Consider the following 144179-nt stretch of genomic DNA (forward strand, 5'->3'; position numbering starts at 1 on the left):
GTTATAAAACGCATGGCAGAGCGATGATTGGATCCAGGGATATAGACAGCTGAAGTTATCTGCAAATCCTAACTTATCCTGTAAAATTCGAACAAACTTTTCTATAGTTGCATATTTCAAAACTGTTTTATCACCAGATTCATCAAATGCCCGGAAATGGGGAGATCTATCACAAGCCCGGTACGCTCAGCAGAGTATCATGGGAACAGCTTATAATAAATCTTTTTATTTAAAAGAAAAAAAGCAAAAAGCAAAAAAAAAACTTTAAAATAAAAAAAAAACTTTCTAAACTTTTAAATGTTAAATAATGACATCAACCAAAACACCCATTAGGGTTCCCATCTGGTGCCGGATTTGCCTTTAATTTTGAATTATAAAAAAAAAAAAAAGAAAAAGAAGTGTAATTAATGTGCACTCTCTGTAAAGTTTATTACATTTGGTGCCTTCTATAAATAATTTAAAATGAAACACAAAAAAAAAACTGTTGAGGTATGCAAATGTTAATGCAGAGAACTGCAGACTAGCAAATCATACAAGCAGATTGTTAATTCAACCTGAAAAAAAAAAAAAAAAATCAGGATATTTGCCAAGGATGGCTGAGACTCCTGAGCGTAGCCGCGTGTGGGAGGCATGAGCGAGGCGGGCGAGGAGCGCCAATGTCTCTCTGTGATATATTTGCTGCACCTTTTAGTTTGATCTGTTATATTTAATGACATTCTGTCTGTTTTGTCACCATTGTTCATGTTGTATCGTCCTTCTGCCCTATTGAGATGAGTGCTGAAGATTTTCATAGGTCCGGGGGTGTGAACATTTTAAAAAAAAACTATTTGTCCAGGAAATAAATCGGGGCCCCAATCTACTTGTCCTGATAATTGTCTTTTTTTTCTCTTTAACCAAAACTGTATTTAAATCTCCTTTAACCACTTCCAGTCCGGACACTTTCCCCCCCTTCCAGTCCGGACACTTTCAATCCCTTCCAGTCCGGACGCTTTCACCCCCTTCCAGTCCGGACGCTTTCCCCCCCTTCCAGTCCGGACGCTTTCCCCCCCTTCCAGTCCGGACGCTTTCCCCCCCTTCCAGTCCGGACGCTTTCCCCCCCCTTCCAGTCCGGACGCTTTCCCCCCCTTCCAGTCCGGACGCTTTCCCCCCCTTCCAGTCCGGACACTTTCACTCCCTTCCAGTCCGGACACTTTCACTCCCTTCCAGTCCGGACACTTTCCCCCCTTCCAGTCCGGACACTTTCACCCCCTTCCAGTCCGGACACTTTCCCCCCCTTCCTGTCCGGACGCTTTCACCCCCTTCCAGTCCGGACGCTTTCCCCCCCTTCCAGTCCGGACGCTTTCCCCCCCTTCCAGTCCGGACGCTTTCCCCCCCTTCCAGTCCGGACAATTTCAATCCCTTCCAGTCCGGACACTTTCACCCCCTTCCAGTCCGGACACTTTCCCCCCCTTCCTGTCCGGACACTTTCACCCCCTTCCAGTCCAGACACTTTCCCCCCCTTCCTGTCCGGACACTTTCCCCCCCTTCCAGTCCCGTCACTTTCCCCCCCTTCCAGTCCGGACACTTTCATCCCCTTCCAGTCCGGACACTTTTACCCCCTTCCAGTCCGGACACTTCCCCCCCTTCCAGTCCGGACACTTTCCCCCCTTCCAGTCCGGACACTGTCCCCCCTTCCAGTCCGGACACTTTTACCCCCTTCCAGTCCGGACACTTCCCCCCCTTCCAGTCCGGACACTTTCCCCCCCTTCCAGTCCGGACGCTTTCACTCCCTTCCAGTCCGGACGCTTTCACTCCCTTCCAGTCCGGACACTTTCCCCCCCTTCCAGTCCGGACACTTTCCCCCCCTTCCAGTCCGGACGCTTTCCCCCCCTTCCAGTCTGGACGCTTTCCCCCCCTTCCAGTCCGGACGCTTTCCCCCCCTTCCAGTCCGGACGCTTTCCCCCCCTTCCAGTCTGGACGCTTTCCCCCCCTTCCAGTCCGGACGCTTTCCCCCCCTTCCAGTCCGGACGCTTTCCCCCCCTTCCAGTCCGGACAATTTCAATCCCTTCCAGTCCGGACACTTTCACCCCCTTCCAGTCCGGACACTTTCCCCCCCTTCCTGTCCGGACACTTTCACCCCCTTCCAGTCCGGACACTTTCCCCCCCTTCCTGTCCGGACACTTTCCCCCCCTTCCAGTCCCGTCACTTTCCCCCCCTTCCAGTCCGGACACTTTCATCCCCTTCCAGTCCGGACACTTTTACCCCCTTCCAGTCCGGACACTTCCCCCCCTTCCAGTCCGGACACTTTCCCCCCTTCCAGTCCGGACACTGTCCCCCCTTCCAGTCCGGACACTTTTACCCCCTTCCAGTCCGGACACTTCCCCCCCTTCCAGTCCGGACACTTTCCCCCCCTTCCAGTCCGGACGCTTTCACTCCCTTCCAGTCCGGACGCTTTCACTCCCTTCCAGTCCGGACACTTTCCCCCCCTTCCAGTCCGGACACTTTCAATCCCTTCCAGTCCGGACACTTTTACCCCCTTCCAGTCCGGACACTTCCCCCCCTTCCAGTCCGGACGCTTTCCCCCCCTTCCAGTCCGGACGCTTTCCCCCCCTTCCAGTCCGGACGCTTTCACTCCCTTCCAGTCCGGACACTTTCCCCCCCTTCCAGTCCGGACACTTTCAATCCCTTCCAGTCCGGACACTTTCACCCCCTTCCAGTCCGGACACTTTCCCCCCCTTCCTGTCCGGACACTTTCCCCCCCTTCCAGTCCGGACACTTTCACCCCCTTCCAGTCTGGACACTTTCCCCCCTTCCAGTCCGGACACTTTCCCCCCTTCCTGTCCGGACACTTTCCCCCCTTCCTGTCCGGACACTTCCCCCCCTTCCAGTCCCGACACTTTCCCCCCCTTCCAGTCCGGACACTTTCCCCCCCTTCCAGTCCGGACACTTTCCCCCCCTTCCAGTCCGGACACTTTCCCCCCCTTCCAGTCCGGACACTTTCCCCGCCTTCCAGTCCGGACACTTTCCCCCCCTTCCAGTCCGGACACTTTCCCCCCCTTCCAGTCCGGACACTTCCCCCCCCTTCCAGTCCGGACACTTCCCCCCCCTTCCAGTCCGGACACTTCCCCCCCCTTCCAGTCCGGACACTTCCCCCCCTTCCAGTCCGGACACTTTCCCCCCTTCCTGTCCAGGCCAAGTTTCAGCTTTCAGCACTGTCACACCGCGGTCATGCAACACTGTACCCATATGAATTTTTTAGCATTTTTTGAGACAGATAAAGCTTTATTTTGGTGGTATTTATTCACCGCTGGGATTTTTATTTTTTTAATGTCAGGACGGTACAAATCCCCCCCAAATGTCAGGACGGTACAAATCCCCCCCAAATGTCAGGACGGTACAATCCCCCCAAATGTCAGGACGGTACAAATCCCCCAAAATGTCAGGACGGTACAAATACCCCCCAAATGTCAGGACGGTACAAATCCCCCCAAATGTCAGGACGGTACAAATCCCCCGCAAATGTCAGGATGGTACAAATCCCCCCAAATGTGAGGACTGTACAAATCCCCCCCCCAAATGTCAGTATGGTACAAATCCCCAAAGCAACATAAGACCCCCCCAGAAACAATAGATTCCCTGAGCAATGATAGGACCCCCCCCCTGCAACAAAATTACCCCCTCTCCCCAGCATCAATAGACCCTCCAGCAGCCAGTAACAATAGACCCTCCAGCACACCCCAGCACCCCTTGCCATTACATAGGTTCAGTGCTGGACGTACCCCCCCTGGTGATATCCATCTCCAAGCCCTGAGCTCTCCAGAGCCATCACAAAGGCATCATTGCAGAACTTTCCAGCCCTCAGCTTGCCACAGGAGGCTCCGGGGCCATTGACAACAAGTCTGCATCTGTGGTCTGTACCACCTTTTCCCGGTTTTACAGAGGAGGAGGGTTGCCATTCGCCTTTTTTGTCTAAGTGGAGTTACCCTTTAAGCCATCCGAAGTAAAGAACTCTCCTCTAATAACCTATAAAAGTTAAAATAGTAAAATAACACGACGGGAGAATTAACGAGCAAAAAAAACAAAAATCCCACCCGGCACAAAATATGCCTCGCAGCTCCGTCCTCCAATCACAATGGGATTAAAGTCTGAAGAGCGAGAGAACATCAAGAGGCATTTTTCTCAGAGCTTCTCCTTTATCCGGACCCTTTTACGTCTCCATTTTCTTTTCCCCTCTGCGAGTTCCCTCGCTAAAACGGAATAAAATTATCGCCTACAAGGAGTAACGGATTGAATCGCCGACATCCATAAAACATCTCTCCTGTACATAGAGCTAAACGCATCCCTTTCACAGGCCGGCCGCGCCGATAGAATGTTGACAACATGGTTTTTACATTCTTTGAAGTTGTCAAGCTTTTTACAGCCCGCCTCGTCTCCAGCCACTGGAGGCTGCCTGTACATCAAAGCCCAGAGACGAGCGCTCGCCCGGCTGTTGTACGGCAGAGCGCCGCAATATTTTATTCCTTTATTCATTTTATGCTTTTTGATTTTTATTAGCGGTGCGGGTCATTTTGATGTATTAGTAAGAGGGAAGGTTATGTCATAAACACGAGGCAGTTTAGAAATATAACACGAAGCGTCTGCATGGAGGGTGTTTGTACGGAGGGGGTGGAGGCCATTTAAAGGGAATAGATCAGGGTGTGTAGGATTATAACTTTTTTTTTTTTTTTTTCTATGGTTAAACTGGATGGACTTTTGTCTTTTTTCAGCCAGACTAACTATGTAATCACTTGTTTGTTTTTAGTTTTTTTTTTTAACCACTTCGATATTATTTATTTCAGGTACTTATATGGCGCCGTCAATTTACGCCGCGCTTTACACATACAGGCGTACCTCGGTTTACGAACGCTTCGACTAATAATTATCTGACATAATTTGTCGGTAGATCTTTGCAAATTTAAATCGGATGATGCGAATAACCTCATATTTCAGCGCCTATCCTGAAGAAGAGACTACCCATTGTGAAGCATGTCGGTGTTCAGCGCTGTGCATTGTGGACTGTTTTTTATTCCACTGGTTGTGAAGTTTTATTGATAGCATTTGTTTTTTAACACACACACACATATATATATTTATTTCAGGTACTTATATAGCGCCGTCAATTTACGCAGCGCTTTACATATATATTGTACATTCACATCAGTCCCCGCCCCCGAGGAGCGTACAATCTACAGTCCCTAACTCACATTCATACATACACATACTAGGGACAATTTAAACAGGAGCCAATTAACCTCCCAGCATGTCTTTGGAGTGTCATATATATGTATATATACATACACACACTATACTTGATGTTTTTGTTGTTTATAAATGATTGTCAGTATTGAAAATATCTACTGAAGGTACATTTAGATTCTATCTTTGCTTCCACCCATATCTGGGGTTATTTCCATTTGAGTCGTAATGGATTTATTTTACTTAAAGTGTTACTAAAACCCCGGACCCCGCATTGACTATATCCGCTCTCCCCGTACCCCGCATTCACTATATCCGCTCTCCCCGGACCCCGCATTCACTATATCCGCTCTCCCCGGATCCCGCATTCACTATATCCGCTCTCCCCGGACCCCGCATTCACTATATCCGCTCTCCCCGTACCCCGCATTCACTATATCCGCTCTCCCCGGACCCCGCATTCACTATATCCGCTCTCCCCGTACCCCGCATTCACTATATCCGCTCTCCCCGGACCCCGCATTCACTATATCTGCTCTCCCCGTACCCCGCATTCACTATATCCGCTCTCCCCGGACCCCGCATTCACTATATCAGCTCTCCCCGGACCCCGCATTCACTATATCCGCTCTCCCCGGACCCCGCATTCACTATATCCGCTCTCCCCGGACCCCGCATTCACTATATCCGCTCTCCCCGGACCCCGCATTCACTATATCCGCTCTCCCCGGACCCCGCATTCACTATATCCGCTCTCCCCGGACCCCGCATTCACTATATCCGCTCTCCCCGGACCCCGCATTCACTATATCCCCTGTCCCCGGATCCCGCATTCACTATATCCGCTCTCCCCGGACCCCGCATTCACTATATCAGCTCTCCCCGGACCCCGCATTCACTATATCCGCTCTCCCCGGACCCCGCATTCGCTATATCCGCTCTCCCCGGACCCCGCATTCGCTATATCCGCTCTCCCCGGACCCCGCATTCACTATATCCGCTCTCCCCGGACCCCGCATTCACTATATCCGCTCTCCCCGGACCCTGCATTCCCTATATCCGCTCTCCCCAGACCCCGCATTCACTATATCCGCTCTCCCCGGACCCCGCATTCACTATATCCCCTCTCCTCGGACCCCGCATTCACTATATCCGCTCTCCCCGGACCCCGCATTCACTATATCCCCTCTCCTCGGACCCCGCATTCACTATATCCGCTCTCCCCGGACCCCGCATTCACTATATCCGCTCTCCCCGGACCCCGCATTCACTATATCCGCTCTCCTCGGACCCCGCATTCACTATATCCGCTCTCCCCGGACCCCGCATTCGCTATATCCGCTCTCCCACAAGTACACACAACATGGAAATGCAATTATTATAGTAAATATAAACTGCTAAATCCCTTCTCTCATCAGCAGTATATTATTAATATTATTATACAATATTTATTTAGCGCCAAAAGGTTTGCTCTGCGCTGTACATTATAGTATATAGCAGTCTTGTGACTTCTATCAGTGTACGGCCAAGCACTGGTTAAAGCTTTTCATTCCTTTCATTCTCGCCTGATTGTCCTATGAGTCTGCATGACCCCTGACCCTCTGTCTGGACAGCGCTGATTGGCCCTGTGCTGATCACATGCACTCTCCCAAGAAAAAAAAAACTCTCTAGCAATACTCACCAAACTGAGCATGTGCAGAGTGACTCTTAGAGCTCTGTACTATCAGCAGATGGATTGGGGACAGTAGAAGAAGGGGAGGATCAGAGAAGAGAGGATCAAACAGCCTTTGTACACAATGCGGAGGATTAACCCCTTAGATTCCACAGTGAGTACAACAAGCGTGCATTGCTGCATCTACAGACTGATTATACTGTTGGGGGTTCAGGAACACTTTATGACATATGTGTGATGATGTGAGTGAGGCGGGACTCAGCGATGTTTTTCTATTACAGGTCGCCTTACAGACCAGAGATTAAAGCGATCCGAGTCTCTTCCCGCGTCGCGGTCCCGTGTCATCACTTCCCATGACGGTAGAAGTAGCTTTCACGGAGGCAGCCTGTTTTCAAGCCGACCCTTTTCCGGTACGTATTTACAGAGATGAGAAATATTGTCCTCATCCATTCACAACGTTTCATTTCTGATGTAAATTCAGTTTATATTTCTTTTAGGCTAAGTGCGTCCAAACCCATCGCTGCTTTAAAAAACGATCCGCATTTGGGTTGTTTTTCGGAGGTGATTGATAGGTGATGATGACTGCATGTATATACACTGCACGATGAAATGTGTTTTTTTATATTATTATTATTTATATTTATTTATTTATTAGTATTTTATATTAGAAGATATATGAAAAATATTTGTAAAAATATATATTTTTTTTAAATCTATTCTTCCGATTTTGTTTTAACATATGTTTGTAAATGCTTTCCAAAAATGTAGATTAGCAGTTATAACCCCCCCGGCGGTATTCCTGAGTGTAGCTCGGGGTAAAGTTTCAGCACCATAATTGGTAACTCCCCCCCCCCCGAGCTACACTCGGGAACACCCTCCAGCTCTGGGATCCCTCGATCACTTACCTTGTCCTGCGCTCCTGCGATGTCCCCCCTGCAGTGTCCCCGGCAATGTCCTCCGGCCGATGCCGGCATCTGTCTTCCGGGTTCCGTTCCCTGCGACGTCGGGACGTACGGGGGACGGAACTGGCGGGAAATTCAAAAATGTCAAAAAGTGACATTCACTAAATACACTAAAATCACATAATATAACATTCCTGTATCAAACCATTTCACATACATTGTGTCCCGAGTGCTTTGTCCGGCGCCCTGCCTGCATTTTTACCGCCCTTTCTGCCTGGAAACTGAGAAACGTCCATGGCGTCCAAAAAGCTTCCCTTTAGGTCAGACGCGGTTTTAGACCGGCTAGAGAACAGCGATAGTAAATCAGAACCACTTGCAGAATTGAGTGATAATGATTGGTGGGGGAAATTCCTCATCAGACACTGAAAACGATTCTGCGACTGAGCTCAGCGATGGGCCAACTTGGCGCTATATTTCACATTTCAGTGTTTTTGGTGATTATATTATTGAATTACATTTATTATTATTTTTTATGATTATTTATTAAATTATAATTTATGATTTCGTGTTTCAAGTTTTATCCTCCCCGGGATGTTTACTAGACTCTTGTTCGGACAGATTTCAGTGAGTTATTCCTAAAAATTACAGACCTACAATAAAAAAACAACATATTTCCATGCAAAAAAAGTACCGCTTTGAGCACAGAAATACTGACATCATCAGACCGCTAGGGAGGCTAAAGACATATACAGTATATTTGAAATGTATTTTTAAAAATATTTTAAATATGTTTTCTAATAAAAACGCATTTCAACATACAATATATATATAGTCCCTCCCCTCATGCCAGGGTACTAGGTGTAATCCTAGACTCCCATCTGTCCCCAAATCCAATCACTGTCCAAATCTTGTAGACTTCACCTCCATAACATCTCCAAGATATGACCGTTCCTAACCCCGGAAACCACTAAGCAACATATTCCCTCCCTGGTTATCTCTCGCCTGGACTATTGTAACTCCCTCCTCATTGGCCAACCTCATTGCAGGCTATCCCCTCTTCAGTCTATCATGTATGCTGCTGCCAGACTCATCCACCTTACTAACCGCTCTGTATCTGCCACCCCTCTCAACCAATCCCTCCACTGTCCTCCATTTAGTGTCCTCCACCCCTCTCTGCAATCCCTCCACTGGTCTCCACTCAGTGTCCTCCACCCCTCTCTGCCAATCTCTCCACTGCTCTCCAATCAGTGTCCTCCACCCCTCTCTGCCAATCTCTCCACTGCTCTCCACTCAGTGTCCTCCACCCCTCTCTGCCAATCCCTCCACTGCTCTCCAATCAGTGTCCTCCATCCCTCTCTGCCAATCCCTCCACTGGCCTCCATTCAGTGTCCTCCACCCCTCTCTGCCAATCCCTCCACTGGCCTCCACTCAGTGTCCTCCACCCCTCTCTGCCAATCCCTCCACTGGCCTCCACTCAGTGTCCTCCACCCTTCTCTGCCAATCCCTCCACTGGCCTCCATTCAGTGTCCTTCACCCCTCTCTGCCACTCCCTCCACTGGCCTCCATTCAGTGTCTTCCACCCCTTTCTGCCAATCCCTCCACTGGCCTCCACTCAGTGTCCTCCATCTCTCTTTGCCAATCCCTCCACTGGCCTCCACTCAGTGTCCTCCTCCCTTCTCTGCCAATCCCTCCACTGGCCTCCATTCAGTGTCCTCCACCCCTCTCTGCCAATCCCTCCACTGGCTTCCCATTGCCCAACGAATAAAATTCAAAACAGTAACAATCACATATAAAGCCATTTATAACTCCGCCCCAAATTACATCACCAATCTTGTCTCCAAATATCACCCAAACCGTCCTCTCCGCTTCTCGCAAGACCTCCTGCTCTCTAGCTCCCTTGTCTCCTCCTCCCACGCTCGTCTCCAGGACTTCTCCAGAGCTTCCCCCATCCTCTGGAACTCTCTACCCCAATTTATCAGACTATCGCCCACTCTGCTCACTTTTAGGTGATCTCTGAAAACCGATCTCTTCAGGGAAGCCTATCCTGCCCTCAGCTAATACTGGAATCTTCTACTCCTCCTACCAGTCCATCCCCCACAGTTATTACCTTTTGTACCACCAGCCCCTCCCTCCTAGATTGTAAGCTCCCAGGATCAGCCCCTCCTAACCCTCTTGTATTGAACTGTATTGTTGCTGTATTGTCTCCCGTTATATTGTACAGCGCTGAGCAAACTGTTGGCACCATAAATCCTGTATAATAATAATAATATATATATATTTATTGAAATATATTTTTAAATATATTGAATACGGCCAAAATTGTAGCATTTCAAATATACGTCAATATATTTGGGAAGAATATTTTTAAAATATATTTCAAATATATTTTTCTTCCATGTGGGTAGAAGGGGACGGAGGGGAGGGGAGCTGTTTCAAGCTTTGTTCTTTCTAGCCCGGAGTTCCACCTTAAGTACGCCCCTGTGAATGAGGCCTGAGTCCTTCACGCCGTATTGTGCGTGCCGGATTGTGCGGGTGAGGGTTGGAGAGCTGTAAAGCGCACAGGAACGCTGAAATCAGCTGCCTTTCTGTCAAAGCTTGGCAGCTGTCCGTGGCCCCTTGGTAAATGTTGATTAGGATGTAATTGATCAGATTTATAGGTGCAAAAAAAACATAATTTATTATATTAAATGATAAAAAGAAATCTAATTATCCCCATAGAACCCGACGCAATACATCTGCCGTATGATTAGAAGCTGTATAAAGGTGATTAATTTTGACTGACAAATGATGAAGCGATCCAAATGGTAGCAGACAATGGAAGCCATACATGTTCTTGGCGAAGGGAAAGACGGCTGTGTGTAAAGCGGTGCGCACTGCGACAAGGCCTGACAATCCAGCTTAATTACACTTACTGCACAGGCCAGTCACACACAAAACGACTTACCTCGCACCGCGGCTACGCTGATTACCGCGCCTTTGATGAGTCTCTTCAGGATCAATTACGTCTATTAGCGAGTCATTGTGCGACTGAGCGCAGCCATCATTTTTACTGTCCTCTTTTGTGTGCCTTCAGCCAAGAAGAATGTCTCCCAGGCTCAGAAGCTGGCCGACTTAGACGGCGAATTGGCGTCCATGTTGTACGGCCGGATGAAGGAGGCTAGCATGGCCTACCAGCAGCCAAACAGTGAGACCGATGCCTCTTACAGGCGCAAGATGGAGAGGATGATGGCGGTCAGACAGATCGAGTCGCAAGAGAACCTCATCAACAGAAAGTCCTTCTTATTGGTAAGAAGAGCCCCCTATTGTAGAGGGATGGAGGGGATCAATGTCACAGACTTGGCAGGCTGAACCATTCACCCCCGGTTCATATATATGAGGCCGTGCGGGACGCGTTTTGCGCAGGCATGAGAGCCCAGTCATTTGAATGGACTCCCGCGCCCCGTGACACACAGGGAAGAAGTCCCGGCACTTCTTCGAAAAACGCAGCCGAGGTTCCCAGTACGGTTGCGTTTTCCAGTGCGGGCGGAACTAATGGCACCCGCCCGCGGGTCCGCATTCCTCTGTGCGGATGGTGAGGCTGCACGGATTTTCATGCGGATCCGCAGCGGCACCACCCGCACAGATGTGAATCTAATGTCATTGGGTGTGTGGTTAGAGACATCTGTGACGATCACGGCATCAGACCCCAGCCCTTCTCACCAAACTCGTGACCGAAGGACCAGCCAATCTAAAACCTTGCTGTCACGTGCGTAACAATGCCACGCCCAGCTGCACCCTGTACAACGATTTTCCAGATAATGGGCCACAATCGATGTACTGACTGACTGGTGGACCCGTACTATTGCCTCTAATAGGTAGCCAGTCGTCCAGTATTCAGAGGAAAAAAAAAGTAAAAAAGAAAATAAATTAGTAAATTAAAAAAAAAATTGTTTAAAATAAATAAATAAATAATATCTATCTATCTATCTATCTATCTATCTATCTATTATCTATCTATCTATCTATTATCTATCTATCTATCTATCTATCTATCTATCTATCTATCTATCTATCTATCTATTATCTATCTATCTATCTATTATCTATCTATTATCTATCTATCTATCTATCTATCTATCTATCTATCTATCTATCTATCTATCTATTATCTATCTATTATCTATCTATCTATCTATCTATCTATCTATCTATTATCTATTATCTATCTATCTATCTATTATCTATCTATCTATCTATCTATTATCTATCTATCTATCTATCTATCTATCTATATACAGTTGTGTTCAAAATAACATCAGTGTGATGAAAAAAGTGAGTAAAGCTGAAAATCCTTCTAATCCTTTTATTTCCATCCACACAAATGCATTGGGAACACGACACATTCTATTCCAAATCACAACATGAAGAAAAATACATCAAATTTGTGTTGTTCCTCTAAAAAAATGGAAGAAAAGTGAATATTAATATATTCAAAAAAATGGCCGTGTTTGTATTCTTCTTTACAAACTCAAACATTCACTATATAAACTGAGAAATGTTTGAAGATTTTGCTTTCCTTTGAATGACTTCATGAATATTTGGTTGTAGTCGCACTGTTTCTGAGAACTGCTGTACATCTGTGTTGCATGGAGTCCCCCAACTTCTGGCCCCTGTGATCAGGTATTCCAGCCCAGGATGATTGGACCACATTCCACAGTTCTTCTCTATTTCTTGGTTTGGCCTCAGAAACGGCATTTTTGATGTCACCCCACAAGTTTTCTATTGGATGAAGATCCGGGGATTGGGCTGGCCACTCCATAACGTCCATCTTGTTGGTCTGGAACCAAGATGTTGCACGTTTACTGGTGTGTTTGGGGTCGTTGTCTTGTTGGAACACCCATTTCAAGGGCATTTCCTCTTCAGCATAAGGCAGCATGACCTCTTCAAGTATTCTGATGGATTCAAACTGATCCATGATCCCTGGTATGCGATAAATAGGCCCAACACCGTAGTATGAGAAACATCCCCCTATCATGATGCTTGCACCACCATGCTTCACGGTCTTCACAGTGTACTGTGGCTTGAATTCAGTGTTTGGGGTCGTCTGACAAACTGTCTCCGCCCACTAGACCCAAAAAGAACAATCTTACTTTCATCAGTCCACAAAATGTTCCTCCATTTCTCTTTAGGCCGGTCAATGTGCTCTTTGGCAGATTGTAGCCTCTTCAGCACACGTCTTTTTCCCAACAGTGGGACTTTGCGGGAACTTCTTGCAGATAGCTTGGCTTCACATCGGCGTCTTCTAATTGTAACAGTCCTCACAGGGAACGTCACACCTTCTTTCATCTTCCTGGAGCTGATTGTTGGCTGAGTCCTCACAGGGAACGTCACACCTTCTTTCATCTTCCTGGAGCTGATTGTTGTCTGAGTCCGCCCCATTTTGGCTATTCTTCTATCCATTCCAATGGTAGTTTTTCGCTTTCTTCCGCGTCTTTCAGGTTTTGGTTGCCATTTTAAAGCATTTGCCATCATTTTAGCTGAGCAGCCGATCATTTTCTGCACTTCTTTATATGTTTTCCCCTCCAATCAACTTGTTAATCAAGGTACGCTGTTCTTCTGAACAATGTCTGGAACGACCCATTTTCCTCAGAATTTCAGAGAGAAATGCACTGTAACCAGCATGTCCAACATTTGCTGCCTTCCTTCCTTAAATAAGGGCAATAATTGCCACCTGTTTCTCAAAGAATGAATGACCTCACTAATAGAACTCCACACGGCTATTATTGTGAACACGCCCCTTTCAATGAGGGATTCAATGACACAGAATCAGCAGCATGCATGTCATGACTGTCGGGTCTGTTGGATTTCTATGACTCTACTACACCTGCTAGGAAATTATTTGCCATGTAGAAATATCATTTCCACCAAAAACAGAGATTGATCCGGTTAGTGATGTCTGACTGCTAGTATTTTCAACACAACTGTATACAAATTAATTATTTATATTAATTAACTAACATATATATATATGAAAAAAAAAAACATTTCTATATATAGGGGGAGACTCGAAGGACCACATGGTCTTATATATATATACACATATGTAACAATGGGGGAGAAAAAAAATGAAATAAATGAGTTAATGAAAATAAATTTTAGATATAAACATATTACCGTATATAGTCGAGTATAAGCCGAGTTTTTCAGCACATTTTTTGTGCTGAAAAACGGCCCCCTCGGCTTATACTTGAGTCAGCGTCTCCAGGTGTGGGCGGGATGACATGCCGTCCCTGTCATCTGGACACACCCCCGGGATCAATCCTTGCCGGTGATTGGCCGCCGGAACTGTAGCTCAGCAGAGGCACACAGGCGCCCAATCACCGGTGAGGAGGTGGAGCTTGGAGAGGAGGAGCCGAGCGGCACCGTGAAGATCGAGCGAGTGAAGAGGAGGAGAGCGGCCGGAGAAGGAAGACATCTGACCGGTAAGTGTGTACCATGGGAGAGGGAGCGAGCGAGCCCAGGCTGGAGCAGGGGTCAGCAAGGTAAGTATCATTGGTGTCAGTGGGAGGAATAGTGCCCAATCATTGGTGTCACTAATACCAACGATGGGGCACTATTCCTCCCCCCACTGACACCAACGATGGGGCACTATTCCTCCCCCCACTGACACCAACGATGGAGCACTATTCCTCCCCCCACTGACACCAACGATGGGGCACTATTCCTCCCCCCACTGACACCAACGATGGGGCACTATTCCTCCCCCTACTGATACCAACGATGGGGCACTATTCCTCCCCCCACTGACACCAACGATGGGGCACTATTCCTCCCCCCACTGACACCAACGATGGGGCACTATTCCTCCCCCCACTGACACCAACGATGGGGCACTATTCCTCCCCCCACTGACACCAACGATGGGGCACTATTCCTCCCCCCACTGACACCAACGATGGGGCACTATTCCTCCCCCCACTGACACCAACGATGGGGCACTATTCCTCCCCCCACTGACACCAACGATGGGGCACTATTCCTCCCCCCACTGACACCAACGATGGGGCACTATTCCTCCCCCCACTGACACCACCGGCTTATACTCGAGTCAATAGTTTTTCCCAGTTTTTTGTGGTAAAATTAGGTACCTCGGCTTATATTCGGGTCGGCTTATACTCGAGTATATACGGTAGTTAATTAAAATAAATAAATGTTATATATTTATATATATATATATATATATATATATATAGTTAATAAAAAATTGTTTAAAAAAATAAATAAAAAAAAATTATATAGATGGACCACTTGGTCTTTTTTCTGCTGTCTCTCTTCTATGGTTTTATCTGAAATCCAAACCCTGAGGAAGGGGTATGTCTATCCCCCGGAACGCGTCAGCGCCTTCCCCTTGTCACTTACTGGACTCTCATTGGACGCTGTCATCCTTGTGTCTGTTGGGAGGGACCGGCACGCAAGCTGCTCTAGTTTCTCAGAGATTGTAGAATGTTGGGTTGGAGTTGGGAGCGAGTTGGGTGGATCTGCTCCCTGCAGTGAGTGGCGGCTCTTCAGATGTTTTATACAGGAGCGTCTATTGAGCTGTTTGTCTTTTTTCTTTCCCCGTCTCCAGTCTCCACACGAGGAGCGCACTCAGCACACCAGAGATTTGCAGATCATTGAAGCATACAGAGAGCGCACCAAAGCAGAGTGTATCTCCGGTATGCTGAATCAGGCCATTACCTCAAATTACACCGTCTACGCCACTCTGGGCACCGCCGAGTTCTTTGAGTTTCAGCTGAAGAACCCGTACAACGTGCAGTACACCGTCTCCATCGAGACTGATCACGCGGACCTCAGGTAAGACCTATCCTGTCCTGAATCTTCTCTGCCCAAAGAGGACCTGTCATCCACACACGGCTGTGCAATGATTGGTGAGGACCTGTCACAGCTGTGGATCTTAGTCTAAGCCTGCCACTCCTCGTCACTCTCGGAACTTCACCTTGGACCTAGAGTCAGATATATGGTACCATGCAAGGTTCTACGTAGGCAGGTGTGACGAGATGCTGTACATGAAGAAAGCTTTCAGAAATCAAAGTGTTAAGTTTATTTTTATCAATTAACAAAATGGAAAGTAAATGAACTGAAGAGAAATCCGAATCCACTCAATATTTGGTGTGACCCCACCCCTTTGCCTTCTTCTAGGTAGACTTGCACCCGGTGAAGGAACTCGGCAGGTAGGTTGTCCTTTGTACATCTTGGAGAACTAAGCCCAGATCTCCTGTGGATGTCGGCCACCTCCAATCCTTCTGTCTCTTCATGGAATCCCAGGCAGACTCCATGATGCTGAGATCAGGACTCTGGGGGGGCCAAACCATCACTTCCGGGACTCCTTGTTCTTCCTTACACTGAAGATACTTCCTAATGAGATTGTATGTTTGGGGTGGTTGTCCTGCTGCAGAATAAATTTGGGGCCAATCACACGCCTCCCTGATGATATGGAATCATGAATTAGTATCTGCCTGTATTTCTCAGCATTGAGGACACCACTGATCCTGACCAAATCTCCAACTGCATTTGCAGAAATGCAGCTCCGAACTTGCAAAGAACCTCCACCATGCTTCACAGTTGTCCGTAGACACTCATTACTGCCCCGCTTTCCAGCTTTTCCACTAACAAACTGCCCCCTGCTACAGCCAAATATTTCATATTGTGACTCATCAGTCCAGAGCCCCTGATGCCATTTTCTTGCACCCCAATTACTATGTTTTCCTGCATAGTTGAGTCACTTAGTCTTCTTTCCATGTTGGAGGTTTGGTTTTTTGGCTGCAATGGTTCCATGAAGATCTTTTCTGGCCAGACTTCACCAGACAGTAGATGGTGTACCCGGGTCCCACTGGATCCCTCCAGTTCTGTGCTGATGGTGCTACTGGACATCTTCCGATGTAGAAAGGAAGTAAGCATGATGTGTCTTCCATCTGCCACATAATGTTTCCTTGGCTGACCATTGCGTGTTACCCGACCTCCATGTCCATGTCCTCCATGTTACCCGACCACTGCGTCTACTCTCCTCCATGTTACCCGAGCACTGCGTCTACGCTCCTCAGCGTTACCCGACCACTGCGTCTACATTCCCAAACGTTACCCGACCACTGCGTCTACATTCCCAAACGTTACCCGACCACTGCGTCTACATTCCCAAACGTTACCCGACCACTGCGTCTACATTCCCAAACGTTACCCGACCACTGCGTCTACATTCCCAAACGTTACCCGACCACTGCGTCTACATTCCCAAACGTTACCCGACCACTGCGTCTACATTCCCAAACGTTACCCGACCACTGTGTCTACATTCCCAAACGTTACCCAACTACTATGTCTACTCTCCTCAACATTACCCGACCACTGCGTCTATGCTCCTCAACATTACCCGACCACTGCGTCTACGCTCCTCAACGTTACCCGTCCACTGCGTCTACGCTCCTCAACATTACCCGTCCACTGCGTCTATGCTCCTCAACATTACCCGACCACTGCGTCTACGCTCCTCAACGTTACCCGTCCACTGCGTCTACGCTCCTCAACATTACCCGTCCACTGCGTCTACGCTCCTCAACGTTACCCGACCACTGCGTCTACACTCCTCAACGTTACCCGACCACTGCATCTATGCTCCTCAACGTTACCCGACCACTGCGTCTATGCTCCTCAACGTTACCCGACCACTGCATCTACGCTCCTCAACGTTACCCGACCACTGCATCTATGCTCCTCAACATTACCCGACCACTGCGTCTACGCTCCTCAACGTTACCCGACCACTGCATCTATGCTCCTCAACGTTACCCGACCACTGCGTCTACGCTCCTCAACATTACCCGACCACTGCGTCTACGCTCCTCAACATTACCCGACCACTGTGTCTACATTCCTCAACATTACCCGACCACTGTGTCTACATTCCTCAACATTACCCGACCACTGCGTCTACATTCCTCAACATTACCCGACCACTGTGTCTACATTCCTCAACATTACCCGACCACTGTGTCTACATTCCTCAACATTACCCGACCACTGTGTCTACATTCCTCAACATTACCCGACCACTGCATCTATTCTCAACATTGCCCATTTCCTTGTGCTTCTTCAAAAGAGCTTGATGAATTGATCTGATGCTGGTTTGAAGCCAAAGGGTGGTCACACCATATTGATTTGATTTAGATTTCTCTTCTGTTCGCTCACTTTGCATTTTGTAAATTGATAAAAATGAACAATTACAATAGATATTTCTGAAAGCTTTCTTACTTTTATAGCATTAATCACACCTGCCTATAACTTTTTCTCAGTAATATATTTTGTAATAAGTACATACAAAGAACATGTCAGATTGGGGAAGTATGCGTCCAGGGAGGAATACCTGCAACAGAAATCCAGTCTGCATTCCAAGTACTCATCCCTGGGCGAATACTGCTCTAAAAACGAGTAGCACTCAGTGCACCCTCCAGCCGCCTTGATCGAACTTTGCAGGCTGTCAGCAGCAGGGCTGGGCGGTGCACCCAGGCCTTTCACCCACACCGAAACACCTGAGCTCATGCATCGTGCCTACATGAACAGTGCGCAAGAACAGTGCGCATGAGTCCTAACAGGTCAACTGCTCCATTTTACTCAGGTCTGGTCTGCTTGCGTTTCTCTGCCCCCTTCCCGAGTATTGTTATGTCTGCTACACAGTGACAGGTCCTCTTGGAGAAGGCATTCCTTACTGATGTGATCGGTCTGTGTTTCTCTCAGGGTGATTGTGGACACACAGGAGTGGAGACATTTTAAAGAACTGACAAACACAACAACCCCCATAGAGGAGAATATGTTTCACATCGATCAGCAGAGTACTTCACCGCAACTGTACCTGAGACCCAAAGAGACCGTCTATGTGCCCTTCAGATACCAGACCTTCACCTTGGACCATACCACTATGCTGCAGGTGGGAGGAGGCTATACACCCTGCTCAGGTTTTCCTCATTTATAGACTTGCCCTGAACAAGAACTGTCTGGTACACAATACACGTAGTAACAGTGCAATGAACGGCATTGAGGAAATAATAAAAAAAACGTATAAAACAGAAAATGTTACAAAAAATATTTCAAAAATGATAAAAAAAAGAAATACCAAACTCCATGATTACATACACTTTAACCACTTTTCTGCCGGAGTCATTTGTTTCCATTTTTGCACAGATTTTAACCACTTGACTCCCAAGCCACATCTAATGCCATCAATGTACAAATCTGAATTTTTTTGGTAGAAAATGACTTAAAACCCCAATTAGATTTTCTTCCATTGGTGGAAAAACGCTCACCGCGCTTTTTTTTCTTTCCCCCCTTCCAGTCCAGACACTCCCCCCCCCTTCCAGTCCGGACACTTTCACCCCCTTCCAGTCCGGACACTTTCACCCCCCTTCCAGTCCGGACACTTTCACCCCCCTTCCAGTCCGGACACTTTCTCCCCCTTCCAGTCCAGACACTTTCACCCCCTTCCAGTCCGGACACTTTCACCCCCTTCCAGTCCGGACATTTTCACCCCCTTCCAGTCCGGACACTTTCACCCCCTTCCAGTCCAGACATTTTCACCCCCTTCCAGTCCGGACACTTTCCCCCCTTCCAGTCCGGACACTTTCACCCCCTTCCAGTCCAGACACTTTCACCCCCTTCCAGTCCAGACACTTTCACCCCCTTCCAGTCCAGACACTTTCACCCCCTTCCAGTCCAGACACTTTCACCCCCCCCCTTCCAGTCCAGACACTCCCCCCCCCCCCCCTTCCAGTCCAGACACTTCCCCCCCCCCCCCTTCCAGTCCGGACACTTTCTTACACTTCCAGTCCGGACACTTTCACCCCCTTCCAGTCCAGGCCAATTTTCAGCTTTCAGTGCTATCACAGTTTGAATGACAATTGCGCGGTCATGCAACACGGCACCCATATTGTTTAGCATTTTTTTGAGACAGATAAAACTTTATTATGGTGGTATTTATTCACCGCTGGGATTTATTTTTCTATATAAATGAAGAAGTCCAAACATTTTGAACAAAAATTTCCTTGGACCATACCACTATGCTGCAGGTGGGAGGAGGCTATACATGCTGCTCAGTTTTTCCTCATTTATAAATTTACCCTGAACAAGAACTGTCTGGTATACCATACACTTAGTAGTAGTGCAATGAACGGCACAAAGAAAATGATAAAAAAAAATATAAATATAAAATAGAGAATTAAAAAAAAAAATTTACAATTATTGAAAAAAATACCAAACTCCATGATTACATACACTTTAACCACTTTTCTGCCGGAGTCATTTGTTTCCATTTTTTTAACCACTTGACTCCCAAGCCACATCTGACATTTTCGTCATAAATGTAAAAATCTGCATTTTTTTGGTAGAAAATTACTAGTAATTAGATTTTCTTCCATTGTTGGAAAAACGCTCACCATGATTCTTTTTTTTTTTTTTTTTAACTACTTCCAGTCCGGACACTTTCCCCCCCCCCTTCCAGTCCGGACACTTCCCCCCCTTCCAGTCCGGACACTTCCCCCCCCTTCCAGTCCGGACAGTTTCCCCCCCTTCCAGTCCGGACACTTCCCCCCCCCCTTCCAGTCCGGACACTTTCACCCCCTTCCAGTCCGGACACTTTCCCCCCCCTTCCTGTCCGGACACTTTCACTCCCTTCCAGTCCGGACACTTTCCCCCCCTTCCAGTCCGGACACTTTCCCCCCCTTCCAGTCCGGACACTTTCAATCCCTTCCAGTCCGGACACTTTCCCCCCCTTCCAGTCCGGACACTTTCCCCCCCTTCCAGTCCGGACACTTCCCCCCCCCTTCCTGTCCGGACACTTTCACCCCCTTCCAGTCCGGACACTTCCCCCCCCCTTCCAGTCCGGACACTTTCCCCCCCTTCCAGTCCGGACACTTTCACCCCCCTTCCAGTCCGGACACTTTCCCCCCCCCTTCCAGTCCGGACACTTTCACCCCCTTCCAGTCCGGACACTTTCCCCCCCTTCCAGTCCGGACACTTTCCCCCCCTTCCAGTCCGGACACTTTCACCCCCTTCCAGTCCGGACACTTTCCCCCCCTTCCAGTCCGGACACTTTCCCCCCTTCCAGTCCGGACACTTTCCCCCCCTTCCAGTCCGGACACTTTCCCCCCATTCCAGTCCGGACACTTTCACTCCCTTCCAGTCCGGACACTTTCACCCCCTTCCAGTCCGGACACTTTCCCCCCCTTCCAGTCCGGACACTTTCACTCCCTTCCTGTCCAGGCCAATTTTCAGCTTTCAGCGCTATCACACTTTGAATGACAATTGCGCGGTCATGCAACACTGCACCCATATGAATTGTTTAGCATTTTTTTGAGACAGATAAAACTTTATTTTGGTGGTATTTATTCACCGCTGGGATTTTGCTATATAAATGAAAAAGTCCCAAAATTTAAAAAAAGGTTTTTTCTTCAAAGTTTTGCAAATAAATAATCTTTCTTCGTAAATCTTGGCCAAAATTTGGTCAGTTATCTTTTTAGTAAAATAAAAGAACCCAAATTAGTTAATAACCAAAAATTTTTTTTCATTTTTATTTTATTTTTTTATATTATTATTTATGGATTTTTTTTAACATACTGTCACCCTAGCAGTACAGGATCACCATGGTGACACTGTACTACTTGTGGGGGATGATGAAGACTTTTTTTTTTTTTACACTCATTGCTTTTACACCCATAAAGGCTGTAAAAGCAATAATTTCTCGCCGCTGGCTGCATTCTTGCAGTCATTGAAAATACTGAGTGAGCTGTGATTGGTCACAGCTTGTCACATGGTACAAGGCTGTTGTGAATAGCCCTGTACCATGTGATCTCTGTGATCATTCACAGATTTCACACGTAGTAAGCAATGATATCAGAAGTGACATCTTACTACTTACTACTCTTCATGTAATCACTGATTGGCCAATCAGTGATCACATGATCGGGTTCTCACACAGGTCCCGTACGACGATTGGTGCTCCCTGGGAGCACGCACAGGTTTGTAAATGCGGGTGCCATTTATGAACGGCCTCCCGCTCCTGCACTGCTCCTGTCCGGCCGTGTACATGGGCTGGACGGGAAGTGGTTAATGGTTGAATTGGATGGACTTTTGTCTTTTTTCAGCCAGACTAACTATGTAATGCAAAGTGACCTCCAAACCAATGGAAGGTCAAAGAGCTTTGATTGTATATCCTGCGGAGGTGATGGTCCTAGTTATCAGCTCTATAATATTCCACCCCGTAAATGTCAATATACAAACACAAGAAGAGCGAACACCTCTGACGGTGAAATATTGTTCAGCATTTATCGACATCTTAAAAGCCAATAAAAGCAGTCACAGTTTATTAGTGACCGTAGCTCTATGTATATCGCATAGATAGACTCCTGAAGAACGATAAATAAATAGCCGGCCGCCTTTTATCCTGGCTGATCAGACCAGCAATGGCATTTACGTATTGATGTGTTAAGGCCCATCATGTTTCGTCATCGGTAACGTCATCAGGGGCTCCCGATGAAATGCATGCTTTCTCGTGGGATTTATTTGAATGGTATTATTTCACAGCTTTTTTTTTTCAAAATTGTTTTTTTAGGGGTATGTACTATATAAGTGTTTAAAAAATGTTTACTTCGCTGTTCATTGCAGCATTACTAAGAATGCATTGTCTGTTGGGCCAATGAGAACAGTGATGTAGAAGGTTCATCTCTACAGTTGCAGAGTGAAGAGGAAACGTAGTATGGGAGTCTATTACTGTTATTATTTAGTGTATCTTTTATGTATAAAGCATACATATTTTATTTATTTCAGGTACTTATATGGCGCCATCAATTTACACAGATTGTACATTCACATCAGTCCCCGCCCCCGAGGAGCGTACAAGCTAAGGTCCCTAACTCACATTCATACATACACATACTAGGGACAATTTAGACAGGAGCCATTTCACCTCCCAGCATGTCTTTGGAGTGTGGAAGGAAACTGGAGTACCCAGAGGAAAGCCACACAGGAACAGGGAGAACATGCAAACTCCAGGCAGGTGGTGCTGTGGTTGGGATTCAAACCAATGACCCTAGTCCCTAACCCTCAAGGGGTGTACAATTTAAGGTCCCTAACTCACATTCATACATACACATACTAGGGCCAATTTAGGAAAGAGGTGCTGTGGGGTATGCTGACCAGTTCTGGTCACCCGTCCTCAGGAAGGAGGTGCCATGGAGTATAGCATCCAGTTCTGGTCACCAGTACTCAGGAAGGAGGTGCCATGGAGTATGCCGTCCAGTTCTGGTCACCAGTCCTCAGGAAGGAAGTGCTGTGGAGTTTAGCGTCCAGTTCTGGTCACCAATCCTCAGGAAGGAAGTGCTGTGCAGTATGCCATCCAGTTCTGGTCACCAGTCCTCAGGAAGAAGGTGCCGTGGAGTATGCCGTCCAGTTCTGGTCACCAGTCCGCAGGAAGGAGGTGCCGTGGAGTATGCCGTCCAGTTCTGGTCACCAGTCCGCAGGAAGGAGGTGCCGTGGAGTATGCCGTCCAGTTCTGGTCACCAGTCCGCAGGAAGGAAGTGCCATGAAGTATGCCATCCAGTTCTGGTCACCAGTCCTCAGCAAGGAGGTGCCGTGTAGTATGCCATCTAGTTCTGGTCACCAGTCCTCAGGAAGGAGGTGCTGTGGAGTATGCCGTCCAGTTCTGGTCACCAGTCCTCAGCAAGGAGGTGCCATGTAGTATGCCATCTAGTTCTGGTCACCAGTCCTCGGGAAGAAGGTGCCGTGGAGTATGCCATCCAGTTCTGGTCACCAGTCCTCAGGAAGGAGGTGCTGTGGAGTATGCCATCCAGTTCTGGTCACCAGTCCTCAGCAAGGAGGTGCCATGTAGTATGCCATCCAGTTCTGGTCACCAGTCCTCAGGAAAGAAGTGCCGTGGAGTACGCTGTCTAGTTCTGGTCACCAGTCCTCAGAAAGGAGGTGCTGTGGAGTACGCCGTCTAGTTCTGGTCACCAGTCCTCAGGAAGGAGGTGCTGTGGAGTATGCCGTCCAGTTCTGGTCACCAGTCCTCAGCAAGGAGGTGCCATGTAGTATGCTATCTAGTTCTGGTCACCAGTCCTCGGGAAGGAGGTGCCGTGGAGTATGCCATCCAGTTTTGGTCACCAGTCCTCAGGAAGGAGGTGCCGTGGAGTATGCCATCCAGTTCTGGTCACCAGTCCTCAGGAAAGAAGTGCCGTGGAGTACGCCGTCTAGTTCTGGTCACCAGTCCTCAGGAAGGAGGTGCCGTGGAGTATGCCATCCAGTTCTGGTCACCAGTCCTCAGGAAGGAGGTGCCGTGGAGTATGCCATCCAGTTTTGGTCACCAGTCCTCAGGAAGGAGGTGCCGTGGAGTATGCCATCCAGTTCTGGTCACCAGTCCTCAGGAAAGAAGTGCCGTGGAGTACGCCGTCTAGTTCTGGTCACCAGTCCTCAGGAAGGAGGTGCCGTGGAGTATGCCATCCAGTTCTGGTCACCAGTCCTCAGGAAGGAGGTGCCGTGGAGTATGCCATCCAGTTCTGGTCACCAGTCCTCAGGAAGGAGGTGCCGTGGAGTATGCCGTCTAGTTCTGGTCACCAGTCCTCAGGAAAGAAGTGCCGTGGAGTACGCCGTCTAGTTCTTGTCACCAGTCCTCAGGAAGGAGGTGCCGTGGAGTATGCCATCCAGTTCTGGTCACCAGTCCTCAGGAAAGAAGTGCCGTGGAGTACGCCGTCTAGTTCTTGTCACCAGTCCTCAGGAAGGAGGTGCCGTGGAGTATGCCATCCAGTTCTGGTCACCAGCCCTCAGCAAGGAGGTGCCGTGTAGTATGCCATCTAGTTCTGGTCACCAGTCCTCAGCAAGGAGGTGCCATGTAGTATGCCATCCAGTTCTGGTCACCAGTCCTCAGGAAAGAAGTGCCGTGGAGTACGCTGTCTAGTTCTGGTCACCAGTCCTCAGAAAGGAGGTGCTGTGGAGTATGCCGTCCAGTTCTGGTCACCAGTCCTCAGCAAGGAGGTGCCATGTAGTATGCTATCTAGTTCTGGTCACCAGTCCTCGGGAAGGAGGTGCCGTGGAGTATGCCATCCAGTTTTGGTCACCAGTCCTCAGGAAGGAGGTGCCGTGGAGTATGCCATCCAGTTCTGGTCACCAGTCCTCAGGAAAGAAGTGCCGTGGAGTACGCCGTCTAGTTCTGGTCACCAGTCCTCAGGAAGGAGGTGCCGTGGAGTATGCCATCCAGTTCTGGTCACCAGTCCTCAGGAAGGAGGTGCCGTGGAGTATGCCATCCAGTTCTGGTCACCAGTCCTCAGGAAGGAGGTGCCGTGGAGTATGCCGTCTAGTTCTGGTCACCAGTCCTCAGGAAAGAAGTGCCGTGGAGTACGCCGTCTAGTTCTTGTCACCAGTCCTCAGGAAGGAGGTGCCGTGGAGTATGCCATCCAGTTCTGGTCACCAGTCCTCAGGAAAGAAGTGCCGTGGAGTACGCCATCTAGTTCTTGTCACCAGTCCTCAGGAAGGAGGTGCCGTGGAGTATGCCATCCAGTTCTGGTCACCAGCCCTCAGGAAAGAAGTGCCGTGGAGTATGCCATCCAGTTCTGGTCACCAGTCCTCAGCAAGGAGGTGCCGTGTAGTATGCCATCCAGTTCTGGTCACCAGTCCTCAGCAAGGAGGTGCCGTGTAGTATGCCATCTAGTTCTGGTCACCAGTCCTCAGCAAGGAGGTGCCGTGTAGTATGCCATCCAGTTCTGGTCACCAGTCCTCAGCAAGGAGGTGCCGTGTAGTATGCCATCTAGTTCTGGTCACCAGTCCTCGGGAAGGAGGTGCCGTGGAGTACGCTGTCTAGTTCTGGTCACCAGTCCTCAGGAAGGAGGTGCTGGAAAGGGAGAGAGTCCAGAGAAGGGCCACTCAGTTAATAAGGGGAGTGTAGAGGTGAGGAGAGAGGAAAATGCCGGCAAACGCACAACAACTAGTATGAGGCTCATTAGTGAGTGGTGAGGGAACATAGCGCTCAGTTTATATGTGAAATACGTACTTTGGGCAAGTGACTGTTTTATCTTCAGATGCAGAGTCCCGGAACTTCCACGTCTGGCAAGGATCCCGGAGCACGATCCCAGTACAAGCCCAACACCATGACGTCCAAAATCATTAAGGTACTGTGGTGCTCCAAGACTATGGATGCTGTTGTATACAGTGGGGGGAATTTAGTAAAACCAAATAGATTGTGCACTTTGCAAGGTGCAGTTGCTCCAGGGCTTAGTAAATGAGCAGAAGCTCTGCTGATGTCCATCATCCAATCACGTGCTAGCAAAGTGCTGTTTATTTTTATTTTCCTTGCAGGTGATTGGGTAATCTTTACAAAATGAAGCTCATTTACTAAGCTCTGGAGGAACTGAACTTGTAGAGTGCACAGTCTGTTTGCCTTTGGTACATCCACCCCAGTGTGTGTATGTATACAGTTGCAAGAAAAAGTATGTGAACCCCTTGGGATTACGTGGAGTTTTGCATGAATTGGGCATAAAATGTGCTCTGAACGTCATCTAAGTCACAACAATAGAAGAACACAGTCTGCTGAACATAATACTACACAAACATCAGATGTTGCCATGGTTTAATTGCACATAACATGTAAACATTCACAGTGCAGGGAGGAAAAAGTATGTGAGGCCCTAGCTTAATGACTTCTCCCAGAGCTAATTGGAGCCAGGAGTGAGCCAACCTTGACTCCAATCAGTGTGATGATAATGGATGTGTTGCTGACACCTGTTTTGGGTTTACTGGTTTCAAGAAGCACTGTCTGATGTGAACCATGCCTCGCAGAAAAGAGCTCTCAGAAGACCTACCATCAAGAATTGTTGACTTGCATGAAGCTGGAAAGGGTTACAAAAGTATCTCCAAAAGCCTTGATGTTCATGTGTCCACGGTAAGACAGACTGTCTACAAATGGAGAAAGTTTAGCACTGTTGCTACTCTCCCTAGGCGTGGTCGTCCTGTAAAAATGACTTCAAGAGCACAGCGCAGAATGCTGCATGAGGTAAAGAAGAATCCCAGAGTGTCAGCTAAAGACCTACAGAAATCTCTGGCACATGCTAACATTTTTGTTGACACATCTACAATAAGGAAAACATTAAACAAGAATGGAGTACATGGGAGGACACCACGGAGGAAGCCATTGCTGTCCAAAAAGAAGATTGCAGCACGTTTGAAGTTTGCAAAAGAGCACCTGGATGTTCCACAGCACTACTGGCAGAATATACTGTGGACAGATGAAACCAAGATTGAGTTGTTTGGGAAGAACACACAACACTATGTGTGGAGAAAAAAAGGCACAGCACACCATCATCAAAACCTCATCCCCACTGTGAAACATGGCGGAGGGAGCATCATGGTTTGGGGCTGCTTTGCTGCCCCAGGGCCTGGACGGATTGTTGTCATTGATGGGAAAATGAATTCCAGAGTTTATCAAGACATTTTGCAGGAAAACGTACGACCATCTGTCCGCCAACTGAAGCTCCGCAGAGGACGGGTGATGCAACAGGACAATGACCCAAAGCATACAAGTAATTCAACAAAACAATGGCTGCAACAGCACAGAATACGCCTTCTGGAGTGGCCCAGTCAGAGTCCTGACCTCAACCCCATTGAAATGCTGTGGCATGACCTTAAGAGAGCGATTCACACCAGACATCCCAAGAATATTGCTACACTGAAACAGTTTTGTGAAGAGGAGTGGTCCAAAATGACTCCAGATCGTTGTGCAGGTCTGATCTGCAACTACAGGAAACGTTTGGTTGAGGTTATTGCTGCCAAAGGAGGGTCAACCAGTTATTAAGTCCAAAGGTTCACATACTTTTTCCTCCCTGCGCTGTGAATGTTTACATGTTATGTGCAATTAAACCATGGCAACATCTAATGTTTGTGTAGTATTATGTTCAGCAGACTGTGTTCTTCTATTGTTGTGACTTAGATGACGTTCAGAGCACATTTTATGCCCAATTCATGCAAAACTCTACGTAATCCCAAGGGGTTCACATACTTTTTCTTGCAACTGTATACTGCATGTTCTGGTTCTGTTCTGGTTGAACTGGATGGACTTTTGTCTTTTTTCAGCCAGACTAACTATGTAACTATATGTGGGGAATGTATGAATTTGGTGGAGACTCCGGTAGTAACCCCCCAATTTGAAGGCACCATGGACATGCATATGTTATCTGTTAGATTCAAATTGCTGCACTTAACTATTCGAGTTATTTCTGGTACTTTTATAGAGCTGCAAATTTTACATATATATTGTACATTCCCATCAGTCCCCGCCCCCGAGGAGCATAAACTCTAACTCACATTCATACATACACATATTAGGGACAATTTAGACAGGAGCCAATTCACCTACCAGCATGTCTTTGGAGTGTTGGAGGAAACTGGAGTACCTGGAGGAAACACACGCAGGCACAGGGAGAACATGCAAACTCCATGCAGGTGGTGCCGTGGTTGGGATTCAAACCAACGACCCGAGTACTGCCAGGCAGAAGTGCTAACCATTTAGCAGCTGTGCTGCCCCATATTATTTCACAGCTTTTTTTTTTGTCAAAATTGATTTTTTTTTTTAAGGGTATGTACTATATATGTTTTTTTTAATTTTTTACTTCGCTGTTCATTGTACCATGACCCCAGTGCTGCTAGGAGGAAGTGCTAACCACTTAGCTGCTGTGCTGCCCACTAGATTATCATTTAGTCATGTGACTTGTGCACACATATGCATTCATCTTGCCTCAGTACTCCTCTGAGGAGCCCCTCAGCCCTGATGCAAGCAGTGGGAGGGGTTATGCAAATATCAAAATGCCTCAATGGGTGGATGTCAGTCTGGAGACGTGGGCGTTTCCAGGCGGGCTGCATTTGCATAAGTAACGCCCTTTAGACCTTGTGTGGTCAGGGAGATGCGCCTCGCCTGCAGGCTTCTTCTCTCTGATTGAAACTTTGCATGGAGCCATCTGTACAGAGCTGAAGGGAGGGGGAGGAGTCATTGATCTGACCCACCCTGTTGTGAATATTTCAGCTTCAGCTGCTGAATTGTGTAATGAAGAAGCATTTTCAAGCCAATTAGATGAAGCTGATGTATAATCTGATTGTTTTATCAATTTTTCAATTATTTTGCTTTCCCTGGCCCTTCCCCCCCTCCACTCCTTCATCAGCATTTCTTTTTTTTTGGTACTTGCCTAATTTTAAACCCAGACCCTCATAGGGTCTCTGTGCCTCTCCATGCAACAATGACAGATCACGGCTGGAGGGAGGGGTCGGCAGAGTGATGTACATAGCTTCCTGAACACATCAAAGCACCCTGCCTGGGTACACCTCTGAGGAGCCATCAGCCCTGATGGAAGCAGTGGGAGGGTTTATGCAAATATCAAAATGCCTCAATGGGTGAATGTCAGTCTGGAGATGTGGGCGTTCCTAGGCTGGCTGCATTTGCATAAGTAACACCCACATGTGATGCTGAGCCTCTATGATTGAAAGTGCTGAAATGTTAATGAATGAAGGGGGAGCGCCAGGCACCATCAGGATGGGGAAAGCAGGGCTAGCTGGGAAATAAGGCGGGTTCACCACAGCGTCAGGAGTACAATGTGAGAAGTTCAGCCCACATAGAAGAAAAATATATTTGAAATGCTACAATTTTAGCCGTATTCAATATATATATAATATACAGTGAAGGAAATGTGTATTTTTTCCCCGGCTGATGCTGAATGTTCACCCCTCACACAGAAATGATCGGTCTAACAGTGGAATGTTCGCCCCTCACACAGAAATGATCGGTCTAACAGTGGAATGTTCGCCCCTCACACAGAAATGATCGGTCTAACAATGGAATGTTCGGTGTAACACTGAGAGACAGAATACAACAACAAATTCAGCAGAAATGCGTCTAACAAATGATGACGGATCTGCATGTTCATGAGGGAAAGAAGGATTTGATCCCCTTCACAAAACATGACTTAGTACTTGGTGGCAAATCCCTTGTTGGCAATCACAGAGGTCAGACGTTTCCTGGAGTTGGCCCCCAGGTTCACACACATCTCAGGAGGGATTTTGGCCCACTCCTCTTGGCAGATCCTCTCCAAGTCATTAAGGTTTGGTGGCTGACGTTTGGCAACTCGAACTTTCAACTCCCTCCACAGATTATCAATCGGATGAAGGTCTGGAGACTGGCTAGGCCACTCCAGGACCTTAATGTGCTTCTTCTGGAGCCGCTCCTTTGTTGCCTTGGCCGTGTGTTTTGGGTCATTGTCATGCTGGAACACCCATCCACCACCCATTTTCAATGCCCTGGCTGAGGGAAGAAGGTTCTCAACCAAGATTTGAGGATACATCGTCCCTTTGATGTGGTGCAGTTGTCCTGTCCCCTTAGCAGAAAAACACCCCCAAAGCAGAATCTTTCCACCACCATGTTTCACAGTTGAGATGGTGTTCTTGGGGTCATAGGCAGCATTCCTCCTCTTCCAAACACGGCGAGTTGAGTTGATGCCAAAGAGCTTGATTTTAGTCTCATCTGACCACAACACTTCCCACCAGTCCTCCTCTGCATCATTCAGATGTTCAGTGGCAGACTTCAGACGGGCTGGACATGTGCTTTCTTGAGCAGAGGGACCTTGCGGGCACTGCAGGATTTCAGTCCTTGTCGGCGTAGTGTGTTACCAATTGTTTTCTTGGTGACTGTGGTCCCAGCTGCCTGGAGATCATTGCCAAGATCCTCACGTGTAGTTCTGGGATGATTCCTCACTGTTCCCATGATCATTGACACTCCACCAGGTGAGATCTTGCATGGTGCACCAGACCTAGGGAGACTGACACTTGTTTTGTGTTTCTTCCATTTGTGAATGATTGCACCAACTGTTGTCACCTTCTCACCAAGCTGCTTGGCCATAGTTTGGTAGCCCAGTCCAGCCTTGTGTAGGTCTACCATCTTGTCCCTGACATCCTTGGACAGCTCTTTGGTCTTTGCCATGGTGGCGAGTTTGGAATCTGATGGTTTGATGGCTCCTGTGGACAGGTGTCTTTTACAGTTGCAAGAAAAAGTATGTGAACCCCTTGGGATTACGTGGAGTTTTGCATGAATTGGGCATAAAATGTGCTCTGAACGTCATCTAAGTCACAACAATAGAAGAACACAGTCTGCTGAACATAATAATACACAAACATTAGAAGTTGCCATGGTTTAATTGCACATAACATGTAAACATTCACAGTGCAGGGAGGAAAAAGTATGTGAACCTTTGGACTTAATAACTGGTTGACCCTTCTTTGGCAGCAATAACCTCAACCAAACGTTTCCTGTAGTTGCAGATCAGACCTGCACAACGATCTGGAGTCATTTTGGACCACTCCTCTTCACAAAACTGTTTCAGTGTAGCAATATTCTTGGGATGTCTGGTGTGAATCGCTCTCTCAAGGTCATGCCACAGCATTTCAATCGGGTTGAGGTCAGGACTCTGATTGGGCCACTCCAGAAGGCGTATTCTGTGCTGTTGCAGCCATTGTTTTGTTGAATTACTTGTATGCTTTGGGTCATTGTCCTGTTGCATCACCCATCCTCTGCGGAGCTTCAGTTGGCGGACAGATGGTCGTACGTTTTCCTGCAAAATGTCTTGATAAACTCTGGAATTCATTTTCCCATCAATGACAACAATCCGTCCAGGCCCTGAGGCAGCAAAGCAGCCCCAAACCATGATGCTCCCTCCGCCATGTTTCACAGTGGGGATGAGGTTTTGATGTTGGTGTGCTGTGCCTTTTTTTCTCCACACATAGTGTTGTGTGTTCTTCCCAAACAATTCAATCTTGGTGTCATCTGTCCACAGTATATTTTGCCAGTAGTGCTGTGGAACATCCAGGTGCTCTTTTGCAAACTTCAAACGTGCTGCAATCTTCTTTTTGGACAGCAATGGCTTCCTCCGTGGTGTCCTCCCATGTACTCCATTCTTGTTTAATGTTTTCCTTATTGTAGATGTGTCAACAAAAATGTTAGCATGTGCCAGAGATTTCTGTAGGTCTTTAGCTGACACTCTGGGATTCTTCTTTACCTCATGCAGCATTCTGCGCTGTGCTCTTGCAGTCATTTTTACAGGACAACCACGCCTAGGGAGAGTAGTAACAGTGCTAAACTTTCTCCATTTGTAGATAGTCTGTCTTACCGTGGACACATGAACATCAAGGCTCAAGGAGATACTTTTGTAACCCTTTCCAGCTTCATGCAAGTCAACAATTCTTGATCGTAGGTCTCCTAAGAGCTCTTTTCTGCAAGGCATGGTTCACATCAGACAGTGCTTCTTGAAACCAGTAAACCCAAAACAGGTGTGTGTTTTTTAAGGGCAGGACAGCTGTCAGCAACACACCCAATATCATCACACTGATTGGAGTCAAGGTTGGCTCACTCCTGGCTCCAATTAGCTCTGGGAGAAGTCATTAAGCTAGGGCCTCACATACTTTTTCCTCCCTGCACTGTGAATGTTTACATGTTATGTGCAATTAAACCATGGCAACATCTAATGTTTGTGTAGTATTATGTTCAGCAGACTGTATTCTTCTATTGTTGTGACTTAGATGACGTTCAGAGCACATTTTATGCCCAATTCATGCAAAACTCCACGTAATCCCAAGGGGTTCACATACTTTTTCTTGCAACTGTATACAGGTAACACAATGAGATTAGCAGCACTCCCTTTAAGAGAGTGCTTCTAATCTCAGCTTGTTACCTGTATGAGAGACACCTGGGAGCCAGAAATCCTGCTGAATGATAGGGGATCAAATCCTTCTTTCCCTCATGAACATGGAGATCCATCATCATTTGTTAGACGCATTTCTGCTGAATTTGTTGTTGTATTCTGTCTCTCAGTGTTATACCGAACATTCCATTGTTAGACCGATCATTTCTGTGTGAGGGGCGAACATTCCATTGTTAGACCGATCATTTCTGTGTGAGGGGCGAACATTCAACATCAGAGGGGAGCAAATACGCATTTCCTTCACTGTATATTTCAAATATATTTTCATCCATATGGGTCGCAGTGTGCAGTGGAAGCACAATAAACAGGTTCAGTACAGGAGAGGTTTGGTAGAGAAGGAAGGTGTTATAACTCCTGCCAGGAATATCTTCTGAAGTGTTGTCCCCATTGGAAGATTTCCTCTCACCTCTTGTTCTGGTGACAACTGCGAAATGTTGGGTTTCCCTTCACTTTCTGTCTTGGATACAGTGGTCACCAGGAGAAATGGTGAGTGTGAATCTAAGTGGAGGGGACACAGACGGCAGTATGACACCGACAGAGGTTTTCACCACTTACCTCCTCACCAACAGCCGCCTTCTGTTGCAGCTCAGGATCTTCAGTATGGTGTGAATGAGGCGGCTGTCTATGGGAGAACAATCTCATTTTACATGTAAAGTCTCTCACATTGCTCAGTATTGGTGATCCATACCTTGGTGTCCTCCAGCATTGTGAGGGATCCAGACATGGCTTGTAGTGGCGTCATGGCGTCCAGAACTCTGCGTAATACTGCCGGTTGTCTTCATTCTGGGCAGGTCTCCTTTAAGACATCGGATGGAAAGCCTATCGCCATCCTCCGGGTGAATGTGGAGCCGCAGCCTCACGTCGTCGATCAGACATTCCGATTTTATCACCCGGAGTTGACGTTCTTGAAGAAGTCCATCCGGCTGCCGCCGTGGTATTCCCTTCCAGGTAAGAGGAGGTCTCCTCACCTTGAAAAGTGAACGAATGTCTTTTTAAAGTGATTGTAAACATTCTTTTTTTAAAAATTATAAACAGATTATAAACATGTGATACTTAACTGCTCGTCATGGATTTGCACAGAGCAGCATCAATCCTCTGCATCAGGGGTGCTCCTGGCTCCGCCTCCTATGGGGACACTCATGCCGACTCAATCCCAAGTCCCACTGCCTGCATCTATAGACACAGAGAGCATGGCTCGGCCACGCCCCCTTGTCAGAGCATTTGATTGACAGCAGCAGGAGCCAATGGCTCTCTGTCCTGGGAGGAGGGAGAGAGCTGCTGCTCTGGGGCACAGCACTGGATTGAGATCAGGCTCAGGTAAGTATACAGAGCGGCTGCAGGGGACCCTGGGCACAGAAGGTTTTGTTTTTTACTTTAAAGCAGATCTTCATCTTTAAAGGAAAAGTCCCTCTTGTCCACTCCACCCCTCTTCTGCTCCACTTCCTGATTTTTTTTTTTGTGTTCCCTTTTTTTTTTGGAAAAAGGGTTCGGTCCCACCTCCAATACACATCATTTGCCTAGGCCAGGGGTGGGCAAACTGTGGCCCTCCAGCTGTTGTGGAACTACAAGTCCCATCATGCCTCTGTGAGTCATGATGCAACTGTCAGCCTTTCAATGCCTCATGGGACATGTAGTTCCATGACAGCAAGAGGGCCGCAGTTGCCCACCACTGGCCTTTGCGAATGGTGTATCCTTTGTCCGCTGGGCCTGAGGTGCCCAGGAGGCCTTAGGGTCAGTCTCAGCCAGTGAGCCAATTAGAAGAGAATGGGGGTGGGGTCAAGCCCCGGCTCCATGTGTGAATGGACACACGGAGCAGCTGCTGGGGAGTACGCATGTTCGGGTGCCCCCATAGCAAGCTACTAGCTGTGGGGGCACCCGACAGTAGGGAGGGACCAGGAGCACCGGCGGGGGACCCGGGAAGAGAGGGATCCAGGTTGCACCATTACAGAGCATGTAAGTGTAACATGTTTGATATTTTGTTTTAATATTTAAGCCTTTAGAGCCACTTTAATGCCTTAGAGGTAATAACACAAATGATGTAAACTCTTGTCAGTCAATTTATAGTAATGAAAAAAAAAATTGAGGATTTATTAAACCAATCTAAATAAATTCCTTATATGTCATCAAAAAACAATAGGTGGAGGTGAGCAAACATTTAATTGTGGTTCCTATTTTCTGTTGTACTGAAACATACAAATGTTAAACGTTTTTCTTTTATTTCAGGAGCCCCGGTCGGAACACCGGGAGGGGAACCGGAACTGTTTGCCCGCTGCAGCGACCCCAACGTTATCTGCGATACAAAGAAACTGGTAATGTGCAAATCTCCCCTATTGTCCTGAAGGAGCGTGAGATTGCATTTCTCATTGTAAAATCGTCAGGAGGAGTTCTACAAACCTCTAAACGCGTTAGGGACAGCATCGTAGGAGGAGACCCCTTCTTAAAGTCGAATTCCAGCCAAAGCCTACCTAGTCTTAATCGTTTGCATGCTCCAAGCTGGTTTTGCGCTGAGAAGAGGCTTCCGTTTAGCCACTCTGCCGTAAAGCCCAGATGGATGGAGGGATGCAGTGATGGTTGTCTTTCTGGAACTTTGTCCCATCTCCACTCAGGATCACTAGAGCTCAGTCAGGGTGACCATCAGGTTCTTGGTTACCTCTCTTACTATGGTTCTTCTCCCCCGATTGTCCCATCTCCACACAGGATCACTAGAGCTCAGTCAGGGTGACCATCAGGTTCTTGGTCACCTCTCTTACTAAGGTTCTTCTCCCCCGATTGTCCCATCTCCACACAGGATCTTTGGAGCTCAGTCAGGCTGGCCATCAGGTTCTTGGTCACCTCTCTTACTAAGGTTCTTCTCCCCCGATTGTCCCATCTCCACACAGGATCACTGGAGCACAGTCAGGGTGACCTTCAGGTTCTTGGTCACCTCTCTTACTAAGGTCCTTCTTTCCTGATTGTCCCATCTCCACACAGGATTTCTGGAGCTCAGTCAGGGTGACCATCAGGTTCTTGGTGACCTCTCTTACTAAGGTTCTTCTCCCCCGATTGTCCCATCTCCACACAGGATCTCTGGAGCTCAGTCAGGGTGACCATCAGGTTCTTGGTCACCTCTCTTACTAAGGTCCTTCTCCCCCAGTTGTCCCATCTCCACACAGGATCTCTGGAGCTCAGTCAGGGTGGCCATCAGGTTCTTGGTCACCTCTCTTACTAAGGTCCTTCTCCCTCAATTGTCCCATCTCCACACAGGATCTCTGAAGCTCAGTCAGGGTGACCATCAGGTTCTTGGTCACCTCTCTTACTAAGGTCCTTCTCCCCAGATATATCAAAAAATTCCTTCCTGATCTCCCGAGAGGCAATCGGATATTCCCTGGATCAACTTTCCCTATAAATGTTATATCCAGTTATATTCTGTGTATCCAAGAAAGAATCCAGGACTTTCCTACAGCAATCCACTGAGCTGGCCACAACCAACTCTTGGGGGAGACTATTCCACATTCTCACAGCTCTTACTGTGAAGAAACCTTTCCGTGTTCGGAGATGACATTTCTTTTTCTCCAGACATTATTCATTGTTTCATGTATGGTAACTTCTTTTAAATATTGTTAGTAAAGTCAAATATTTTTTTCTAATTACTGGTCCCGCCCCTCCCTTCTGCTTTTCAGTTGGGATGTGACGCCATGTATAGGATCAGTTAGGACTTGGTGCCATGTATAGGATCATTTAGGACTTGGCGCCATGTATAGGATCAGTCAGGACTAGGCACCATGTATAGGATCAGTTAGGACTTGGCGCCATTTATAAGATCAGTTAGGACTTGGCGCCATGTGTAGGATCAGTTATGACTTGGCGCCATGTGTAGGATCAGTCAGGACTTGGCGCCATGCATAGGATCAGTCAGGACTTGGCGCCAAGCATAGGATCAGTTAGGACTTGGCGCCATGCATAGGATCAGTTAGGACTTGGCGCCGTGTATAGGATCAGTTAGGACTCGGCGCCATGTAAAGGATCAGTTAGGACTTGGCGCCATGCATAGGATCAGTTAGGACTTGGCGCCATGTATAGGATCAGTTAGGACTCGGCGCCATGTATAGGATCAGTTAGGACTTGGCACCATGTATAGGATCAGTTAGGACATGGCGCCATGTATAGGATCAGTTAGGACTCGGCGCCATGTAAAGGATCAGTTAGGACTTGGCGCCATGCATAGGATCAGTTAGGACTTGGCGCCATGTATAGGATCAGTTAGGACTCGGCGCCATGTATAGGATCAGTTAGGACTCGGCGCCATGTATAGGATCAGTTAGGACTTGGCGCCATGTATAGGATCAGTTAGGACATGGCGCCATGTATAAGATCAGTTAGGACTTGGCGCCATGTATAGGATCAGTTAGGACTCGGCGCCATGTATAGGATCAGTCAGGACTCGGTGCCATGTATAGGATCAGTCAGGACTCGGCATCAAATATATTGAATGCAATCTGTCTGCATAGAAATATAGGAAAGCAGAAACACTGGGAGCAGTCAGTGCTGACTTGTTCCTCAGGCACTCCTTCCAGGGCTGTCATGGTGATCTTCGCTACATTTGTGATAATAATCTGTGTACAGCCATCCCTTTACATGACACATGTAGTTGTTGCGTGTGAATTACATGTTTTTTCTGACATTCTGAAGTCGCTTTTCAGAGATGTTCTTCCTCCTGGAAGCTCCGGGCTAATCATTCAGTCACTTGTCTGCAGAGAATGGTTGGTGACACAAAGCCCGGTGACACCCGCAATAATTACAGCGTTTTATCTCCTGGCTTGTCCTATTCTTCCACCTACACTTCCAATCAGCATGACAATCACACGCCGGGCGCTGATCTCAGCGATGGTTAGATTCCGCCACTTACACGTGAACGCCGATAATTTGTACGTTCGCTTCCTTGCCGGCGTTGCTTCGTATGCCTTGATGATGGAATAGATCTTTCTTTTTAAAGTGTTTCTAAAGGTAAAACTTTTTATTTTCTTTTAAATAACAAACATGTCTATACTGACCTGTTCTGTAATGGTTGTGCACAGAGCAGCCCCGATCCTCCTCTTCTGGGGTCCCCCCGCTGACTCCCCCGCTGACTCTCCTGGCTCCTCTTCCCCCGCTAAGTGTCCCCATGAGTGCCCCCACAGCTAAGCTGATAGCTGTGGGGGCACTCATATGTGCTCGCTCCTTAGCTGGCTCTGTATGTCCATTGACACATTGAGTGCAGCTCAGTTCCTCCACTTCCTCCTCACTGGTTGTGATTGACAGCAGCAGGAGCCAATGACTCCGTCTGCTGCCTCTCTGTCCACTGAGGAGAGAGAGAGCTGCTGCTCTTGTGCACATTGCTTGGTTGAGATAGAACGCATGTAAGTATAAGGGGGGGGGGGGGCATGGGGAGGATCCTGCACCACAGAAGGGGTTTTACTTTTAAGTGGTAGTAAACTGTATGTCCATTGACACGTTGAGTGCAGCTCAACTCCTCCACTTCCTCCTCACTGGTTGTGATTGACAGCAGCAGGAACCAATGGCTCCCTCTGCTGCCTTTCTATCCACTGAGGAGAGAGAGAGCCGCTGCTCTTGTGCACATTGCTTGATTGAAATGGGGCTCATGTAAGTATAAGGGGTGGGGGCTGGGGAGGATCCTGCACCACAGAAGGTGCTTTTCTTTAAAGTGGTAGAAAACTGTATGTCCATTGACACATTGAGTGCAGCTCAGCCCCCCCCCCACTTCCTCCTCACTGGTTGTGATTGACAGCAGCAGAAGCCAATGGCTCCCTCTCCTGCCTCTCTTTCCACTGAGGAGAGAGAGAGCCTCTGCTCTCGTGCACATTGCTTGATTGAGATGGGGCTCATGTAAGTATATGGGGGGGAGGGGCTGGGCAGGGGGAGGATCCTGCACCACAGAAGGGGTTTTATTTTAAGTGGTAGTAAACTGGACATGGGCAGCACAGTGGCTAAGCGGTTAGCACTTCTGCCTGGCAGTACTCGGGTCGTTGGTTCGAATCCTGACCACGGCACCACCTGCCTGGAGTTTGCATGTTCTCCCTGTGCCTGTGTGGGTTTCTTCTGGGTACTCTGGTTTCCTCCCACACTCCAAAGACATGCTAAAATAACAACTGTCCTGTACTGGCCCAGTACTAGCAAGGTGTACATAATAAAGTGGCCAGTGAGTGTATTTTCATCCTCGGCTGTGCTTGCGTAGTCAATTCCCATTGACCTCTTTGGGGCTCCCATCTCCCAAGTGTTTCATGTATCAGAGACATCCCCATAGAAGTCAACAACTGTCCTGTATTGGCCAGCTCAACCCAAAACTGACCACAGCTGGCTTCTTAATTGGAGACTCCATTGGTGGCACCAAAATGTAGTGTTTGAATGGTTATTGGGCAGTACAGACGTTACTGGGTGGCTGTAATGCATGTAATCAAGAGAGACAATTGGCGACAAGGTCATTCTGATTTTTTTCTTCTAATTTTTATTAGGGTCACGGAGAACCCCAAGATGTGTTTGTGAAAGTTGCTGGAGGGCCCAGTCCACAGATTAAGAAGTTCTTTATTGTTCTTTATACGTAAGTCATACTAAGTGCTGCCAATTATTATTGCAATTTTATTTATCCATTGCTTGATTTTGGGCTTTGGCGGGGAAAGAATTTGAGGATACATAACTACAGATTGCCGTGGTTTGAGGTTGGCATCTGCTGGAGTTACTCACCTTGGGCTCATGGAGATCACAAGGACACATTCAGCAGGATCTAATAATCAGTGCGTCCCCTGTGTGACATCACTGCCTTATGAAGGAAATACTATACGTCTTCATTGAGGTATCCTATGAGGAAAGTCCCATACGTTATTGGGATATCATATGAGGGAAGTCAAATATGTCCTCCATGTGATATCTCATGAGCGAAGTTTCATATGTCCTTATTGGGATATCATATGAGGGAAGTCCCATACATCCTCAATGTGATATCTCATGAGGGAAGTTTCATACGTCCACTTTGGGATATCATATGAGGGAAGTCCCATACGTCCTCATTGTGATATCTCATGAGGGAAGTTTCATATGTCCTCATTGGGATAATGTATGAGGGAAGTCCCATACATCCTCACTGGGATATCTTATGAGGGAAGGCCCATGCGTCCTCATTGCGATAACTCATGAGGGACGTTTCATACGTCCTCATTGGGATATCGTATGAGGGAAGTCCCATATGTTCTCATTAGGATATCTTATGAGGGACGTCCCATACGTTCTCACTGGAATATCATATGAGGGAAGGCCCATGCGTCCTCACTGGGATATCTTATGAGGGAAGTCCCATACGTCCTCACTGGGATATCATATGAGGGAAGGCCCATACATCCTCACTGGGATATCTTATGAGGGAAGGCCCATACATCCTCACTGGGATAAATTATGAGGGAAGTCCCATACGTTCTCACTGGGATATCATATGAGGGAAGGCCCATATGTCCTCACTGGGATATCATATGAGGGAAGGCCCATATGTCCTCACTGGGATATCATATGAGGGAAGGCCCATATGTTCTCACTGGGATATCATATGAGGGAAGGCCCATACATCCTCACTGGGATATCATATGAGGGAAGGCCCATACATCCTCACTGGGATATCATATGAGGGAAGGCCCATACATCCTCACTGGGATATCATATGAGGGAAGGCCCATATGTCCTCACTGGGATATCTTATGAGGGAAGTCCCATACGTTCTCATTGAAATTCCTTATGAGGGAAGGCCCATACGTCCTCATTGGGATATCGTATGAGGGAAAGCCCATACGTCCTTATTGGGATATCTTATGAGGGAAGGCCCATATGTCCATATCGCCCAACGCATCAAATTCAAACTACTCACTCTGACCTACAAAGCCATTCACAACACTGCCCCTAACTACCTCACCGACCTGATTCCCAAGTACCACCCTACCCGTACCCTTCGCTCTTCACAGGACCTCCTTCTATCTTGCTCCCTGGTCTCCTCCTCACACGCACGTCTGCAAGACTTCTCCAGGTCCTCCCCCATCCTCTGGAACTCACTACCCCAATCCATCAGACTGTCACCTTCCCTCCTCACCTTCAGGCGCTCCCTGAAAACCCACCTCTTCAGGGAAGCCTACCCCACCCTCACCTAACTGCTGCTCTCCTTCATTCCTCCTACCACTCCATCCCCCACAGCCACTTCCTCCTGTACCACTACCCCCTCCCTCCTAGATAGTAAGCTCGAAAGAGTAGGGCCCTCTTACCCCTCGTGTGCTGTTTGTAGTTGCTGTAATGTTTCATGTATTGTCCCCCCCTCTATTGTACAGCGCTGAGCAAACCCTTTGGCGCTATATAAACTCGATGTAATGTAATAATGTCCTTACTGGGATATCTTATGAGGGAAGACCCATACATCCTCACTGGGATATCTTATGAGGGAAGGCCCATGCGTCCTCATTGCGATAACTCATGAGGGACGTTTCATACGTCCTCATTGGGATATCGTATGAGGGAAGTCCCATATGTTCTCATTAGGATATCTTATGAGGGACGTCCCATACGTTCTCACTGGAATATCATATGAGGGAAGGCCCATGCGTCCTCACTGGGATATCTTATGAGGGAAGTCCCATACGTCCTCACTGGGATATCATATGAGGGAAGGCCCATACATCCTCACTGGGATATCTTATGAGGGAAGGCCCATACATCCTCACTGGGATAAATTATGAGGGAAGTCCCATACGTTCTCACTGGGATATCATATGAGGGAAGGCCCATATGTCCTCACTGGGATATCATATGAGGGAAGGCCCATATGTCCTCACTGGGATATCATATGAGGGAAGGCCCATATGTTCTCACTGGGATATCATATGAGGGAAGGCCCATACATCCTCACTGGGATATCATATGAGGGAAGGCCCATACATCCTCACTGGGATATCATATGAGGGAAGGCCCATACATCCTCACTGGGATATCATATGAGGGAAGGCCCATATGTCCTCACTGGGATATCTTATGAGGGAAGTCCCATACGTTCTCATTGAAATTCCTTATGAGGGAAGGCCCATACGTCCTCATTGGGATATCGTATGAGGGAAAGCCCATACGTCCTTATTGGGATATCTTATGAGGGAAGGCCCATATGTCCATATCGCCCAACGCATCAAATTCAAACTACTCACTCTGACCTACAAAGCCATTCACAACACTGCCCCTAACTACCTCACCGACCTGATTCCCAAGTACCACCCTACCCGTACCCTTCGCTCTTCACAGGACCTCCTTCTATCTTGCTCCCTGGTCTCCTCCTCACACGCACGTCTGCAAGACTTCTCCAGGTCCTCCCCCATCCTCTGGAACTCACTACCCCAATCCATCAGACTGTCACCTTCCCTCCTCACCTTCAGGCGCTCCCTGAAAACCCACCTCTTCAGGGAAGCCTACCCCACCCTCACCTAACTGCTGCTCTCCTTCATTCCTCCTACCACTCCATCCCCCACAGCCACTTCCTCCTGTACCACTACCCCCTCCCTCCTAGATAGTAAGCTCGAAAGAGTAGGGCCCTCTTACCCCTCGTGTGCTGTTTGTAGTTGCTGTAATGTTTCATGTATTGTCCCCCCCTCTATTGTACAGCGCTGAGCAAACCCTTTGGCGCTATATAAACTCGATGTAATGTAATAATGTCCTTACTGGGATATCTTATGAGGGAAGACCCATACATCCTCACTGGGATATCTTATGAGGGAAGACCCATACATCCTCACTGGGATATCTTATGAGGGAAGACCCATACATCCTCACTGGGATATCTTATGAGGGAAGACCCATACATCCTCACTGGGATATCTTATGAGGGAAGGCCCATACGTTCTCACTGGGATATCTTATGAGGGAAGACCCATACATCCTCACTGGGATATCTTATGAGGGAAGGCCCATACGTTCTCACTGGGATATCTTATGAGGGAAGACCCATACATCCTCACTGGGATATCTTATGAGGGAAGACCCATACATCCTCACTGGGATATCTTATGAGGGAAGGCCCATACATCCTCACTGGGATATCTTATGAGGTAAGGCCCATACGTTCTCACTGGGATATCACCCAATAAGAAATATACTACTTTTTTATTGGGTCAATGACATCATGGAGTTGGGGACTCGCAGTATCTCTATTGCATCTTGCTGGGAGGCTGGAGGTTACCTAATAGGAGGCAGCTGGTGCTGTCTTTGGCTTCAGACTTACTTTACAGTCGACCACTTATAGTGAACTGGTAAGTAGTCCCTTGTACCACTTTGTACAAGTTCATTAATACACCAGACGAATCACATATCCACCTAGTGGAGTGATTATCGACTCCAATCTACCGATCACTGGCAGATTGTCAACTAATCTCTGATCTCTAAAGGTCAGGCCACTGACTGGTGACAATCCGCGCACACCTATCAGTCAGTACGGGTAAGTGTTGCCAACCCAGGGGGGCCTGCCAGGAAACAATTGGAGATTCCTTGAAAAGGCAGCCAGCCAGTTCTCTGAGCAGGGAACAAGGCTTCTGGGGAAATATCTGTAGCTAACACCTCCAGCTCTGCCAAGGTTCCAAGGATTAAAGAAATCAGAGTTTTGACACATTTTGGTGTATATTGATCGTTTCCCAGACTTGATACTTAGGCAGGTGGAAGGAAAGAAAATTGCATGTTCCCCCCATTGACACAGTGTGGGGAATCCTTCCTGCAGCACTATTGTTCCCTGCTGGCAGAACGCAATAATCGCAGCTAACGGCTGTAGCATGCAAAATATCCGACAGGCTGGTTGTACTGAAATACAAGATTGATGGATGACATCAGTACAACCATCCTTTCCATAGATGGATCAAATCTCGGCCAGACCCTGTTGAACTGGACAAGATTTGAACCATCCACAACCAGCTGTAAATCAGCAGGAAGAGATCTCAGGCATTCAGGTCAGGGACAAGGGGTGGGCAGGGGGGACAGTTGCCCAGGGTGCAGTAGTAGGGCAGGACACCCTATCACCGCATGCAAGCTCCAGATCTGTGGCCAGCAACCAGCAGTTTGCAGCTTCATGTCTGCTCTGACAACTACTGCTGTCACACTGTGGCCCAACATACTCTCTCTCCACCCCATCTGCCCACAGCTGACGCAACAATAAAAAGTGCATGTGGAGCTACGTTCTAGCCACAAAAAAAGCAACTGATTGGCCATGCATGGGCAGTGCACATTCCGTGCCAAGCATGGGCAGCCAAAGCAAGGGGCAAAGAATGAGTGCAAGGCGGTACACCCATTATATGGCATGTATTGGGGGGGGGGGGGCACAGTTCTGCATCCTTGCCTTGGGCAATGGGGGGAACCTGTTCCGGTACTGCTTTCTCTGACTGCTAGTCTCAGGAGTTTTAGAGTGAGATTTGGTGATGTCTCTACTGTGCTGCTCAAAGTTCTCCTTGCTGGAGGCTGTGGCATAAGGAAGCAAAGTCCTGCCTTTGCCAAGATGGCCGCCTCCATATGGAGACAGTGCAGAACAAGGCATGGTCAGCCAGTAATGCAGGAGAGATCAGCTGCAGGGAGACCACAGGCAATACTGGTGACTAGTCCCTTGTTCCCTGCCTGTCTTTTTTTTTTGGACACAGCATCCAGAGTTCCCCTTTAAATGTAGAATACTAGACTCGGCTTTGCTGTGGATCGTAGACTGTTCTACTTTCCTTGTTCTGTGGACTTTTTTCTGTTTTTACATGAAGTAAAGGTTGATATTTAGAAGTTTGTTCAGGTCACAAAGATCTTGTAAAAATACCAGTTTGCAGGACACAACAACATGGAAAAGAGGCCAAATGATAACTTTACATTTAAAAAAGGAATAACTGGCCATTAAATCGAGTTGGCTGGCTGTTCCTGCCACCAAATATATGTGTGACGGGAAAGGAAAGAGAACTCGGAGTCCACCTTACAGGACAGAATTGTCGACAAACTAACGTCACTGGCTAATCCGCGGTCCTCGCAGCGCCTGTACTGACCACACTGTACTTAAAGGGAGCATACAAGAGAACAAAATAATGATTGGGAGGAGCAAAGGACCAGGCTAGGGAGAATGCGTACTAGGTGGTTGGACACATTGACTTCAGCTGTGGGGATGATGCACCAGAATAGCACAAAGTAGACTTCTTTTTAGAGCTCTCATTCATCAAGTCGCTAGGACCTGACTTGATGGCACGTAACTATACGCCCACATGTGTCATGAAGGCTGCACAGATTAAAAAAAAAAAGGAGGAAATAAAGCGTTTAGATGGGAATTGAAACTAGAGCATGCTCAGTGGATGACAACAGCTAGTGTACACAATCTCTGGCTACAGTGGGGACACAGAGAAGATGGGAGGGGAGGTGAAGGTAGGATCAACCAGGTACATTTCACTCTACACAGAATGAATGCTTTAATGACTTTGTGAGTATGTTATATAGCATGTAATGACAGGTTTTAAGTCTGGGTTTAATGACACTTTAATCATGGATATAACTGTCTGCCAATAGCTGAGCTATTCCTAATCAAGGTTCCTCCAGAGGTTGCTAAGGGTTCCTTGAGCTGTGGCTGGTGGCCTCTCATTGGATGGAGCCTGCATAGTTTCAGGGCCAGCACTGTAAGGATTGCATTCTAAGTACCATTGTAAGGGGGTCATTCTTCCCACTGACCCCCAATGTAAGGGTCATTCTTCCCACTGACCACCAATGTAAGGGACATTCTTCCCACTGACCCCCCCAATGTAAGGGACATTCTTCCCACTGACCCCCAATGTAAGGAGCATTCTTCCCACTGACCCCCAATGTAAGGGACATTCTTCCCACTGACCTCCAATGTAAGGGACATTCTTCCCACTGACCACCAATGTAAGGGACATTCTTCCCACTGACCCCCAATGTAAGGGACATTCTTCCCACTGACCCCCAATGTAAGGGACATTCTTCCCACTGACCTCCAATGTAAGGGACATTCTTCCCACTGACCTCCCAATGTAAGGGACATTCTTCCCACTGACCCCCAATGTAAGGGACATTCTTTCCACTGACCCCCAATGTAAGGGACATTCTTCCCACTGACCCCCAATGTAAGGGACATTCTTTCCACTGATCACCAATGTAAGGGACATTCTTCCCACTGACCCCCAATGTAAGGGACATTTTTCCCACTGACCCCCAATGTAAGGGACATTCTACCCGCTGACCCCTAATGTAAGGGACATTCTTCCCACTGACCCCCAATGTAAGGGACATTCTTCCCACTGACCACCAGTGTAAGGGACATTCTTCCCACTGACCACCAATGTAAGGGACATTCTTCCCACTGACCACCAATGTAAGGGACATTCTTCCCACTGACCCCCCAATGCACTAACTTTAGCAGGAGTTCCCGAAGACCCTTGGCATTATTATAGGGGTTCTTCTGGGGTAAAAAGGTTTGACTTAGAACATCTCCACAACATATGTATGAGATCTGTCACCGTGGCACCCGGGGCAGTTTCGGTTGTCTCTGTGACAGTCAATATTTTTTTTTTTTTCTTTATTAAAAAAATTTCTTGTGTAATTTTTAGCCGATCAAATTAATTCTCTAAGTTTTCCATTTTGTTATTTATTTTCTGTTGTAGTAAATCCTCAATCTTCAGTGCCCTCGGGGTGTTAATTCCCTCTTTAGCGTGGTTCCCCCTGGCGATGGACATTGCCGTGCGCGGCTCTTCTTAGACCTCGCTGTATATTTCTGTGGCTGCTAAGTTTGTTTTTTTTTCAGCTTCCAAATGAATTTATCGATATTTCCGGGCAGGCTCTGTGTTTTTGTCAGCGCAGAGCGTATTTATTCCCTTTATTGTCTGCCTCCAATTTCCATTAAATAAGAATATCTTGGGCGAAGTCTAAGAAAAGTAATGCGCTGTCTCCCCTTTCATTGTAGCGCGGTTTATGGCGCCGCAAATTCAGCCCAAAACACGTTTATAAAGGAGCCAGTAAAAGTGTCAGTGCCAAGCATGCAGTTTTATGGCCGGCTCGGTGTTTGGTACGAAGATAAACAGCCGGCGGTACGCGGTTAATTGTTTAATTTGGCGCTCAGACATTACCAATCGCATGAAATATCTCCGGAGAATTTATAGAGTCTAAGCAAGCACCATCGTAAATATAAAGGGTCTCCTTCCTGTAGACACATCCGGTCCCGTCTTCAACGTCTTCAGTATGAAGGTCAATATCCAGTAGGATCTGGAACGCCATTCACTGAGAACTGAGAAACTCCTCCCACTGTTTGCTTTTTCTCCTGCATCATGGTGGGCAAACAACTCTGATATAGGAAGCTCTCTTCTGCTTTTATTTGAACATTTTCCATCAGTGACATCCAACTGCTGATGTACAGTAAAGGAAATGTGTATTTGCTCCCCTGCTGATGGTGAATGTTCGCCCCTCACACAGAAATGATCGGTCTAACAATGGAATGTTCGCCCCTCACACAGAAATGATCGGTCTAACAATGGAATGTTCGCCCCTCACACAGAAATGATCGGTCTAAATATCGAATGTTCGGTGTAACACTGAGAGACAGAATACAACAACAAATTCAGCAGAAATGTGTCTAACAAATGATGACGGATCTGCATGTTCATGAGGGAAAGAAGGATTTGATCCCCTATCATTCAGCAGGATTTCTGGCTCCCAGGTGTCTCTCATACAGGTAACAAGCTGAGATTAGAAGCAGTCTTTTAAAGGGAGTGCTGCTAATCTCATTGTGTTACCTGTATAAAAGACACCTATCCACAGGAGCCATCAAACCATCAGATTCCAAACTCTCCACCATGGCAAAGACCAAAGAGCTGTCCAAGGAGGTCAGGGACAAGATGATAGACCTACACAAGGCTGGACTGGGCTACCAAACTATCGCCAAGCAGCTTGGTGAGAAGGTGACAACAGTTGGTGCAATCATTCACAAATGGAAGAAACACAAAACAAGTGTCAGTCTCCCTAGGTCTGGTGCACCATGCAAGATCTCACCTCGTGGAGTGTCAATGATCATGAGAACAGTAAGGAATCATCCCAGAACTACACGTGAGGATCTTGTCAATGATCTCCAGGCAGCTTGGTGACCAGTCACCAAGAAAACAATTGGTAACACACTACGCCGACAAGGACTGAAATCCTGCAGTGCCCGCAAGGTCCCTCTGCTCAAGAAAGCACATGTCCAGGCCCGTCTGAAGTTTGCCACTGAACATCTGAATGATGCAGAGGAGGACTGGTGGGAAGTGTTGTGGTCAGATGAGACCAAAATCCAGCTCTTTGGCATCAACTCAACTCGCTGTGTTTGGAGGAGGATGAATGCTGCCTATGACCCCAAAAACAACATCCCAACTGTGAAACATGGCGGTGGAAACATTCTGCTTTGGGGGTGTTTTTCTGCTAAGGGGACAGGACAACTGCACTGCATCAAAGGGACGATGGACGGGGCAATGTACTATCAAATCTTGGGTGAGAACCGTCTTCCCTCAGCCAGGGCATTGAAAATGGGTCGTGGATGGGTGTTCCAGCATGACAATGACCCAAAACACACGGCCAAGGCAACAAAGGAGTGACTCAAGAAGAAGCACATTAAGGTCCTGGAGTGGCCTAGCCAGTCTGCAGACCTTCATCCGATTGAAAATCTGTGGAGGGAGCTGAAAGTTCGAGTTGCCAAACGTCCGCCACCAAACCTTAATTACTTAGAGAGGATCTGCCAAGAGGAGTGGGCCAAAATCCCTCCTGAGATGTGTGCAAACCTGGGGGCCAACTCCAGGAAACGTCTGACCTCTGTGATTGCCAAGAAGGGATTTGCCACCAAGTACTAAGTCATGTTTTGTGAAGGGGATCAAATCCTTATTTCCCTCCTGAACATGCAGATCAGTCATCATTTGTTAGACGCATTTCTGCTGAATTTGTTGTTGTATTCTGTCTCTCAGTGTTACACCGAACATTCCATTGATAGACAGATCATTTATGCAATGGCCAAGTCAATCACCTGATCTCAACCCCATTGAGCATGCATTTCACTTGCTGAAGGCAAAACTAGAGGCAGAAAAACCCACAAACAAAGAGCAACTGAAGACAGCTGCAGGTAGAGCCTGGCAAAGTACCAGAAAGGAAGAAACCAAGTCTTTGGTCATGTCCATGGGTTCCAGACTTCAGGCAAAGTACCAGAAAGGAAGAAACCAAGTCTTTGGTCATGTCCATGGGTTCCAGACTTCAGGCAAAGCATCAGAAAGGAGGAAACCAAGTCTTTGGTCATGTCCATGGGTTCCAGACTTCAGGCAAAGCATCAGAAAGGAGGAAACCAAGTCTTTGGTCATGTCCATGGGTTCCAGAGTTCAGGCAAAGCATCAGAAAGGAGGAAACAAAGTCTTTGGTCATGTCCATGAGTTCCAGACTTCAGGGAAAGCATCAGAAAGGAGGAAACCCAGTCTTTGGTCATGTCCATGGGTTCCGGACTTCAGGGAAAGCAACAGAAAGGAGGAAACCCAGTCTTTGGTCATGTCCATGGGTTCCGGACTTCAGCAAAGCATCAGAAAGGAGGAAACCCAGTCTTTGGTCATGTCCATGGGTTCCAGACTTCAGGGAAAGCATCAGAAAGGAGGAAACCCAGTCTTTGGTCATGTCCATGGGTTCCAGACTTCAGGCAAAGCATCAGAAAGGAGGAAACCAAGTCTTTGGTCATGTCCATGGGTCCCAGACTTCAGGCAAAGCATCAGAAAGGAGGAAACCAAGTCTTTGGTCATGTCCATGGGTTCCAGAGTTCAGGCAAAGCATCAGAAAGGAGGAAACCAAGTCTTTGGTCATGTCCATGGGTTCCAGACTTCAGGGAAAGCATCAGAAAGGAGGAAACCAAGTCTTTGGTCATGTCCATGGGTTCCAGACTTCAGGCAAAGCATCAGAAAGGAGGAAACCAAGTCTTTGGTCATGTCCATGGGTTCCAGACTTCAGGCAAAGCATCAGAAAGGAGGAAACCAAGTCTTTGGTCATGTCCATGGGTTCCAGACTTCAGGCAAAGCATCAGAAAGGAGGAAACCCAGTCTTTGGTCATGTCCATGGGTTCCAGAGTACAGGCAAAGCATCAGAAAGGAGGAAACCCAGTCTTTGGTCATGTCCATGGTTTCCAGACTTCAGGCAAAGCATCAGAAAGGAGGAAACCCAGTCTTTGGTCATGTCCATGGGTTCCAGAGTACAGGCAAAGCATCAGAAAGGAGGAAACCCAGTCTTTGGTCATGTCCATGGGTTCCAGACTTCAGGCAAAGCATCAGAAAGGAGGAAACCCGGTCTTTGGTCATGTCCATGGGTTCCAGACTTCAGGCAAAGCATCAGAAAGGAGGAAACCCGGTCTTTGGTCATGTCCATGGGTTCCAGACTTCAGGCAGTCATTGTCAGTAAAGGATTCTCAACAAAATATTAAAAATGAACATTTTATTTATGATTATAATCATTTTTCCAATTACTTTTGGTCCCTTGAAAAAGGGGGGATGGCTACTCTTAAGAGCTGTAATTCCTAAACCCTTCCTCCGATTTGGATGTACATCCCCTCCAATTACACCTGAGAGTGCGCACTGTCCACCCGTATCCATCATAGAAGTAGAGCTGGAATATGTTTTGATAAATATGTGACAAAAACTAAAATTGTGTTCAAATATATATGGACCTAACTGTATGTATTGAGTTCTCTCTGTAGGGCCAAGTGCTCCTCTCCTGTACACACGTGTGTAGCAGGGGGGTGAGGGCTCCGCGCTAAGCTGGGAATTGTAGGCATTGGAAGGCTGCAGCTTATCTACCCCACACAGGATGCGATTGGATAAACGGCTGTCACCTTGTTTTCTGTGTCATCGATCATTTTATATCGGGTAGATGCCGTTTATCTCCGTATGCTGCAAAATCACTCCGCCCTGATAGACAGCAAAGGATTCACCTAATAAAACCCATTTCTGTCTCGTTACTAAATAGACGTCTCTGCTGATTTACACTGCGATCCGTTTATATAGACGCCCCTCATCACTCGCGCTGCCTCTGCACCTATGGTCCTCATGTCCGGGAGTGGCGGCGTTGTGACATTATTTGTGTCATTCATTCCTGTTATCTCCTTATACCGGCACAGGGACCGATGGCTGGCGGCTCCAATCCAGATCTGGCAGATCTACATCCATTCCCTGAAGAGAGTGGACCTCAGCTGTGTCACCGGCCAGCTCACGCAAATGTCTCTGGTCCTTCGAGGGACGCAGGCGGTGCGCAAAGTCAGAGCGTACGCGTCTCACCCGCATGAACTGAAGGTCGGTGGTGTTCTCCTTTACTTCGATCACACAATGCATTGAAATGGACATCGGCCTGTCTGGTGATTGTAACTTCTTCACCCCATTTACTAAATGTCCCCGTATCCTATTGGTCTGTATTGTGTACAGAAATGCAGCCAATGCACTCACAGACTCCAGCACCGCCCCCGCTGAGCCACCTCAGGCCTCACCCAACACATTGGAAGCTGCATAGCACACAGTCATTTGTTGTTTTTTTTACATTTTTTTGGTACAAAGAAGAACATCTAATACATAAAAAATAAGACAGAAATACAAATCACAACTACATCACCAATACATGAGTTCCCTTTGCAACACATTTTCCCCTCCCCCACCCTTCTCATACCCCTGTCCACATTACGTCTGTTTTATCCTCCCTCATGATTCTCTATCCATATCTATACCCCTCCTTCCTCCATCCTCTTTCTCTCGGGATCTCCGTTAGACTTCCTCTGATGTATTCCACCTAGACTACAACTAATTCCACATAGTTTTTAGAATTTGTAAAATTTAACTAACTACTCTGTGTTTTCCTAAATGTATCTAATGTATCCACCTCGATATGATATAACTCCTCCATCCTATAGATATTTTCCACTCTGTTTATCCAATCGTTTACTCTTGGCGGCTCTGGGACTTGCCAAGATTTGGGGATCAAGTCCTTAGCTGACTAAGTGATACAGTACCCCATTACTAGACAAGTTCATTGGAGCCTCGGGTTTATAAAACAAACACATCCATGGATCTCTCTGGACCGTAATCCCACATATTTCCTGGATGAGTTGTATTATTCCCTTTCAGTAGTCCTGTATATTCGGGCAGTCCCACCATAGGTGACCCATTGTTCCCTTCCAATAGTCCTGTATTATCGGGCAGTCCCACCATAGGTGACCCATAGTTTCCTTCCAATAGTCCTGTATTATCGGGCAGTCCCACCATAGGTGTCCCATTGTTCCCTTCCAATAGTCCTGTATATTCGGGCAGTCCCACCATAGGTGACCCATTGTTCCCTTCCAATAGTCCTGTATTATCGGGCAGTCCCACCATAGGTGACCCATAGTTTCCTTCCAATAGTCCTGTATTATCGGGCAGTCCCACCATAGGTGTCCCATTGTTCCCTTCCAATAGTCCTGTATATTCGGGCAGTCCCACCATAGGTGACCCATTGTTCCCTTCCAATAGTCCTGTATTATCGGGCAGTCCCACCATAGGTGACCCATAGTTTCCTTCCAATAGTCCTGTATTATCGGGCAGTCCCACCATAGGTGTCCCATTGTTCCCTTCCAATAGTCCTGTATATTCGGGCAGTCCCACCATAGGTGACCCATAGTTCCCTTCCAATAGTCCTGTATTATCGGGCAGTCCCACCATAGGTGACCCATAGTTCCCTTCCAATAGTCCTGTATTGGGGCAGTCCATCCATAGGTGTCCCATAGTTCCCTTCCAATAGTCCTGTATTGGGGCAGTCCCACCATAGGTGACCCATAGTTCCCTTCCAATAGTCCTGTATTATCGGGCAGTCCCACCATAGGTGACCCATAGTTCCCTTTCCCCCACAACCTCTCCAGCACATCAGTGAGACATCTACTTGTTGTTTATGTGCCTCACTCGGTGTGATATATCATCTCGCCAGACATTTGTAATTTGTCTTCAAAGACATGCTGGTAGGTTAATTGGCTCCTGTTCAAATTGTCCCTAATATGTGTGTATCTCCTGCCTCCTGGGGACTGGTGAGAGGGCTATTTGCTCATTGGTGATAGTGCTAGCAGGGACTGAGAGCAGGACACCAAGCGTACCCGATCCATACTGCACTCTATACCGCACGTATCCCAAACCTAGACCACACCTATACCAGCCCTATTATACCGAACCTTTACCGCATCGGAACCACATCTACCTGGCACCTGTGCTGAGACTGGACTGCACCTATACTGCAGGTAGGTTAGCTGGAACTGTTATTAAGTTCACCGACATTCTTAAAGGGCCCTAACGATAGCCGGCAGAAGAACACCCCAAAGAACTGCTCCGTAATAATTATTATGCAAGATCGCAAGCTCCTGAAGGTAGGGACTGATGTGAATGTACAGTATGTAAAGCGTTCTGTCTGCATGTTCTCCCTGTGCCAGCGTGGGTTTCCTCCAGGTAGTCCGGTTTCCTCCCACACTTCAAAGACAAAGTGGTAGGTTAATTGACTCCTGTTCAAATTGGCCCTAGAGTGTGTGTATCCCCTGCATCTCGGGAACTGGTGAGAGGGCTATCCCCTGCATCTCGGGGACTGGTGAGAGGGCTATCCCCTGCATCTCGGGGACTGGTGAGAGGGCTATCCCCTGCATCTCGGGGACTGGTGAGAGGGCTATCCCCTGCATCTCGGGGACTGGTGAGAGGGCTATCCCCTGCATCTCGGGGACTGGTGAGAGGGCTATCCCCTGCATCTCGGGGACTGGTGAGAGGGCTATCCCCTGCATCTCGGGGACTGGTGAGAGGGCTATCCCCTGCATCTCGGGGACTGGTGAGAGGGCTATCCCCTGCATCTCAGGGACTGGTGAGAGGGCTACTTGCTCATTGGTGATACTGCTAGCAGGGACTGAGCCACTGAGAGCAGGACACCAATTGTACCCGATCCATACCGCACCCATATTGCACTCTATACCGCACGTATCCCAAACCTAGACTACACCTATACCGGCCCTATACTGCATTATACTGAACCTTTACCGCACGGGTGTCAAACTGGTGGCCCTCCAGCTGTTGTGAAACTACAAGTCCCATCATGCCTCTACCTTTGGGAGTCATGCTTGTAACTGTCAATCTTGCAATGCCTCATGGGACTTGTAGTTTGGCAGCAGCTGGAGGGCCGCCAGTTTGACACCCGTGCTTTACACATCTACCTTGCACCTGTGCCGAGACTAGACTGCACCTATACTGCAGGTAGGTTAACTGGAACTGTCGTTAAGTTCACCGACATTCTTAACCACTTCCCGTCCGGCCCATGTACATAAATGGAGGCGCGGGTGGCCATTTATAAAATGTCCCCCCGCATTCACTCCTTGGGAGTGCTCGGCACCGCAATCTGGTGCCCACTGTGTCCTCCGGACATAGCGGAACACCGATCACTGTATGGGACCTCTGTGTGAGGTCCAGATCATGTGATCTTTGATTGTCCAATCAGTGATCACATGAACAGTAGTAAACAAGATGTCACTTCCTGACATCATTGCTTACTACATGTGAAATCTGTGAATGATCACAGAGATCACTTGGTACAGGGCCATTCACAACAGCCTTGTACCATGTGACAAGCTGTGACCAATCACAGCTCTCACAGTATTTCTCAATGGCTGCAGGAATGCAGCCAGAGAGAAGGAGAAATGATTGCTTTTACATCCTATATGGGTGTAAAAGCAATCAGTGTAAAAATAAACAATTTCATTACCCCCCCCCCACAAGTAGTACTGCTAAGGTGACAGTATGTTAAAAAAAACAAAACATAAATAATAAAATGAAAATGTAAAAAAAATTTTTTAAATGATAATTTTTGGTTATAAACTAATTTTGTTTGGTTTTTTACTAAAAAGATAACTGAATTAGTTTTGGCCGAGATTTATGATGAAAGATTATTTGTTTGCAAAATGTTATAAGAAAAACACTTTTTTTTCAAATGTTTTGGACTTTTTCATTTACATAGCAAAAAAAATAAAAATCCCAGCGGTGAATAAATACCACCAAAATAAAGCTTTATCTGTCTCAAAGAAATGCTAAACAATTTCATCTGGGTACAGTGTTGCATGACCGCGCAATTGTCATTCACAGTGTGATAGAGCTGAAAGCTGAAAATTGGCCTGGACTGGAAGGGGGTGAAAGTGTCCGGACTGGAAGGGGGGGAAAGCGTCCGGACTGGAAGGGGGGGGGGAAAGCGTCCGGACTGGAAGGGGGGGGGGAAAGCGTCCGGACTGGAAGGGGGGGGGGGAAAGCGTCCGGACTGGAAGGGGGGGGGGAAAGCGTCCGGACTGGAAGGGGGGGGGGGGGGGAAAGCGTCCGGACTGGAAGGGGGGGGGGGAAAGCGTCCGGACTGGAAGGGGGGGGGGAAAGCGTCCGGACTGGAAGGGGGGGGGGGAAAGCGTCCGGACTGGAAGGGGGGGGGAAAGCGTCCGGACTGGAAGGGAGGGGGGGAAAGCGTCCGGACTGGAAGGGAGGGGGGGAAAGCGTCCGGACTGGAAGGGAGGGGGGGAAAGCGTCCGGACTGGAAGGGAGGGGGGGAAAGCGTCCGGACTGGAAGGGAGGGGGGGAAAGCGTCCGGACTGGAAGGGAGGGGGGGAAAGCGTCCGGACTGGAAGGGAGGGGGGGAAAGCGTCCGGACTGGAAGGGGGGGAAAGCGTCCGGACTGGAAGGGGGGGAAAGCGTCCGGACTGGAAGGGGGGAAAGCGTCCGGACTGGAAGGGGTGAAAGTGTCCGGACTGGAAGTGGTTAAAGGGCCCTTACAATAGCTGGCAGAAGAACATCCCAAAGGCTTGCCCCTCCCCTAATCATTATTCTGGAAGATCGTAAGCTCCTGAGGGTAGGGACTGATGTGAATGTACAATATGTAAAGCGCTGTGTAAACTGTCAGCACTAAATAAATACCTGTAATAATAATAAATACCAACAACACAGACAAGTCATCTGTGCTCACTCTGCTCTCTCCACCTACCAGCGTATTACCTGTCAGTGCAGACTGATTGGCCTCTTAGTGCTGCCCCTCCCTCTCCTGTTGTTCCGTGGATGGCCGGGGACTATCAGCATTAGCTGAATGTAAAATGACATTTAATTGTGATAAATGGTGTATTTTATCGGTTTTAACCCTTTGTGTGGTGTATAGGTGGATCCCAATGACGTGTTTGTGCTCCCACCGAACGGCATCCAAGACCTTCACATCGCTGTGCGCCCCAACAAAGCCGGCAGCAGATTCATCTACCTCAACCTAGTAGACGTTGACCAACATCAGCTGGTCGCCTCCTGGCTGGTCTGTGTAGTGAGCCGGAATCCCATTATTTCTAAGGTGAGCCGTGAATTTTGTTTCTTTTAAATTTGATTTGAATTTAAATATCCTAAAGCACATTTGTGTTCTGCGCCTTTATTGGTTGACACTTCCGGTGTAATGTAACTGCTTCCCAACCGCCCTATAGCAGAAATACTGCGACAGGGCGGCACGGTGCGCAAAATCACGAGTAGGTGACACCATGTTGGCCAAGAGTGCTGTCTGGAGCCCATCGCAGGGGACCACTTAGTCGTCGGTGGGCTCTTGCCAGTCTGTAAAAGCGACACACCTCCCTCTTCAGGTTTGCAGACATATTGCAGCGCCGCACCTGCCTACACACAGACTGCAATGAAAGCCCGCCAGAGGTTCTGCCGTGCCTCTGCTCTGTCCAAGTCATAACCTTGGCCAAGATGGCCACCTGGAGCCCATGGCAAGGGATCACCTAGTCCTCAGTGAGCTCCTGCCAGTCTGTGAAAGCGACACAGCTTCCTCTTCAGGTTGGCAGGCATATTGCAGCTCTGCACCTGCCTACACACAGACTGCAATGAAAACCCGGCAGAGGTTCTGACCTGCCCCTGATCTGTCCAACACAAACCGTTGGCCAAGATGGCCACCTGGAGCCCATGGCAGGGGACCACCTAGTTCTCAGCGAGCTCCTGCCGGTCTGTGGAAGTTACACAGCTCCCTCTTCAGATTGGCATACATATTGCAGCTCTGCGCCTGTCTATACACAGACTGCAATGGAAACCTGGCAGAGTTTCTGACCTGCCTCTGCTCTGTCCAAGACAAAAGGTTGGCCAAGATGGCCACCTGGAGCCCATGGCAGGGGACAACCTAGTCCTCGGTGGTCTCCTGCCAGTCTGTGAAAGTGACATAGCTCCCTCTTCAGGTTGGCAGACATATTGCAGCTTCGCACCTGCCTACACACAGACTTCAGTGAAAACCCGGCAGAGGTTCTGACCTGCCCCTGCTCTGTCTAAGGCAAAAGGTTGGCCAAGATGGCCACCTGGAGCCCATGGCAGGGGACTACATAGTCCTTGGTGAGCTCCTGTTAGTCTGTGAAAGCAACACAGCTCCCTCTTAAGGTTGGCATACATATTGCAGCTCCACGCCTGTCTACACACAGACTGCAATGAAAACGTGGCAGAGGTTCTAACCATCCACCATCCTGGCTTCATTCCAGCTCTACTACCCTCTCATGGATCGTCACACAAAGTTTCCAAAGTTTGGGTGGAAAACTTCCCCGTTCCCTGACAGTGGAGCTCTTACTGGGCGGCCATTCATTTTCCCGGCTCTCCTCCGAGGTTTTCATCTCCACCGGTTCATTACAACCATCTGACTCAGAGTTGTCCAATGTACTTGTGGCCTTCATACGAGTCGTCCAATGTACTTATGGCCTTCATACGAGTCGTCCAATGTACTCGTGGCCTTCATACGAGTCGTCCAATGTACTTGTGGCCTTCATACGAGTCGTCCAATGTACTTGTGGCCTTCATACGAGTCGTCCAATGTACTTGTGGCCTTCATACGAGTCGTCCAATGTACTTGTGGCCTTCATACGAGTCGTCCAATGTACTTGTGGCCTTCATACGAGTCGTCCAATGTACTTGTGGCCTTCATACGAGTCGTCCAATGTACTTGTGGCCTTCATACGAGTCGTCCAATGTACTTGTGGCCTTCATACGAGTCGTCCAATGTACTTGTGGCCTTCATACGAGTCGTCCAATGTACTTGTGGCCTTCATACGAGTCGTCCAATGTACTTGTGGCCTTCATACGAGTCGTCCAATGTACTTGTGGCCTTCATACGAGTCGTTCAATGTACTTGTGGCCTTCATACGAGTCGTTCAATGTACTTGTGGCTTTCATACGAGTCGTTCAATGTACTTGTGGCCTTCATACGAGTCGTCCAATGTACTTGTGGCCTTCATACGAGTCGTCCAATGTACTTGTGGCCTTCATACGAGTCGTCCAATGTACTTGTGGCTTTCATACAAGTTGTTCCAATGGCAGAATGAAGATTCTAATGGAGTGCAGAAGGGAAGCGGAATGTTCGTTTGTAATATATCGATATTAGAGAGAAGGAAAATGAATGGTGAACGCTGATTGGATGATGTTTCTGAGCACAGGGGTTTATTTAACCCCTTGTCATCCACAGAACACGTATGTGCGGTGACAAAGAGGGCGGGAGTTCAGAGGCTGCACATTCATGGGCAGCATAGGTGTCTGTACTGCAGCGCGCTGTAGCAACAAATTGGCTGTTTTCCCTTGAGCTGGACATTGGTTGTGGCCCAAAGAAGTCAGCGGTCAGGAGTAATTAATACAGAGTTCAAAGGTCAGCAGCAAGTGAAGCAAGGTTCAAAGTTCAGTAGTATGTGAGACAGAGTTCAGTAGTGATGCAGAGTTCAGTAGTAAATGAGGCAGAGTTCAGAGGTCAGTAGTAAATGAGGCAAAGTTCAGGGGTCATTAGTGGGTGAGGCAGAGTTCAGAGGTCAGTGAGGCAGAGGTCAGTAGTAAGTGGGACAGAGGTGAGTGGTGATGAAAGTTCAGGGGTGAGTAGTAAGGTAGAGTTCAAAAGGTCCATAGCAAGTGAGGCAGAGTTCAGAGGTCAGTAGTAAGTGAGCCAGAGGTCAGGGGTCATTAGTGGGTGAGGCAGAGTTCAAGGGTCAGTAGTAAGTGAGCCAGAGTTCAGGGGTCATTAGCGGGTGAGGCAGAGTTCAGAGGTTAGTGAGGCAGAAGTCAGTAGTGATGAAAGTTCAGGGGTGAGTAGTGAGGCAGAGTTCAAAGGTCAGTAGCAAGTGAGGCAGAGTTCAGAGGTCAGTAGTAAGTGAAGCAAAGTTCAGAGGTCAGTAGTGAGGCAGAAGTCGGGGGTCAGGAGTAAGTAATACAGAGTTCAGAGGTCAGTAGTAAATGAAGCAGAATTCAGGGGTCAGTAGTAAGTGAGCCAGAGGTCCGGGGTCAGTAGTGAGGCAGAAGTCGGGGGTCAGGAGTGAATAATACAGAGTTCAGAGGCCAGTAGTAAGTGAGCCAGAGTTCAGGGGTCATTAGCAGGTGAGGCAGAGTTCAGGGGTCATTAGCAGGTGAGGCAGAGTTCAGAGGTCGGTAGTGAGGCAGAAGTCAGGGTCTGGAGTAAATAATACAGAGTTCAGGGGTCAGTAGTAATGCAGGCCATAGACGGTTCGTTTATCGGCCGATTTTTCGTCCAAAAGAATAATCGGCCGATTTTTGCCGTTTCTCCTCATTTCTTTTATCGGTCATGCTGGAAAATTTGTGAAAAACGGCGGATTTTCGCAATCATTGGTGGCAACAGAATGACCGATGTTTCGTTTTTCAGACTATAAATCGGCCGATAAACGAACCGTCTATGGCCTGCATAAGTGAACCAGAGTTCAGGGGTCATTAGCGGGTGAGGCAGAGGTCAGTAGTGATGCAGAGTTCAGAGGTCAGTAGTAAGTGAAGCATCCTTGGCGCATCACACATTGCAGCCGTGGAGGATACGTCGTGCTGTAGTTATGTAGGCGGAGCTTGTTACGGAGGAGGGGCAGTGGCACCAGAACTGCTCACAGGAGTGAAACTCCTTCGCTGGAACTCACAGTTGGGATAAAATAAACTGTTTAATTGTCATGGAAACGATAGCTCCTCCCTGCGGCTCTGAGACCAGACAACAGCCCAGTTTGCTTACCCAATAATCAGCGACCTGATAGCGCCGCACGCGGCTCGCCGGTTCCTCTCTATATACAGCGATTATTCTGCATTGTGATAGATTGCTGGCGCGCTCGCACAGAGATGGGATTATTACCGGCTGACATGTAGAATTTTGCTCGGCTGTTCATTGTTAAAACAATTTGAATTAGTGTGTCTGCGTTCATCCCTCGGGGAGCCGCAAGGAAACATTACAATCTGAAAATATTAAAGCTCTCCTGTAATTTGTTTCTGAAAGTGCTGTGCGCGCCGAATCCTCCGCCGCTAATGGAAATGGATTAACGAGCTGGAGAGCGCGCACAGCCGCTCCGCGGGACTCTACGGCCTGACTGCTACTTATCCGCTCGGCTTCCAACCACTCATTAAATCGGGCCCAGATGTTATGATATGTAAACGTCTGTCTGAGATCAGAAAGAGTAATAGGATGGTTCAAATGCTTTCTTTCCTGGAGAAAATGCTGCTCTGGGCTCCCTACTGACCAGCCATGGTCCCTTGTGTGGGCGGGGCTAGTCAGAGTTCACATTAGCTAAACATCTCCTCATGTAAGCAGCACTGGAGAGAGACAGAAATGGCACGTTACATTATAAAATAAACATTAAATAAAATAAATATTGTTACAAAATAATAATTAAATAATAGCATTATAAAATCATAAATAATAGCAATATAAAATAATCATTAATTAATAATATTATAAAATAACCGTTAAATAAAATAAATATTGTTACAAAATAATAATTAAATAATAGCATTATAAAATCATAAATAATAATATTATAAAATCATAAATAATAGCATTATAAAATCATAAATAATAGCAATATAAAATAATCGTTAAATAATAATATTATAAAATAATTGTTAAATAAAATAAATATTGTTACAAAATAATAATTAAATAATAATATTATAAAATCATAAATAATAGCATTATAAAATAATCATTAATTAATAATATTATAAAATAACCGTTAAATAAAATAAATATTGTTACAAAATAATAATTAAATAATAGCATTATAAAATCATAAATAATAATATTATAAAATCATAAATAATAGCAATATAAAATCATAAATAATAATATTATAAAATCATAAATAATAGCAATATAAAATAATGATTAAATAATATTAGAAAATAATCGTTAAATAAAATAATCAATAAATGCCATTATAAAATGATAATTAAATAATAATATTGTTAAAAAATTAGCATTTAATAAAATTATAATTAAAACAGCAACAAAAATATTTTTTGTTTTCAAAGGCTTTTGAAATCACAATTCCCTCCGGAGACAAGGGCTGCAACAAAAGGATCACGTATACAAACCCCTACCAAGCAAAGAAGAGGTACTCACTCCATACCAACAGGGCGGACCTACTGCAGTTCAAGGAGAACACCTTCCAGGTAACATTTGCTCTCAAAGTGATACTAAAATTTTGTTTTTTTTTTCCTTAAAATAACAAACTTGTCTATTCTTACCTGCTCTGTGTAGTGATTTTACACAGAGCAGTCCAGTTCCTCCTCTTCTCGGGTCCCCCACTGGCACTTCTCCCTCCTGTCAGGTGCCCCCATAACAAACAGCTTGCTATGAGGGCACCCAAGCAGGCTCTTCATGTCGATTCACACACAGAGCTGCAGCTCGGCCCCGCCCCCTCCCTCTCCTTTTTGGCTCAGTGGCTGTGATTGACAGCAGTGGAAGCCAATGGCTCCTGCTGCTGCCTCAGCCTATCAGGAGTGAGAGTCCCCGGAGAACTGAGGCTCTTGTGGATGTCTTTTATCAACAGGGAGCTCAGGTAAGTGTCGGGGGGGAAGGGGGGGAGGGGCTGCTACACGCAGAAGATGTTTACCTTCATACATGGAGACTTTAGAACCACTCAACGTTTTTCTTCCTGATATTTATAATAGTTCTTCTACCCAACTTATCAAATTCAGAGTTTCGTGGAGCTGGACGTGTTATGCTGGAGTTGTATTTATTTCCCAGTACTAGAGGACAGCAGATATCCATGAAATCAAATGTTATTAAAAATATATGAAGACTTCTACATCATAAAACAATAAAGAAGGCTGATATATATATATATATATATATATATATATATATATATATATACACGGCTCAAAAAAATGAAAGGACGACTTTGTAATCAGAGTCTGGCATCAAGTCAATGAAACTCCTGGGATATGGATCTGGTCAGGGAAGTCGCAGAGGGGGGTGGTAATCAGTTTCAGCTGCTTTGGTGTTCATGAAAGTAACAACAGGGGCACTAGATGGGCAACAATGAGACGACCCCCAAAACAGGAATGGTGTTACAGGTGGAGGCCGCTGACATTGTTCTCCCTACTCATCTTTTCTGACTGTTTTTCACTCGTTTTGCATTTGGCTCGGGTCAGTGTCACTACTGGTAGCATGAGGCCATACCTGGACCCTACAGAGGTTGCACAGGCAGTTCAACTCCTCCAGGATGGCACATCAATATTTGCCATTGCCAGAAGGTTCGCTGTGTCTCCCAGCACAGTCTCAAGAGCATGGAGGAGATTCCAGGAGACAGGCAGTTCCTCTAGGAGAGCTGTACAGGGCCGTAGAAGGTCCTTAACCCATCAGCAGGACCGGTATCTGCTCCTTTGTGCAAAGAAGAACAGGATGAGCCCTGCCAGAGCCCTACAAAATGACCTCCAGCAGGCCACTGGTGTGAATGTCTCTGACCAAACAATCAGAAACAGACTTCATGAGGGTGACCTGAGGGCCCGACGTCCTCTAGTGGGCCCTGTGCTCACTGCCCGGCAGCATAGAGCTGGATTGGCATTTGCCATTGAACCCCAGAATTGGCAGGTCCACCACTGGCGCCCTGTGAGAGCAGGTTCCCCCTCACAGATGAGAGCAGGTTCCCCCTGAGCACATGTGACAGACGTGAAAGGGTCTGGAGAAACCGTGGAGAACGTTCTGCTGCCTGTAACATGGTTCAGCATGACCGATTTGGTGGTGGGTCAGTGATGGTCTGTGACATCTCCATGGAGGGACGCACAGACCTCTACAGGCTAGACAATGGCACTCTGACTGCCATTAGGTATGGGGATGAAATCCTTGGACCCATTGTCAGACCCTACGCTGGAGCAGGGGGTCCTGAGTTCCTCCTAGTGCAGTGGGTCCTGGGTTCCTCCTGATGCAGTGAGTTCTGAGTTCCTCCTGGTGCAGTGGATCCTGAGTTCCTCCTGGTGCGGTGGGTCCTGGGTTCCTCCTGATGCAGTGGGTTCTGAGTTCCTCCTGGTGCAGTGGGTTCTGAGTTCCTCCTGGTGCAGTGGATCCTGGGTTCCTCCTGGTGCACGACAATGCCCGGCCTCATGTGTGGAGAGTATGCAGGCAGTTCCTGACCTAAATAAAATAGAACCCCTCTGGGATGTCATGTTTCAGTCCAGCCGACGCCGCCAGGTTGCACCTCAGACTGTCCAGGAGCTCAGTGATGTTCTGGTCCAGATCTGGGAGGAAATACCCCAGGACACCATCCGTGGTCTCATTAGGACCCTCCCCCGATGTTGTCAGGCATGTATATAAGCAGGTGGGGGCCACACAGACTACTGAGGACCATTCTGAGTTGCTGCAATGACATTTCACCAACATGGACTCGCCTGCAGTCTTTGAATTCAGTCCTCTGTAGGTCGATAATTTTCATTTCCATCAAACGATGGGGCGTCCTTACATTCCTTGCCCATCACCCCCGTCCATGTCAGTATAGAGATCCAGCAGAATATTCCTCCCCATTGAGATCTGATGGGTTTTCAAAGTCTTTCTTTCATTTTTTTGAGCTGTGTATATTTATATAAAATAGTTAAGGAAATGCATATTTCCTCCCCTGCTGATGTTGAATGTTCGCCCCTCACACAGAAATGATCGGTCTAACAATGGAATGTTCGCCCCTCACACAGAAATGATCGGTCTAACAATGGAATGTTCGGTGTAACACTGAGAGACAGAATACAACAACAAATTCAGCACAAATGCGTCTAACAAATGATGACTGATCTGCATGTTCATGAGGGAAAGAAGGATTTGATCCCCTTCACAAAACATGACTTAGTACTTGGTGGAAAATCCCTTCTTGGCAATCACAGAGGTCAGACGTTTCCTGGAGTTGGCCACCAGGTTTGCACACATCTCAGGAGGGATTTTGGCCCACTCCTCTTGGCAGATCCTCTCCAAGACGTTTGGCAACTCAAACTTTCAGCTCCCTCCACAGATTTTCCATCGGATGAAGGTCTGGAGACTGGCTAGGCCACTCCAGGACCTTAATGTGCTTCTTCTTGAGCCGCTCCTTTGTTGCCTTGGCCGTGTGTTTTGGGTCATTGTCATGCTGGAACACCCATCCATGACCCATTTTCAATGCCCTGGCTGAGGGAAGAAGGTTCTCACCCAAGATTTGATGGTACATTGCCCCGTCCATCGTCCCTTTGATGTGGTGCAGTTGTCCTGTCCCCTTAGCAGAAAAACATCCCCAAATCAGAATGTTTCCACCACGTTTCACAGTTGGGATGGTGTTCTTGGGGTCATAGGCAGCATTCCTCCTCCAAACACGGCGAGTTGAGTTGATGCCAAAGAGCTGGATTTTGGTCTCCTCTGACCACAACACTTCCCACCAGTCCTCCTCGGCATATTTCAGATGTTCAGTGGCAGACTTCAGACGGGCCTGGACATGTGCTTTCTTGAGCAGAGGGACCTTGCGGGCACTGCAGGATTTCAGTCCTTGTCGGCGTAGTGTGTTACCAATTGTTTTCTTGGTGACTGTGGTCCCAGCTGCCTGGAGATCATTGACAAGATCCTCACGTGTAGTTCTAGGATGATTCCTCACTGTTCTCATGATCATTGACACTCCACGAGGTGAGATCTTGCATGGTGCACCAGACCTAGGGAGACTGACACTTGTTTTGTGTTTCTTCCATTTGTGAATGATTGCACCAACTGTTGTCACCTTCTCACCAAGCTGCTTGGCCATAGTTTGGTAGCCCAGTCCAGCCTTGTGTAGGTCTACCATCTTGTCCCTGACCTCCTTGGACAGCTCTTTGGTCTTTGCCATGGTGGAGAGTTTGGAATCTGATGGTTTGATGGCTCCTGTGGACAGGTGTCTTTTATACAGGTAACACAATGAGATTAGCAGCACTCCCTTTAAGAGACTGCTTCTAATCTCAGCTTGTTACCTGTATGAGAGACACCTGGGAGCCAGAAATCCTGCGGAATGATAGGGGATCAAATCCTTCTTTCCCTCATGAACATGCAGATCAGTCATCATTTGTTAGACGCATTTCTGCTGAATTTGTTGTTGTATTTTGTCTCTCAGTGTTACAGCGAACATTCCATTGTTAGACCGATCATTTCTGTGTGAGGGGCGAACATTCCATTGTTAGACCGATCATTTCTGTGTGAGGGGAGAACATTCCATTGTTAGACCGATCGTTTCTGTGTGAGGGGCGAACATTCCATTGTTAGACCGATCATTTCTGTGTCAGGGGCGAACATTCCATTGTTAGACCGATCATTTCTGTGTGAGGGGAGAACATTCCATTGTTAGACCGATCGTTTCTGTGTGAGGGGCGAACATTCCATTGTTAGACCGATCATTTCTGTGTGAGGGGCGAACATTCCATTGTTAGACCGATCATTTCTGTGTGAGGGGCGAACATTCAACATCAGCCGGGGAGCAAATACGCATTTCCTTCACTATGTGTGTATATAGTGATATATATATTTTTTTTCCCATTTTTTAAAATTATTATTATTATTTAACTTTATTGCTATCACAAGGGGGATAACAAGCATTGGGCAGGTGACAGGTCCTCTTTATGGAGACATCAGGAGCCGAATAGACCCCCCCATGTCTTCCCCACCCTCCAGTGCAGCTAACCAACCACAGATCATGCTTGACTATCTTTAGCCGTGAACCTGGAAGTGATGTAATATATGTTGCTTTCAGGATCATTTCTTGTTTGAAAGATCTCACTGTGGGAGCTTTTTTTGCAGTCTGGGGCTCCCCGGGTGCTGCTGGAAGGGGGGGGAGGGGGGGCACACCTTCAGTCCCCCATAAAATGATTACCCCCTGGATCATTTATCACACTGCCCTCTGCTGGTTCTAAAAAAGAATATCAAGCTGCAGCAGCCCCTGGCATACCTCGCCGTTTATAAACGCACGTTGGCAGACCGGGGGGGGGGGGGGGGTCACACCACAAAGTATATCTCTGAAGCGTCACGCTTCCTTCCTGCAGCCTGTTAATAAATCGCCAATGACTGAGCAGAACGCACGCGCTCCCCGTGCAGCGCCGTAATGAACGTCCTCCTATACCGTGCACCTTCTGCCTCCATACTCCATCTACACAACTTAATGAAGGCGTTGTAATTGCGCGGTGCAGCAGGTCGCCTGTTTTCTGCTCCCGACACTTGTACAGCCAGTTCTCCGTATGGCCGCAGAAGCGTGAGCTAATGAAAGTTCACAGGAAGCCGCGCTGAAAGTACTTAAATCAAGAGCCTGCGCGTGCCTGCTCCATCATTCATGTGCGTTTATTGGAGAGGCGCGCAGCCCCTGGACTTCATCAGACCCCCCCGAGATCACATTCGTGATACTTCCTGCACTCCGGGGGCCGTAGGGACCAATGGCTGAGCTCCTCCCCCTCCTCTCTATACACAAGCGGGATTCTGCTCCAGGGAGGGTTTGCTGATCAGTCAATGAGATGATCTCCTGAACCAGAAGAGCGGAATCATTCATTATGTGCGGCCGGCCTGGACTGCGATCACCGGGAGCCGCGATAATAACCGTCATTAGTTAGGATAATGCTGGGACTGATGAAGCCATTAAAGGGAATGTGGCGTATATTGGGGGAGGGGGAGGTTAGAGCCGCAGAGTCTAACTTAAAGCTGAACTCGCGGCAGACGCAGATTAATTCCCTGAAAAATACAAATTCCTAACTAAGAAAACTAACGGGGCTTTAAAGGCGCCATACCGCGACTTAAATACAGGCGTACCTCGGTTTACGAATTTAATGCGTTCTCCGGGACCTTTCGTATCGCAAAATATTTGTAAACCGAAACGCGGTTTTCCATAGGAATGCATTGAAAACTAATTAATCCGTTCCGGAGGTCAGAAAAATGTAAAAAAAAAAAAATAAAGTATTTTATCTGTTCAAAACTCTGTATAAAGTGCACTTTAAAGGGTTAAATACTGTACAGGGACGTGATTAACCCCTTCCAGTCCGGACACTTTCCTCCCCTTCCAGTCCGGACACCTTCCCCCCCTTCCAGTCCGGACACCTTCCCCCCTTCCAGTCCGGACACTTTCCCCCCCTTCCAGTCCGGACACTTTCCCCCCCTTCCAGTCCGGACACTTTCCTCCCCTTCCAGTCCGGACACTTTCCTCCCCTTCCAGTCCGGACACTTTCACCCCCCTTCCAGTCCGGACACTTTCCCCCCCTTCCAGTCCGGACACTTTCCCCCCCTTCCAGTCCGGACACTTTCCCCCCCTTCCAGTCCGGACACTTTCACCCCCCTTCCAGTCCGGACACTTTCCCCCCCTTCCAGTCCGGACACTTTCACCCCCCTTCCAGTCCGGACACTTTCCCCCCCTTCCAGTCCGGACACTTTCCCCCCTTCCAGTCCGGACTCTTTCCCCCCTTCCAGTCCGGACTCTTTCCCCCTTTCCAGTCCGGACGCTTTCCCCCCCCTTCCAGTCCGGATGCTTTCCCCCCCTTCCAGTCCGGACACTTCCCCCCCCCCCTTCCAGTCCGGACACTTTCCCCCCCTTCCAGTCCGGACACGTTCCCCCCCCCTTCCAGTCCGGACACTTTCCCCCCCTTCCAGTCCGGACATTTTCCCCCCTTCCAGTCCAGGCCAATTTTCAGCTTCCAGCACTATCACACTTTGAATGACAATTGCGCGGTCATGCAACACTGTACCCATATGAATTTTTTTTGCATTTGTTTGATACAGATAAAGTTTTATTTTGGTGGGATTTATTCACCGCTGGGAGTTTTATTTTTTTTGCTATGTAAAAATGTCCAAAAATTTTGAAAAAAGTGTTTTTCCTATAAAATTTTGCAAATAAATAATATTTCATCATAAATCTCGGCCAAAATTTATTCTGTTATCTTTTTAGTAAAAAAAACAAAACAAACCCAAATTATAATTTTTAAACATTGTTTTTACATTTTTATTTTATTTTTTTATATTATTATGTTGTTGTTTTTTTACATACTGTCACCCTAGCAGTACAGTGTCACCATGGTGACATACTTGTGGGGGGTGATGAAGATTAAAGATTGTAAAAGCAATCATTTCTCGTTCTCTCTGGCTGCATTCTTGCAGCCATTGAGAAATACTGTGTGAGCTGTGATTGGTCACAGCTTGTTACATGGTACAAGGCTGTTGTGAATAGCCCTGTACCATGTGATCTCTGTGATCATTTACAGATTTCACACGTAGTAAGCAATGATGTCAGAAGTGACATCTTGCTTACTACTCTGCATGTGATCACTGATTGGCCAATCAGTGATCACATGATCAGGACCTCGCATAGAGGTCCCGTACGACAATCGGTGTTTCACTGTGTCTGGAGGACACAGCGGGCATCGGATCGCAGTGCTGCGCGCTCCCAGGGAGAGCGCACAAGCAGGGGCGGGGAGGCTGTTTATAAACCATCTAACCCTGCACTGCCACCATCCGGCCATTTATATACAACAGCCAGACGGGAGGTGGTTAAATCCGAAAAAACTGACGGGGCTTTAAAATGCACTGCACCGCGAAATAAATACAGGCGTACCTCGGTTTACGAATTTAATGCGTTCTGCTGGACGTTTCGTATTGCGGAAAATTTGTAAACCGAAACGCGGTTTCCCATAGGAATGCATTGAAAACCAATTAATCCGTTCCGGAGGTCAGAAAAATGTAGAAAAAAAAAGTGTTTTATCTGTTCAAAACTCTTTAGAAAGTGCACTTTAAAGGCTTAAAGGGACATGATTAAGAAAAAATTCAGCTGATTTTGCCCTGAAGTCAATGGGAGGCGATTTTTCCTTGAAGTCAATGGGAGGCGATTTTGCCTTGAAGTCAATGGGAGGCGATTTTGCCTTGAAGTCAAAGGGATGCCATTGACTTCAATGCAAAATTGTGTCCCATTGACTTCAATGCAAAAGCACCCCACCTGCTCGGTGTCTAAAAGTGCATGTCCTGGGCGTTGGGTGATGTAAATCGTGCATTCCTGGAGAGGTTAGGTGGGAATACGTTTCATATCCATCAGTCTTGTCAGTCTCATGTTTCAGGCACTGGGGGAAGTCAGAAAAGAGCCTAAGCAGCCCCAGAAATGGAGTGTCACTCTGCAGGGTAAAAGCAATGGGTGGGTGGGGGAGGGGGGGGGGTAGTGATGTAATCCAGGGCTGGGTGCTCAGGAAAAGAGTTAGCGCGGGTACAAGAGCCAACACTCCTTCTCTGGTTTGATTTTTCTTTCAGGTGGGCGCAGGGGAAACCTACACCATCGGCCTTCGATTTGCCCCGAGCGACAGCGGCGGACTGGAAGAAATTCTCATATTTATCAACGACCACGAGGATAAAAACGAGGAGACGTTCTGCGTGAAGGTCAACTACGAACCAACGAGGAGAGCCCTCTGAAGGCTTCCACGGATGTTTCCAGAATTCTGCACATTATTCGACATGAAAAACCCGACTCCGGTCCAAACGTGATCTCCTATAGGGTAGGGGGTGGAAGGGTTGGATTGCTGGTGACACCGTCATACCCTGACACACACGGTGTCACAGGACAAGAGCAGACAGGAGATCAGCGGCCCTCCTAGTAGATTTGAGGTGGAAAGCCTGTCATGGTTTATCGCAGTCTGTCGCAGTGTTTCTCAGCCAGGGGGCAGCCTAGTGTGCCGGATGGGTATCCCTCAGGGGCCAGGAGCCTGGGACCCGGTTGGCCCTGGATTAGGTTTGGACTCTGATGTGGGGAGGGGGGTAACTCTTTGGTGATGGGGGAGGGGGCTCTGATGTGATGGGGAGCCTCTGTAATGGGGGTGCTCTGATGTAATGAAGGTTCCCATACATAGGGGGGATACAGATGTCATGGGGGCTCTTATATATAGGGGGGGCACTGATGTGATGGGGGCTCATATATATATAGGGGGGGCACTGATGTGATGGGGGCTCTTATATATAGGGGGGCACTGATGTGATGGGGGCTCATATATATATAGGGGGGGCACTGATGTGATGGGGGCTCTTATATATAGGGGGGGCACTGATGTGATGGGGGCTCATATATATATAGGGGGGGCACTGATGTGATGGGGGCTCTTATATATAGGGGGGCACTGATGTGATGGGGGCTCATATATATAGGGGGGGCACTGATGTGATGGGGGCTCTTATAGGGGGGGCACTGATGTGATGGGGGCTCTTATAGGGGGGGCACTGATGTGATGGGGGCTGTCATATATGGGGGGGACACTGTGATGGGAACTCTCATATATAGGGGGGACACGGATGTGATGGGGGCTCTCATTTATGGGCGGGGGGGGGCACTGATGTGATGGGGGCTCATATATAGGGGGGCACTGATGTGATTAGGCTCTCATATATATGGGGGGGGACACTGATGTGATGGGGGCTCTTATATATAGGGGGGACTCTGATGTGATGGGGACCTCTGATGTGATGGGGGGCTCATACATAGGGGGACTCCGTTGTGATGGGGGCTCATATATGGGGGGGGCACTGATGTGATGGGGGCTCTTATAAATAGGGGGGGCTCTGAAGTGATGGGGGACCTCTGATGTGATGGGGGACCTCTGATATGATGGGGACACATACATAGGGGGACTCTGATGTGATGGGGGACCACTGATGTGATGGAAGACTCTGATGTGATGGGGGACCACTGATGTGATGGGGGACCCATGATGTGATGGGGGACCCATATATAGGGGGACTCTGATGTGATGGGGGACCACTGATGTGATGGGGGACTCTGATGTGATGGGGGACCACTGATGTGGAGGTAAGATGGTGGTTTCATTGTCCCAGGCTCCGGAGACCTCCAGATTTTTCATTCTGTTAAAGGAGCTGCAAATGAGCACCGGTTGAGAAGCACTGCTCTGCTGTATATCTCTGTGGGGAGGTTTCTCCTCACTTCCTGTCCTGGTGACACCCTGGGTGTCATGCTATGACACCGCTCCAAATTCCCGGGGCCACTCCCGCCTTATAATGAGGATTCAGAAGGTACAACACGGACCGTTTCGAGGATCTATCCCGCTTCCTCAGGGCTCTCTGTCCAAAATTTTTAACAAATGGTAGAATTGTGATTTGAAAAGTACAGGACATGGGGGGGGGGGGTTACTACAACTGGAGCCCTCAGAATCTGGCCAATCAGCTTCTACTTTCAGCTTGTTCAGTGAAGCTTTGACAATAAAACCTGGAAGCTGATTGGCTGCCATGCTGAGCCGCCCCAGATCTCCGCCCATTGTCTGTACATAGAGAAGACCCGCCCAGCTCCTTTTGGATGTAATTTGTATTGTTTGGAATTCTTTTGTTCACGTTTTTGACATATTTATATTATAAATAAAGTTTTATATTGTACAAATTCTATTTATATATTTGTGTGGATTTTGTACTCATTGCTTCCAATAAAGAATTTTTGTTTTTGTGTTTTTTTGTTTCTGATTGTTTCTGTGGGTGACCAGCAATGAATTCCCAACCACTGAAGATTGATCCCGCCCACAACTGACCACGAATCAAATACTGGCCCCTTATAATGGATGGGTTCCAGGCTCCGCCCACCTTCCAAAGTCATGGGGGGGGGGGTGACTCTCTTTGATGGTTTATTCTTTTACTATAGACCCCTGGTGTCCGACTTACAGCCTGGGAGTGGCATGTGGCCCTGTCTGCAGTTTCTGACCGTCCCCTGTATCGCGTCTGCGGTCTCTGACCGTCCCCTGTATCGCGTCTGCGGTCTCTGACCGTCCCCTGTATCGCGTCTGCGGTCTCTGACCGTCCCCTGTATCGCGTCTGCGGTCTCTGACCGTCCCCTGTATCGCGTCTGCGGTCTCTGACCGTCCCCTGTATCGCGTCTGCGGTCTCTGACCGTCCCCTGTATCGCGTCTGCGGTCTCTGACCGTCTCCTGCATCGCGTCTGCGGTCTCTGACCGTCCCCTGCATCGCGTCTGCGGTCTCTGACCGTCCCTGTATCGCGGTCTGCGGTCTCTGACCGTCCCCTGTATCGCCTGCTGCCTCTGACCGTCCCCTGTATCGCCTGCTGCCTCTGACCGTCTCTTGTAGCACGTCTGCAGTCTCTGACCGTCTACTGTAGCACGTCTGCAGTCTCTGACCGTCTACTGTAGCACGTCTGCAGTCTCTGACCGTCTACTGTAGCACGTCTGCAGTCTCTGACCGTCTACTGTAGCACGTCTGCAGTCTCTGACCGTCTACTGTAGCACGTCTGCAGTCTCTGACCGTCTACTGTAGCACGTCTGCAGTCTCTGACCGTCTACTGTAGCACGTCTGCAGTCTCTGACCGTCTACTGTAGCACGTCTGCAGTCTCTGACCGTCTACTGTAGCACGTCTGCAGTCTCTGACCGTTTACTGTAGCACGTCTGCAGTCTCTGACCGTCCCCTGTATCGCGCCTGCAGTCTCTGACCGTCCCCTGTATCGCCTGCAGCCTCGGATCGTCCCCTGTATCGCCCTGCTGCCTCTGACCGTCTCTTGTATCACGTCTGCAGTCTCTGACCGTCTACTGTAGCACGTCTGCAGTCTCTGACCGTCTACTGTAGCACGTCTGCAGTCTCTGACCGTCTACTGTAGCACGTCTGCAGTCTCTGACCGTTTACTGTAGCACGTCTGCAGTCTCTGACCGTCCCCTGTATCGCGTCTGCAGTCTCTGACCGTCCCCTGTATCGCCTGCAGCCTCTGATCGTCCCCTGTATCACCTGCTGCCTCTGACCGTCTCTTGTAGCACGTCTGCAGTCTCTGACCGTCTCCTGTATCGTGCCTGCAGTCTCTGACCGTCTCCTGTATCGCGCCGCTCTATGCATCCATAAGACACAGCTCTTTCCTGATTGGCTCCCTGACTGTAATTGATAGCACTGGGAGCCAATGGAGGAGAGGGAGACATAGGACAGCTGAGGCTCCTGTGCACATCAAGAGGGGGCTCAGGAGAGTATTGGGGGGGGGGGGGGCTGCGGCACACTGACTATGCATAGAACACATGAAGGTGTAAAAAAAAAACCTTCAGCCTTTACAACCACTGTGACGGTGTGAGTGTGTGTGGGGGCACTAAAAATGTGGCTCAACCTTGCATTGTTACCACCCCCCAACTGCACATCCAGAAGTAGCCTAATGCCTAAAACAACCAGCACCTCTGAAAGCACGCAGCGCCAGCTTACTGGTGTCAAAAGTGTCAGCACAGAATTCTGGGGGCCCGACGTGACAACCGACAGAGCCGGATCCCTTCCACCAGAATGTTTTTAAAAATGTAATAACGAAAAACATCTGTATCAGAAATGGATACAAATAGATACATTGTTGCAACTGGAAGACTTTTCATATAAAATATAATAGTGGACTGGAATTCTTCTTCTGTATTGCTCCCCCGTGTGCTCCCCTGTGTGCTCCCCCGTCTCTGCAAGGGACAGAAGTGATTATGGGGTTAAATGCCGGCCATAGACGGGATGAAAATTGTCCAATTTTTTTTTACCGTTGGTGGTAACGTCGGCCGATCGTACGACCGATTTTTTCTTTTTTAAATGTCCGATTTTCGAGCCGTCTATGGCCTGCATTAGGACTGGCAATTAGTGTTTAGAACCCGCAATCCATCTGTGTAGCCGGGGTCTGTTCTCGGCCAGGACGGACGGGCGACGTTGGTGGGATGACACCGCACAGATACTCGCCCTCGTTGGACATCCGTAGCGGAGATGAGCGCCGCGCACACCGAGGATCCGGCCTCTACCAGCAGAATCCTGAGGACTGGGACACGGACCGCACCTCGGGGACTACATTAGTCCTCTCCTGAATGACGATTTATATCTCGGCTGCCGCTATTAAGACTCTTCTACAGGACGACCTTCAGCTCCTCGGCTGCCATATCGAACCCTCGGCGTGATCGGTCCAATCCTGTCCCACAAGAACATTCTGACACTCAGCCCGTCCAATTAATGCTCCTCAGCCGAGCTTCTGCAATCCCCAGGAGGACGCCAAAATCCTCCGCTGAACCCTTCGGGAGTCCAAAGCTGGAGCTTCACAGCCATCCAGACGTGTGATGGGGGGGGCAGAGATTTGTTCCGTCCCCCTCCAGATCCAATGTTATGGGAATTCAGACTTGCCTTAAGGCGCGTACATACCTTACAGAACATCTGTTGTTTAGTCGAATGTCTGTAGACCCCCCCCTGACCCCCCCAACTCAGCCCTCTGGATCCTACTTATTACCCAGCAAAGCTACAAAAATATGAGAAATCCCTCTAACGGGGGAAACATTATAAAATGATTTTTTTTTAAATTGTAGAAAAATCATAAAATAGTAGAAAATGTATATAAATTAAAGAAGGCATAAAAAGAAAATGTAGAAAAATTATAGAAGAATTCTACAAAAAAAAAAAAAAAAAAAGCAAAACTAAGCTGGTGGTTGGCTGCAAGGCATGTCTCAGGGCGGGCTTTCCTGATGATGACAACGACCGGCCAGGTTTTTATAATGTGTGTGGTAATGGCCACTTGTAGTCACCATCGGAAGGCCATGTGACAAGGTGACAACGCAGGAGTGTAATTAGGAGACGGGGACAGAACGTTGTCACCGCAACACAGACATGCTTGATTACTTTTTTATTACAAAATATTAAAATGTGTTAAAAAATATTGAATGATTGATGTTAAAAATGATTAAGAATAATATTAAAATAATTAGTAATATTAAAAAAATCCCATTGACATATTAACCCCTCCCCGCTCCCTCCTGGGTCCTTACATCGAGGAGGGGAGAAAGGGGACGGACTTCCCACTCATGCAATCGCTGTGATTGGCTGCCCCAGGAGCCTGTCCTGCCGGCTCTCACATAGGATCTGAGACAAGGAGCTTACTGTGACTTGTGCGGAAAGCCTACAGTCCACCAATGGTGAGACCTCGTCTGCCGTGGTGTGTGGGCACTAAGGTCCGCCCTCCTTGACATTGCACATGTGCATTGTGTGGGCACTAAGCTCCGCCCTCCTTGACATCGCACATATGCATTGTGTGGGCACTAAACTCCGCCCTCCTTGACAGCGCACATGTGCATTGTGTGGGCATTAAGGTCCGCCCTCCTTCCCGTCGCACATGTGCATTGTGTGGGCATTAAGGTCCGCCCTCCTTGACAGCGCACATGCGCATTGTGTGGGCATTAAGGTCCGCTCTCCTTCCCGTCGCACATGTGCATTGTGTGGGCATTAAGGTCCGCCCTCCTCGCCGTCACACATGTGTATTGTGTGGACATTAAGGTCCGCCCTCCTCGCCATCACACATGTGCATTGTGTGGGCATTAAGGTCCGCCCTCCTTGACATCGCACATGTGCATTGTGTGGGCATTAAGGTCCGCCCTCCTCGCCGTCACACATGTGTATTGTGTGGACATTAAGGTCCGCCCTCCTCGCCATCACACATGTGCATTGTGTGGGCATTAAGGTCCGCCCTCCTTGACATCGCACATGTGCATTGTGTGGGCATTAAGGTCCGCCCTCCTTCCTGTCGCACATGTGCATTGTGCGGGCATTAAGGTCCGCCCTCCTTGCTGTCGCACATGTGCATTGTGTGGACATTAAGGTCCGCCCTCCTTCCCGTCGCACATGTGCATTGTGTGGGCATTAAAGTCCGCCCTCCTTCCCGTCGCACATGTGCATTGTGTGGGCATTAAGGTCCACCCTCCTTCCCGTCGCACATGTGCATTGTGTGGGCATTAAGGTCCGCCCTCCTTGACAGCGCACATGTGCATTCTGTGGGCATTAAGGTCCGCCCTCCTTCCCATCGCAGATGTGCATTGTGTGGGCATTAAGGTCCGCCCTCTCCGCCGTCGAACATGTGCATTGTGTGGGTGCTAAGGTCCGCCCTCCCCGCCGTCGCACATGTGCATTGTGTGGGCATTAAGGTCCGCCCTCCTCGCCGTCGCACATGTGCATTGTGTGGGCATTAAGGTCCGCCCTCCTTGCCGTCGCACATGTGCATTGTGTGAGCATTAAGGTCCGCCCTCCTTGCCGTCGCACATGTGCATTGTGTGGGCATTAAGGTCCGCCCTCCTTGCCGTCGCACATGTGCAGCTTCTATGAGATTTCATTGGTCAGGTTCTTCTATACTGTAAGTCCCGGTCACACTGGATGTGAATTGGCATGTGATTTTGCATGCCATGTGACTTATAAATCGCATGCCAAGTCGCACCCTATTGTCCGCAATCACAGCGGTCATATCGGCGCGGTTCTGACTTGGTCGGATCCGCACTGATTTCTAAAGTAGTTCGTGGGCTACTATTGGTGCGATTTTCATAGATCTCCGTGTCAGATGTCTTGCAAGTCGCACCTGAAATCGGCAAGTCACCCGACTTCACTACAAGTCGCACGATTTCAAAGTGGGTTTGCTGTGACCGGGGGGTGTGAGCATCGCTCTCGCCGGGTCTCCAAAGGTGACGCCGCTGCGGGCAGAGTAACGCGCAGAGCGTCAACTATTTCCATGGCAACCATTTGAATTCCTCAGTCAATCAATTAGATCACAAGCCACTTAATCAGCGCGGAGTTAATGAGCGGAGCTGCGTCAGCCACGTGTACAGCCGCTATCCATGGAATGTCTGCAATCCCCCCCTAGAGACGGAGATCCGGCTTCCAATATCCATTCAATGCTTTCCTCCAAAAGTCGATGCAAATCGAACCATTCCCAGAGCGTCTTCCTCCATACCGGCGGAACACGGCCAACCCTCCCCCGCCGCACGGCGCCTGCCAGGTTTTACTTTCCAAGACGGGAAAAGAGAATACCTTGCGGTAAGGGACGCCCCGCCATACAATGATCGTTCCTCCAAAGTGTCAGATCAGAAATCAGATCCATCCCCCCTCCCCCGCTAGAATAGCCACCCCCCCCTCGGACCCCCATTACCTACAAATACATCCTACAGCATTACATCCAATGGCTTTGGTTCTGGATGTGTCCTGAGGAGCGACAAATGCAAACGTTTATGTCACATAGAGATATCTCTGAAACATTTATTGGTTAAAAGCATCAAATGCAGCCGACACGTCGCAGGGAAACGCCTCCCCTTCCTCAGGGCGTGGCCAGTGGGTGCTATAGAGTCACAGAGGAAGGCCAAGGAGGACCTACAGTATGTGATCTCTCAATCCGCATGGACTCTGATTACTCCTTGTGCTGCCATCAGTAGGAAATAGGATGGTCAGAGACTGCGGACACAGTACAGGAGACGGTCAGAGACTGCAGACACAGTACAGGAGATGACCAGAGACTGCGGACACAGTACAGGAGATGATCAGAGACTGCGGACACAGTACAGGAGATGACCAGAGACTGCAGACACAGTGCAGGAGATGACCAGAGACTGCGGACACAGTACAGGAGATGGTCAGAGACTGCGGACACAGTACAGGAGATGGTCAGAGACTGCGGACACAGTACAGGGGATGACCAGAGACTGCGGACACAGTACAGGGGATGACCAGAGACTGCGGACATAGTACAGGAGATGACCAGAGACTGCGGACACAGTACAGGAGATGACCAGAGACTGCGGACACAGTACAGGGGATGACCAGAGACTGCGGACACAGTACAGGAGATGGTCAGAGACTGCGGACACAGTACAGGAGATGGTCAGAGACTGCGGACACAGTACAGGAGATGGTCAGAGACTGCGGACACAGTACAGGAGATGACCAGAGACTGCGGACACAGTACAGGGGATGACCAGAGACTGCGGACACAGTACAGGAGATGGTCAGAGACTGCGGACACAGTACAGGAGATGGTCAGAGACTGCGGACACAGTACAGGAGATGGTCAGAGACTGCGGACACAGTACAGGAGATGACCAGAGACTGCGGACACAGTACAGGAGACGGTCAGAGACTGCGGACACAGTACAGGAGATGGTCAGAGACTGCGGACATAGTACAGGAGACGGTCAGAGACTGCGGACACAGTACAGGAGATGGTCAGAGACTGCGGACATAGTACAGGAGATGACCAGAGACTGCGGACACAGTACAGGGGATGACCAGAGACTGCGGACATAGTACAGGAGATGGTCAGAGACTGCGGACATAGTACAGGAGATGACCAGAGACTGCGGACACAGTACAGGAGATGGTCAGAGACTGCGGACACAGTACAGAAGATGACCAGAGACTGCGGACACAGTACAGGAGACGGTCAGAGACTGCGGACACAGTACAGGAGATGGTCAGAGACTGCGGACACAGTACAGGAGATGGTCAGAGACTGCGGACATAGTACAGGAGACGGTCAGAGACTGCGGACACAGTACAGGAGATGGTCAGAGACTGCGGACATAGTACAGGAGATGACCAGAGACTGCGGACACAGTACAGGAGATGACCAGAGACTGCGGACATAGTACAGGGGATGACCAGAGACTGCGGACAGTACAGGAGATGACCAGAGACTGCGGACATAGTACAGGAGATGACCAGAGACTGCGGACATAGTACAAGGAATGACCAGAGACTGCGGACACAGTACAGGAGATGACCAGAGACTGCGGACATAGTACAGGAGATGACCAGAGACTGCGGACACAGTACAGGGGATGACCAGAGACTGCGGACACAGTACAGGGGATGACCAGAGACTGCGGACATAGTACAGGAGATGACCAGAGACTGCGGACAGTACAGGAGATGACCAGAGACTGCGGACACAGTACAGGAGATGACCAGAGACTGCGGACACAGTACAGGAGATGACCAGAGACTGCGGACAGTACAGGGATGACCAGAGACTGCGGACAGTACAGGAGATGACCAGAGACTGCGGACATAGTACAGGAGATGACCAGAGACTGCAGACATAGTACAGGAGATGACCAGAGACTGCGGACACAGTACAGGAGATGACCAGAGACTGCGGACACAGTACAGGAGATGACCAGAGACTGCAGACATAGTACAGGAGATGACCAGAGACTGCGGACACAGTACAGGGGATGACCAGAGACTGCGGACACAGTACAGGGATGACCAGAGACTGCGGACACAGTACAGGGATGACCAGAGACTGCGGACACAGTACAGGAGATGACCAGAGACTGCGGACACAGTACAGGAGATGACCAGAGACTGCGGACACAGTACAGGAGATGACCAGAGACTGCGGACACAGTACAGGGGATGACCAGAGACTGCGGACACAGTACAGGGATGACCAGAGACTGCGGACACAGTACAGGGATGACCAGAGACTGCGGACACAGTACAGGAGATGACCAGAGACTGCGGACACAGTACAGGAGATGACCAGAGACTGCGGACACAGTACAGGAGATGACCAGAGACTGCGGACACAGTACAGGGGATGACCAGAGACTGCGGACACAGTACAGGAGATGACCAGAGACTGCGGACACAGTACAGGGGATGACCAGAGACTGCGGACACAGTACAGGGGATGACCAGAGACTGCGGACACAGTACAGGAGATGACCAGAGACTGCGGACAGTACAGGAATCCATCACACGCCCAGGCAGGAGGAATCCCTGGGTGACGCAACCATCTCAGGGCGGATCACCAGCCGACACGCCCAGCAGGGAAGCAGCTGAGGAGTTATTTATTACGGGCACCAACAATGTGGGGGGCAATCCACAGGGAGAGGATGCAAACTCCATGCAGACATTGTCCTGGTTAGGATTGGAGCCAAGGACCCCCGTGCTGCACATAGTTACAGGCAAACTCCATGCTGAACGTCTCTTTATATCGGAAGGTCGCTCTCCCGGCCAGAAGTGAATATTTGAGATCCTTATCCTGGTAATATCAGTGGATGGGAAGGAGATCGGAGTCATGTGTCCATTCCATACATTATTATAGGCTGGATGATGTCATCACTGGGTCTCTGTGCTTCTCTATGCAATGCAGGCAGATCACAGCTGGTGGAAGGGGCTGGCATGGCTTATGCCTCAGAATTCCTCTCAAGAGCCCTCAGTCCATGTAAGCAGTGGGCCGGTTCCTGGGAGGAGTTATGCAAATACCAAAAATCAGCTCCCTCACATTGCCCCTTAATACAATCAGCACCCCACCCCCCACATTGCACCCTAATACACTCAGCACCCCCCACATTGCACCCCAATACACTCAGCGCCCCCCACATTGCACCCTAATACACTCAGCTCCCCCCAACTTGCACCCCAATACACTCAGCGCCCCCCACATTGCACCCGAATACACTCAGCGCCCCCCACATTGCACCCTAATACACTCAGCGCCCCCCCACATTGCACCCCAATACACTCAGCACCCCCCAAATTGCACCCTAATACACTCAGCACCCCCACATTGCACCCCAATACACTCAGCACCCCCCACATTGCACCCTAATACACACAGCACCCCCACATTGCACCCCAATACACTCAGCACCCCCCACATTGCACCCTAATACACTCAGCACCCCCACATTGCACCCCAATACACTCAGCACCCCCCACATTGCACCCCAATACACTCAGCGCCCCCCACATTGCACCCCAATACACTCAGCGCCCCCCACATTGCACTCCAATACACTCAGCGCCCCCCACATTGCACCCCAATACACTCAGCGCCCCCCACATTGCACCCCAATACACTCAGCGCCCCCCACATTGCACCCCAATACACTCAGCGCCCCCCACATTGCACCCCAATACACTCAGCACCCCCACATTGCACCCCAATACACTCAGCACCCCCCACATTGCACCCCAATACACTCAGCACCCCCCACATTGCACCCTAATACACTCAGCACCCCCCACATTGCACCCCAATACACTCAGCACCCCCCACATTGCACCCTAATACACACAGCACCCATACATTGCACCCCAATACACTCAGCGCCCCCCACATTGCACCCCAATACACTCAGCGCCCCCCACATTGCACCCCAATACACTCAGCGCCCCCCACATTGCACTCCAATACACTCAGCGCCCCCCACATTGCACCCCAATACACTCAGCGCCCCCCACATTGCACCCCAATACACTCAGCACCCCCCACATTGCACCCTAATACACTCAGCACCCCCCACATTGCACCCTAATACACACAGCACCAGGGTGGATAAAAATCAATGATTTTTTTAAAAAAATCAGATTTTTTTTTATTTAAATCGGATTTTTTTAAAATAAAATGCTTTTTGAAGAACATATATTACCACCCAAAGGTTATTCCGTCATGAAATAAAGATTAGTTTTGTAATGATGTAGAATGAGGCTGTTATGTTTGGTACATAAATCCCATGAATCCATTCACAATGTCAGCCCCTCCCTCCTCAGAATGTCAGCCCCTCCCTCCTCAGAATGTCAGCCCCTCCCTCCTCACACTGTCAGCCCCTCCCTCCTCACACTGTCAGCCCCTCCCTCCTCACACTGTCAGCCCCTCCCTCCTCACACTGTCAGCCCCTCCCTCCTCCCTGTTTGGTACATAAATCCCATGAATCCATTCACAATGTCAGCCCCTCCCTCCTCAGAATGTCAGCCCCTCCCTCCTCAGAATGTCAGCCCCTCCCTCCTCAGACTGTCAGCCCCTCCCTCCTCACAATGCCAGCCCCTCCCTCCTCACACTGTCAACCCCTCCCTCCTCACAATGTCAGCCCCTCCCTCCTCACACTGTCAGCCCCTCCCTCCTCACAATGTCAGCCCCTCCCTCCTCACACTGTCAGCCCCTCCCTCCTCACACTGTCAGCCCCTCCCTCCTCCCTGTTTGGTACATAAATCCCATGAATCCATTCACAATGTCGCTCTCCAGAGGTGTCTGTAGGATTATTGGGCAGTTTCTCTGCCTACAAGATATGATCACAGATGTCGGTTTACTTTGCAGTTATAAAACTGACTGACTCAGCGGAGATCACATGACTCTTCACAGCAACAATGTTATAACATGAACAGAGCTAAGAAAGACCTTCATCCTAACTTCTACACACCTATGAATACAGAATCAGCCCCTTCAGTGCCAAGGTGCAAGAAGTTCAGTGAATAGAAGAGAAACAATATTTCTCTGATTGTTTGGAGTGGAATAGATCTGCACAAGAAGAAAGTGAATCTAAGTGTGAGGAGGGAGGGGCCGACAGTGCGAGGAGGGAGGGGCCGACAGTGCGAGGAGGGAGGGGCCGACAGTGCGAGGAGGGAGGGGCCGACAGTGCGAGGAGGGAGGGGCCGACAGTGCGAGGAGGGAGGGGCCGACAGTCCACGTTTCTTACAATATATATATTTTGTTTAGCCAAATTAGTTACCAATCACGGATGTTTAAGCGAATCACAGACGCTGGAATGTTGTTGTTTCAGATGAATAAATCTATTTACATTGTTATTATTAAGGTGATGATTATATTTCTCCTTCCGTAGTAACAGAAAAGTTGTCCAAATCTGAATGATTAACCTATTAAACTGGGGAGAAAAAAACTATGAAAAGTTATTGTTCTAAAAATCTTCATATTAAAGTTATACCAGAAGAATTAGTCTTTATGTAGAAAACTAGGATTTACATCAAATCCACCCGGCACAGCGCCCCCACATTGCACCCCAATACACTCAGCGCCCCCCACATTGCACCCTAATACACTCAGCGCCCCCCACATTGCACCCTAATACACTCAGCACCCCCCACATTGCACCCCAATACACTCAGCGCCCCCCCACATTGCACCCTAATACACTCAGCGCCCCCCACATTGCACCCTAATACACTCAGCGCCCCCCACATTGCACCCTAATACACTCAGCGCCCCCCACATTGTACACCAATACACTCAGCGCCCCCCACATTGCACCCCAATACACTCAGCGCCCCCCACATTGCACCCCAATACACTCAGCGCCCCCCACATTGCACCCCAATACACTCAGCGCCCCCCCACATTGCACCCCAATACACTCAGCACCCCCCACATTGCACCCTAATACACTCAGCACCCCCCACATCGCACCCAAATACACTCAGCACCCCCCACATCGCACCCAAATACACTCAGCGCCCCCCACATTGCACCCTAATACACTCAGCGCCCCCCACATCGCACCCAAATACACTCAGCGCCCCCCACATCGCACCCAAATACACTCAGCGCCCCCCACATCGTACACCAATACACACAGCTCCCCCACATTGCACCCCAATACACTCAGCACCCCCCACATCGCACCCCAATACACTCAGCACCCCCCACATCGCACCCCAATACACTCAGCACCCCCCACATTGCACCCCAATACACACAGCTCCCCCACATTGCACCCCAATACACTCAGCACCCCCCACATTGCACCCCAATACACTCAGCGCCCCCCACATTGTACACCAATACACTCAGCACCCCCCACATTGCACCCCAATACACTCAGCGCCCCCACATTGCACCCCAATAAACTCTGCAACCCCACATTACACCCCAATGCACTACTTACACCCCACTCAGCGGTGCCCTCAGCGGGTTGAAGTCGATAAAAGAAAAATAGCGGCCTATCATTGGCTGCTTGAGGACGGGTACACTTCCAGCCAATCAGAACCGCGCTCATGCCTCCCAACGGTTCACTTCCTGCAGAACAGCCCCGCCCCTGACCATGATCGGCGCCCCGCCTCCGTGACTGCCTGGTCTCCGTGGCAACGAGATCCGCTCAACCGCTCAGGTGACTGACTAGGCCGCAGATGTCTGGGAGCTGCGACACTGCTGTGAGGGCCCCTCCGTCATGCCCCCTGGGCCCCTATAATCTCCCCTTGGGGCCCCCTTTGCCGTCCCCCCTTCCCTGGGGCCCCCTCTGTCGTCCTCCCCCCTTGGGCCCCCTTTGTTCTCCGTCTGGGGCCCCCCTGTCATTGTCCTCCTCCCTGGGGCCCCCTCTGTCGTTGTCCTCCCCCCTGGGGCCCCGTCTGTCATTGTCCTCCCCCCTGGGGCCCCCTCTGTCGTCGACCTTTACCTCGGGCCCCCTCTGTCGTCCCCCCTTCCCTGTGGCCCCCTCTGTTGTCCCCCACCTGGGGCCCCCTCTTTCATCGCCCCCCCCCGGAACCCTTCTTTCGTCACCCCTGCTGTTGTCCTTACCCCTGGGGCCCCCTCTGTCATTGTCCTCCCCCTTTGGGCCCCCTCTGTCATTGTCCTCACCCCTGGGGCCCCTTATGTCATTGTCCTCGCCCCTGGGGCCCCCTCTGTCATTGTTCTCCCCCTTGGGGCCCCCTCTGTCATTGTCCTCCCCCTTGGGGCCCCCTCTGTCATTGTCCTCCCCCTTGGGGCCCCCTCTGTCATTGTCCTCCCCCTTGGGGCCCCCTCTGTCATTGTCCTCCCCCTTGGGGCCCCCTCTGTCATTGTCCTCCCCCTTGGGGCCCCCTCTGTAACCATTTTTGCCTTTTTTTTTACAGCTTCACGGACCAACACTGAGACCTGCCTGATCCATCACCATGGCAACCAGTGACAGCCCGACATCCCAGCCGCCTGTACAGAGGGTCACCCTTCCCCCTCCCAGGTAGTGAGATCCCCCATCTGATTGTGTATGTAGATATGAGGACAAAGCTTTGTTTTCGGTTTTTGTTCCTCGATTTCCCTTCACTTCCTGTCCTGCCGACACCCCAGGAAGTGAGAGGATATGTTGGCACTGGGAGGTAAATCCCTCCTAGTCCTGGTTCACATCTATGTGTTCTCCGGTGCGTTTCTCCTTTTTTTTTTTACGTGCATTTCTGGTGTGTTTTTAATACCTTTTTTAATGCGTTTTGCGTCTTTGAGAGGCGTCTGTTGTCTTGCTGGAGAAAGCAGCAAAAAAAAAGGCAGCAAAAAAACGCAAGCGCTTCATTTTTGATGCGTTTCCATTGAAGTCTGTTTAAACAAAAACGCAATCTGCTGCAAGAAAAAAAAAAAAAAAAGTCGCCGACCCGTTCCAACAAAAAAACCGCGCCATTGTAAAACGCAAAGACATGAACGTGACCCGTAGGAAACCGTGTAAACGGACTGCAGCGTGTCTGCAAAACGCATATGTGTGACGCTCGCCTTAGGCCCGCTTCGCAGCGTCAGGTCACGTGATTCGCACGGGAACCGCGCTGCAAAATCGCATCTGACTGCGCGGTGAGATTCGAGACGAACGTTTTGCATGGTTCAAATCACACCGAATCCCCTCAAAAATAGGTGCAGGACCCTTTTTTTTTTTTTTTTCTCTTTTTTCTTTGCCTCACTGGAGTCGGATCGCGTGGATGTTCACACGCATGCGATCCAATTCAGGTGATCTGCTTTTGGGGTGTCGTTCGTTTTGACACCCACAGCAGGTCGCATGAACACGGTGAGATTGGTGTGCGGGAAACATTGCGATTTCTGTGCGTTTCCCGCGTCGCGTCTGTGTGATCCGGGCCCTCGACGTGTACAATCCGCTCCGGGTTTTGCAGTTTCTGCTTTATGACAACAGTAACATTTGGGTGTCGTGGATGCACTTCAGAATGTTGTCACTCCTCTGGAATATGATTGTGTCGCTGGAGGCGGGCACTGAGGACGCGGTATATATACCGGACACCCGGGGGGGGCAGGCTGAGACTTTTTTTTTTTTTTTGGGGGGGGTGGAAGGAGCAACCATGAGTAGCAACGATGGAATCCGCCCACTGCACTGTCAATCACAAGGCAGATGGAGCCAATGGGGACCCAACTAGCGACAAGAGTTCCCCTTCAGGCTCCGCCCACTGTCAAGTTCAACATCACATCCCTGGTTGCTAAGACGATGGCAGCCCATTTCCTTAGCGACCATTGGAGCCATACACAAAACGCCATGATAAAAGGCGGAGTTCAACTGTTCTAGAAAATAGTATGTAAAGATATGGGGCCCCCGAGATATATTAGGATAGGGGCCCCGGTAGATGTTGTGACCAGGGGCCCCGGTAGGTATTACGATAAGGGCCCCAAAAGATATTAAGATGGACCCCAATAGATGTTAAGACAAGGGCTCTATTACATATTAAGACCAGGGGCCCCAATAGATATTAGGATATGGGGCCCCAGTAGATCTTAAGACGGGACTCCGGTTGATGTCAGGATGGGGGCCCCAATAGATATTAGGATATGGGGCCCCAGTAGATCTTAAGACGGGACTCCGGTTGATGTTAGGATGGGGGCCCCAATAGATATTAGGATGGGGGCCCCACTATTTACTACTGGTCTGTGCAGCTTTATGGCTCACTGACAGGATTACAGGAGTAAGAACCAACAATTTCCACATCTCTAATATATCAACAAGATGGGACGGGATGTGGGGGGGGGGGGCTAACTGGGAGTTTTTCGGCCAGGCTCTTCCAGGGGCCCAAACAGTGTACAGGTCTGACAGTAACAAGTCACATTGCTGAACCGATTTGTAACCCCCCATCTGTACAGACTTATTTTCTGGGAAAGGACGTTACCTACAGGTTCCCCCCCGCTGACTCCCTTCCAGTGTCTCTGTCTGCACTCCGCTGTTTACTGTGTAGCCATAGCACCAGAGAACATGAAATAAAAACACGGGACCCCAACCGACAAGGGCCCTAGTGCATATTAAGACCGGGGGCCCCAGTAGATTTTCAGACCGGGGGCCCCGGTAGATTTTCAGACCGGGGGCCCCGGTAGATTTTCAGACCGGGGGCCCCGGTAGATTTTCAGACCGGGGGCCCCGGTAGATTTTCAGACCGGGGGCCCCGGTAGATTTTCAGACCGGGGGCCCCGGTAGATTTTCAGACCGGGGGCCCCAGTAGATATTAAGACCGGGGGCCCCAGTAGAGATTTAGATATGGAGCCCCAGTAGATGTTAGTATAAGGGCCTCAAAAGATAGTAAAAACGGGACCCAATAGATCTTAAGACGGGACCCCAGTAGATAAGACCAGGGGCCCCGGTAGATATTAGGATGGGGGCCCCACTATGCACTAGGGGTCTGTGCAGCTTTATGGCTCACTGACAGGATTACAGGCGTAAGAACTAACAATTTCCACATCTCTATCCTATCAGCAAGATGGGACTTGTGGGGTGGGGGGTGGGGGGTGGGGGGGGGGGGTGCTAACTGGGATTTTTTCAGCCAGGCTTCCAGGGGCTCAAACAGTGTACAGGTCTGACAGTAACAAGTCACATTGCTGAACCGATTTGTAACCCCCCCCCCCCCCCCCGACCTGTACAGACTATTTTCTGGGAAAGGCCATTGCCTACATCCCCCCCGGCCCCCCAATGCTGTCTGTACACCGACTCCCCTCCAGTGTCTGTCTGCACTCCTCTGTATACTTTTTTGAACTCTGTGTAGCCATAGCAACAGGGAACATGAACACGTAGGAACAACCCGGATCTGTTGTGTGTGTCAGAACCTCTGCCGGGACGGTCACACGGCTTACATGAATCTGTCACATGACATGTTAAAGGGACCATACCACCGAAAAACGCTTCATTAAACCCCCCCCCCCCCCCCCAATGTCTATTGATATGCCCACAGAATACAATGTAATCCTCTGGCTTTCTGTTTGCATGAAAACGTGACACCATACCGATTTCAGAGGTACGCTCCTTACACAGATTAGCCACACCCAGTTTTTGCTGCACCACCGCCATATAACGGGTGTCCCGTGTCTGGTATGTGATTGTAATCTGTGTACCCCCCCCCCCCCCCGGGGGTTGTATTACTGTCTCCTCGGGTGTAACTGAGGAGACAGTAATACATGCCAGTTTAAAGTTCACCATACACCATACAATCTGATTGTACAATCTCCTGTAGATCTGCCATCAGCTCTGTAGTGCAATGGCCCGCCACACTGATTGGACAGATCAGGCATGTCCTCATATTACATAGTTTTGGTAAAGTGATTGTACAATCAGATTGTATAGTGTATCGGGCTTCAAAAAACACCACAAATGCAGCTGTGTAGTCCCTCATTGGCCCCTGCACACAGCTGTATAGTCTCTCATTGGCCCCTGCACACAGCTGTGTAGTCCCTCATTGGCCCCTGCACACAGCTGTGTAGTCCCTCATTGGCCCCTGCACACAGCTGTGTAGTCCCTCATTGGCCCCTGCACACAGCTGTGTAGTCTCTCATTGGCCCCTGCACACAGCTGTGTAGTCCATCATTGGCCCCTGCACACAGCTGTGTAGTTCCTCATTGGCCCGTGCACACAGCTGTGTAGTCTCTCATTGGCCCCTGCACACAGCTGTGTAGTCCCTCATTGGCCCCTGCACACAGCTGTGTAGTCCCTCATTGGCCCCTGCACACAGCTGTGTAGTCCCTCATTGGCCCCTGCACACAGCTGTGTAGTCCCTCATTGGCCCCTGCACACAGCTGTGTAGTCTCTCATTGGCCCCTGCACACAGCTGTGTAGTCCCTCATTGGCCCGTGCACACAGCTGTGTAGTCTCTCATTGGCCCCTGCACACAGCTGTGTAGTCTCTCATTGGCCCCTGCACACAGCTGTGTAGTCCCTCATTGGCCCCTGCACACAGCTGTGTAGTCTCTCATTGGCCCCTGCACACAGCTGTGTAGTCTCTCATTGGCCCCTGCACACAGCTGTGTAGTCCTTCATTGGCCCCTGCACACAGCTGTGTAGTCCTTCATTGGCCCCTGCACACAGCTGTGTAGTCCTTCATTGGCCCCTGCACACAGCTGTGTAGTCTCTCATTGGCCCCTGCACACAGCTGTGTAGTCCCTCATTGGCCCCTGCACACAGCTGTGTGAAGATCAGTAAACGCAGAATGCGATCTGATGTGTAGGACGCTTGGCGACGTCATGGAGACGATGTCTGTATCCTAGCAACAGGGCCACATACGCCGTCATGCTGTACACATGTAACCGTCACTCATACATCACATGGAGAACTTTTTATGCTGAATCTCGATGTCTACTTCTTCCTGGCAGGGTCCTGCGTACTCCTCGTCATCCTTACCCGGGTCTGCCAGGACATGTCAGTACACATCATGGTACTCCAGGGGTTAACGTGAGCTGAAGGCTGCACATGTCACCTCCTCATTGCTTGTTTACCCCGTAAATGTCCAGCCGCTTCATCCCTCCCACACTCCCGGGGCCCCACACTCCCGGGGCCCCACACTCCCGGGGTCCCACACTCCCGGGGCCCCACACTCCCGGGGTCCCACACCCCCAGGGCGGCTGCTATGACCCTTCAATCGGTTCGGGGAGGGGGTAGAAGTTTTCAGCATTGCAGACACAGAGGACTCTCACCCCCAGTACTGACAGTACAGCCGCAACCTGGACTACACCATGATGGCTGCCTGCAGGGGGGGGGGGACACTGCACCCAGACCACCAACCCCCCCATGTAAGAGAACCACATGTAGTCATTACATGACTGGGAGTCGCTCCATGGGAGGAGTCGTCGTACATACCCCCCCAAACCCCCCCACCCCGAGAGTTGCTCCTTGGGTCATCCCCAACCCCCCCCCCCCCCCCCCAGGGAGTCACTCCTTATATTCGGGTCCCCTTGGGAGTCGATCCTTACATCGGGGTCCCCCTTGGAGTTGCTCCTTACATCGGGGTCCCCCTGGGAGTCGCTCCTTACATCGGGGTCCCCCTGGGAGTCACTCCTTACATCGGGGTCCCCCATCAGAGTCGCTCCTTACATCGGGGTCCCCCTGGCAGTTGCTCCTTACATCGGGGTCCCCCTGGCAGTTGCTCCTTACATCGGGGTCCCCCTGGCAGTTGCTCCTTACATCGGGGTCCCCCTGGCAGTTGCTCCTTACATCGGGGTCCCCCATCAGAGTCGCTCCTTACATCGGGGTCCCCCTGGGAGTCGCTCCTTACATCGGGGTCCCCCTGGGAGTCGCTCCTTACATCGGGGTCCCCCTGGGAGTCGCTCCTTACATCGGGGTCCCCCTGGGAGTTGCTCCTTACATCGGGGTCCCCCTGGCAGTTGCTCCTTACATCGGGGTCCCCCTGGCAGTTGCTCCTTACATCGGGGTCCCCCATCAGAGTCGCTCCTTACATCGGGGTCCCCCTGGGAGTCGCTCCTTACATCGGGGTCCCCCTGGGAGTCGCTCCTTACATCGGGGTCCCCCTGGGAGTCGCTCCTTACATCGGGGTCCCCCATCAGAGTTGCTCCTTACATCGGGGTCCCCCTGGGAGTTGCTCCTTACATCGGGGTCCCCCTGGGAGTCGCTCCATATATCACAGTCCCCCTGGGAGTCGCTCCTTACATCGGGGTCCCCCTGGGAGTCGCTCCTTACATCGGGGTCCCCCATCAGAGTTGCTCCTTACATCGGGGTCCCCCATCAGAGTTGCTCCTTACATCGGGGTCCCCCTGGGAGTCGCTCCTTACATCGGTGTCCCCCTGGGAGTCGCTCCATATATCACAGTCCCCCTGGGAGTCGTTGCTTACAGCAGGGTCCCCATCGGTGTCCCATTTTTCATCACTTGTCCCTATTCTGGTCGCTCCTTTGGTCGTCCTGTGGAGGTTCGGGCCCTATAACAGTCAGTCCTCAATAAGAGTCCCAAGGCTCCTGCACATCGTCCTGCTTTATAAAAGAGACCTTCCTACACTGGAGTCCCTATTTCCATGGCTGGTCCCCTCTGTCTGTCATGGAGGTCCTATACCAAGGTCCCTGCTGTCATGGCTGGTCCCCTCTGTTCATCGCAGTCCATTACCGGGGTCCCTGCTGTCATGGTTGGGGCCCCATTCAGGCTGTCCATCACAGTCCCATACCTGGGTCCCTGCTGTCATGGTTGGGGCCCCATTCAGGCTGTCCATCACAGTCCATTACCTGGGTCCCTGCTGTCATGGTTGGGGCCCCATTCAGGCTGTCCATCACAGTCCCATACCTGGGTCCCTTCTGTCATGGTCGGGGCCCCATTCAGGCTGTCCATCACAGTCCCATACCTGGGTCCCTGCTGTCATGGTTGGGGCCCCATTCAGGCTGTCCATCACAGTCCCATACCTGGGTCCCTGCTGTCATGGCTGGTCCCCTCTCAGTCCGTCCATCACAGTCCCATACCTGGGTCCCTGCTGTCATGGCTGGTCCCCTCTCAGTCCGTCCATGTCGGCCCTATACCAGGGTCCCCGCTAGTCTCCTCTCACTCAGTCCATGGCGGTCTCTAGCAGGTTCCCTGTTCTCATTGCCGGTCCCCTCTCAGTATTTGTTTTCAGCGATCCAAGGTCACTCCACTGCTGGAAGGTTTCACTAAAAGTTTGTCAATCACCCCCCCCCCCCTCCCCCCACCCCCCCCGCCCGCCGCTCTCTGACAATGATTCATATTTCATTCACAGGACATAACCTTCACACAATGATATTTGCAGAGTAATAGGTTTCTCGGCGGGTTGTAACCGCCACGGCGCACAAATCACTGACTTTTATCAGAGCGCCAGGTCTATGCCGGAGACTACAAACTCTACAGATCAGCCATTTCCTCTACGGTGACATCCGAGGGAGATAGATAGGGAGCTCCGAGGATACATGGTGACAACGCTGATACATTGGTGACAACGCTGATACATTGGTGACAACGCTGATACATTGGTGACAACGCTGATACGTAGTGATACATGGTGACAACGCTGATACATGGTGACAACGCTGATACATGGTGACAACGCTGATACATTGGTGACAACGCTGATACATTGGTGACAACGCTGATACGTAGTGATACATGGTGACAACGCTGATACATGGTGACAACGCTGATACGTAGTGATACATGGTGACAACGCTGATACATAGTGATACATGGTGACAACACTGATACATTGATACGTAGTGACAACACTGATACATGGTGACAACGCTGATACATGGTGACAACGCTGATACATGGTGACAACGCTGATACATGGTGACAACGCTGATACATGGTGACAACGCTGATACATTGATACATGGTGATACATAGTGACAACACTGATACATTGATACATGGTGATACATAGTGACAACACTGATACATTGATACATGGTGATACATAGTGACAACACTGATACATTGATACATGGTGATACATAGTGACAACACTGATACATTGATACGTAGTGATACATGGTGACAACACTGATACATTACATTGCCCCAAGTATCGGGACGCCGGCCTTTCCACACACATGACCTTCAATGGCCCCTCAGTCTTAGTCCGTAGGGTTCAATATTCAGTTGGCCCCGCCCTTTCCACGCACATGACCTTTAATGGCCCCCCCAGTCTTAGTCCGTAGGGTTCAATATTGAGTTGGCCCTGCCCTTTCCACGCACATGACCTTTAATGTCCCCCCAGTCTTAGTCCGTAGGGTTCAATATTCAGTTGGCCCCGCCCTTTCCACGCACATGACCTTTAATGGCCCCCCCAGTCTTAGTCTGTAGGGTTCAATATTGAGTTGGCCCCGCCCTTTGCAGCTATAACAGCTTCAACTCTTCTGGGAAGGCCCCCCACAAGGTTTAGGAGGGTGTCTATGGGAAGGTTGGACCATTCTTCCAGAAGCACATTTGTCAGGTCAGGCACTGATGTCGGGGGAGGAGGCCTGGCTCGCAGTCTCCACTCTAATTCATCCCAAAGGTGTTCTATGGGGTTGAGGTCAGGACTCTGTGCAGGACAGTCAAGTTCCTCCACCCCAAACTGGCTCACCATGTCTTTATGGACCTTGCTTTGTGCAGTCATGTTGGAGCAGGAAGGGGTCATCCCCAAACTCCTCCCACAAAGTTGGGAGCATGAAATTGTCCAAAATGTCGCCTTAGGAGTTCCCTTTACTGGAACTAGGGGGCCAAGCCCAACCCCTGAAGCACAGCCCCCCACCATCATCCCCCAATTTATACTGGACATGGGTTGGGTAGGTACTGGGATTCCTCCCTCTGTGCCATGTAGATTTGCTTTTCTTTTTGATAGAAGGTATTGGAAAGGCCCCCTTCTTTGTCTGTCTGTAGGCGTTGGGTAGCGGATGAATGGGGGCCCAATACGAACTCTCGCGCTTTAGTGACTTTGCCGACCATTGATTATACACAATCTCTGAACAGAACAATTCCAGCTCTGCAGAGGGCGGTGAAGTGGAATTCCTTTACACTTTATTAGTGACCTCCTGTAAGATGCACACCTTCCCCGATCATGAAAGGGTTAACCCACGCCCTGGACTGATTACCTCGGTGGCGGACATGCTGCTCTTCCGGTGAGTTCTGTTTTAATGAAGTCTGCGCTAATATTGGATGGAAAGCGACTCGGTGGGAGCTGGTGGCCAGAACTTGTTCCCTAATATTACAAGAGACAACCTCTTGGCCCCGATCTCCGGAGCTGGCGGCAGCTTGCAGCAGACTCAGCACTATGACTAAACTGTTCTTCACTGAGAGATGAAGGTCATGCCTGAGCCTCCCATACTGAGGGATGACTCTGCCGCTCCCTATCCGCAGTGAGGAGCCATTATTATTGAGGTAGACCTAGACTCCGATATTAGCATTAACCACTTCCCGTCCGACCGCTGTATATAAACGGCCAGAAGGTGGCAGTGCAGGGGTGGGTTGACATTCATAAACAGCGCCCGCCATTTTGGATTGTGATCGCTCCCTGGGAGCACGTGGCACCGCGATCTGGTGCCCGCTGTGTTCAGAACACCGATCGCTGTACGAGGTCCTGATCATGAGATCACTGATTGGCCAATCAGTGATCACATGAATAGGTGGAAGCAAGATATCACTTCTGACATCATTGCTTACTACGTGGGAAATTTGTGAATGATCACAGAGATCACATGGTACAGGGCTATTCACACCAGCCTTGTACCATGTGTCAAGCTGTGGCCAATCACAGCTCACACAGTATTTCTCAATGGCTGCAGGAATGCAGACAGAGAGAAGGAGAAATGATTCATCTTACAGCCTTTATGGGTGTAAAAGCAATCAGTGTAAAAAAAAAAAAATCTTCAGCCCCCCACAAGTAGTACTATGCTGACCCCACACTGCTAGAGTGACGGTATGTTAAAAAAAAAAGAAAAAAAAAACAGAATAATATAAAAAAATAAGATAAAAATGTAGAAAAATTATAATTTTTGGTTATAAACTAATTTGGGTTTTTTTTTTTTTAAAAGCAATCTGTGTAAAAAAAAAATAAAAAAATCTTCATCACCCCCCACAAGTAGTACAGTGTCACTATGGTGACAGTATGTTAAAAAAACATAACTAATAATATAAAAAAAGTAAAACATTTTTTTTTAAATGATAATTTTTGGTTATAAACTAATTTTTTTTTTTTTTTAACTAAAAAGATAAATTTTGGCCAAGATTTATGAAGAAAGATTATTTATTTGCAAAATATTATAAGAAAAACACTTTTCAAAATATTTGGACTTTTTCATTTATATAGCAAAACAATTAAAAATCCCAGCGGTGAATAAATACCACCAAAATAAAGATTTATCTGTCTCAAAAAAATGCTAAAGAAGTCAAACGGGTACAGTGTTGCATGACCGCGCAATTGTCATTCAAAGTGTGATAGCGCTGAAAGCTGAAAATTGGCCTGGGGGGGGAAAGTGTCTGGACTGCAAGGGGGGGAAAGTGTCTGGACTGCAAGGGGGGGAAAGTGTCTGGACTGCAAGGGGGGGAAAGTGTCTGGACTGCAAGGGGGGGAAAGTGTCCGGACTGGAAGGGGGTGAAAGTGTCCGGACTGGAAGGGGGGTGAAAGTGTCCGGACTGGAAGGGGGGGAAAGTGTCCGGACTGGAAGGGGGGGAAAGTGTCCGGACTGGAAGGGGGGGGAAAGTGTCCGGACTGGAAGGGGGGGAAAGTGTCCGGACTGGAAGGGGGGGAAAAGTGTCCGGACTGGAAGGGGGGAAAGTGTCCGGTCTGGAAGGGGGGGAAAGCGTCCGGACTGGAAGGGGGGGGAAAGTGTCCGGACTGGAAGGGGGGGAAAGTGTCCGGACTGGAAGGGGGGGAAAAGTGTCCGGACTGGAAGGGGGGGAAAAGTGTCCGGACTGGAAGGGGGGGAAAGTGTCCGGTCTGGAAGGGGGGGAAAGCGTCCGGACTGGAAGGGGGGGAAAGCGTCCGGACTGGAAGGGGGGGGGAAAGCGTCCGGACTGGAAGGGGGGGGAAAGCGTCCGGACTGGAAGGGGGGGGAAAGCGTCCGGACTGGAAGGGGGGGGAAAGCGTCCGGACTGGAAGGGGGGGAGTGTCCGGTCTGGAAGTGGTTAAAATAGGTGAATCATTTTATTGGGACAATTCGATAAATAGTTCAGCTGAGTTTCATAATTTTGGAAAAACTGGAGAAAATGCTGCTGTGGGTTCCCGTCAGTGCTGATCAGATAAACACCTAGGCACTTGGTCATGTGATCGGCACTCACGATTAGAGTCCAGATTGGCTGATATCTGCGGTTTAGTAGCGGTCAGTTGTCTCTGCATTGGAGCCTGGAGAAACTTTATCAGCAAATATGATCGTCATGGCAGCCGTTCACACATCCTAGCGCGCCCGCCGGCTGAACTTCGTGTTGATTCAATCACCGGTCACACAACTGCCATTTAAAATCGTGCGATTTCTGAAAGCTTTATTTCTACTTGTGAAGATTTTCAGCGGTTCCTTGCAATTCGCAGAGCGATTTCCATTATATTCTACGTATGTGAAATCGCAACGAAACTGCAGGAGAAGTCACGAAGAACGACTTTAGAAATGGCGCTGCAGCAAATCGCACGCGTTAAGACGCCGACATTCACATTCATCAGATGCGTTGTGACCGGCCACTAAGGATCGGTTTGGTGTGATGCTATCCGAGGCACTAATGTGATAATAAAAAGGGGGGAAAATCGCTCCGAGAAACTGCTTGTACATTTGTAGAATCAAATGTTATGAAGCTATTTTCTCTCCAGGTCCAATGTTCATTTTTTTATAGACTAGCGCAGTGGTCTCCGAACTGTGGCCCTTTGCCTGCCTTTATCTGGCCCTTGGGTCACTGTTCCTCCCTCTTATATGACACACTATTCTGCCAACTGATACCAACAATGGGGTACCATTTCTTCCAGTGACACCAATAATGGGGCACTATCCCTCCCACTGACACCAATGATGGGGCACTATTCCTCCACTGACACCAATGGTGGGGCACTATTCCTCCCACTGATACCAATGATGGGGCACTATTCCTCCCACTGATACCAATGATGGGGCACTATTCCTCCCACTGACACCAATGATGGGACACTATTCCTCTCACTGATACCAATGATGGAGCACTATTCCCCCCACTGACACCAATGATGGGGCACTATTCCTCCCACTGACACCAATGATGGGGCACTATTCCTCCCACTGACACCAATGATGGGGCACTATTCCTCCCACTGACACCAATGATGGGGCACTATTCCTCCCACTGACACCAATGATGGGGCACTATTCCTCCCACTGACACCAATGATGGGGGACTATTCCTCCCACTGACACCAATGATGGGGGACTATTCCTCCCACTGACACCAATGATGGGGCACTATTCCTCCCACTGACACCAATGATGGGGCACTATTCCTCCCACTGACACCAATGATGGGGCACTATTCCTCCCACTGACACCAGTGATGGGGCACTATTCCTCCCACTGACACCAATGATGAGGCACTATTCCTCCCACTGACACCAATGATGAGGCACTATTCCTCCCACTGACACCAATGATGGGGCACTATTCCTCCCACTGACACCAATGATGGGGCACTATTCCCCCCACTGACACCAATGATGGGGCACTATTCCTCCCACCGAGACCAATGATGGGGCACTATTCCTCCCACCGACACCAATGATGGGGCACTATTCCTCCCACTGACACCAATGATGGGGCACTATTCCCCCCACTGATACCAATGATGGGGCACTATTCCTCCCACTGATACCAATGATGGGGCACTATTCCTCCCACTGACACCAATGATGGGGCACTATTCCTCCCACTGACACCAATGATGGGGCACTATTCCTCCCACTGATACCAATGATGGGGCACTATTCCTCCCACTGATACCAATGATGGGGCACTATTCCTCCCACCGACACCAATGATGGGGCACTATTCCTCCCACTGATACCAATGATGGGGCACTATTCCTCCCACTGATACCAATGATGGGACACTATTCATCCCACTGACACCAATGATGGGGCACTATTCCTCCCACTGATACCAATGATGGGACACTATTCCTTCTACTGACACCAATGATGGGACACTATTCCTCCCACTGACACCAATGATGGGGCACTATTCCTCCCACTGACACCAATGATGGAGCACTATTCCTCCCACTGACACCAATGATGGGGCACTATTCCTCTCACTGACACCAATGATAGGGCACTATTCCTCCCACTGATACCAATGATGGGGCACTATTCCTCCCACTGATACCAATGATGGGGCACTATTCCTCCCACTGATACCAATGATAAGACACTATTCCTTCTACTGACACCAATGATGGGACACTATTCCTCCCACTGACACCAATGATGGGGCACTATTCCTCCCACTGACACCAATGATGGAGCACTATTCCTCCCACTGACACCAATGATGGGGCACTATTCCTCCCACTGACACCAATGATGGGGCACTATTCCTCCCACTGACACCAATGATGGGGCACTATTTCTCCCACTGACACCAATGATGGGGCACTATTCCTCCCACTGACACCAATGATGGGGCACTATTCCTCCCACTGACACCAATGATGGGGCACTATTCCTCCCACTGACACCAATGATGGGGCACTATTCCTCCCACTGACACCAATGATGGGGCACTATTCCTCCCACTGACACCAATGATGGGGCACTATTCCTCCCACTGACACCAATGATGGGGCACTATTCCTCCCACTGATACCAATGATGGGGCACTATTCCTCCCACTAATGCCAAACATGGTGATTTTTACTTCCATTGAACTTAAACGAAATTTATATAATTTTATCACACAAATAGAACTTTCTTTTGGTGGTATTTGAGAACCACTTTTTTTTTTTTTTTGCGATATAAACTAAAAAAGACCGAAAAAAATGTACTTTCTGTTAATAAACATATCCAAAAAAAAAAAAGAAAAATCTAATTTCTTCATACATTTGGACCAAAATGTATTGTTACATGTCTGGTTAAAACAAAAAAAAAATCCCAACAAGTGTATATTGATTGGCTTGCGTGAAAGTTATGGCGTCTACAAACTGGTGTGTAGGTATGTGTGTGTGTATACAGTGAGGAACAAAAGTATGTGAACCCCCTGCGATTCTGCAAGTTCTCCCACTTCTCCATCATGGAGGGTCTGACATTCACATTGCAGGGGATTCCCACTCTGAGGACAGAATTCAGGAGGATTTGTAAAGAATGTATTTGTCTCGCACGGCTGAACAGAAGTATTTGAACCCCTGAGAAGATCCGTGTTAATATTTGGTACAGAAGCCTTTGTCTGCAATTACAGAGGTCAGACGTCTCCTGTAGTCCTTGGCCAGGTTTGCACTGCAACAGGGATTTTGGCCGACTCCTCCACACCGATCTCCTCTAGATCTGTCAGGTTTCGGGGCTGTCGCTGAGCAACACGGAGTTTCAGCTCCCTCCAAAGATGTTCTATTGGATTTAGGTGTGGAGACTGGCTAGGCCACTCTAGAACCTTGATATGCTTCTTACGGAGCCACTCCTTGGTTCTCCTGGCTGTGTGCTTCGGGTCGTTGTCATGTTGGAAGACCCAACCACGACCCATCTTCAATGCTCTGACTGAGGGAAGGAGGTTGTTGCTGAAAATCTCACCATAAATGGCCCCATTCATCCTCTCCTTAATACAGTGCAGTCCTCCTGTCCCCTTCACAGAAAAGCACCCCCAAAGCATGATGTTACCACCCCCATGCTTCACAGTAGGGATGGTGTTCTTGGGATGCAACTCATCCTTCTTTTTCCTCCAAACACGGCGAGTGAAGTTTAGACCAAAATGTTCTACATTGGTCTCATCTGACCACATGACTTTCTCCCATGCCTCCTCGATCATCCAAATGGTCATTGGCAACCTTCAGACGGGCCTGGACATGTGATGACTTGAGCAGGGGAACCTTCAGACGGGCCTGGACATGTGATGACTTGAGCAGGGGAACCTTCAGACGGGCCTGGACATGTGATGACTTGAGCAGGGGAACCTTCAGACGGGCCTGGACATGTGATGACTGGAGCAGGGGAACCTTCAGACGGGCCTGGACATGTGATGACTGGAGCAGGGGAACATTCAGACGGGCCTGGACATGTGATGACTTGAGCAGGGGAACCTTCAGAGGGGCCTGGACATGTGATGACTTGAGCAGGGGAACCTTCAGACGGGCCTGGACATGTGATGACTGGAGTAGGGGAACCTTCAGAGGGGCCTGGACATGTGATGACTTGAGCAGGGGAACCTTCAGACGGGCCTGGACATGTGATGACTGGAGCAGGGGAACCTTCAGACGGGCCTGGACATGTGATGACTGGAGCAGGGGAACCTTCAGACGGGCCTGGACATGTGATGACTTGAGCAGGGGAACCTTCAGACGGGCCTGGACATGTGATGACTGGAGCAGGGGAACCTTCAGACGGGCCTGGACATGTGATGACTGGAGCAGGGGAACCTTCAGACGGGCCTGGACATGTGATGACTGGAGCAGGGGAACCTTCCGTACAATGCATGATTGGAAACCATGACGGCGTAGTGTTCCACCGACAGTGACCTGTGAAACTGTGGTCCCAGCTCTCTGCATGTCATTGACCAGCTCCTCCCTTGTAGTTCTGGGCTGATTCCTCACCTTTCTTCTCATCAGTGATACCCCACGCGGTGACATCTTGCATGGAGTCCCAGTCCGAGGGAGACTGACAGTCATCTTCAGCCTCTTCCATTTTCTAACAATTGCTCCAACAGTTGATCTATTTTCACCAAGCTGCTTGGCAATTGCCCCGTAGCCCTTTCCAGCCTTGTGGAGGTCCACAATTTTGTCTCTGGTGTCTTTTGAATGCTCTTTGGTCTTGCCCATGGTAGTAGTTGGCGTCTGACTGACTGTGGGGTGGACAGGTGTCTATAAAGAGCTCAGACAGGAGCTACTAAGTGAGATGAATGAGTGGAGTAGAGGTGGACTTTGTAAAGGAACAGTAACAGGTCTTTGAGAGCCAGAATTCTTGCTGTTTCTCAGGGGTTCAAATACTTCTGTTCAGCTGTTCGAGACAAATACATTCTTTACAAATCATACAATGTGATCTCCTGAATTCTGTCCTCAGAGTGGGAATCCCCTGCAATGTGAATGTCAGATCCTCCATGATGGAGAAGTGGGAGAACTTGCAGAATCGCAGGGGGTTCAAATACTTCTGTTCCTCACTGTATATGTGTGTGTGTATATACAGTTGCAAGAAAAAGTATGTGACCCCCTTGGGATTACGTGGAGTTTTGCATGAATTGGGCATAAAATGTGCTCTGAACATCATCTAAGTCACAATAGAAGAACACAGTCTGCTGAACATAATACTACACAAACATTAGATGTTGCCATGGTTTCATTGCACATAACATGTAAACATTCACAGTGCAGGGAGGAAAAAGTATGTGAGGCTCTAGCTCAGTGATGGCGAACCTATGGCACGCAGAGCCATCTCAGTGGGCACGCCAGGAAGAAGAGGAAGAACGCGCTCTCCTGCGTACCCCAGGGGGCGCGCACTGGGCGATCTCCGTGATCGCTGTGTCCTACGGACACAGCTGATCACGTGACGTGGTAAAAGGCCAATCACAGCGGCCTTTTACCTTGTGATCAGCCGTGTCCAATGACACGCTGATCACCGGGAAATGCAAATGCCGGTTCTCGGCTGCACTTTCCTCACGCTGTCAGATCGTGAGGAAAGTACTGCCGAGAACCGGCAGTTGTCAGAGCGAGGATCGGCACCGATCATCAGGGTCACTGATCATCAGGGCACTGATGATCGGTGCTCAGCAGTGCCACACACAAGTTCCACCCACCTGTGCCCAGAAGTGCGCCCACCTGTGCCCAGCAATGCACCCACCTGTGCCCAGAAGTGCGCCCACCTGTGCCCAGCAATCCACCCACCTGTGCCCAGAAGTGCCACCTACCTGTGCCCAGTACTGCCACCCACCTGTGCCCACCAGTGCCACCCACCAGTGCCCATCAGTGCAGCCCAGCAGTGCTGCCAGTCAGTGCCACCAGTCAGTGCCCAGCGGTTGTGCCAGTCAGTGCCCAGCAGTGCCGCCAGTCAGTGCCCAGCAGTGATGTCAGTCAGTGCCACCTATCAGTGCTGTCTATCAGTACCCATTATCAGTGTCGCCTATCAGTGCCGCATATCAGTGCCACCTATCTGTGACAACTCAGTGCTGCCCATCAGTGCCACCCATCAATGTTGCCCAGCAGTGCCGCCAGTCAGTGTCGTCTGTCAGTGCCTCCAGTTGGTGCTATCAGTCAGTGCCGCTTATCAGTGCCCATCATTTCCTGCATATCAGTGCATCATCCGTGCCTCCTCATCAATGCTCACCAGTGCCGCCTCATCAATGTCCATCAGTGCTGCCTATCAGTGCAGCCTCACCAACGCACATCAAAGAAGAAATATTACCTGTTTGCAAAATTTTAGAATAGGAGCAAAGGAAACCTTTTATGTTTTAAATTTTTTGCTCTTTTTTCATTTATAGTGCAAAAAATAAAACACCCAGTGGTGATTAAATACCACCAAAAAAAGCTCTATTTGTGTGAAAAAATGATAAAAATTGCATATGGTTACAGTGTTGCATGACCGCACAATTGTCTTTGTTAAGTGCAACAGCACTGAAAGCTGAAAATTGTCCTGGGCAGGAAGGGGGTAGAAGTGCCCGGTAGGCAAGTGATTAATTCCAGTGTTGGCACTTTGAAATAAAAAAGTTGGTTTTGTGTTGCAGTTTGGGCACTCGGGCTCAAAAAGGTTCGCCATCACTGCTCTAGCTTAATGACTTCTCCCAGAGCTAATTGGAGCCAGGAGTGAGCCAACCTTGACTCCAATCAGTGTGATGATATTGGATGTGTTGCTGACACCTGTTTTGGGTTTACTGGTTTCAAGAAGCAGTGTCTGATGTGAACCATGCCTCGCAGAAAAGAGCTCTCAGAAGACCTACCATCAAGAATTGTTGACTTGCATGAAGCTGGAAAGGGTTACAAAAGTATCTCCTTGAGCCTTGATGTTCCTGTGTCCACGGTAAGACTGACTGTCTACAAATGGAGAAAGTTTAGCACTGTTGCTACTCTCCCTAGGCATGGTCGTCCTGTAAAAATGACTGCAAGAGCACAGCGCAGAATGCTGCATGAGGTAAAGAAGAATCCCAGAGTGTCAGCTAAAGACCTACAGAAATCTCTGGCACATGCTAACATTTTTGTTGACACATCTACAATAAGGAAAACATGAAACAAGAATGGAGTACATGGGAGGACACCACGGAGGAAGCCATTGCTGGCCAAAAAGAAGATTGCAGCATGTTTGAAGTTTGCAAAAGAGCACCTGGATGTTCCACAGCACTACTGGCAGAATATACTGTGGACAGATGACACCAAGATTGAGTTGTTTGGGAAGAACACACAACACTATGTGTGGAGAAAAAAAGGCACAGCACACCAACATCAAACCCTCATCCCCACTGTGAAACATGGCGGAGGGAGCATCATGGTTTGGGGCTGCTTTGCTGCCTCAGGGCTGGACGGATTGTTGTCATTGATGGGAAAATGAATTCCAGAGTTTATCAAGACATTTTGCAGGAAAACGTACGACCATCTGTCTGCCAACTGAAGCTCCGCAGAGGATGGGTGATGCAACAGGACAATGATGACCCAAAGCATACAAGTCATTCAACAAAACAATGGCTGCAACAGCACAGAATACGCCTTCTGGAGTGGCCCAGTCAGAGTCCTGACCTCAACCCCATTGAAATGCTGTGGCATGACCTTAAGAGAGCGATTCACACCAGACATCCCAAGAATATTGCTACACTGAAACAGTTTTGTGAAGAGGAGTGGTCCAAAATGACTCCAGATCATTGTGCAGGTCTGATCTGCAACTACAGGAAACGTTTGGTTGAGGTTATTGCTGCCAAAGGAGGGTCAACCAGTTATTAAGTCCAAAGGTTCACATACTTTTTCCTCCCTGCACTGTGAATGTTTACATGTTATGTGCAATGAAACCATGGCAACATCTAATGTTTGTGTAGTATTATGTTCAGCAGACTGTGTTCTTCTATTGTTGTGACTTAGATGACGTTCAGAGCACATTTTATGCCCAATTCATGCAAAACTCCACGAAATCCCAAGGGGTTCACATACTTTTTCTTGCAACTGTGTATGTGTGTATGTATATGTGTGTGTGTGTATATAAATATACAGTCAGGTCCATAAATATTGGGACATGGACACAATTCTAACATGTTTGGCTCTATACACCACAATGGATTTGAAATGAAACAAACAAGATGTGCTTTAACTGCAGACTGTCAGCTTTAATTTGAGGGTATTTACATCCAAATCAGGTGAACGGTGTAGGAATGACAACAGTTTGCATATGTGCCTCCCACTTGTTAAGGGACCAAAAGTAATGGGACAGAATAATAATCATAAATCAAACTTTCACTTTTTAATACTTGGTTGCAAATCCTTTGCAGTCAATGACAGCCTGAAGTGTGGAACGCATAGACATCACCAGACGCTGGGTGTCATCCCTGGTGATGCTCTGCCAGGCCTCTACTGCAACTGTCTTCAGTTCCTGCTTGTTCTTGGGGCATTTTCCCTTCAGTTTTGTCTTCAGCAAGTGAAATGCTCAATCGGATTCAGGTCAGGTGATGGACTCGGCCATTGCAGAACATTCCACTTCTTTGGTGTCTTTTGCAGTCTGCTTTGGGTCATTGTCCATCTGCACTGTGAAGCGTCCAATGAGTTGTGAAGCATTTGGCTGAATATGAGCCGATAATATTCCCGAAACACTTCACAATTCATCCGGCTGCTTCTGTCAGCCGTCACATCATCAATAAATACAAGAGAAGCAGTTCCATTGGCAGCCATACATGCCCACGCCATGACACTACCACCACCATGATCACTGATGAGGTGGTCTGCTTAGGATCATGAGCAGTTCCTTCTCCATCCTCTTCTCTTCCCATCACTCTGGTACAAGTTGATGTCGGTCTCATCTGTCCATAGGATGTTGTTCCAGAACTGTGAAGGCTTTTTTACATGTCATTTGGCAAACTCTAATCTGGCCTTCCTGTTTTTGAGGCTCACCAATGGTTTCCATCTTGTGGTGAACCCTCTGTATTCACTCTGGTGAAGTCTTCTCTTGATTGGTGACTTTGACACACATACACCTACCTCCTGGAGGGTGTTCTTGATCCGGCCAACTGTTGTGAAGGGTGTTTTCTTCAACAGGGAAAGAATTCTTCGCTCATCCACCACAGTTGTTTTCTGTGGTCTTCCGGGTCTTTTGGTGTTGCTGAGCTCACCGGTGCGTTCCTTCTTTTTAAGAATGTTCCAAACAGTTGTTTTGGCCACGCCTAATGTTTTTGCTATCTCTCTGTTGGGTTTGTTTTGTTTTTTCAGCCTAATGATGGCTTCACTGAGAGTGACAGCTCTTTGGATATCATCTTGAGAGTTGACAGCAACAGATTCCAAATGCAAATAGCACACTTGAAATGAACTCTGGACCTTTTATCTGCTCATTGTAATTGGGATAATGAGGGAATAACACACACCTGGCCATGGAACAGCTGAGAAGCCAATTGTCCCATTACTTTTGGTCCCTTAACAAGTGGGAGGCACATATGCAAACTGTTGTAATTCCTACACCGTTCACCTGATTTGGATGTAAATACCCTCAAATTAAAGCTGACAGTCTGAAGTTAAAGCACATCTTGTTCGTTTCATTTCAAATCCATTGTGGTGTATAGAGCCAAAAATGTTAGAATTGTGTCCATGTCCCAATATTTATGGACCTGACTGTATGTATATATATATATATATATATATATATATATATGTGTGTATATACAGTCAGGTCCATAAATATTGGGACATGAACACAATTCTAATATTTTTGGCTCTATACACCACAATGGATTTGAAATGAAACGAACAAGATGTGCTTTAACTTCAGACTGTCAGCTTTAATTTCAGGGTATTTACATCCAAATCAGGTGAACGGTGTAGGAATTACAACAGTTTGCATATGTGCCTCCCACATATTAAGGGACCAAAAGTAATGGGACAATTGGCTTCTCAGCTGTTCCATGGCCAGGTGTGTATTATTCCCTCATTATCCCAATTACAATGAGCAGATAAAAGGTCCAGAGTTCATTTCAAGTGTGCTATTTGCATTTGGAATCTGTTGCTGTCAACTCTCAAGATGAGATCCAAAGAGCTGTCACTATCAGTGAAGCCATCATTAGGCTGCAAAAACAAAACAAACCCATCAGAGAGATAGCAAAAACATTAGGCGTGGCCAAAACAACTGTTTGGAACATTCTTAAAAAGAAGGAACGCATCGGTGAGCTCAGCAACACCAAAAGACCCGGAAGACCACGGAAAACAACTGTGGTGGATGAGCGAAGAATTCTTTCCCTGGTGAAGAAAACACCCTTCACAACAGTTGGCCAGATCAAGAACACTCTCCAGGAGGTAGGTGTATGTGTGTCAAAGTCACCAATCAAGAGAAGACTTCACCAGAGTGAATACAGAGGGTTCACCACAAGATGGAAACCATTGGTGAGCCTCAAAAACAGGAAGGCCAGATTAGAGTTTGCCAAACGACATGTAAAAAAGCCTTCACAGTTCTGGAACAACATCCTATGGACAGATGAGACCGACATCAACTTGTACCAGAGTGATGGGAAGAGAAGAGGATGGAGAAGGAACTGCTCATGGTCCTCAGCATACCACCTCATCAGTGATCATGGTGGTGGTAGTGTCATGGCGTGGGCATGTATGGCTGCCAATGGAACTGCTTCTCTTGTATTTATTGATGATGTGACGGCTGACAGAAGCAGCCGGATGAATTGTGAAGTGTTTCGGGAATATTATCGGCTCATATTCAGCCAAATGCTTCACAACTCATTGGACGCTTCACAGTGCAGATGGACAATGACCCAAAGCAGACTGCAAAAGACACCAAAGAAGTGGAATGTTCTGCAATGGCCAAGTCCATCACCTGACCTGAATCCGATTGAGCATTTCACTTGCTGAAGACAAAACTGAAGGGAAAATGCCCCAAGAACAAGCAGGAACTGAAGACAGTTGCAGTAGAGGCCTGGCAGAGCATCACCAGGGATGACACCCAGCGTCTGGTGATGTCTATGCGTTCCACACTTCAGGCTGTCATTGACTGCAAAGGATTTGCAACCAAGTATTAAAAAGTGAAAGTTTGATTTATGATTATTATTCTGTCCCATTACTTTTGGTCCCTTAACAAGTAGGAGGCACATATGCAAACTGTTGTAATTCCTACCCCGTTCATCTGATTTGGATGTAAATACCCTCAAATTAAAGCTGACAGTCTGCAGTTAAAGCACATCTTGTTCATTTCATTTCAAATCCATTGTGGTGGTGTATAGAGCCAAAAATGTTAGAATTGTGTCCATGTCCCAATATTTATGGACCTGACTGTATATACACTGACAAACACACACTGTGTATGTAAAATATATTTTCTTTCCTTCAGAAACCTATTGCATGTGATTGCTGTAGGCAGGAAATATTGTATTATAAAGTGGAAGATTACGGATTAATTTTTGGAAAATCAGGATATCGTTTATCGTCACTTTATTATTGAAGCAGAACTTTACCCAGACATGAAATAATGAATTGTGTAAATAATATCATGCTTGTTGTTGGCGCATGCAGTGACGGGCTCCTTGTATCTCTTCTTCAGTGTAAGGCCCCCCCCCCCCCCATAGACTGCTCAAATTTCAATCCCCTCCGGTTGAATTGTGTAATATGGAAGCCCTGAGTGACCCTACAAGCCTTCCCGGAGTGACAAAAGTGGATTTAAAGTGATACTAATGGAAATTTTTTTTAACATGTCATTTTTACCTGCTCTGTGTAATTGTTTTGCACAGAGCAGCCCCGCACCCCCTCTTCTAGGGTCCCCCACTGACGCTCCTTGCTTCTTCCCCTTGCTAAGTCAGTTGCTATGGGTGCACTGGTTCGTGCTCGCTCCTGAGCCCTTCTCCGTGTGTCCATAAGAGACACACAGCATTGCTCAGCCCCGCCCCTCACTCTTATTGGCCTAGCTGCTGTGTCTGAGCCAATGGAAGGGAGAGAGCCGGGAGAGCAGCCGACCTCATGCACATTCGGCTCAGGTAAGTATAGGGTGGGCTGGAGGGGGGAGCTGCTCCCAGAAGGTTTCTACTTTATTGCACCTCCGCAACATCGCCAAAATCCGCACGTTCCTAACCCCAGAAACCACTAAACAGCTCATCCACTCCCTCATCATATCACGACTCGACTACTGCAACTCCCTCCTCACTGGCCTGCCTCGCCGCTGGCTATCCCCTCTTCAGTCCATCCTGAACACGGCTGCCAGACTCATTCACCTTTCCAACCGCTCCATCTCCGCCACCCCCCTCTGCCAATCCCTCCACTGGCCTCCACTCAGTGTCCTCCACCCCCCTCTGCCAATCCCTCCACTGGCCTCCACTCAGTGTCCTCCACCCCCCTCTGCCAATCCCTCCACTGGCTTCCGATTGCGCAACGGATCAAATTCAAAATCCTAACACTGACGTACAAAGCCGTCCACCATACTGCCCCGAACTACATCACTGACCTAATATCCAAGTACCACCCAACACGCACACTCCGCTCCTCACAAGACCTCCTTCTCTCTAGTTCCCTGGTCTCCTCCTCCCATGCCCGCCTCCAGGACTTCTCCAGGGTGTCACCCATCCTCTGGAACTCCCTGCCCCAACCCATCAGATTATCACCTACTCTCCTCTCCTTTAGGCGCACCCTGAAAACCCATCTCTTCAGGGAAGCCTACCCCACCCCCTGCTAACTTGCCTCCCTCCTCCACTCTTCCTACCACTCCATCCCCCACAGCTATCTCCTCCTGTGCCACCATCCCCTCCCTCCTAGATTGTAAGCTCGAAAGAGCAGGGCCCTCAATCCCCTCATGTATCACATTGTATTGGTATTGTTCTGTCCCATGTTCTGTCTCCCTTTGTAATGTACAGCGCTGAGCGAACTATCGGCGCTTTATAAATACTGTATAATAATAATAATAATAATATTGAGGTTCAAAAAACTTTCTTCCCCTAAAAGCACTTTATTATTGTGGTGTTTGCACAATATTGGAGGGATCGGTATTCTTCGTTCATTTTATAGCGATCGTTCATTTTGCAGACAGCAGACAGTTCATTATATAATGACTTTTCTAAGGTTGTACCAAATATTTATGAATTCTGATATCTGTTTGACATTTGAATTTGGTGATCCTCCATTATGTAGTATTGATATGTAGCCCAACCATGTTTTAAATTCATTATCTTTCTTTCCTGATTGGTGTCATTTGTATCTCATCTCAATGAAATGGGTGTCACTAAAGAGGTTAGAACCAGGGAGGTGCGAATCCTATGGCCCGCGGCTGGGGACAGGCAGTTCAGGCGCCGGGACGGTGCTTTTATCTATAGTTAGCCTTCCTGCGGGCAAGCAGCCGCGTTACTTTTTGTTTTTTCCTCTTAACAGAGCGGACAGATCTTCATGGGATCTACATCCCGCTCCGAGGACAGTAGAAGCCGGTGTAGGAGATCAGGAGGAGCTCGAGCATCGCCCTGCCCTCCATACAGATGTGTGGGTCACCCCGGGACACTCCGATCACCGATATCCCCTCCCCCCGTGTGTGGACTACACCGATCTCATGTGTGCCGGCTGCAGTGCCAGACAGGTGAGTTCTCCGACCCCCCTCCACAGTCATTGATGGGCCCCCACACCGACACGGTGCCACTGTAGCATGCTGTCCGCTGTGTGACTGGTACTGGGAAGATGATGTCATTTCACCAGTCAGGGACTGGCAGGCCAACCAAAGGAATCTCCTTGAGACTTGGTAACCATACTGAGCCCGAGTCTCTCGGATGCTTTCAGAGAGTCCCAGGCATGGAATGTAGCATGAAGATGTGTATCCCTGCAGCAACCGCATGTGACGGAAGCCAGGAAAACAAGCCGAGCACCGAGCTAAGTCACCAACTCCTTACATGCCGGACTACAACACAGTCACTGTAACCACTTCCAGTCCGGACACTTCCCCCCTTCCAGTCCGGACAATTCCCCCCCTTCCAGTCCGGACACTTCCCCCCTTCCAGTCCAGACACTTCCCCCCCCTTCCAGTCCGGACACTTCCCCCCCCTTCCAGTCCGGACACTTCCCCCCCTTCCAGTCCGGACACTTCCCCCCCTTCCAGTCTGGACACTTCCCCCCCTTCCAGTCCGGACACTTCCCCCCTTCCAGTCCGGACACTTCCCCCCTTCCAGTCCGGACACTTCCCCCCCTTCCAGTCCGGACACTTCCCCCCCTTCCAGTCCGGACACTTCCCCCCCTTCCAGTCCGGACACTTCCCCCCCTTCCAGTCCGGACACTTCCCCCCCTTCCAGTCTGGACACTTCCCCCCCTTCCAGTCCGGACACTTCCCCCCTTCCAGTCCGGACACTTCCCCCCCTTCCAGTCCGGACACTTCCCCCCCTTCCAGTCCGGACACTTCCCCCCCTTCCAGTCCGGACACTTCCCCCCCTTCCAGTCCGGACACTTCCCCCCCTTCCAGTCCGGACACTTCCCCCCCTTCCAGTCCGGACACTTCCCCCCCTTCCAGTCCGGACACTCCCCCCCCCCCCCCCCCTTCCAGTCCAGACACATTTCACCCCCCTTCCAGTCCGGTCACTTCCCTCCTTCCAGTCGGGACACTTTCCCCCCCTTCCAGTCGGGACACTTTCCCCCCCTTCCAGTCGGGACACTTCTCCCCCCTTCCAGTCGGGACACTTCTCCCCCCTTCCAGTCGGGACACTTCTCCCCCCTTCCAGTCCGGACACTTTCCCCCCCTTCCAGTCTGGACACTTCCCCCCCCCCCCCCTTCCAGTCCGGACACTTCCCCCCCTTCCAGTCCGGACACTTCCCCCCCTTCCAGTCCGGACACTCCCCCCCCCCCCCCCTTCCAGTCCAGACACATTTCCCCCCCCTTCCAGTCCGGTCACTTCCCTCCTTCCAGTCCGGACACTTTCCCCCCCTTCCAGTCCAGGCCAATTTTTAGCTTTCAGCGCTATCACACTGTGAATGACATTTGCGCGGTCATGCTACACTGTACCCATATGAATTTTTTAGCATTTTTTTGCGACAGATAAAGCTTTATTTTGGTGGTATTTATTCACCGCTGGGATTTTTTTTTTTTTTTGCTATATAAATGAAAAAGTCCAAAAATTAAAAAAAAAGTGTTTTTCTTATAAAATTTTGCAAATGAATAGTATTTCATCATAAATCTCGGCCAAAATTTATTCCGTTATCTTTTTAGTAAAAAACAAATAACCCAAATTAGTTTATAACCCAAAATTATCATTTTTTTGTTATATTATTATTTGTTTTTTTTTTTATTTATTTTTTTTGTACATACTGGCACCCTAGCAGTACAGTGACACCATGGTGACACTGTACTACTTGTGGGGGGTGAGGAAGATTTTTTTTTTTTTTTTACACTGATTGCTTTTACACCCATAAATGCTGTAAAAGCAATCATTTCTCCTTCTCTCTTGATGCATTCCTGCAGCCATTGAGAACTACTGTGAGAGCTGTGATTGGTCACAGCTTGTCACATGGTACAAGGCTGTTGTGAATAGCCCTGTACCATGTGACCTCTGTGATCATTCACAGATTTCACACCTATTAAGCAGTGATGTCAGAAGTGACATCATGTTTACTACTCTGCATGTGATCACTGATTGGCCAATCGGTGATCACATGATCGGCACCTCACACAAAGGTCCCGTGTAACGATCGGTGCTCTACTGTGTCCGGAGGATACAACGGGCATCGGATCGCGGTGCTGCTCTCTCCCAGGGAGCGTGCACAAGCAAAGTACGGGGAGGCCGTTTATAAACGGCCTCCAACCAGCCGTTTATATACAGGAAGTGGTTAACCGCTTGCCGCCCTGCCACTGTGTATATACGTGTGCAGGGCGGCAGTGGAGCGCAAAAGCACGTTTTAAAACGTGCTCCGCGCTCCCAACACATTCGCAGGTAGGGGGCGCGCGCGCGCTCCCGCTGACCCGCGGGTGATACGATTCGATCCAGGAGGGATCGATCATTAGATTTCAGCCAGTGATTTCTGGCTGAAATCGGATGATCGGTCCCTGTCCTATCCTGTCCTGTGTTGACATTTACACAGGACAGGATATGATGTCATTCTTCTCTGCCTGGACACATTCCGTTCCAGACAGAGAAGAAGACATCCAAACAGTGAGTACACAAGCACTACACTACAGTTAGAACACTCTAGGTAACATTTAACCCCCTGATCGCCCCCCCCCCCCCCCCCCCAGTTACCCCTTCACTGCCCTGTCACCAGTGTCAATGATCAGTGAAGCGATTTTTACTGATCAGTGTCGCTGGCGACTTCCGATAGAGTTAGCGCCCCTCCCAGATAGCGCCAGTTTGCCTGCTAATACACCTGTAGTCCCGTCTAACCCCTTGATCCCCCCCCCCCCAGTTAACCCCTTCACTGCCCTGTCACCAGTGTCACTGATCAGTGAACCAATTTTTACCGATCACTGTATCAGTGTCGCTGGCGACTTCCGATAGTGTTAGCGCCCCTCCCAGATAGCGCCAGATTGCCCGCTAGTACACCAGTAATCCCATTTAACCCCTTAATCCCCCCCCCCAGTTAACCCCTTCACTGCCCTGTCACCAGTGTCACTGATCAGTGAACCAATTTTTACTGATCACTGTATCAGTGTCACTGACGACTTCCGATAGTGTTAGCGCCCCTCCCAGATAGTGCCAGTTTGCCCGCTAGTGCACCAGAAATCCCATTTAACCCCTTGATCGCCCCCCTCCCCCCCCAGTTAACCCCTTCACTGCCCTGTCACCAGTGTCATTGATAAGTGAACAGATTTTTACTGATCACTGTATCAGTGTCACTGGTGACTTCCGATAGTGTTAGCGCCCCTCCTAGATAGCGCCAGTTTGCCCGCTAATGCTTGGGATGTTTTTTACCAAAAACATGGAGCAGAATACATTTTGGCTTAAATTTATGACTAACTTTGAGTTTATGATATCTTTTTTATAGCTTAAAGTAGAAAATATAGTTTTTTTTCAAAATTTTCGTATTTTTTTGGATTAAGCGCAAAAAATAAAAAGCGCACAGGTGATCAAATACCACCAAAAGAAAGCTCTATTTGAGTGAAAAAAAAGGACGTAAATTTCGTTTGGGTACAGCATTGCATGACCGCGCAATTATCATTTGAATTAGTGCAGCGCCAAACAGCAAAAAAAGGTGTGGTCATTAAGGGGGGTAAATCCTCTGGGGCTCAAGTGGTTAATGGTCGGGATTCAGAAGTTTGGCCCCGGGACAGCCTAGCGGGGACACAGACACAGGTCATCATTATTACTAGTGCTGATCCCCGGGGATACAGGATTTCACAGCGGCTGTATCCCCCGTGCCCGTGTTGTAGTCTGGCATGTAGGGAGTTAAGTCACGTCAGGTACCTCCAGAGATCCGGCCCGGAGCTTTGGGTATCGCAGGATAATGACATCACACATCACATGATGTAACACACCGGGTATAATGGGAAAGTCCGGTGAGGATTCGGCAATCACAGTTATTATCGTGGTATCTGACCACCACTGGGTTCTTTATTTTATTATTATATAAATGGGGGGGGGAAGCAAAATGTAAATTTGGAAACTGAAAAAGAATATTTTTAGAGAATCCATTAAAAAATTAAAAAAGAAAAAAAAATCAAATTTCTTCTGTTATTGAGCCTAAAATGTATTTTGCTGCATATTTTTGGTAAAAAAAATACCAATAAGTGTATATTGATTGATTTGTGTCAAGTTTTAGCGTCTACAAACTATGGGGTATATGCTGGAACTTTTATTTTTTAATTTATACTGGTAATGGTTCTGATCAGTGACTAATAGTGAGACTGTGATAGTGTGGCGGGGAATCTGACGCTGGGTGCGGGGTATACTAACTGACACTGACATAAATAGAGACACTGACAGTGTATATTATTAGCACTGATCGCTGTAATAATGTACTAATGACACTGGCTGGGAAGGGGTTAACATCTAGGGGAAATCAAGGGGTTAACTGTGTGCCTAACAAGTGTTGGTGTGTGATATGTGTGGCTTTTACGAAGGGATCTTGTATTTTTCCTGTTTAGCGGGGAATAAAAAAGCAACAAGTTGGCCTGTCACTGTGCAGAGCTCTGTTCTGTGAATCCCTGAGCCGATCAGTCATTGGCCGGGACCCGCTGATCGGCTTGTGCTGTAACGAATCACAGCACAGCTAGGTTGGCGGGCTTTCCCTACTCGGAGGGGCTGATCAGGAATCCGATATGTGATCCAGCACACGGCGTGCTCCCTCCATCATCAGTATGTCTGCATGGGGCGGTCAGGAACTGGTTAAAGGTAGACTTGGAGATGCCGGGACTTGAACCCGGGGCCTCACACGTGCAACGCATGCGCTCTGCCACTGAGCTACATCCCCTTTGTTTTTGGTCGTGGACTTACCACAGGCAAGCCGAACCCTCCTGATTGGTGGTCTGGGCGCACTCTATACTGTAGACGATCTCTTGGTAGGAAAATCTCGTCTTCAGCTAACACAGCCGTAACCCCTCATAGAAGATCTAGATCAGGGGTCTTCCATCGTTGTAAGCAAAGGGCCATTTTACTGTCCTTCAGGCTTTAGGGGGTCCAGACTGTGGCCAGTGGGAGTAAACCATATGTCATAGCTTACTGCCATGGGATGAATAGTGCCCCATCATTGGTGTCAGTAGGAGGAATAGTGCCCCATCATTGGTGTCAGTGGGAGGAATAGTGTCCCATCATTGGTGTCCATGGGAGGAATAGTGCCCCATCATTGGTGTCCATGGGAGGAATAGTGTCCCATCATTGGTGTCAGTGGGAGGAATAGTGCTCCATCATTGGTGTCAGTGGGAGGAATAGTGCTCCATCATTGGTGTCAGTGTGAGGAATAGTGCCTCATCATTGGTGTCAGTGGGAGGAATAGTGTCCCATCATTGGTATCAGTGGGAGGAATAGTGCTCCATCATTGGTGTCAGTGGGAGGAATAGTGTCCCATCATTGGTATCAGTGGGAGGAATAGTGCCCCATCATTGGTGTCAGTGGGAGGAATAGTGCCCCATCATTGGTGTCAGTGGGAGGAATAGTGTCCCATCATTGGTATCAGTGGGAGGAATAGTGCTCCATCATTGGTGTCAGTGGGAGGAATAGTGTCCCATCATTGGTATCAGTGGGAGGAATAGTGCCCCATCATTGGTGTCAGTGGGAGGAATAGTGCCCCATCATTGGTATCAGTGGGAGGAATAGTGCCCCATCATTGGTGTCAGTGGGAGGAATAGTGCTCCATCATTGGTGTCAGTGGGAGGAATAGTGCCCCATCATTGGTATCAGTGGGAGGAATAGTGCCCCATCATTGGTGTCAGTGGGAGGAATAGTGCCCCATCATTGGTGTCAGTGGGAGGAATAGTGCCCCATCATTGATGTCAGTGGGAGGAATAGTGCCCCATCATTGGTGTCCATGGGAGGAATAGTGCCCCATCATTGGTGTCAGTGGGAGGAATAGTGCCCGATCATTGGTGTCAGTGGGAGGAATAGTGCCCGATCATTGGTGTCAGTGGGAGGCATAGTGCCCCATCATTGGTGTCAGTGGGAGGAATAGTGCCCCATCATTGGTGTCAGTGGGAGGAATAGTGCCCCATCATTGGTATCAGTGGGAGGAATAGTGCCCCATCATTGGTGTCAGTGGGAGGAATAGTGCCCCATCATTGGTGTCAGTGGGAGGAATAGTGCCCCATCATTGGTGTCAATGGGAGGAATATTGTCCCATCATTGGTGTCAGTGGGAGGAATAGTGCCCCATCATTGGTATCAGTGGGAGGAATAGTGCCCCATCATTGGTGTCAGTGGGAGGAATAGTGTCCCAGGGGCTGGATACAGGCTTGCAAATCTGGCCCCTAAGCCACAGTCTGGAGACCACTGACCGAGATCATTCTCTCATGCAAAATATAGATCACATAACTGTAAACCTTTTTTTTTCCTTTTAAAGGATAATTTCCCCTTTGTGTTCATGTAACATGTTCCCATAGCCGCACCTTACATCCCCCCCCCCCCCCCCGCCCTCCGCCGATAGATACTACGGGGGCATTTTGCCTTGTCCATGCGGTGGACTATGCTTGCATAGCTGCCCAACGCAGTCCCACTACATGTAATGTGAATGGACCCTAGGGGGTCTTTTACACTTGCAATTGGTGGGGGCATTAAAACTGTGTGGTTGAGTCACTTTTTAACTGCCCTTCAACCACTCCCCGTGTTGCTGCAGGTATTATGGCGGAAGTACCCAAGCGCAGATTGGGTCGGTTCCGTTACAATGAAGCACTATTCCTTCCACTGACACCAATGATGGGGCACTATTCCTCCCACTGACACCAATGATGGGGCACTATTCCTCCACTGACACCAATGATGGGGCACTATTCCTCCCACTGATACCAATGATGGGGCACTATTCCTTCCACTGACACCAATGATGGGGCACTATTCCTCCCACTGATACCAATGATGGGGCACTATTCCTTCCACTGACACCAATGATGGGACACTATTCCTCCCACTGACCCCAATGATGGGGCACTATTCCTCCCACTGACACCAATGATGGGGCACTATTCCTCCCACTGACACCAATGATGGAGCACTATTCCTCCTACTGACACCAATGATGGAGCACTATTCCTCCCACTGATACCAATGATGGGGCACTATTCCTTCCACTGACACCAATGATGGGACACTATTCCTCCCACTGACCCCAATGATGGGGCACTATTCCTCCCACTGACACCAATGATGGGGCACTATTCCTCCCACTGACACCAATGATGGAGCACTATTCCTCCCACTGACACCAATGATGGAGCACTATTCCTCCCACTGACACCAATGATGGGGCACTATTCCTCCCACTGACGCCTATTTATGGCATACCAGGGATCATGGATCAGTTTGAATCCATCAGAATACTTGAAGAGGTCATGCTGCCTTATGCTGAAGAGGAAATGCCCTTGAAATGGGGGTTCCAACAAGACAACGACCCCAAACACACCAGTAAACGTGCAACATCTTGGTTCCAGACCAACAAGATGGACGTTATGGAGTGGCCAGCCCAATCCCCGGATCTTCATCCAATAGAAAACTTGTGGGGTGACATCAAAAATGCCGTTTCTGAGGCCAAACCAAGAAATCGAGAAGAACTGTGGAATGTGGTCCAATCATCCTGGGCTGGAATACCTGATCACAGGGGCCAGAAGTTGGGTGACTCCATGCAACACAGATGTACAGCAGTTCTCAGAAACAGTGCGACTACAACCAAATATTCATGAAGTCATTCAAAGGAAAGCAAAATCTTCAAACATTTCTCAGTTTATATAGTGAATGTTGGAGTTTGTAAAGAAGAATACAAACACGGCCATTTTTTTGAACCGTCTAATATTCACTTTTCTTCCATTTTTTTAGAGGAACAACACAAATTTGATGTATTTTTCTTCATGTTGTGATTTGGAATAGAATGTGTCGTGTTCCCAATGCATTTGTGTGGATGGAAATAAAAGGATTAGAAGGATTTTCAGCTTTAGTCACTTTTTTCATCACACTGATGTTATTTTGAACACAACTGTATATTATATATTTACACCAGTCCCCGCCCCCGAGGAGCATACAATCTAAGGTCCCTAACTTACATTCATACGTACACATATTAGGGCCAATTTAGACAGGAGCCAATTAACCTATCAGCATGTCTTTGGAGAGTGGGAGGAAACCGGAGTACCCGGAGGAAACCCACGCAGGCACAGGGAGAACATGCAAACTCCAGGCAGGTGGTGCCGTGGCTGGGATTCGAACCAACGACCTGAGTACTGCTAGGCTGAAGTGCTAACCACTCAGCCACTGTGCTGCCCCAAAAAACTGACTCTCTGCACAAACCGTTTAAGCTCATTCCTGCATCCCCCACCACCCTCCCCCAACACTGCCCACCTCTGCATCCCCTGCCACCCTCCCCCAACACTGCCCACCTCTGCATCCCCTGCCACCCTCCCCCAACACTGCCCACCTCTGCATCCCCTGCCACCCTCTCCCAACACTGCCCACCTCTGCATCCCCCACCACCCTCCCCCAACACTGCCCACCTCTGCATCCCCCGCCACCCTCCCCCAACACTGCCCACCTCTGCATCCCCTGCCACCCTCTCCCAACACTGCCCACCTCTGCATCCCCTGCCATCCTCTCCCAACACTGCCCACCTCTGCATCCCCTGCCACCCTCTCCCAACACTGCCCACCTCTGCATCCCCTGCCACCCTCTTCTAGCACTGCTCACCTCTACATCCCCTGCCACCCTCTTCCAACACTGCTCACCTCTACATCCCCTGCCACCCTCTCCCAGCACTGCCCACCTCTGCATCCCCTGCCACCCTCTCCCAACACTGCCCACCTCTGCATCCCCTGTCCCTTAACCTCAACTACTAATCCTAATACTTAACCCTTAACCTCAACTACTAATCCTAACACTTAACCCTTAACCTCAACTACTAATCCTAACACTTAACCCTTAACCTTAACTACTAATCCTAACACTTAACCTTACCAGAGGTGAGCAGTGTTGGGAGAGGATGGCAGGGGGGGCAGAGGTGGGCAGTGTTGGGGGAGGGTGGCAGGGGATGCAGAGGTGGGCAGTGTTGGGAGAGGGTGGCAGGGGATGCAGAGGTGGGCAGTGTTGGGAGAGGGTGGCAGGGGATGCAGAGGTGGGCAGTGTTGGGAGAGGGTGGCAGGGGATGCAGAGGTGAGCAGTGTTGGGAGAGGGTGGCAGGGGATGCAGAGGTGAGCAGTGTTGGGAGAGGGTGGCGGGGGATGCAGAGGTGAGCAGTGTTGGGGGAGGGTGGCGGGGGATGCAGAGGTGGGCAGTGTTGGGAGAGGGTGGCAGGGGATGCAGAGGTGGGCAGTGTTGGGAGAGGGTGGCAGGGGATGCAGAGGTGATCACTGTTGGGAGAGGGTGGCAGGGGATGCAGAGGTGATCACTGTTGGGAGAGGGTGGCAGGGGATGCGGAGGTGTGCAATGTTGGTAGAGGGTGGCAGGGGATGCAGAGGTGATCACTGTTGGGAGAGGGTGGCAGGGGATGCAGAGGTGGGCAGTGTTGGGAGAGGGTGGCAGGGGATGCAGAGGTGATCACTGTTGGGAGAGGGTGGCAGGGGATGCAGAGGTGATCACTGTTGGGAGAGGGTGGCAGGGGATGCAGAGGTGGGCAGTGTTGGGGGAGGGTGGAAGGCTATGTGGAGGTGGGCAGTGTTGGGAGAGGGTGGCAGGGGATGCAGAGGTGATCACTGTTGGGAGAGGGTGGCAGGGGATGCAGAGGTGATCACTGTTGGGAGAGGGTGGCAGGGGATGCAGAGGTGGGCAGTGTTGGGGGAGGGTGGAAGGCTATGTGGAGGTGGGCAGTGTTGGGAGAGGGTGGCAGGGGTTGTGGATGGACCCTAGGGTTTTTTTTTATACTTGCAATCGGTGGGGGCATTAAAACTTTGTCTTTGAGTTTCTTTTTATCGGCCCTTCAACCACTCCCCGTGTTGCTGCAGAGGCTGTATCCGTGCCTCCACCTCGACCCTTTACTTCACGGCTGCAGCAGAAATGATTCCCTCTATCCCTCTTGATGGGCATTACCTGTTGCCAAGCGCAGCCCATTGACATGCATGTACCGCTCTGCAGCCGCCTGCGGTTACTTCACAGCATTCCGGTGTTTAGGAGGAGATAACGGACATGGAGTTGGGTGTTATCACAACGACTTCCCAAGGTTCTTCCTCCTCTTCTAGTCCTTCCTCCGATGCGCATTCTTCGTCTGTATCTGCGAGGCCTTCTTCCATCTCCCTGAGCTGCGCCATCAGTTTTGGTCTTTCCTTGCAGTATTTAATTCTGTAGAGATAAAGAAAGATATGTGATAAGAATGTGTCCATAAACAGTCAGAAATTCTCACAATTAATAGCCGACTCCACCTAGATCGGTGTTTGATAAAAAGACAAATAGTGCCAGCCCATCACCCGTCTGTTACTGTCACCAGCGGCCTCAGTTCATTCACCTCTCCCATAGAACAAATGTTAGGGGTGCGATATCCTCATTGTGACCAGTGAGGGGCTTGTGCTGCTAAACCCCGGGCAATAAGCACAGAAAACACCCCACCCCCATCTGATCATCTACCTACCTACAGGCCGGAAATAGGTAAATATTAGGAGGTTTGGGCTCAGTGACAGTGGGTGATAGCATGAAAATGTGTAGAAAATAGAGAAAAGCTATGAAGAACATGCGATAACTTACCCATAGTAGCATCCTAATGCGCTGGCGATGGTCAGTGCTAGAGCAACGACTCCAACTATCCCACCTACTACTGGAAGGAGGCCCTTTATCTTCATTTGAAAGAGAATATAAGCGATAAATTCCACATCAGGGTCGAAGTGTTGGATTTCCGATTCAGGATCACTGGTCTCGTTTATTGTTGGTGGAGACATCCCAGAGACCTTGGTGTCAGTGACTGAAGGGGTTGTGCTATTTTTATCTAGCCTTCCTGAATCATGGTCACTGGTCTGAGTTGTTGTTGGTGGAGATAGCCTGGAGACCTTGGTGTCAGTGCCTGAAGGGGTTGTGCTATTTTTATCTAGCCTTCCCGAATCATGGTCACTGGTCTCAGTTGTTGTTGGTGGAGATATCCCGGAGACCTTGGTGTCAGTGACTGAAGGGGTTGTGCTATTTTTATGTAGGCTTCCTGAATCATGGTCACTGGTCTCAGTTGTTGTTGGTGGTGATAGCCTGGAGACCTTGGTGTCAGTGACTGAAGGGGTTGTGCTATTTTTATCTAGCCTTCCTGAATCATGGTCACTGGTCTCAGGCATTGGTGGTAACATCCTGGAGCCCTCAGATTCCGTGAGAGAAGGGATCACGCTGTCTTTATCTAGGCTTCCTGAGTCATAGTCATTGGTCTCAGGTATTGGTGGTGACATCCTGGAGCCCTCAGTGTCAGTAACTGAAGGGGGTGCACTGTCTATATCTAGACTTCCCGCATTGTAGCCACTGATCTCAGTCGGTGGAAACATCATGGAGCCCTCTGTGTCAGTGACTGATGGGGTAGTGCTATATATATCCAGGCTTCCTGAATCGTAGTCGCTGGTTTCAGCCATCGTTGTTGGAGAAATCTCAGAACTCTTCTCTGTGTCAGTGACTGAAGGGGCCTCACTATCTATATGCAAAGTTCCCGAATCATAGTCCCTTGTCTCACCTGTTGTTGGCGGAGACATCCCGAAGCCTTTGGTGTCAGGGACTGAAGTTGGCTCGTTGTCTTCATGTAGGCTTCCTTGACCTTGGCCACTGGCCTCAGTCATTGTTGGAGACATCTGTTGGCCCTCAGTGTTAGTGACTGAAGGGGGCTCGCTATTTGTATATAGGGTTCCCGAATCATAGTCAGTGGTCTCACCCATGGTTGGTGGAGACATCCCGGAGTCCTCGGTGTGGATGACTGAAGGGGGCTCGCTATCTGTATATAAGATTCCAGAATCATAGTCACTGGTCTCATCCATTGTTGGTGGAGACATCCCTGAGCCATTGGTGTCAGTGACTGAAGGGGGCTCGCTAGCTGTATAGAAGATTCCAGAATCATAGTCACTGGTCTCACCCATTGTTGGTGGAGACATCCCAGAGCCATTGGTGTCAGTGACTGAAGGAGGCTCGCTAGCTGTATATAAGATTCCAGAATCATAGTCACTGGTCTCACCCATTGTTGGTGGAGACATCCCAGAGCCATTGGTGTCAGTGACTGAAGAGGGCTCGCTAGCTGTATATAAGATTCCAGAATCATAGTCACTGGTCTCACTCATTGTTGGTGGAGACATCCCAGAGCCATTGGTGTCAGTGACTGAAGAGGGCTCGCTAGCTGTATATAAGATTCCAGAATCATAGTCACTGGTCTCACCCATTGTTGGTGGAGACATCCCAGAGCCATTGGTGTCAGTGACTGAAGGGGGCTCGCTAGCTGTATATAAGATTCCAGAATCATAGTCACTGGTCTCACCCATTGTTGGTGGAGACATCCCAGAGCCATTGGTGTCAGTGACTGAAGAGGGCTCGCTAGCTGTATATAAGATTCCAGAATCATAGTCACTGGTCTCACCCATTGTTGGTGGAGACATCCCAGAGCCATTGGTGTCAGTGACTGAATTGGGCTCGCTAGCTGTATAAAAGATTTCAGAATCATAGTCAGTAGTCTCACCCATTGTAGATGGAGACATCCCAGAGCCATTGGTGTCAGTGACTGAATTGGGCTCGCTAGCTGTATAAAAGATTTCAGAATCATAGTCAGTAGTCTCACCCATTGTAGATGGAGACATCCCAATGCCCTCATCAGTGTTAGTGACTGAAGGGGGCTCGCTAGCTGTATATAAGATTCCAGAATCATAGTCACTGGTCTCACCCATTGTTGGTGGAGACATCCCAGAGCCATTGGTGTCAGTGACTGAAGGGGGCTCGCTAGCTGTATATAAGATTCCAGAATCATAGTCACTGGTCTCGCCCATTGTTGGTGGAGACATCCCTGAGCCATTGGTGTCAGTGACTGAAGGGGGCTCGTTATCTGTATATAAGATTCCAGAATCGTAGTCACTGGTCTCACCCATTGTTGGTGGAGACATCCCAGAGCCATTGGTGTCACTGACTGAAGGGGGCTCGTTATCTGTATATAAGATTCCAGAATCATAGTCACTGGTCTCGCCCATTGTTGGTGGAGACATCCCTGAGCCATTGGTGTCAGTGACTGAAGGGGGCTCGTTATCTGTATATAAGATTCCAGAATCGTAGTCACTGGTCTCACCCATTGTTGGTGGAGACATCCCTGAGCCATTGGTGTCACTGACTGAAGGGGGCTCGTTATCTGTATATAAGATTCCAGAATCATAGTCAGTGGTCTCACCTGTTGTTGGTGGAGACATCCCAGAGCCATTGGTGTCATTGTCTAAAGGGGGCTCGTTATCTGTATGTAGGATTCCAGAATCATAGTCGGTAGTCTCACCCGTAGTTGGTGGAGACATCCCTGAGTCCTTGGTGTCAGTGACTGAAGGGGTCTCGCTACCTGCATATAAGATTCCTGATCCATAGTAATTGGTCTGTGTTGTTGGTGGAGACATCCCAATGCCCTCATCAGTGTCAGTGACTGAAGGGGTCTTGCTTGGTGTCGGTAGGTCTCCATGGTGCTTCTTGACGGTCTCGGTGTCAGCCGCCTTCGAAGTGGGATCTGATGAAAGAAAAACAAAGGAAATTAGTTTAATGTCCGAATAATGAACACTAGAGCTGAGCAAAGCTGTGTGCATTCATGTCTATAGATCTACTCCACATGTCTCTGGTCCAGTTGGTCACGAATCAAAAACAAATCAGGTGTCTTCCATTTCTGGATAAAGCAGGGTGGGGTTAGAGGCGCACATTTCCTCTTATTTCCTGTACTGGGGTCCAGGACCACAAGAACAGGAAGTGGTGAGAAACCTCCCCAATGGGGGCACAGCAATGAAAACCTCACAAGGGATCAAACTATTGTTGAAAAACATTGCTCTCTGTGTCCCCATTGGATAGATTTCCCCTCACTTCCTGTGTGGAGGAACCATCTACCATAGGAACATAGGGGAGCGGAGGATCAGGTATGTACAACTGCTTTTGTCATCCCCTAGACACAAACAAGCAGTGAACCCTCTCAGTGGGAAGCAGCGAGGAGGTCTCTTACTTTTCCTGGAGTTGGGCTCTAAGATGAACTATTCTATTTATACCTTTATGCCCGCCCCTTGCTTTATTAATAGAATGTAAACAAACGCAGTCGCCATAGCAGATATGAGTTTGTTTACATTGTCAAGCGCCTTGTCCTTGTCTTCAGTAGACCCCCCACAGCGGGAGAAGACCCCCATATAATGAATAATAAACCAGAACCTGTAACACTTACCATTTACTTGAACAATGATCTTCCTGAATGGATGATGGTGGACGTTGTCCACGGTGAGGCGGACCTCGTAGGTTCCGCTGTCTCTGTGCAGGACCGGGCTGATGACCAAGGAGCAGTCCTCTTCAATTGAGCGGGTCAGATGCAGATGGAACCTTTTCCCTTGGAACTTCTGCGGGTTGATGTCAGTATGGCGCAGGATGGGTCTGTAGGGACCGCCTCCTTCCGGAGTCATTCCCCACTCCATCCCAACATTGCTGGCTCCAGAGAGATCCTCTGTGGTGAACACACATGGGATCACCAGTTTAGATCCGGCTGTAGCCTCCAGGCGGTTGTCCAATTGCCGGGCATGAGCAAATTCCACACCAAATGCCAGCTGCAGAAAGCAGAAAGCAATGAAGACTCTTAGAAGGGTCATTGTGGAGATTTTTGTCACTAAAAATGGAAAAATGTGACAAAAAAGGAAAATACGAGTATTTTCCTTATAAATCAGGATGAAATCTGAGTATTCGCTGAGCAGATCACAAATTCAGACGAGAGAATTCTCCGAGCAAATCAGACACGTGTGTTCTCTGTGTGAGTCAGGCTCAAATGACACCCAGGAAATTCAAATCTCTGCCACTGTGATGTCACGGGGATGCTGCTTGACCGCACTGCTGTGATTTGTTTTGTCAGGTAAATTCCTGCATGTTGCTTGACCGCACTGCTGCGATTTGTTTTGTCATTTGAATTCTTCCCTGCAGCACTGCATTGCAAACGACATGTCAACAAAGGGTTGACCCCCCCCCCCCCCCATGTTGTTTCTCCCAATGTATGACTGCTGGGGAACGATTTCCTCCATTTTTGTACATAGAGGTGTTTGGGGGGGGGGGGACTTTAGATGGGGGCAGGACTGGGTTTTAGCTGCATTTCTTCAATTTTTATATCTCCCTGACCTCCGCTAAAAATAGATCCGGTGATTTTTTTTTTTTATTTCAGTTGGCCAGAATTAACCGACATTTATACATATAAAACAGACCAAGATAAAGACAGTTATTTCTATGTGTGTGTATGTGTGTAATATATATATATACACACACAAACACACACTGTGTATGTAATATATTTTCTTTCCTTCAGAAACCTATTGCATGTGATTGCTGTAGGCAGGAAATATTGTATTATAAAGTGGAAGATTACGGATTAATTTTTGGAAAATCAGGATATCGTTTATCGCCACTTTATTATTGAAGCAGAACTTTACCCAGACATGAAATAATGAATTGTGTAAATAATATCATGCTTGTTGTTGGCGCATGCAGTGATGGGCTCCTTGTATCTCTTCTTCAGTGTAAGGCCCCCCCCCCCCCATAGACTGCTCAAATTTCAATCCCTTCCGGTTGAATTATGTAATATGGAAGCCCTGAGTGACCCTACAAGCCTTCCCGGAGTGACGAATGTCGATTTAAAGTGATACTAATGGAAATGTTTTTGAACATGTCATGCTTACCTGCTCTGTGTAATGGTTTTGCACAGAGCAGCCCCACTCCCCCTCTTCTAGGGTCCCCCACTGACGCTCCGATCACCGATATCCCCTCCCCCCGTGTGTGGAGTACACCAATCTCATGTGTGCCGGCTGCAGTGCCAGACAGGTGAGTTCTCCGACCCCCCTCCACAGTCATTGATGGGCCCCCACACCGACACGGTGCCACTGTAGCATGCTGTCCGCAGTGTGACTGGTACTGGGATGGTGATGTCATTTCACCAGTCAGGGACTGGCAGGCCAACCAAAGGAATCTCCTTGAGACTTGGTAACCATACTGAGCCCGAGTCTCTCGGATGCTTTCAGAGAGTCCCAGGCATGGAATGTAGCATGAAGATGTGTATCCCTGCAGCAACCGCATGTGACGGAAGCCAGGAAAACAAGCCGAGCGCCGAGCTAAGTCACCAACTCCTTACATGCCGGACTACAACACAGTCACTGTAACCACTTCCAGTCCGGACACTTCCCCCCCTTCCAGTCCAGACACTTCCCCCCCTTCCAGTCCAGACACTTCCCCCCCTTCCAGTCCGGACACTCCCCCCCCCTCCACCCTTCCAGTCCGGACACTTTCCCCCCCTTCCAGTCCGGACACTTTCCCCCCCTTCCAGTCCGGACACTTTCCCCCCCCTTCCAGTCCGGACACTCCCCCCCCCTCCACCCTTCCAGTCTGGACACTTTCCCCCCCTTCCAGTCCGGACACTTTCCCCCCCCTTCCAGTCTGGACACTTTCCTCCCCCTACCAGTCCGGACACTTTCCCCCCCCCTTCCAGTCCAGACACTTCCCCCCCCCCCCCTTCCAGTCCAGACACTTTCCCCCCCCTTCCAGTCCAGACACTCCCCCCCCCCCCCCCCCCTTCCAGTCCAGACACTTTCACCCCCCCTTCCAGTCCAGACACTTTCACCCCCTTCCAGTCCGGACACTTTCCCCCCCCCTTCCAGTCCAGACACTTCCCCCCCCCCCCCTTCCAGTCCAGACACTTTCCCCCCCCTTCCAGTCCAGACACTTCCCCCCCCCCCCCCCCTTCCAGTCCAGACACTTTCACCCCCCCTTCCAGTCCAGACACTTTCCCCCCCTTCCAGTCCGGACACTTTCCCCCCCCTTCCAGTCTGGACACTTTCCTCCCCCTACCAGTCCGGACACTTTCCCCCCCCCTTCCAGTCCAGACACTTCCCCCCCCCCCCCCCTTCCAGTCCAGACACTTTCCCCCCCCTTCCAGTCCAGACACTTCCCCCCCCCCCCCCTTCCAGTCCAGACACTTTCACCCCCCCTTCCAGTCCGGACACTTCCCCCCCTTCCAGTCTGGACACTCCCCCCCCCCCCCCCCCCCCCAGGCCAATTTTCAGCTTTCAGCGCTATCACACTTTGAATGACAATTGCGCGGTCATGCAACACTGTACCCATATGAATTTTTTAGCATTTTTTGCGACAGATAAAGCTTTATCTTGGTGGTATTTATTCACTGCTGGGATTTTTATTTTTTTTGCTATGTAAATGAAAAAGTCCAAAAATTAAAAAAAGTGTTTTTCTTAAAAATTTTTGCAAATGAATAGTATTTCATCATAAATCTCGGCCAAAATTTATTCCGTTTTATCTTTTTAGTGAAAAAAAAAAAATAACCTAAATTAGTTTATAACCCAAAATTATCATTTTTAAACATTTTTTACATTTTTTTTATATTATTTTTTTTTTTTTACATACTGTCACCCTAGCAGTACACTGTCACCATGGTGACACTGTGCTACTTATGGGGGGTGATGAAGATTTTTTTTTTTTTTTTACACTGTTTTGCTTTTACACCCATAAAGGCTGTAAAATCAATCATTTCTCCTTCTCTCTGGCTGCATTCCTGCAGCCAATGAGAAATACTGTGTGAGCTGTGATTGGTCACAGCTTGTCACATGGTACAAGGCTGTTGTGAATGGCCCTGTACCATGTGACCTCTGTGATCATTCACTGATTTTACACCTATTAAGCAATGATGTCAGAAGTGACATCATGTTTACTACTCTGCATGTGATCACTGATTGGCCAATCAGTGATCACATGATCGGCACCTCACACAAAGGTCCTGTACAACGATCGGTGTTCTACTGTGTCTGGAGGATACAGCGGGCACCGGATCACGGTGCTGCTCTCTCCCAGGGAGCGCGCACAAGCAGGGGGCAAGGAGGCCGTTTATATGCAACGGCCGGACGGGAAGTGGTTAATGGTCGGGATTCAGAAGTTTGGCCCCGGGACAGCCTAGCGGGGACACAGACACAGGTCATCATTATTACTAGTGCCGGTCCCAGGGGATACAGGATTTCACAGCGGCTGTATCACCCAGTGCCCGTGTTGTAGTCTGGCATGTAGGGAGTTAAGTCACGTCAGGTACCTCCAGAGATCCGGCCCGGAGCTTTGGGTATCGCAGGATAATGACATCACACATCACATGATGTAACACAGCGGGTATAATGGGAAAGTCCGGTGAGGATTCGGCAATCACAGTTATTATCGTGGTATCTGACCACCACTGGGTTCTTTATTATATTATTATATAAATGGGGGGGGGGAAGCAAAATGTAAATTTGGAAACTAAAAAAGAATATTTTTTAATTTCTACTATAAAAAATCCATTAACAAAATTAAAAAAGAAAAAAAAATCAAATTTCTTCTGTTGAGCCTAAAATGTATTTTGCTGCATATTTTTGGTAAAAAAAATCCCAATAAGTGTATATTGATTGATTTGTGTCAAGTTTTAGCGTCTACAAACTATGGGGTATATACTGGAACTTTTATTTTTTAATTTATACTGGTAATGGTTCTGATCAGTGACTAATAGTGAGACTGTGATAGTGTGGCGGGGAATCTGACGCTGGGTGCGGGGTATACTAACTGACACTGACATAAATAGAGACACTGACAGTGTATATTATTAGCACTGATCACTGTATTAATGTACTAATGACACTGGCTGGGAAGGGGTTAACATCTAGGGGAAATCAAGGGGTTAACTGTGTGCCTAACAAGTGTTGGTGTGTGATATGTGCTGCTTTTATGAAGGGATCTTGTATTTTTCCTGCTTAGCAGGGAATAAAACAGCAGCAAGATGGCCTGTCACTGTGCAGAGCTCTGTTCTGTGAATCCCTGAGCCGATCAGTCATTGGCCGGGACCCGCTGATCGGCTTGTGCTGTAACGAATCACAGCACAGCTAGGTTGGCGGGCTCGCCCTACTCGGAGTCGCTGATCAGGAATCCAATATGTGATCCAGCGCACAGCGGGCTCCCTCCATCATCAGTATGTCTGCATGGGGCGGTCAGGAACTGGTTAAAGGTAGACTTGGAGATGCCGGGACTTGAACCCGGGGCCTCACACGTGCAACGCATGCGCTCTGCCACTGAGCTACATCCCCTTTGTTTTTGGTCGTGGACTTACCACAGGCAAGCCGAACCCTCCTGATTGGTGGTCTGGGCGCACTCTATACCGTAGATGATCTCTTGGTAGGAAAATCTCGTCTTCAGCTAACACAGCCGTAACCCCTCATAGAAGATCTAGATCAGGGGTCTTCCAACGTTGTAAGCAAAGGGCCATTTTACTGTCCTTCAGGCTTTAGGGGGTCCAGACTGTGGCCAGTGGGAGTAAACCATATGTCATAGCTTACTGCCATGGGATGAATAGTGCCCCATCATTGGTGTCAGTGGGAGGAATAGTGCCCCATCATTGGTGTCAGTGGGAGGAACAGTGCCCCATCATTGGTGTCAGTGAGATGAATAGTGCCCCATCATTGGTGTCAGTGGGAGGAATAGTGCCTCATCATTGGTGTCAGTGGGAGGAATAGTGCCCTATCATTGGTATCAGTGGGAGGAATAGTGCCCCATCATTAGTGTCAGTGGGATGAATAGTGCCCGATCATTGGTTTCAGTGGGAGGAATAGTGCCCCATTATTGGTGTCAGTGGGAGGAATAGTGCTCCACCATTGGTGTCAGTGGAGGAATAGTGCTCCACCATTGGTGTCAGTGGGAGGAATAGTGCCCCATCATTGGTTTCAGTGGGAGGAATAGTGCCCCATTATTGGTGTCAGTGGGAGGAATAGTGCTCCACCATTGGTGTCAGTGGGAGGAATAGTGCCCCATCATTGGTTTCAGTGGGAGGAATAGTGCCCCATCATTGGTGTCAGTGGGATGAATAGTGCCCCATCATTGGTGTCACTGGGAGGAATAGTGCCCCATCATTGGTTTCAGTGGGATGAATAGTGCTCCATCATTGGTGTCAGTGGGAGGAATAGTGCCCCAGCATTGCTGTCAGTGGGAGGAATAGTGCCCCATCATTGGTGTCAGTGGGAGGAATAGTGCCCCATCATTGGTGTCAGTGGGAGGAATAGTGCCCCATCATTGGTGTCAGTGGGAGGAATAGTGCCCCATCATTGGTGTCAGTGGGAGGAATAGTGCCCCAGGGGCTGGATACAGGCTTGCAAATCTGGCCCCTAAGCCACAGTCTGGAGACCACTGACAGAGATCATTCTCTCATGCAAAATATAGATCACATAACTGTAAACCTTTTTTTTTTCCTTTAAAGGATAATTTCCCCTTTGTGTTCATGTAACATGTTCCCATAGCCGCACCTTACATCCCCTCCCCCCCCCCCCCGCCCTCCGCCGATAGATACTACGGGGGCATTTTGCCTTGTCCATGCGGTGGACTATGCTTGCATAGCTGCCCAACGCAGTCCCACCACATGTGATGTGAATGGACCCTAGGGGGTCTTTTACACTTGCAATTGGTGGGGGCATTAAAACTGTGTGGTTGAGTTGCTTTTTAATTGCCCTTCAACCACTCCCCCTGTTGCTGCAGGTATTGTGACGGAAGTACCCAAGCGCAGATTGGGTCGGTTCCGTTACAATGAAGCACTATTCCTTCCACTGACACCAATGATGAGACACTATTCCTTCCACTGACACCAATGATGGGGCACTATTCCTCCCACTGACACCAATAATGGGACACTATTCCTTCCACTGACACCAATGATGGGACACTATTCCTTCCACTGACACCAATGATGGGGCACTATTCCTTCCACTGACACCAATGATGGGACACTATTCCTTCCACTGACACCAATGATGGGGCACTATTCCTTCCACTGACACCAATAATGGGACACTATTCCTTCCACTGACACCAATGATGGGACACTATTCCTTCCACTGACACCAATGATGGGGCACTATTCCTTCCACTGACACCAATAATGGGACACTATTCCTTCCACTGACACCAATGATGGGACACTATTCCTCCCACTGACACCAATGGTGGGGCACTATTCCTCCCACTGACACCAATGATGGGGCACTATACCTCCCACTGACACCAACGATGGGGCACTATTCCTCCCACTGACACCAATGATGGGGCACTACTCCTCCCACTGACACCAATGATGGGGCACTACTCCTCCCATTGACACCAATGATGGGGCACTATTCCTCCCACTGACACCAATGATGGGGCACTATTCCTCCCACTGACGCCTATTTATCGCATACCAGGGATCATGGATCAGTTTGAATCCATCAGAATACTTGAAGAGGTCATGCTGCCTTATGCTGGAGAGGAAATGCCCTTGAAATGGGTGTTCCAACAAGACAACGACCCCAAACACACCAGTAAACGTGCAACATCTTGGTTCCAGACCAACAAGATGGACGTTATGGAGTGGCCAGCCCAATCCCCGGATCTTCATCCAATAGAAAACTTGTGGGGTGACATCAAAAATGCAGTTTCTGAGGCCAAACCAAGAAATAGAGAAGAACTGTGGAATGTGGTCCAATCATCCTGGGCTGGAATACCTGATCACAGGGGCCAGAAGTTGGGTGACTCCATGCAACACAGATGTACAGCAGTTCTCAGAAACAGTGCGACTACAACCAAATATTCATGAAGTCATTCAAAGGAAAGCAAAATCTTCAAACATTTCTCAGTTTATATAGTGAATGTTTGAGTTTGTAAAGAAGAATACAAACACGGCCATTTTTTTGAACCGTCTAATATTCACTTTTCTTCCATTTTTTTAGAGGAACAACACAAATTTGATGTATTTTTCTTCATGTTGTGATTTGGAATAGAATGTGTCGTGTTCCCAATGCATTTGTGTGGATGGAAATAAAAGGATTAGAAGGATTTTCAGCTTTAGTCACTTTTTTCAACACACTGCTATTATTTTGAACACAACTGTATATTATATATTTACACCAGTCCCCGCCCCCGAGGAGCATACAATCTAAGGTCCCTAACTTACATTCATACGTACACATATTAGGGCCAATTTAGACAGGAGCCAATTAACCTATCAGCATGTCTTTGGAGAGTGGGAGGAAACCGGAGTACCCGCAGGAAACCCACGCAGGCACAGGGAGAACATGCAAACTCCAGGCAGGTGGTGCCGTGGCTGGGATTGGAACCAACGACCTGAGTACTGCTAGGCTGAAGTGCTAACCACTCAGCCACTGTGCTGCCCCAAAAAACTGACTCTCTGCACAAACTGTTTAAGCTCATTCCTGCATCCCCCACCACCCTCCCCCAAAACTGCCCACCTCTGCATCCCCTGCCACCCTCTCCCAACACTGCCCACCTCTGCATCCCCCACCACCCTCTCCCAACACTGCCCACCTCTGCATCCCCTGCCACCCTCTCCCAATACTGCCCACCTCTGCATCCCCTGCCACCCTCTCCCAACACTGCTCACCTCCACATCCCTTGCCACCCTCTTCCAACACTGCTCACCTCTGCATCCCCTGCCACCCTTTTCCAACACTGCTCACCTCTGCATCCCCTGCCACCCTCTCCCAACACTGCTCACCTCTACATCCCCTGCCACCCTCTTCCAACACTGCCCACCTCTACATCCCCTGCCACCCTCTCCCAACACTGCTCACCTCCACATCCCTTGCCACCCTCTCCCAGCACTGCCCACCTCTGCATCCCCTGCCACCCTCTCCCAACACTGCTCACCTCTGCATTCCTTGTCCCTTAACCTCAACTACTAATCCTAACACTTAACTCTTAACCTTAACTACTAATCCTAACACCTAACCCTTAACCTCAACTACTAATCCTAACACCTAACCCTTAACCTCAACTACTAATCCTAACACCTAACCCTTAACCTCAACTACTAATCCTAACACTTAACCCTTAACCTCAACTACTAATCCTAACACTTAACTCTTAACCTCAACTACTAATCCTAACTCTTAACTCTTAACCTCAACTACTAATCCTAACACTTAACCCTTAACATCAACTACTAATCCTAACACCTAACCCTTAACCTCAACTACTAATCCTAACACTTAACTCTTAACCTCAACTACTAATCCTAACTCTTAACTCTTAACCTCAACTACTAATCCTAACACTTAACCCTTAACATCAACTACTAATCCTAACACTTAACTCTTAACCTCAACTACTAATCCTAACACCTAACCCTTAACCTCAACTACTAATCCTAACTCTTAACTCTTAACCTCAACTACTAATCCTAACACTTAACCCTTAACATCAACTACTAATCCTAACACTTAACTCTTAACCTCAACTACTAATCCTAACACCTAACCCTTAACCTCAACTACTAATCCTAACACTTAACTCTTAACCTCAACTACTAATCCTAACACTTAACCCTTAACATCAACTACTAATCCTAACACTTAACTCTTAACCTTAACTACTAATCCTAACACCTAACCTTACCAGAGGTGAGCAGTGTTGGAAAAGGGTGGCAGGGAATGTAGAGGTGAGCAGTGTTGGGAGAGGGTGGCAGGGGATGTAGAGGTGAGCAGTGTTGGGAGAGGGTGGCAGGGGATGTAGAGGTGAGCAGTGTTGGGAGAGGGTGGCAGGGGATGCAGAGGTGGGCAGTATTGGGAGAGGGTGGCAGGGGATGCAGAGGTGGGCAGTGTTGGGAGAGGGTGGTGGGGGATGCAGAGGTGGGCAGTGTTGGGAGAGGGTGGTGGGGGATGCAGAGGTGGGCAGTGTTGGGAGAGGGTGGCAGGGGATGCAGAGGTGGGCAGTGTTGGCAGAGGGTGGCAGGGGATGCAGAGGTGGGCAGTGTTGGGAGAGGGTGGCAGGGGATGCAGAGGTGGGCAGTGTTGGGAGAGGGTGGCAGGGGATGCGGAGGTGGGCAGTGTTGGGAGAAGGTGGCAGGGGATGCGGAGGTGGGCAGTGTTGGGGGAGGGTGGAAGGCTATGTGGAGGTGGGCAGTGTTGGGGGAGGGTGGCAGGGGATGCAGAGGTGGGCAGTGTTGGGAGAGGGTGGCAGGGGATGCAGAGGTGGGCAGTGTTGGGGGAGGGTGGCAGGGGATGTAGAGGTGGGCAGTGTTGGGGGAGGGTGGCAGGGGATGTAGAGGTGGGCAGTGTTGGGAGAGGGTGGCAGGGGATGTAGAGGTGGGCAGTGTTGGGAGAGGGTGGCAGGGGTTGTGGATGGACCCTAGGGTTTTTTTTATACTTGCAATTGGTGGGGGCATTAAAACTTTGAGTTTCTTTTTATCGGCCCTTCAACCACTCCCCGTGTTGCTGCAGAGGCTGTATCCGTGCCTCCACCTCCATCCTTTACTTCACGGCTGCAGCAGAAATGATTCCCTCTATCCCTCTTGATGGGCAGTACCTGTTGCCAAGCGCAGCCCATTGACATGCATGTACAGCTCTGCAGCCGCCTGCGGTTACTTCACAGCATTCCGGTGTTTAGGAGGAGATAACGGACATGGAGTTGGGTGTTATCACAACGACTTCCCAAGGTTCTTCCTCCTCTTCTAGTCCTTCCTCCGATGCGCATTCTTCGTCTGTGTCTGCGAGGCCTTCTTCCATCTCCCTGAGCCTCGCCATCAGTTTTGGTCTTTCCTTGCAGTATTTAATTCTGTAGAGATAAAGAAAGATATGTGATAAGAATGTGTCCATAAACAGTCAGAAATTCTCACAATTAATAGCCGACTCCACCTAGATCGGTGTTTGATAAAAAGACAAATAGTCACACGCCATCACCCGTCTGTTACTGTCACCAGCGGCCTCAGTTCATTCACCTCTCCCATAGAACAAATGTTAGGGGTGCGATATCCTCATTGTGACCAGTGAGGGGCTTGTGCTGCTAAACCCCGGGCAATGAGCACAGAAAACACCCCACCCCCATCTGATCATCTACCTACCTACAGGCAGGAAATAGGTAAATATTAGGAGGTTTGGGCTCAGTGACAGTGGGTGATAGCATGAAAATGTGTAGAAAATAGAGAAAAGCTATGAAGAACATGCGATAACTTACCCATAGTAGCATCCTAATGCGCTGGCGATGGTCAGTGCTAGAGCAATGACTCCAACTATCCCACCTACTACTGGAAGGAGGCCCTTTATCTTCATTTGAACGAGAATATAAGCGATAAATTCCACATCAGGGTCGAAGTGTTGGATTTCCGATTCATGGTCACTGGTCTCGTTTATTGTTGGTGGAGACATCCCAGAGACCTTGGTGTCAGTGACTGAAGGGGTTTCGGTATTTTTATGTAGTCTTCCCGAATCATGGTCACTGGTCTTAGTTGTTGTTGGTGGAGATATCCCGGAGACCTTGGTGTCAGTGACTGAAGGGGTTGTGCTATTTTTATCTAGCCTTCCTGAATCATGGTCACTGGTCTCGTTTATTATTGGTGGAGACATCCCTGAGTCCTTGGTGTCAGTGACTGAAGGGGTCTCTCTACCTCTATATAAGATTCCTGATCCATAGTAATTGGTCTGTGTTGTTGGTGGAGACATCCCAATGCCCTCATCAGTGTCAGTGACTGAAGGGGTCTTGCTTGGTGTCGGTAGGTCTCCATGGTGCTTCTTGACGGTCTCGGTGTCAGCCGCCTCTGAAGTGGGATCTGATGAAAGAAAAACAAAGGAAATTAGTTTAATGTCCAAATAATGAACACTAGAGCTGAGCAAAGCTGTGTGCATTCCTGTCTATAGATCTACTCCACATGTCTCTGGTCCAGTTGGTCACGAATCAAAAACAAATCCGGTGTCTTCCATTTCTGGATGAAGCCGGGTGGGGTTAGAGGCGCACATTTCCTCTTATTTCCTGTACTGGGGTCCAGGACCACAAGAACAGGAAGTGGTGAGAAACCTCCCCAATGGGGGCACAGCAATGAAAACCTAACAAGGAATCAAACTGTTGTTGAAAAACATTGCTCTCTGTGTCCCCATTGGATAGATTTCCCCTCACTTCCTGTGCGGAGGAACCATCTACCATAGGAACATAGGGGAGCGGAGGATCAGGTATGTACAACTGCTTTTGTCTCCCCCTAGACACAAACAAGCAGTGAACCCTCTCAGTGGGAAGCAGCGAGGAGGTCTCTTACTTTTCCCGGAGTTGGGCTCTAAGATGAACTATTCTATTTATACCTTTATGCCCGCCCCTTGCTTTATTAATAGTATGTAAAAACGCAGTCGCCATAGCAGATATGAGTTTGTTTACATTGTCAAGCGCCTCGTCCTTGTCTTCAGTAGACCCCCCACAGCGGGAGAAGACCCCCATATAATGAATAATAAACCAGAACCTGTAACACTTACCATTTACTTGAACAATGATCTTCCTGATTGGATGATGGTGGACGTTGTCCACGGTGAGGCGGACCTCGTAGGTTCCGCTGTCTCTGTGCAGGACCGGGTTGATGACCAAGGAGCAGTCCACTTCAATTGAGCGGGTCAGATTTAGATGGAACCTTTTCCCTTTGAACTTCTGCGGGTTGATGTTAGTATGGCGCAGGATGGGTCTGTAGGGACCGCCTCCTTCCGGAGTCATTCCCCACTCGATCCCAACATTGCTGGCTCCAGAGAGATCCTCTGTGGTGAACACACATGGGATCACCAGTTTAGATCCGGCTGTAGCCTCCAGGCGGTTGTCCAATTGCCGGGCATGAGCAAATTCCACACCAAATGCCAGCTGCAGAAAGCAGAAAGCAATGAAGACTCTTAGAAGGGTCATTGTGGAGATTTTTGTCAACAAAAATGGAAAAATGTGACAAAAAAGGAAAATACGAGTATTTTCCTTATAAATCAGGATGAAATCTGAGTATTCGCTGAGCAGATCACAAATTCAGACGAGAGAATTCACCGAGCAAATCAGACACGTGTGTTCTCTGTGTGAGTCAGGCTCAAATGACACCCAGGAAATTCAAATCTCTGCCACTGTGATGTCACTGTGATGTCACTGTTGTCACGGTGATGCTGCTCGACTGCACTGCTGCGAGTTGTTTTGTCAAATTCCTGCATGCTGCTTGACCGCACTGCTGCGATTTGTTTTTTCATTTGAATTCTTGCCTGCAGCACTGCATTGCAAATGACATGTCAACAAAGGGTTGACCCCCCCCCATGTTGTTTCTCCCAATGTATGACTGCTGGGGAACGATTTCCTCCATTTCAGTACATAGAGGTGTGTGGGGGGGGGGACTGGAGATGGGGGGGGGCAGGACTGGGTTTTAGCTGCATTTCTTCAATTTTTACATCTCCCTGACCTCCGCTAAAAATAGATCCAATGATTTGTCAGTTGGCCGAATGTAACCGACACTTAGAAACAACTGTTTTTATCTCTGATAGGTGAGATATGAATATGATTGCGGATTAGATTTTAAAATAAAGTATGTGTATATATATATATATATATTTTTTTTTTTGTATATTATGGAAAATATATAATATTTTCATTCTTTAGAAACCTATTGAATATGATTGCTGTATTGTATTATAAAGTGGAAGTGTATGGATTAATTTTTGGAGAATAAGGATATCGTTTATCATCACTTTTTAATATTGAGGAAGAATTTCAGCCAACAATAAAATAAAAATTAATATTATTCTTATTAATTTCTAACTTCATATTAAAAATGTCTAATATATGTATTATTTTTTCTTAATAATAATAATAAATATATTATACTAATCTTTGCACAGTATTGTAATTGTTTTTTTTACCTGAATTTTTTTTTTTTTTATAATGGATTTAGTTAATTTTGCATTTAAAAAGCAGATCCTTTATATAATGACATTTATAAGGTTGTATCAAATATTTATTATTATATTTCGTTGATATTTGAATTTGGTTATTTACTATTATTTTGTATTTTTATGTATTGTGGCACTTTTGTTTTGTTTTTTTAATCATTTATATAGCAGATTTTAGCTCTCAATGAGGTGTCCAAGGCAGGCCGTAGACCGGGCCGTTTATCAGCTGAATTTTCGGTAGATAAACAAAAAATTGGTCGGCCCTGTTGCCGATGCTGCCACCAATGTCCACGAAAAACGGCCCTTTTTCTCGGATTTTCCAGCATGACCTATAAAAATAAATGAGATCTGCGAAAAACGGCCGACGGGCTGGCCCCAGTAACGGCGTGAATGTTCGTGCGGGAGCGGAAATTCAGCCGATAAACGACCCGTGTGTGGCCTTCATAATTTCCACATCAGACAATTGATCAGCTAAACAGCTTTTGTGTACCAAGACAGTAACATTTTCCTCTTTATTTACAGCCTGCCAGCCAGTGGTGCCTACCAGTCTAGTCGTTCCCCATAGCCGGCCGTCGTCCAATTAGAGGTCAGCATTACCGCATACTTCCGGGAGGAGCTCCAGATGTGGAAAACTGTATTTATTACATGAGAATGTCATGATTTCCCTCCATTACATTTTCTGTGCAGGGGCAGACTGACCATTTGGAAACTCGGGCACTGCCCGAGGGCCCGGGGTCAGTAGGGGGCCCCATGAGATGTCCCTGGTACCTTTTTCATAGCCTTTATTGAGTTTGGGTGAGGACACAGGGGCCCCATGATCCCCTATTGCCCGGGGGCCCCATGATCCCCTATTGCCCGGGGGCCCCATGATCCCCTATTGCCCGGGGGCCCCATGATCCCCTATTGCCCGGGGGCCCCATGATCCCCTTTTGCCCGGGGGCCCCATGATCCCCTATTGCCCGGGGGCCCCATGATCCCCTATTGCCCGGGGGCCCCATGATCCCCTATTGCCCGGGGCCCCATGATCCCCTATGGCCCGGGGGCCCCATGAGTTGTCAGTCCGCCCCTGTTTCTGTGTTTATTTTTTGACTGTTGATATTTTGTCTGCGGTATCAGCGCGAGGATAAACTCCGGCAAGTTCTGAGAGGAGCCGTGATCCGGGCTGGAAAATGATTTATTGATGAAAGTGAATAAGTTATAAGTTGGGGAGGAAAAGGGATGAGGAATAGCGGCGCCGTGGCTAAAGGTGACGGACGCGCCATATATCACAGCTATGGAATACTGACCGCCGGAGTCTATGGGGAACATAGATAATTCACAAGAAAAAAACCCCCCCAAAGTCAGAGGCCAGCGGTCATCCCCAGAAAATACAAACACATTAATGCTTCAAGAAACAATATTATTGAATCGGCACGCGGCAGGCAGATCCCGCTGTATGGAGTGTGAGGACTGTGTGCGCTCATAGAGCTCAACCTAGTGGCTATAAAGGTTCAAGGTGTTTTACCTCCATGCTTTGTGTGCACGAAGGTAAAATACCTCGTATGTGCGGCTCCCCCCCGCAGCCCCCCAATACTTACCTTAGCTCCATCCTGATCCAGTGATGAGTATGAGAGCCTCCGCTTTACAGGGACTCTTCCTCCTCATTGGCTGAGACAGCAGTGGTAGCCATTGGGGGGCCGAGCCACGCTCCTTGTGTAAATGGACACATGAGCATCGGCTCAGGAGCAAGACCTGCTCACGTGCCCCCATTGCAAGCTGCACGCTCTAGAGCAGTGGTTTCAACCTTCCTAATGCCGTGACCCTTTAATACAGTTCCTCATGTTGTGGTGACCCCCCAACCATAAAATTATTTACCCAGAAATTATAATTCATAAGTGTCGTTTTACCTCCAATACTGCTGCTTTCAACACAGTAGCTGCTCTTTACACATCGGAAATATGTGTTTTCTGATGGTCTTAGGCGACCCCTATGAAAGGGTCGCGACCCCCAGGTTGAGAACCGCTGCTCTAGAGGCATTCAGCAGCCAAGAGCGCAAATGAGGGACCCGAGGGGGAAACCACTGCACAGAGCAGGGAAGTATGACTTGTGGTTTAATTCAAATCTGCCTTTAAGCGCTTCCACACCACCCTATAGCAGAAATACTGGTACAGGGCGGCACGTGTGTGTGTGTATATATGTGTGTGTATATATGTGTGTGTATATATGTGTGTGTGTGTGTGTGTATATATGTGTGTGTATATATGTGTGTGTGTGTGTGTGTATATATATATATATATGTGTGTGTGTGTGTGTATGTATGTATGTGTATATATACAGTCAGGTCCATAAATATTGGGACATGGACACAATTCTAACATTTCTGGCTCTATACACCACAATGGATTTGAAATGAAACGAACAAGATGTGCTTTAACTGCAGACTGTCAGCTTTAATTTCAGGGTATTTACATCCAAATCAGGTGAACGGTGTAGGAATTACAACAGTTTGCATATGTGCCTCCCACTTGTTAAGGGACCAAAAGTAATGGGACAGAATAATAATCATAAATCAAACTTTCACTTTTTAATACTTGGTTGCAAATCCTTTGCAGTCAATGACAGCCTGAAGTGTGGAACGCATAGACATCAGCAGACGCTGGGTTTCATCCCTGGTGATGCTCTGCCAGGCCTCTACTGCAACTGTCTTCAGTTCCTGCTTGTTCTTGGGGCATTTTCCCTTCAGTTTTGTCCTCAGCAAGTGAAATGCTCAATCGGATTCAGGTCAGGTGATGGACTTGGCCATTGCAGAACATTCCACTTCTTTGGTGGCTTTTGCAGTCTGCTTTGGGTCATTGTCCATCTGCACTGTGAAGCGTCCAATGAGTTGTGAAGCATTTGGCTGAATATGAGCAGATAATATTCCCGAAACACTTCACAATTCATCCGGCTGCTTCTGTCAGCAGTCACATCATCAATAAATACAAGAGAAGCAGTTCCATTGGCAGCCATACATGCCCACGCCATGACACTACCACCACCATGATCACTGATGAGGTGGTATGCTGAGGACCATGAGCAGTTCCTTCTCCATACTCTTCTCTTCCCATCACTCTGGTACAAGTTGATGTCGGTCTCATCTGTCCATAGGATGTTGTTCCAGAACTGTGAAGGCTTTTTTACATGTCGTTTGGCAAACTCTAATCTGGCCTTCCTGTGTTTGAGGCTCACCAATGGTTTCCATCTTGTGGTGAACCCTCTGTATTCACTCTGGTGAAGTCTTCTCTTGATTGGTGACTTTGACACACATACACCTACCTCCTGGAGAGTGTTCTTGATCTGGCCAACTGTTGTGAAGGGTGTTTTCTTCACCGGGGAAAGAATTCTTCGCTCATCCACCACAGTTGTTTTCCGTGGTCTTCCGGGTCTTTTGGTGTTGCTGAGCTCACCGGTGCGTTCCTTCTTTTTAAGAATGTTCCAAACAGTTGTTTTGGCCACACCTAATGTTTTTGCTATCTCTCTGATGGGTTTGTTTTGTTTTTTCAGCCTAATGATGGCTTCACTGATAGTGACAGCTCTTTGGATCTCATCTTGAGAGTTGACAGCAACAGATTCCAAATGCAAATAGCACACTTGAAATGAACTCTGGACCTTTTATCTGCTCATTGTAATTGGGATAATGAGGGAATAACACACACCTGGCCATGGAACAGCTGAGAAGCCAATTGTCCCATTACTTTTGGTCCCTTAAGAAGTGGGAGGCACCTATGCAAACTGTTGTCATTCCTACACCGTTCACCTGATTTGGATGTAAATACCCTCAAATTAAAGCTGACAGTCTGCAGTTAAAGCACATCTTGTTCGTTTCATTTCACATCCATTGTGGTGTATAGAGCCAAAAATGTTAGAATTGTGTCCATGTCCCAATATTTATGGACCTGACTGTATATATTTGTATGTATGTATGTCTATATATATATATATATATATATATAATTTTGCAGTTCCAAAAGCGAGGGCGGCAGAGGCAATCCCCGACCCGCAGCTGCTAGTATGCACGCTCCTTGTATTCGGGACACGGATCTGTTTGTTCATTTGATACCGATGTTGTTTTCTTGCTATTAAATCGCTATGTTTGGGGTGTCGCTTAAACGGTCCTGGCTGGTTTGTTTCTAGAGGGGCGGATTCTGGGATTACACCGCAGCACTGAGGCCTAGTATATGGTGGCTGTGCGAGTTCCTGTTGCTGTGGTGACCCCCTGTGCTCTTCCTGGTGCTCTTGGTGGTCCTGAACCCACCTCTTGTGCTTTGCTCAGCATGGCTAGGAGGAGTGTCTGAGGATACATTTGTGCCCCGGCTCTGATGCATTTCTCGTTTGGGCCCAGTGATTGGGGTAAGTCTGGGCATCTTCTGAACTTCAGATTTCTGCTTGTTTTCTTTTGTAGTCCAATCAGCTGTGGCCAGGTCATTACCGCCCCACATCCCATTTAAACAAAGGGGCGGTATGCTGGTGACTTCAGTGATCTTATGTGGATGCTCTTCCTACTGCCATGGTGACACCGTGCTATTCCTGTGCATTTTGATGACCCCCTGTGCTTTCCCTGTTTGCATGTCAGACCCCCTGTGCTCTTCTGGTTTATATTTGTGACCCCCCCCCCTCCCCCCCTGCTCTTCTTGTTTATATTTCTGACATCCAACCCCCCCCCCCCCCGTGCTCTTCTGTTTACATGGGTGACCCCGCTGTGCTCTTCCTGTTTACATGGGTGACCCCGCTGTGCTCTTCCTGTTTACATGGGTGACCCCGCTGTGCTCTTCCTGTTTACATGGGTGACCCCCAGTGCTCTTTTTGTTTATATTTGTGACCCCCCTCCTCCCCCCCATCCTCTTTTTGCTTATATTTGTGACCCTCCCCCCGTGCTCTTTCTACATGAGTGACCCCCCTCCATCCCGTGCTCTTCCTTTTTATATTGGTGACCCCCTGTGCTCTTCCTGTTTACATGGGTGACCCCGCTGTGCTCCTCCTGTTTACATGGGTGACCCCGCTGTGCTCTTCCTGTTTACATGGGTGACCCCGCTGTGCTCTTCCTGTTTACATGGGTGACTTCACTGTGCTCTTCCTGTTTATATTAGTCACCCCCTACGCTCTTCCTGTTTAAATTGGTGACCCCCTTTGCTCTTCCTGTATACATGGGTGACCCCTGTGATCTTCCTGTTTACATGGGTGACCCCTGTGATCTTCCTGTTTACATGGGTGACCCCTGTGATCTTCCTGTTTACATGGGTGACCCCTGTGATCTTCCTGTTTACATGGGTGACCCTGTGATCTTCCTGTTTACATGGGTGACCCCTGTGATCTTCCTGTTTTACACGGGTGACCCCTGTGATCTTCCTGTTTACATGGGTGACCCCTGTGATCTTCCTGTTTACATGGGTGACCCCTGTGATCTTCCTGTTTACATGGGTGACCCCTACACTCTTTCCCATAAAAGAAACATCTGCAACTTTTATCCAGATGTAGAAATCACACTGGGATGCATCTGGTTCCAGGGACATTTTAGGACCTTTAGCTTCATTTTACATGCGTTTTAACCACTTGCCACCCCCCCCCCCCCCTTCCCCTCCTGTCTAGGCCAGTTTTCAGCATTCAGCGCTGTCACACTTTGACAATTGTGCAGTCATGCAACCATATGAAGGTTTCTAAATTTTTTTCACACAAATAGAGCTTTCTTTTGATGGTATTTAATCACCAATGGGGTTTTTTGTTTTGCACTATGAACAAGAAAAGAGCAAAAATTTTGTTAACAAAAATAAAAGGTTTTCTTTGTTTCTATTATAAAATTATGCAAACCGTCATTTTCTCCTTCACTGATGTGCGTTGATGGGGCAGCACTGATGGGGTGGCACAGATAGGCAGCACTAATGGGCACTGATAGGCAGTACTGATGAAGCAGCAGTGATGGGCACTAATAGGTGGCACTGATGAGGTGGCACAAATAGGCAGCATTGATGGGCACTGATGGGCAGCACTGATGAGGTGGCATTGATAGGCAGCCCTAATGGGCACTGATAGGCAGTACTGATGAGGTGGCACTGGTGGGCACTGATAAGCAGCACTGCTGAGGTGGCATTGATAGGCAGCCCTAATGGGCCCTGATAGGCAGTACTGATGAGGTGGCACTGGTGGGCACTGATAGGCAGTACTGATGAGGTGGCACAGATAGGCAGCACTGATGGGCACTAATAGGCTGCACTGGTAGGCACTGATAAGCAGCACTGATGAGGCAGGACTGGTGAGTATTGATGAGAAGGTACTGATGAGGGTGCACTAATGTCACTAATAGGTAGCACTGAAGGGCACTGGCTGGCAGCACTGACAGTCACAGATGGGTAGCACTGTTGGGCACTTTTGGGCCTTCATGATTATCAGTGCAGATGTCTCCTTTGACAGTTGCCGGTTATCAGCAGTACTGTGACAGCGTGAGGAAAGTGCAGCTGATAACTGGCAAGTGTATTTACATGGTGATCAGCTGTGATTGGACACAGCTAATCACATGGCAAAAGACTGCTGTGATTGGCCTTTTGCCATGTCATGTGAGCAGCTGTGTACAAAGGACACAGCGATCACAGACCGCGCCGGGTGCGTGCCGCTGGGGGCGTGTTCTGGGAGGACATATGACGCCCTCCCAGAACTGGATGACCGCGCTGTCACTTATTCGGCTTTAGCGCGGTACGAAAGCGGTTAAGCACGCTACCATTGATCTCTACCAAACGAGCATTCTGATGAAAGTGTATCAAACATGCAGCATGCGGGACTTTTGTTTTTTTTTAGCGCACTTAAAACACACATAAAGGACGCCGGCGTGAACAGCGCCTTCATTGCCCACAATTTACAATGTATCCTTTGCAGCAATTATATACTTTATATTAAAGTGGAGTTTTCCTGTAAATAATAAATGTCGGCATTACGTTGAATGGAATTTACAGAGTGTCTGTGGGAGTGAACGAGGCGCTCTGAGAAATGGAGGCCATTATCCTCTTCCTCCCGGACTCCGCTTTGCGGCCGCTGCGCACTGGTGACTTCAGGCAATCTCGCTGATTGCAAGGTGTTTGTATTGTTTATTGCGCTTCTATCGTCTCGCTACGTAAATTGATTTTTTTTTAGTCTGGCAATTCTACAAGAAAGTAAATTATTGTAACCCGCTGAATTATCGAGATTACTTCAGAGCGCTCCACCGCCCCCCGGGGAACTGGCAGCCATCGATGGTTAGAAGACCGCTCTGTGCTACGGCATGGGGTGGGAGTATATAGAGCTGAGCGAGTATTGACCCGGACAGGGTAATATGGGGGGAGGGTATATAGAAGGTGATGCTGAATACACAGCTGAAATTCATATATACGGGAGCCGATTTACCTGCCAAAGGATTTGTACCTCTGTCCATGCAGTTCTGAGATTCACACTGCTGTGCCACACAGCCTGGCAGGATAGGGAACAGATTTGTCCAGAATGGAGGATGAATAGAAACCGCTGCCAGGATTTTATAGCGGTCCGTGTCTCCATTGAAGGCTGTGCTCACAGATCCCGTATAGAAATCTGATGGTATCCAGAATGGACATTATAAAATTG

At 48.7% G+C, this 144179-nt stretch overlaps 2 protein-coding genes, 1 long non-coding RNA gene and 2 other non-coding genes across 6 annotated transcripts; 2 read left to right on the top strand and 3 right to left on the bottom strand.

Moving 5' to 3' along the window:
* The first annotated feature begins 4359 nt into the window (after nucleotides 1-4359).
* On the top strand, nucleotides 4360-69658 carry NPHP4 (nephrocystin 4). The gene is made up of 13 exons (XM_089665302.1): nucleotides 4360-4470; nucleotides 7149-7296; nucleotides 10862-11073; nucleotides 15395-15621; nucleotides 18556-18745; nucleotides 25875-25964; nucleotides 33377-33533; nucleotides 34809-34894; nucleotides 39074-39159; nucleotides 50746-50917; nucleotides 55794-55973; nucleotides 60923-61063; nucleotides 69135-69658. Exons 1-13 carry the CDS (start codon nucleotides 4360-4362, stop codon nucleotides 69291-69293), a joined length of 1959 nt encoding a protein of 652 aa, XP_089521428.1. The 3' UTR covers nucleotides 69294-69658.
* A 13853-nt stretch (nucleotides 69659-83511) lies between these two features.
* LOC149432269 (uncharacterized) lies at nucleotides 83512-137177 on the top strand. 2 transcript variants are annotated; one of them, XR_016309165.1, is made up of 4 exons: nucleotides 83512-83568; nucleotides 84247-84350; nucleotides 108504-108702; nucleotides 137103-137166. It is a non-coding gene; the product is annotated as an uncharacterized LOC149432269 (long non-coding RNA). The 2 variants fall into 2 exon arrangements; XR_016309166.1 differs by lacking the exon at nucleotides 108504-108702 and having other exon boundaries at nucleotides 137103-137177.
* Nucleotides 113436-113507, bottom strand: TRNAA-UGC (transfer RNA alanine (anticodon UGC)). Its single transcript has one exon. It is a non-coding gene; the product is annotated as a tRNA-Ala (tRNA).
* TRNAA-UGC (transfer RNA alanine (anticodon UGC)) lies at nucleotides 127890-127961 on the bottom strand. The gene has a single exon. It is a non-coding gene; the product is annotated as a tRNA-Ala (tRNA).
* On the bottom strand, nucleotides 133262-134189 carry LOC149432272 (uncharacterized). Its single transcript, XM_089665301.1, has 2 exons — nucleotides 133867-134189; nucleotides 133262-133467 (listed from the first exon to the last, which is right to left on the bottom strand). The coding sequence occupies exons 1-2, from the start codon at nucleotides 134055-134057 to the stop codon at nucleotides 133296-133298; spliced, it is 363 nt and encodes a 120-aa protein (XP_089521427.1). The 5' UTR covers nucleotides 134058-134189; the 3' UTR covers nucleotides 133262-133295.
* Nucleotides 137178-144179: the final 7002 nt, after the last annotated feature.

The sequence above is a fragment of the Staurois parvus genome, unplaced genomic scaffold, assembly GCF_062004578.1.
Source record: "Staurois parvus isolate SC_StPar_1 unplaced genomic scaffold, SC_StPar_1.0 ptg002177l, whole genome shotgun sequence".
In the NCBI taxonomy this organism is placed as follows: Eukaryota; Metazoa; Chordata; class Amphibia; order Anura; family Ranidae; genus Staurois; species Staurois parvus.

Excerpts from the sequence above, each read along its gene's own strand:
- NPHP4 (XM_089665302.1), top strand. The coding sequence starts at position 4,360 with ATGGTTTTTACATTCTTTGAAGTTGTCAAGCTTTTTACAGCCCGCCTC. Across the intron at positions 4,471-7,148 it reads CGAGCGCTCGCCCGGCTGTT|CGATGTTTTTCTATTACAGG; the intron begins GTACGGCAGAGC and ends GGCGGGACTCAG. Across the intron at positions 15,622-18,555 it reads ACTGATCACGCGGACCTCAG|GGTGATTGTGGACACACAGG; the intron begins GTAAGACCTATC and ends TGTTTCTCTCAG.
- LOC149432272 (XM_089665301.1), bottom strand. The coding sequence starts at position 134,057 with ATGTCTCCACCAACAATAAACGAGACCAGTGACCATGAATCGGAAATC. Across the intron at positions 133,468-133,866 it reads GCATTAGGATGCTACTATGG|AATTAAATACTGCAAGGAAA; the intron begins GTAAGTTATCGC and ends TTATCTCTACAG.